The sequence below is a fragment of the Oryctolagus cuniculus genome, chromosome X (assembly GCF_964237555.1).
Source record: "Oryctolagus cuniculus chromosome X, mOryCun1.1, whole genome shotgun sequence".
Lineage (NCBI taxonomy): Eukaryota > Metazoa > Chordata > Mammalia > Lagomorpha > Leporidae > Oryctolagus > Oryctolagus cuniculus.
Window position 1 is genome coordinate 94,440,503 of NC_091453.1, and position 144,179 is coordinate 94,584,681.

General features: G+C 37.6%; 1 pseudogene; it reads left to right on the forward strand.

Annotated features, from left to right (window-relative positions):
* The first annotated feature begins 23,514 nt into the window (after positions 1 to 23,514).
* On the forward strand, positions 23,515 to 55,472 carry LOC103351998 (ubiquitin-associated protein 2 pseudogene; annotated as a pseudogene).
* The last annotated feature ends 88,707 nt before the right edge of the window (positions 55,473 to 144,179 follow it).

Consider the following 144,179-nt stretch of genomic DNA (forward strand, 5'->3'; position numbering starts at 1 on the left):
GCAGGGATCCAAGCACTTGGGCCATCTTCTGCTGCTTTCCCAGGCCATTAGCAGAGAGTTGGATCAGAAATAGAAGAGCCAGGATATAAACCAGTACCCCAGCACCCATATGGGATGACAGCACTGCAGGTTTAGGTGTAATCACTATACCACAGTGCCAGACACAACACTAACTTTTGTAGGAGAGAGACAGAGAAGGAAAGCTGAGTACACAAGGAAAAATAAAACAAGATAAAAAGATGAGCTGCATCTGGAGTTTATGAGGCCAAACTCTGTCCAGTGTTCCTGGAGCTTCAAATTGGTATTAGTTATAATGATGCAAAACCACCATTCGGGTACCTATTTTATTTGTTCTCAGTCAGCAGCATCACAGAAAATTTAACTAAATTAGAAATTAATTCAGACAGAAAAACCTAGTCTTTTTTAAGTGGCTTCCTATCTATAAGCAAATGATTCCAAAACATGAGGATATTGTTGTGTCAAAATAAGCAGCCTGTGGAATAGAAGAAAACATTCTAATTATTTTGAATAACAACAACAACAAAACCCTTTCAACTGATCTTGGCAAGAAGGTGCTACTGCTTTAAGGTTATTTTTCTTTAAGCTTAATTATTTTTTTTTTTATCTAGCAGATGGAAGAATGTTGAAGGTTAAGCTTTAAAGTGCCATCATCTTCAAACCTGAAAATCTGCTTTTAGGAATTGATGTAACTTTACATCTTGATTGTACACAAATCTCCCCTTTCTAGTCTCAAGCAGAACTTGCTTGCAGTTTTTTTCTTTTGAAGTACTTTATGATCACTGACACTGAGCTACCTTGCTATTAGGAGAAAGTCATATTTCCCAAATTACCCTGGAAAACTTTAAGGCAAGAGTTTAAAAAATAGAATATCTGGTACAGAGTCTGAGTTAATGTTTGGCTTTAGTGTTTAAATAAATTTATTGTCCCATTCAGTATTCAGGTAATCAGCTGGATGGTTGAAGCTACTAGCAGTAATTTCCAGGTCAGAGGAAATATATTGAAGGCCTGCTAGAGTGGGGAGGCTCTCCTCCTCCCTGGGGAACAGTCTAACCCCTGGGTATAGGAATTGAATGGAGGGAACAATCTTATGTCATCAGGTCATAACAATTTGTAAATGTAAGGTAAAGTTGGTGACTTAGTGCATTTGAGTTGCTGTAACAAAATACCACAGACTGGTTGACTTGAGATTTATTTCTCATAGTTCTAGAAGTTGGGAAGTCTCAGACTGCATTTTTGGTGATTGCCAGTTTCCTCACTCATGAATGGCAGATTCTAGTTGTCTTCACGTAGCAGAAGAGTTGAGCTTATCTCCCAGAAACTTTTTAAAAGGACATAATAGTTGGTGCATATAATCCATGTTTTTCTTTTTTTTTACATTTCAATGGAGTTTTTGTGAAGGTCTTTAATATATAGTAATTCTCTTATTTATTTAAATTTTGTTTAAGTTACATAGTTTTGTTCATTTCATATATACAAATTTAGGAACTAGTGATACTTCCCACATGTTTCCTATATGTCATTCCAGTAGCATATAATCTTTAAAGTACTGAACATTCATGAAATAACTGACATATTTTATTGCTCTTAGTTCTTTATCAAAAATGAAGAATGTCTATTTCACTCATATACAGCAAATTTTATTTTTTAATAATTTTAATTTATATAATGTGAACAAATTTCATGTACTTCATACATACAGATTTAAGAGCATAATGATATTTCCTACTCTATCCCTGCTGTCCATGCTCCCACCCGCCCTCCTCCTTCCATGGTTTTACTTTGCATAGTTTAACTACTTAGAGTCAACCATGGTCTGAAAATATTAAATGGAAAATTCTAGAATTAAACAGTTTACAAGTTTTAAAGTGCACATCTTTCTAAGTAGTGTGATGAAATCCCATGCCATTTCATCCTCTCCCAGGACATGAACCCTGCTTGTGTTCAGCATATCCAACTGCATGAACTATCTGTGCACTAGACTTATTTACAGTCTCAGCTATCAGAGTGACTACCACAGATTCAAAGTGTTTGCGTTCAAGTCACCCTTATTTTACTTAATAAATACCCCAAAGCACAAGAGTAGTGATGCTGGCATTTCTTTTTATTTTAAACTTTTATTTAGTAAACATAATTTTCCAAAGTACAGTTTTTGGATTACAATGGCTTTTCCCCCCCATAACTTCCCTCCCACCCGTACCCCTCCCATCTCCCGCTCCCTCTCCTATTCCATTCACATCAAGATTCATTTTCAATTATCTTTATATACAGAAAATCGATTTAGTATATATTAAGTAAAGATTTCATCAGTTTGCACCCACACAGAACATAAAGTGTAAAATACTGTTTGAGTACTAGTTATAGCATTAATTCACATTGGACAACACATTAAGGACAGAGATCCCACATGAGGAGTAAGTACACAGTGACTCCTGTTGTTGACTTAACAATTTGACACTCTTGTTTATGGCGTCAGTAATCTCCCTAGGCTCTAGTCATGAGTTTCCAAGGCTATGGAAGCCTCTTGAGTTTGCTGATTTCGATCTTATTTAGACAAGGTCATAGTCAAAGTGGAAGTTCTCTCTTCCCTTCAGAGAAAGGTACCTCCTCCTTTGATGGCCCGTTCTTTCTACTGGGATCTCACTCGCAGAGATCTTTCATTTAGGTGTTTTTTGTTGTTGTTGTTGTTGTTTTTTTTTTTTTTTTTTTTTTTTTTTTTTGCCAGAGTGTCTTTGCTTTCCATGCCTAAAATACTCTCAAGGGCTCTTCAGCCAGATCCGAGTGCCTTAAGGGCTGATTCTGAGGCCAGAGTGCTGTTTGAGACATCTGCCATTCTATGAGTCTGCTGTGTATCCAACTTCCCATGTTGGATCATTCTCTCCCTTTTTTTTTCAAATACACAAAAGAGAAGTTTTAAGATCCTTCCTTTAAAGTGAAAAGATGAAAGTTTTTGACTCAATAAGAAAAATTACATGCCAAATTATCTGAGATCTGCAACCAATAATACATTTTGAGGCAGAGGCTGCCTTCACATAGCTTTTATTACATGATGGCTTTATAATTGCTCTACTGTGATATTGCTGTTGCTAATCACTTACTGTACCTAATTTATAAATTAAATCTTATCATGTGTATGTATGTATAGACAAAATAGCATACATAGGATTTGGCATTGTCCATGGTTTCAGGCATCCACTTTTAGGGGTTGGTCTTGGGACATATCCTCTGTCAGTAAATGAGGATTACTGTAGTCTTATTCATGAGTGCATGATCTAATAAATACCTAAAGGCCTTACCTCCTATCACCTTGGGTGTTATGATTTCTAGAATGAACTTTGGGGGAAAGCAAACATACCATAGAATGTGGAGAATAAGAGTTCAGAATAATACATAAGGGTGAAGCTGCACAGTGCAGCCAGGGTGGTTGATATAGTTAAAAGGCTAGATTGGTGCTTGATATTCAGTTCCTTGAACTGCATTTTAAGTAAAAACAAGGCAGGTAGGCACATGCACAAACACTAAAGGTAACCAAACATTTCACTTTCCCCAATCTGTGTCTTCAATGTGACCTCAGTTTCCATGGCAGTTTACCAAACTCAATAATTTTAGTGTCATTCAAATTCTGGAAATATAGTCACTGTGTCTAGTTACATTACAGGATGAAATTAGTGACACATTTAAAAGGAGACTAGACAACTTTGGGGAATTGGTAATGGGATTTTGCCATTAGCTTAGTCCAATAAACATGGTCTGTTTGCCATTGTTGGATAGCCCTGCAATGATGATTCAGAATGAATCCCTGGTTTCGAGTCTAGAACCTAATGGACAGGTGTTCACTTCAGTATAATAGAAGTAAATTAGAGTTTCAATTCAAATCCTAACAGATGGTATTGTCACAGATACTAAATTATACTATCAATGGTAGATATAATTCTCATATTAAACCAGAGATTAGCATTAGGGCAAAATGTACTAGGGCATGGTAAGAGCATATGCACTCAAAAAAGAGAGAATTTGTAATTCTGAAATAAGTTTGAGAGAATAAAGAATGGGCCATGAGGGTTTTTTCACAATAACTTGAGGAAAATTACCTTGCAAATCAGTATGATGTGAGTGAAAATAATTATCCTAATGTTCTAAAAAACACCTACATATGAGTGTTGTAGAAAGAAAATTAACACCTAGTTTATTACAAAAAAGATTAAAAATTGAAAATAAATTATATAAGTATTTAATAAGCAGAAAATGACTCACACATTTAATTTATATGCTGGAGTTTACCACTTAATAAATTGCCAAGCTTTTTTGTTGTTTATTATCTCAACAGTATTATTTTTTTCAAAAGTGATACATTATCAGAGTAGTTGTGATCTTTATTTTAGGAATGACATTGAGTAATTTTTCTTTTTTAGCAATAGTTCATCACTTTCACCATGAATCTATTTGCTAAACCTTTTAACTTCCTGTTTACTTTGCATTTATTAAACATATCAAGAACTCTGATTTTGGTACTGATGTGGAAAATATAAACCATTTTCATTACAGTGAATTTTAAGTAGGATTCAAACTAAAGATACTTTGAAAGTGATTTAAAACACCATGTTTAATTCCTTCAAATGACCTTCAATTTAATTTGAAGCAAAGGAGCTTTGAATAAGTAACTGCAAGATTTACTCCATACAAGAAGCAATTCAGTGCCAGCCGAATGCAAGAAAATCATATGGCTTCAACATTTCTCTCAGACAACTATGTTCACAACTCAGCGATAGAATGTCCTGTGACAGCTAAGTGTATGGTGGAGATTATCCCTTATCAAGATTCAGTTACGTGCTCTGGTCTCAAAACTACCATAGGCAATTTGCAGACAAGATATTTTGTTGCCACTTCCAAGTTATTTCAATTTGCTCATGTGTGGAAGCCCATTGGATAGCAGATACTATTTAGTCACCAGCCTCTGAAGAATTGTTACTCAAACTTCATTTCCTCTAATATTGAACCACTACAAGGATCTACCAGAAGCATACTTCTGTGTTGGGGTCAACATACTCAGATTCTGCTCTCTCAGTAAAGAAATTTATCTCATCTGCATAGTGTGAGAGTTTAGGGACTAATTCATAGATTTTAATGGTCTTTTCATTTACTGCACTGCATGAGGTGACGATCACAGTTTGTTTTGTTCTGCCTAAATTTGATTTTATATCATCTTCACATATGGCACTTCAACATTATCACCACTGGGATTTCCCCATAGGAGCTGTGTACTCATGTTCTACAGCTCTTGATGTGACAGGGTATACAGAGAGTGGCATTGGATAACTGAGCCTGTCAAGTAAGAATGGATAGACAGTAAAATGGATGTATCATTTCTTCATCATTCAGCTGCACTAGGAAGCTACTCTCAAAAATGCGACTAGTCATTTGATGAAGATGAGATTTTTCAAGATAAACTTCTACAAATGAAATATATGGTCTTATAGAAATATTGGTATGTACTTAGTAATATGTCTTAGCCTCATTTATAGATATACAGCAGAGTCGGACTACTCACAATCATGTGATGTGACAAAAAGCTCAAGGCTGTGCTTGGAGAAATGAAATATGTGGAAATCATCATCATCATCCTAACTAGAGCATATGTATTCATGATTGTTGACAATATTGACTGACAACTTTCCATGCTCTAGGCACTAAACTAAGCCATGTTCGAAATATAATCTCAATCTTTACAACAGCTCTGTGTGTGATATTCTATTCTTAGCCTCACTTTCCTAATGAGGTAAATGAGGATGAAAGAAATTAAGTGACTTTCCCAAGGTACATGATTAAATGATAGCACCAGAATTAGAATAAGACTACAGACTCTAAGCTCTACAGTGCTGCTATTCATGGATATACATTTTATTTCTCATATATCTTTTGATTATATTCCAAAGACAGAAGTAATTGATTTTTTGAAGATTATCTACCTGCCCTTTACCCATTCTTTCCATAGCATAACTATTTCAGGAGTTGACTTTGTCTTGAAGAGAGTATGTCAAATTTTATACTCAGATAAAGGTCACTTTAGTAGTGACCATGTGCCTATGGGATGAATTTGTCTACTGTGAATGGTATATCATCCCAACGCTGTGGCTAGAATGACTATATTTCTATGTGGACTGGATGGCAATGAGGAGTGGATGATTTCACTCCAGCACTAAGAATCCATCACAAAACTTGCATGAGAATTCATGAACAAGTTTCTAAAATATTACATTCACATTCCTAAATATTGCCTGGATTCCTAATTTAATTAAGTATCTTATTTTAAGCCATATAAAATGCATTATGCTCTATTATCTTTTGACATACGGCCAATTGTGCATAACACTCTTAAATATGCCAGCTGTGTTTAAGGAATAAAAATACTTTGTTTTCAGACAGCTTGATGGAATTCCTGAAGTTTGTGAGAAAGCAGAATTTCTTGAATGTGTGATTTTTTGAACCACCAGAAATTCTGAGATGATACTCAATAAGGGAATAGTCCTTGCTCTTATTAGAAGCCTTCTTGTTTTTATTAGTAATAATATGTTGCTAAAATTTATTGAGCTCATTTTCCACCTTGACTTCTAGGTTCAAAGGTCTGATAGAATAAAGAATGTTTCCCCTCCCCCCAAAAAAGAATGCTTCCCCAATCTGGGCCAGACTGTGTTTTGCTTGTGTTAACCACAGGAAGAAAATTTTTGGAAACCCAAAGATTGGTTAAAGGGTTTTACATCCTAAGAAATGGCATGTCTAAAACAGAATTCTCTCATAATTGCATACTCTTTTCAATGTTTTCTTTCCCTGCCTTTGAGGACAGACTCTTTCCTTGCCCAAGCTGTTTACAGCTGGCAACTGTGGGTGCATGGCAGCTGGATAGAGCAAGTGATGCCCTCACACTAGACCTTGTAGCTCCGGCTCTTCAGCTTCCACCTGTAGAGGGAGCTGGTTGTGCTGATCCACCTTATCTATCGGAGAAGAGGCTGAAAACCTATGATGATGTATACTTCCAAACTTTGCCAAGGCTAATATCTTACTAGACTAGAGTTTCACAAACTATCAGTCACAACCTGTTGGTGAGTTAAGAAACCAATGTAATTGGTTTTAACAGCATGAAAACAATTTCAGAATAGAACCTATTGCACATTTATCTAACTTATTTTGCAATTATGAGAGAGAGAGAAAAAAAGGAAGAGAGAAAGAGTTACTGGGTCATGATTTACAATATATTTCTTACTGATTATAAAGTAGTGTGAAAACAATTGCATTGGACTTCTATCCTTGACATATCAATTAGGGCATTCTAATACTATACTTAAGAAGTGCTCTTGGGGCCGGCGCTGTGGCATAGCAGGTAAAGTTGCTGCGTACAGTGTCAGCATCCTGTATGGGCACCAGTTTAAGTCTCAGCTGCTCCACTTCTGATGCAGTTCTCAGCTATGGCCTGGGAAAGCAGTAGAAGAGGGCCCACGTGCTTGGGCCCCTGCACCCATGTGGGAGACCTGGAAGAAGCTCCTGGCTCCTGGCTTGGGAATGGCACAGCTCCAGCTGTTGTGGTCAGCTGGGGAGCGAATCAGTAGATTGAAGACTCTCTCTCTCTCTCTCTCTCTCTCACTCTCTGTAACAATGACTTTTAAGTAAATAAAATCTTTTAAAAAGTGCTCTTTTTCTTTGAGTAAATTAGAGAATATGAGCAAATATGTAGCATTTCTAAACAAAGGACTTTAAGCAATCAGTTTGCACATATTGCTCATTCATAATCAGTGCAGAAGTACAGTTATGTTAGTTGCAATCATCTTTGCATCTTAGTAAAAAGGCATATTTTGCATAAGAACAGAAAACACAATTGATTGTTTTCCTCTTTTCACATACAGAAAAAATTATTACATACTAGAAGTCAAAAGATCCAGACCTATGTGAAAATTTTTCACTAATACTCACAACTGAACACTTACAATGTGCAAAGCATTGTGGTTACAGAAAAACAAGGCCAGGAATACAAAAAAAAAATGATATGTAGGCTTTATTGCTAAAAAAATTATAATTTAGTGAAAGAGATGCGTACATCAATAATTCAAGGGCAGCAACCAATGTAGTGTTGCACAAGTCCTTGGTCTGTTGACTTTCACATCCATTCCTTGTCCTTCTGCTCCTCTCTGTACCATGATGGGGCTGACCCCTACAGGTGTGATTTCCAAGGTTCCACTGTCAGCTCACCCCAAGTGTTTGAGCAATAGTGACAGGAGGGTGGAATCATTGTATTTCTAATCCCCTTTCTTGGTCTCCATACATATGAGTATTAACCCATTTTGCATTACTACACCAAAATATTTGAGGCAAGCTAACTTCAAAAAGAAAACAGGTTTATTTAGCTCGCAGTTCTGGAGATTCAAGGTGATGACACCAGTATCAGCTTGGCTCTGGTGAGGACTTAATGGCAGATGGCAATGGTAAAAGCAGGAGCAGAGTGAGCAATGACATTCCTAATAGGATGCCAGAAAAAGATCTGGGGGTCAGGCTCAAGCTTTTATAATTTCATTCTTGCATGAACTCTCTTCAGGAGACCCATACTCTCTTCCAAAGACAGAAACCCCATTGACCCAAGGGCCTCCAAACAGGTCTTACCTCTTAAAGGTCCCGGCACCTCCCAATAGCATCACCTTGGGGACTGAGCCTCCATCACATGGGCTTTTGGGGAATGTACCCAAACCATATCCACACAATAGTATGGTTCCAGGGCCCTTTGTAGAAGCTTGTCATGGTTTCAGATTGTTCTACCTGGTCCTAACTCCTGGGTTCCCATTCCCACTACATTTGCTCCTGCTTTTGGCCTTATAGTCAGCTATTGCAGTAATTTCCTGGTTTTTCTAATTTTTCAATTGTTCACCATGCCCTGTTGCCCTCTAAGGTCTTTCATAACCTGGAAAACCATTTTCTGTATTAAATTCACTTTATTTTAGGTACTTGGTGTGTTTGTCTTTGCCTTGTTGGACTCTGATTAGTACGTGTGAGTTTAAAATAAGACATTTGTATATCATTGTCATCATTGCTATGTATTTAATGCTTATGTGTGTGAGGTAGTATTAGTGCCTTTCATATATTAATAGCTCTACTTTACAAATTAAGAAATTGAGACACAAAGAGGTTACTTCACTTGCCCAAGGTCATGTAACTCATTTCTATGCCCTGATTTTCAACTTGGATAAAAAAGAAGTCCAGAGATTTACTTGTAGAGTTCTTCTATGAGGTGTATAATTCCTCAAATTTATCACAATTTTTTTAAATCCCAGTGTCTTTTGATACTAACTGATTCCTTCATTGATATAAATGGACATTTACTGAGCATCTGTTATATATGAAGACAACAGATGCAATGGTTGAAGGAAGCTAGATAATTGTCTTCTATAAATAAACAGTCCCACTTTCAATCAATTTCTAAAGGTTTATTTTATTTATTTGAAAGACAGAGTTACAGAGAGAGAGAGAGAAAGAGAGAGAGAAAGTCTTCCATCTACTGGTTCACTCCTCAGATGACTGCAACTGCTAAGGCTGAGCCAGTGCAAAGCCAGGAACTTCTTCCAAGTCTTCTGTCTGCATGGGTTCAGGGGCCCAAGAACTTAAGCCATTTTCTTCTGCTTTCATTATCAGGGACCTGGATCAGAAGTGGAGCAGCTGGGACTCGAAGCATCACTAGCCGGCGGCTTTACCTGCTACGCCATAACAGCTGCCCCTCAAACTATTTTTATGAAGGTGATAGCACTGCTAAAATCAAGGACTTCTCATGTAGGATAGGTTTTCAAACCTTATGGCCAAGTGAAATCTACAAGGCAGCCCAGCAATTGTCAGGTTATCTTTGAAATAAAATTGCATTTGGAAATATTCCTGTGTGAAGCTCAAAGAAAACATTTGCAGCCTTACCCTGAAACTAGTACTCTTTAATTTGTCCATTTGAAGTAAACATACATTTTAGAACCATGGTAAATCAAGTCTGGGAAGTAGTATTTCTTTTGTAGCTAAATAATCATTGGCACACAACATTATGGTTGTTTCTCATTACTGTAGTTTGGGGAGCTACTTTTCACAAACTTTCTCAATCAATATAATATAAATCAATCAGCTACCATCCAAACAACCCTCTGGGTATGGATTATTCAGCATGCATACAAGGCTACTCATATTATGGACTGAAATGTACAATCAAGCAGAATGATGTGCACACAGCTGTTTTATATTTAGTTGGCTTTCTAATGTGAGCTAATTTGTTGTAGGGACTGAGGGCATTACTAAGATTTATTTTAAGTTTAGGATGAGATGAAATTATTGTTTGAAGGTGAGACTTTAGTCCCCACTCAATTTTAACAGACAATGCTTTTGTATTTCCTTAATGTCAGATGGAGGAAAGTGTTTGATATATTAGCACACATGAAGGTGCCAGGCTTCACAATACCTCCTCTTTTTCTGAAACCAACATCTTAAAATCTCTTCTTTCAATTTATAATGATAAATGTGAATAAAAGCAAAGGTGATGTGAATACCAGTTAGAGTTGGAAATACTCTATGTGAAAATTACATGGTGACTGCCTAACAAAATATAGTCTTCACCTTTCTTTGATGTCCATCTCAGCTAAATACTCTGATAGAAGGTAAGACTGTTCAACAGACATCTTGTACATGGTAGAAGTTGCTTTCCTTTATGCATGTTTTCCCCTTGGGCAAAAATGAAGCACAGAAGAGAGGATAAAAAGATCTTGAGGGATATAAAATGCCATCCTGTAGTTTTAGAATAACTTAGTGTTCTTTCCTGAAACTATGCTGTAGTACAAAACCTTATAAAGAGAGAATCGACAGCTAGCCATTCTCCAGAACATGAGGCTACAACTACTAAAATGGGTAAAGTTAGTGACCCTAAGTAGTACAGTATTGCAATGGCTATGGAAACAAAATCAACTTTGTCAGGAGGTTACCAGGATACAGAATGTAAATTCTAACAACAATGAGAATAGATCAACCAGAAAGGTTTAATTGTATCAATTCATATTCCTAGCTTACTGAGAAGTCAAAACTCTAGAAGAATGCCAGTTATTCCTTTTGGCTCATTATAAAGATTTGAATGCTTATGAATTTGGTTGATTCAAAATACCAGCAAGCAGACTGCACAACTAGTTCCAAACAAGCCTGAAGAGGTATATTAACCATGTTATTGGAAATAGATATTTTTAATGTACTCTGCAATATTAGTGACCCAGTAACTATGTAATGATATAAATCTAATAATCGAACAACTTTAAAGCTGATATTGCTTACTAATAAGACACCATCTTCACAGTTCAAATAATAGCATATGGTCTGAAAGAAATCAGAGTACAAACAAGCTAAAATTATAACCAAAAATTCAATATTTTAAGTTGCATCTTTACTACTGGATTTCCTTGCCCATTATTTGTTCAATGCCAACTTCACAAGTGTTTTCTATATTCAAAATATGTTTCTAACTTGTGCATTTTTCTCTATTCTCAAAACCACTATGCTAAGCCAGAATCCATACAGAGGCGTTGACATTGTGGCACAGTGGGTAGCTGCCACCTGCTACGCTAGCATCCTATACTGGTGACAGTTCGTGTCCTGGCTGTTCCACTTCCAACCCAGCTCCCCACCAATGGCCTGAGAAAAACATCAGAAAATGGCCCAAGTGCTTGGGCCCTTGCCACACATGTGGAAGACAAAGATGAAGCTCCTGACTCCTGGCTTTGGCCAGACTCATCTCTGACCATTGCAGCCAGTTGGGGAGTGAACCAGTGGTTGAAAGACTCTCTCTCTCCCCCCTATCTCTCTGCAACACTGACTTTAAAATGAATAAATACATCTTTTTTTAAAGAAAGATCCTTAATAGAACTACTGTTTTTATACTTGCTCTTCTCTACCCATTCTACTTCATTTTCAATTTTTTTTGTCAATATGATTTTCTAGCACATACATTTAATCCTGTCAAATCATTCGAACATTTCCCCTTTCCCTCAGGGTAAAATTTAAATTTCTTGATGTAGCTTATCAGTTCTGGCTTTGGCTTGTTATCTCTGATGTTGAAATACTACAGCAGCAAGTATTTGCAATAGATTGAAATGGCCAAGTAGAGCCTTGTGACTTTCATTGATCAAGAAACGATCACAGAAGTCATGGTGTGTGAGTTCTGAGCCTAAAATTCAAGACACTTGGAAACTTCCACCCTTGCTTTCTGGGAACCCTGCCACTGCTATGTGAAGAAGTCTGGGCTAGCCATCTTGAAGATGAATGGCCACAGGGGTGAGGCTAGAAGTATGAGTAAGCCCCACAATGTCTAGCACAAGTTTCTGACCCATAGAAATGCAAGCCAATAAATAATTATTGTTCTAAACCATCAAGTTTCAGGGTGGCTGGATATATAGAAAAAGCTCATGCTATCTTTTCATTTTTCATTATTTGTCCTTTCAATTTTAATGAATACGTGAATTTATCTCATCAGAAAACAAACAGAATCATGACTCAAGTTTCAAAAATTATATGTCTCAGTAACAGGTTTTGTATGTCTGAGTTCTATCACATTTGTTGCAGCTCACCCACTCCTTCTGCTTCGAGAGGTTGGCGTGGGTGACGGTGAGATGGGAGGATGGTGGAGAGAAATGCCCTAAGACAGTAAATGAAGTGCAGCGTTATGCATGAAAATCCTTGATTGAGATGGCCCATGAAATAGGGAGAGCACAGTACTGGCTCCAACAGTGATAATATAACTATGAGTGGGCCCATTACCACAAGATAACATTAACAATTAACCCAAAAGCAACTGAGTGAGCACACATCAAGTGATCCTATCTCCACAGGGAAGTATTCTGACTAGCTCGTCAGGACTTAAAAAACTTCCCATTCCATTAGAGACATGTTGGGTCTCCCCTGCTCTGAGTAAAGGATAAATTTTGGTATACTACCCTTGATCTGAATTTTACTTGGAATTCTAGAGAATGTCTATGGGAAGGCTCTCAACGTTTAGATTCTCCACAGGACTTTGTAATCACAGAACAGAGAGAAGTAAACCTCGCACTCCAGGATTCCTGGAGCAATGCCACTCCTCTGGACTCCAGCTTTCAAACCAGTGGCCAGTAAGCCTAAATTACTTGGTTACTGCTCTGAAAATCTTAAAGGATCTCTTTGCTTTAACCCTGACACCCGTTCTCCCTTCAGGAAACCTTACCAGATCATGCCATCTTCTCTGGAATTTCTATATGGGAGAACTTTCAGAAGTTCATGAAAAAATTGAATTAAAAGATGAATTTTTTTTGGTTTGATGAGTTTTGATACTATGTATATTTTTGTATAATAAACCATTTTCAATGAACTTGTTGAAGATTCCTCATATTTCAAGGAACTTTATTCTAGCACCATCTGAAATACAACAGTAAGACTTTGACTCATACCAATAGACATGAACATGGAAGTTTTGCTCTGGCATTATTAGCAGTGTGACACTGGATAAGTCATTTGACCTCCCAACTTTCTTTACAAAATAAGTTTACCACCATATTGCAGGTTGGTTGTGCTTTAATGACTATATTTTTCTAGGTCCTTCCCCATAGGCACATCACATCGATTTACTATCTCCATCAGAAGATGTTTTTTTCTCTCAATCAACAAATATTCAATATTAGAAGTAAACCATACAAACATTGTTGTCCTTAACAAACTTACATTCTAATAGAGGGGCTAACTAATAAACAAATAATAATTTTTTAAATCACATAATAGACAAAATATATGACTAAATTATCAACTCTATTATAAAATGACAAACACCATTAAGAAAAAAAATAGATCAGAATAAAGAGGGTTACGAGAAGTAATCAAGTAATCAATTCACTGAGAAAAAGGCACTTCAGGGGCCATCACTGTGGCTCAGTAGGTAAAGCCCCCGCCTGCAGTGCTGACATTCCTATGGGTACTATGTTCGTGTCCTGGCTGTTCCACTTCCAATCCAGCCCTCTGATAATGCCCTGGGAAAGCAGTGAAAGATGGCCCAAGTGCCCCTGCATCCATGTGGGAGACCCAGAGGAGCTCCTGGTTCCTGGTTCCTGGCTTCGGATCAGCCCAGCTCCAGCCATTGTAGCCACTTGGGGAGTGAACCAGCAGATGGAAGACCTTTCTCTGTGTCTCTTCCTCTCTCTGTCTGTAACTCTATCTCTCAAATAAATAAATAAATCTTTTTTTATAAACAAGACATTTGAGTTAATAAAGACTTGAATAAATTAAGTGATTTAGACAAACAAATATCTGGCAAAAGAAAACTCTGAGTAAAAGGAACAGTTCTCATGCTTGACTTGTGTGAGGGATAATAGAGTCCAGTGTAACTGGAACTGAGAGAATGGGTAGGAAAGCAGTATAAGAAGAGGGGCCGGCACTGGGGCATAGTGGGTGAAGCTGCCACCTGCAGTGCCGGCATCCCATATGGGCACTGGTTTGAGTTCCAGCTGCTCCACTTCCTATCCAGCTCTCTGCTATGGCCTGGGAAAGCAATAGAAGATGGCCCAAGTCCTTGGGCCCCTGCACCTGTGTGAGAGACCTGGAAGAAGCTCCTGGCTGCTGGCTTTGGATTGGTGCAGTTCCGGCTGTTGTGGTCATCCGGGGAGTGAACCAATGGATGGAAGACCTCTCTCTTTCTATGCCTCTGCTTCTCTGTAACTCTGCCTTTCAAATACATAAATAAGTCTTGAAAAAATGTTACATTGTAACAACTTTAAAAAAAAGAAGAGGTCAGAGAAATCATGAGCACTGAATCATAGAGAACTCATCGGCTATTTTAAGCATATTGACTTTACCTCTGGTTGAAATGGACATGGTTTGCAGGGTTTTGAGCAGAAAGATTGACATGGTCTCTTTTTATTTTAAAAGATAATTTTGATTTCATAGTTGAAAATAGTATATAAGGAAATAAAGACGGAAGCAGGGCTGCCAGTTGAGAGACTATTATAGATGGTGGTGACAAAGGCCAGGGTGGGAACTGTGGATGTGGTGAGGAAGTAACTGGATTTCAGTTATACTTTGAAGACAGAACATTATTTCTTCATTAATTAGACATGGAGTGTGAGAGCGATATATGAACCAAAGACTAAAGTCCCCATGCCTTTTATGAAATGTTCATAAAACACATTCCTCTCAGATTCCATCAAAGCCTCAGCCTTCCCAAGGAAAACGAATCAAGAGTATTTTTGCATAGCTTTGGTCTTCAGTTACTGTTTTAGACAGACCCTAGATTAAGCAGACAACGAGAAACATGCTTGACTTACTGGGCTATGGTTCAACCAAAGATTAGAATCTATGAAGTCACTTCCTGGGAAATCTTTCTTTTTGCTTAAAGCCTTCATGAGGGGCCTGGTTCCACCCTCCACAATAGTAATTTCCTTTTGTTTGGACTCAGAGTTACCTTGGCTTTGACTCCTGTCAGTATATAATTAGGGATTAAATCAAGGTTCTAAAAAATCACAACAGGCAGACCTAACTGTTAAAAGCCACAGGAACAGTTTATCCTCATTCACTTTAACCCATCTTATTGGTCTTTCAATACTAAGCACTTTAAAGCTGGCTTTTAAAACATAGGTTTTCTCACTTCTTTCTCACCCCTCATTCCAAGTGGCTAATGTTTGAAGCTCCAAAAGCTTTGAGGTCTTCCAATGAAGGAATCAAAATTCTGTTTACCTCAAAAGTGATAGCAAATTACACTTTGCTGGATCAATGCTAGAAGCATGGGTCCAATTTAGTTCCCACAGTTACTGCTTGGGAAAATGCAAGTGGGGTCGGTCAAGAACACTCACCGTAATGTATTCATGACTGAGCACAGAGAATTTATTTCAGGGCCTCATATCTTGACTTCAGAAAACAAAGATTTGGGGGCTGGTGCTGTGTTATAGCAGGTTGAGCCACTGCCTGTGACACTAGCATCCCGTAGGAGGGCAGATTAGAGTCCCAGCTTCTTCATTTCAGATCCAGCTTCCTACTAATGAGTGTGGAAAAGCAGCAGAAGATGGCCCAAGTACTTGGGCCCCCGCCACCCATGTGAGAGACCTGGATGGACCTCCAGGATCCTATCTTCAGCCTTGCCCAGCCCCTGACATCATGGCCTTTGGGGAGTTTAGTGGATGGAAGGTCTCTGTGTGTGTGTGTGTGTGTGTGTGTATGTGTGTGTGTGTGTGTGTCTCCTTCTGTCTCTGTAACTCTCTCTTTCAAATAAATAAATGAGACTTAAAAAAAAAACAAAACAAAGCCCATGAGAGTATTTCAGGCATGGAAAGCCAAGACACTCTGGGGAAAAAAAAAAAAAAACTAAATAAAAGATCTACGCGAGTGAGATCCCAGTGGAAAGAATGGGTCATCAAAGAAGGAGGTACCTTTCTCTGAAGGGAGGAGAGAACTTCCACTCTGACTATGACCTAGTCTAAATAAGATAAGAGTCGGTGAACTCAGGGAGCTTCCATAGCCTTGGAAACTCATGACTGGTGCATAGGGAGATTACTGAGGCCATAAACAAGAGTGTCAATTTGTTAAGTCAACAACAGGAGTCACTGTGCACTTACTCCTCATGTAGGATCTCTGTCCTTAATGTGCTGTACATTGAGATTTAATGCTATAACTAGTACTCAAACAGTATTTTTCACTTTATGTTTCTGTGTGGGAGCAAACTGTTGAAATCTTTACTTAATGTATGTTAAACTGATCTTCTGTATATAAAGAGAATCGAAAATGAATCTTGATGTGAATGGAAGGGGAGAGGGAGTGGGAAAGGGGAGGGTTGTGGGTGGGAGGGACATTATGGGGGGGAAGCCATTGTAATCCATAAGCTGTACTTTGGAAATTTATATTCATTAAATAAAAGTTAAAAAAATATAAAAAAAATAAGAAAGAAAAGAATCAACATTTGGTTATCTCCTTGGTCAGGGGCATGCTAATATTAAAAAGGATTCAGCCATTGACTGAAAATTGTTTTGAAAATTGCTTTAGGGGAAGTGTTGAGTAACACAGACTTACCTTTTCACCTTTTTAAGAATCAAGAAAAAACGTATTTGCATATTTCACTGATTGCTCTTTATCTTCAAACCTCTTTGAATCTTAGTCCAGAAACTTCCCCACCAAACTTCATGTTTGGTCAGCATGGGTTCTTTGGAATACTTTCATTCTTTCTATAAAAATAATCTTAAAGCACATGTAAATATAACAAATAGGTACTACTTTATCATGTAATATTATAGGATAATTAAATTAGTATTAATTTGAAGTATGTTTTCTATAATTAACATGATTGAGCTTAGTAACTAAACACTCCAATTTCATCCTCAATTAACAAAAATTAGAGAATAAAGTTTTTTTGGCTTAGACTGTATTTATAAATTCAGAAAAATGTGACTGTTTCTTTTATTACATATTAGCTTTTCTCCCCTAACATTTATTAGTTTCCAGAATATCATTATGACAAAACTTTATACTGAGATCCTTTTGTGTGAATAATTCACCAACAAATACTCTGTGGATCCAAAATAGCTCGCCTAATTCTTTAAAAATTATAATATACTATAATAAGTTTCTGATATATTGGTCATCTACTAGATTAATTATTATAGATACAACTCTATGGGAGTAAACTGCTTAATAGAATTGTCTTGGTTGAGAAGAAGCAAACTGATAATTTCTTGAAGAAATATTAACTTTTTCAGACCTTTGGATCCCTTGTAAAGGAACTGCAGACCTAAAAAAACAAAAAACAAAAAACAATTACTCCAGGAAATGTTTCCTGGTACTTACACTAAATATGTATTCTTTCTGAGTGTTCTCAGCACTCATGAATGTAATTTATACTTCTACTTTGTACTCACACATTGTCTTCTTCTATCTTTCTATTCATCTTTATGGTCATTGAAAATTCAGTTAATGATTCATACCTCAAATTATTTGTGTTTAAAGATTTTGTATGTATTGTTCCCTTGTCATATAACCATACTCCAACTTGTATGTCATATGGTATTATAAACAGAATGGTAAACCTTCCAAATTCATATGTTGAAATGTCAATCCATAGCGTTACTGAATTTGACTATATTTGGAGACAGTGTCTTTGAAGAGGTAATTACATTAGAATGAGGTTATTAGAGGGCCTTAATCTAATAGAACTAGGGTATTCATATGAAGAAGAGATTAGGGCACAAATGCAGAGGAAAGATAATATACAGAGATAGGAAAAAAATAGCCATTTACTTGGCAAGGAGAAAGACTTAAGAAGAAACCAACCCTACTGACATCTTCACCTGGACTTCAAACTTCCAGAACTGTGGGGAAATAATATATTTTTGTTTAAGCCACTCAGTCTGTGGTACTTTATGATGGCAGCCCTAGTATCTAATACATATACTTTACAATGCTCTTATTGGTTTGTGTATAGCATGGGGATCCTATCACTGAGGTGTTGGAAATATAGTTCTTTGTAAACTATGCTTTTCATTGAGTGTTACTTCAGGGTCCTCCAAAGTATTTTCATTCATATTGATCTGCTTCAGAGTTACACAGACAGTTGTCATTATTGTTCATTTATTTGCAGATCTATGCATGCAGAAAAATGAAACAAGACGTCTACCTTATATCTTACACAAATATAAACATACAATGGATCAAGGATCTAAATCTATGACCCAATACCATCAAATCACTAGAAGAAAACATTGGGGAAACTCTGCAAGGCATTGGAATAGGCAAATACTTCTTGGAAAAGACCCCAGAAGCACAGGCAACCAAAACAAAAATAGACAAATGGGATTACATCAAGCAAAGGAGCTTCTGCACTGCAAAGGAAGCAACAAAGTGAGAGGCAACCGACACAAAGGAGAAAATATTTGCAATCTATGCAACTGATAAAGGATTAATATCTAGGATCTGTGAAGAGCACAAGAAACTCAACAATAAGAACAAAAAAAACACAGTTAAGAAATGGACAAAGGACTTGAACAAGCATTTTTCAAAGGATAAAATACAAAGGAGCATCAGATACATGGAAAAAATGCTCAGGATCACTAGCCATTTGGGAAACACAAAACCACAATGAGGTTTCACCTCACCCCAGTTGGAATGGCTTTCATAAAGAAATAAAAACAAAACAAATGCTAATGAGAATGTGGAGAAAAAGGTATCCTAGTTCACTGTTGGTGGGAATGCAAGTTGGTACAACCTTATGGAAGACATTATGGAGATTCCTCAGAAGTCTGAAAATACATCTACAATATGACCCAGCAGTTCCAGTCCTGGGAATTCACCCAAATGAAACCAGCATATGAAAGAGTTATCTGTCCTCCCGTGTTTATTGCAACTCAACTCACAATATGACTTAATAAATTAATAAGTTAAGATATGGAATCAACTCAGATAACCATCAGCTAATGACTGGATAAAGAAAATGTGGTATATATACACTACGGAATAACATACAGCCATAAAAAGGAATGAAATTCTGTCTTTTGCAACAAAATGAATGCAACTAGAAAAAATTATGCTGAATGAAATAAGTCATTACTCAAAAGACAAATATGTTTTCCCTGATATGTGGTAGATAATATAGAATACAAAAAATGTATAGAAATGAAATGAACATCTTCTGATTTGGCTGTTATTTTTAGCTCTTGTTTATACTCCTGCCGAATTGTGGCCTTTCTACTTTTTGCCTGTTGAATGTAATGGTTAGTGGTGTATTAAGCCTGTGATTATAGAGCAGATTAAAATTATGCTTTTGTAAAAATTAAAAAAAATTAACAAAAAAAGAAGGAGTGAGGGAGCTTAAGGGAGGGAGGGAAACAGAGTTATCTTCTTAGAACTATACCTATGAAATCTGTTCTCTTCATATTAATAAAAATTTTAAAAATTGCTAATTCTAAATATGTATCTTCATTTAAAATATATTGGTTATGTACCTGTTATGCACCAGGAATTCATCTAAATGATGGGGATACAGTGAAGAGTGCCACAAAGTCCTCTCACTCATGGAAGTTGCATTTGAGTGGTGGTGCTAGTCAATAGATAGCAGAGGTTCATTTCTTATTTTAACAAGAGTAGATTTTCTACCTTAATGACTTCAGGATAATAGCCAACCAGTTTATAATTGGTTTTTATTGTTACTTTAATGTATTTTTAAAGTTGGGAGTCTTGCTAAGGCCCAAATGTTTTGAACTGCTATATTTTAATGACATTTAATAGTGCATAACATATTGTATATAGCAGTACAGCAAATGCTTGATAAATTGGTGTAATTGCTCCTTAAATTTGCTTTTGTAGAATGTTTAGGTACTACCATATACATACTCAATTTTCCACAATGTTAGCTATAATAATTGCTTCTGTTTTTCTTTACCATGTTGAGTTGCTATTTCATTTGGATATTAATTACAACCCATATAATCTCTGCCTCATGTTTTCATATTTTTATAAGATGGAATAATGTAGAGTTTATTTGAGGAATTTTTTGGAAAATATTTCAGATTGCCTTACTAATCTGCTTTCCATTCATTACAAGCACTATTGACTAAATATAGTGTGGTAGCATATTTTTGATATGGATACTTATTGATGATATAGCAAACATTTGGGATACTTTCTTCTGAATTGCTACTAAATTGTGATAAATTTCCTAGATTAACAAAGTGTCCAGGCCATCATTATCAGAAAAAAGTGACTCCTTAAGTAACTAACATTACTTTTATATCTTGCTTTCAACATTTTTTATCATTTTTTTTGTTATTGTTGGAAAAAAAATCACCATCAGGCCACAGAGAAAAGATAATGCTAATTTCAATCAGTGTTGTATCTTTTTTTTTATTAATTAAGGGTTTACTTTGATTTTAGATTTTTTTAACTTTTATTTAATGGATATAAATTTCCAAAGAACATCTTATAGATTACAATGGCTTCCCCCCCACCATAACTTCCCTCCCACCCGCAACCCTCCCCTTTCCCGCTCCCTCTCCCCTTCCATTCACATCAAGATTCATTTTCAATTCTCTTTATATACAGAAGATCAGTTTAGCATATATTAAGTAAAGATTTCAACAGTTTGCACCCACATAGAAACACAAAGTGAAAAATACTGTTTGAGTACTAGTTATAGCATTAAATCACAATGTACAGCACATTAAGGACAGAGATCCTACATGAGGAGTAAGTGCACAGTGACTCCTGTTGTTGACTTAACAAATTGACACTCTTGTTTATGGCATCAGTAATCACCCTAGGCTCTTGTCATGAGTTGCCAAGGCTATGGAAGCCCCCTGAGTTCACCAACTCTGATCATATTTAGACAAGGTCGTAGTCAAAGTGGAAGTTCTCTCCTCCCTTCAGAGAAAGATACCTCCTTCTTTGATGACCTGTTCTTTCCACTGGGATGTCACTCGTGGAGATCTTTCATTTAGGTCTTTTTTTTTTTTTTTTTTTTGCCAGAGTGTCTTGGCTTTCCATGCCTGAAATACTCTCATGGGCTTTTCAGCCGGATCCGCATGCCTTAAGGGCTGATTCTGAGGCCAGAGTGCTGTTTAGGACATCTGCCATTCTATGAGTCTGCTGTGTATCTCACTTCCCATGTTGGATTGTTCTCTCCCTTTTTGATTCTATCAGCTAGTATTTGCAGACACTAGTCTTATTTGTGTGATCCCTTTGGCTCTTAGTCCTATCTTTATGATCAATTGTGAACAGAAATTGATCACTGGGACTAGTGAGATGGCATTGGTACATGCCACCTCAATGGGATTGAATTCGAATCCCCTGGTATGTTTCTAATTCTACCGTTTGGGGCAAGTCAGCTTGAGCATGTTCCAAATTGCACATCTCTTCCCTCTCTTATTCCCACTCTTATATTTAACAGAAATCACTTTTCAGTTAAGCTTCAACACTTAAGAATAACTATGTATTGATTACAGTATTCAACCAAAAGTATTAAGTAGAACAAAAAAATACTAAGAGGGATAACATATTAAGTTGTTCATCAACAGTCAGGGCAAGGGCTGATCAAGTCACCGTTTCTCATAGTGTTCATTTCACTTTAACAGGTTTCCTTTTTGGTGCTCGGTTAGTTGTCCCTGATCAGGGAGAACATATGATATTTGTCCCTTTGGGACTGGCTTATTTCACTCAGCATAATGTTTCCCAAATTCCTAATGGGGATCGCTTTTCAGTTAAAATTTAAACACCTAAGAATAATTGTGTGTTAATTACAGAGTTCAACCAATAGTACTAGAACAAAAAAAATACTAAAATGGATAAACTATTACATTGTACATCAACTGTCAGGACAGGAGCTGATCAAGTCACTGTTTCTCATAGTGTCCATTTCACTTCAACAGCTTTCCCCTTTGGTGCTCAGTTAGTTGTCACCAGGGTGCAAAATTGCCTTTTAAAAAATTGCCTTTTGCATATTTGTTTGCTTTAGGGGAAAGTAGGGATTTTTATCTGTGCTAAATTGATTTCCATCTGATGAAAAGACATCACTAAATTCCATTTCCTTGTTCCATGTATTAATTTTTGCCACATTGATTGTTTCATGATTTGAATATGATGCACCTTATCTGTGTCTAAAGACTGATAATGAAGAGTAAATGTTTATTGCTTTACCACTGTGTTTTAGTGCCAGGATTTTTGAAGATGATATAGATACACACTAAAAATTCAACAGATGACCTTAAAGTGCACTAACATTTCAACTGACATTTTCCTACATGATTTATACTTTGCCCAGTGGTCAGACAGTGAATCAGTCAAACTGACTTATCCTGATTCATGAAAAGGTGAAAAGGTGTGTTCTCTATGACTCAACGCCTTCCCTGGGGTGATTTTGGAAACAGTTTTCAAAGACTTATTCTAACTTTTTAGGTTGACTCTGAACTTCAAGGCCCTGAAAACAAAGAAATCAAAACAACAAAATGATAAATAATATTTGGTTATTATATTTGTAAAACATGACTCCTTCAAGATTTGATGGTATTTTTAAAATTCATTACTTCTTTCTCCCCAACAAATATGTGCATGTTTTATTTGTTGTGAGAACAAGTCCAGTGACATTTTTCTTTCATATTTTGGATATGGACTGGAGAATTATGCACATATTTGAGAATCAGGAGATATTTAGAATTCCATGAAGATCACTAAAAAAAAAAATGGGTCCAGGAAAGTTTGACATCAGAGAACAAAGCAATTTATCCCCACAAAGATGTAGAGAGCATGGAGAAGATGACAACTCAAATAGATTAAGCTATAAAGAACACCTTTTATTTTTTGCTTTTACTAAAAGAATCTAATCCAGACAGCAACTATAAATATCAAGGTCACTTGCTTAGGTGAGAAAAGCCAATTTGTTTTCTCTGAGTAAGCACATACATGCCGCTGCTTTTTTTTTTTTTAAGTACCCACATTTTGGTAAGTGTATGTAGGGATAAAACAATGACAGCCCTTGCCTGTAAGAACTGCCAGAGTCAGACGTTCTCATGGGTTTCAGAAGTAATACAGAATGTATTCGCTGTCCTGAAGAGTGCGTAGGTTCAGTCATAGGAGTTCATTATTCAAGAGCATGTAAATTCCTCCCAAATCAACACAAAGAGAGACTATCCACACAATGCTTTTCAAAGACTAATAGAAGAGCAAGGAAGGAACTGAGCAGTCTAGTCACTATTAACTTCTTCTATGTCAAAGCAAAATCAGTAGTGAAAGGAAAAGATAAAGTTGAAAACAGAAAAAAGGAAAAACTCTAATTCTATGAACTACAAATGTAGCAGAACTGCTAAAACTACACATATAAAAAAGCCTTTTCTGCACATCACATGTATGAGCCTAGGTCTAGAAAGCAAAGCAACATGTAACATTTGCTGTCTAGAATATATTTTGGAACAGTTCATTGTCATTAAAAAATCAGCAATCTACCTCTTCTTTGAAATAAAATAGAAATCATAAAGCAGACTTTATTATATCAAGGGACTTAAAACAACAGATATGTGGATTGCAGTTCTTACAGAATGTGTTTTTCAGAGTTACACAAATTCTATTCATTCAATCAGGCAGCCTGTTTGGGTTTAAAGCCATGCATATTTAGCCCATTCCCCATGTTTTATAGGAATCTTCAGTTTTATTAGTACATTTAAACTGTGTTATGGAAGAACATTAATGGTGTTTCAAATGACAGTGAACTTTTTAGTCGATTACTTATCAGTATGCAAGCTTAAAACTTGGTGTCCTGGTGAAAAAATTTAATCTTGTGTTTACATCAGAAATGGCGGCCACAGCAATGTTCTTAAAAGAAAATTCAATGGAATTTATGACTCTGCTGCAGGTTCAAAATTTCCAAGTGTAGAGTATATTTCTGGTTGTTGATACATGTCCCTGCTGGACAATTGGTTTGAGCTATAGACAACTCAGATTAGAGAAGGAATTGGGGCAAGTGACAGCAATTGAATTTCAAATAGTGAGACACTGTGTAAGTAGCTGTAAAACTTTCAAGAGATATAGTCATTGATCTTAAAGTTGATGCATATCTAACAACCATTTCTCAGAAATGACAATTCTGGGTTATTACCTGGGAGACTATAATTTGCAGTTGCCATGGAGGAAATACTACCATTAGAAGATGACATGGTTTTTTAAAACTTAAATTATTTTAGGACATTTGGGTACCTACATAACCCATTAATGTTATTATTCATTACTTCATTTTCATCTTCAAGTTTTCTACAGTGCATGTGTCACCCTCCTCTCCAAATTCGTATGTTGAAGCCATGACTCCCATTGTAGTGGTACTCGGATATGGTGCTTTTGAGACGCAATTGGGTTTAGATGAAGCAATGAGGATGGGCCTTCATGGTGGGATTAGTACCTATACAAGAAGAGGGAGCGGTGGAGATACAGGTAGAGAGAGGAAACTGTGCATGTACAAAGAAGAAGTCATCTGAACACACAGCAAGATGGCAGTTGCCTGTAAGCTAAGAAAAGAGGCTTCAGAATGAAACCCACCTTCCTACAATCTTTTAGCTTTTAGATACGTGGGAATAAATTCTGCTGAGTAAGACACCCAGTCTATGGAAGTTTGTTATGGCAGTGTGAGCTGACTAGGACAAGGTTCAAAACAAAGACAAGTTTGTAATAATTTCTTCTGAGTTAAGCAATAGGAAAGCTGAAAAGCAGAAAAGATTAGCTTTAATAATAACTAAAGTAAGCCTCAATCCTGGAAACCATGACAGCTCGGATTTGTGAATTTTCAAAGTTACTGTGTATGGTAATTGACCTGGGTCATATATAAAATGAGAGACGTTATGAAGAACATCGAAAAGATCAGAGGCAGCTGAAGAATAAAACAAAAACCTAGAAAAGAACAATTAAGATCTGAATAACAACAATATAAATTAGTAAATCAAAGGTTAATTTTTATACTAAAGTTTGCTCTATATAAGTCTAGAAGAGAAGAATATATTTTCAAATATCAAGAATTTAGGACTTGAGGATGTAATATAGATAATCCATAAAATATACTTTTTCTCTTCTTAAGGACTTATTATGAGCTCTACAGACAGACTGCTTGTTTGAATACTACCTCTACTACTTATTGATTATGTGCTCCTGGACAATTCATATGAAACCTCTGTGCTGTAGTTTCTGAAAAATGGGGATACATGATTTGTTGTAAGGATTAAATGAGTTACCATATATAAAACACTTTGAATACTGCCTGGCCTATAGCAAGTCATTATGCACATGTGTATACCTTATATTATTGTGCACTACATAAAAATGTTTTGCTCAACATTAAACCATATTTACAATTGTGATCCCAAAGATCATAATAGACCTAAAAAATTCCTATTGCCTAGTGATATGAAAGTTGTCAAAACATTAGCATAATGCATTTCTCACGTATTTGTGGTGATTTCAGTGGAAATAAACCTGTTGTGCTGCCAGGCACATAAAAGTGTGCATATACCATTGTGTGCAATATGCAATACTTGATAATAAAAGAATATATTACCAGTGTATATCCTTATTATATTACATACTTTTTTTTTAATTTGGAAGGCAGAGTTACGGAGAGGCAGCGACAGAGAGAGAGAGAGGTCTTCTATCTGCTGGTTTATTCCCCAGATGGACGCAACTGCTGGAGCTGTGCCGATCCAAAGCCAGGAGCCAGGAGTTTCTTCTGGGTCTCCCATGCGGGTGCAGGGGCCCAAGGACTTGGGCCATCTTCCACTGCTTTCCCAGGACATAGCAGAGAGCTGGATCTGAAGTGGAGCAGCCGGGACTAGAACTAGCGCCCATATGGGATGCCAGCACTGCAGGTGGAGGCTTTACATCTATGCCACAGTGCTGGCCCTAATACTCTTTATTATTATTTTAGAGTGTATTCCTGATTTTGAAAAAAGTTTATTGTAAAATAGTACACTGTGTTAAGTGGGCAGATGCCTCAGCCATCTTGTGTTTACCACGTGCCTTGATTCCAGCAAGATGATACGGCAAGCAAATAACATATACCATATAGAGTTGTGTAAATATACTCTATGATAATCGCTCAATGACAACCTTATCTAATGGCACATTTCTCAGAACATTTCTCTATCAGTAAGTGATGCATGGTTGCATACACATACATGTGTTACATTTGTATTATTATTATTACTAGTCACATATCCATTGATAGAAGAATGAGGAGGTATTGAAATATAAGCGTAATGCTTTCCTTTAACATATAGAGAGGTTCCAGTATGTATTAGACACAGAATTAAATGACAAAGATACATAGATGACCTGATGATTTTAACTATAGGAAATTATGAAACATTGTGATGAGTGCTACATAATAATGTCAACTGATCCAGGCTACTGAACTGGTGGATGGTGTATTAGTATGTAATTCAGTACTGCTGGATTATAGAGTACAAGGGGAAAGTATTGACTAATGAGACTAAAAAAGTAACTAGGGATTTAAATGCCATACTGAGAGAGTAAATTTCATCCTGAGAGCAACTAGGGAGATACTGAAGGGTTTAAAATAAAGGAGTATCATGACTAGGTTTATTATTCTTTTTAAATTAAACTGGGCAAGAGGGTAAAGGGTGGATTCAGGACAGCAAGTACAGGAATAAAGTTGAATATGAAGTCCTTACCATAATATAAGTAAAACAGTAAGAGTCTAAATTAAACAGTGGTCATAGCAATAACAAGGAAAAGACAAACTCAAGAAATGTTTGAGAGACTTATAACTTGGATTTGTGCGAAGGAAAAGGATTAGTGAAAAATGACATCAGGAATCCTACCTCAGGGAAATGAGACTGAAAATGAAGGAGGAAGAGTCAATTCAGGAGAGGGAATTGGGCGTCCATCTCAGTTTATATAAGTTGCTAGTTTGACATCACATGGAAGGGAGTTTTATATATGAATCCTCATATCAGAAAAGAAATCTGAGTTGGAGATAAAGAATTGAAAGCCCAGAGGCACTTGTTGATAGCTAAAGGTAAGAGAATATTCTGATCTAGCTAGAAAGAGACAATGAGGGGCTGGTGCCCTGACGAAGTAGGTTAATCCTCTGCCTGTGGTGCCGACATCCCATATGGGTGCCAGTTCAAGTCCCGGCTGCTCCACTTCCAATCCAGCTCTCCGCTGTGGCCTGGGAAAGCAGTAGAAGATGGCCCACGTCCTTGGGCCCCTGCACCCATGTGGGAGACCAGGAAGAAGCACCTGGATCCTGGCTTTGGATGGACGCAGCTTCAGCTGCTGTGGCCATTTGGGGAGTGAACCAATGGAAGGAAGACCTTTCTCTCCATCTCTCCCTCTCACTGTCTGTAACTCTACCTCTCAAATAAAATAAAAATTAAAAAAAAGAAAGACAATGAATACCTGAGTAACAACAATGCTTAATTTAGAAATTTATTTATTTGAGGGTCAGAGAAGCAAAGGAAGAAAACCAAGGTGGGCAGGGGAGAGGGGAGAGAGGAGAGAGAGAGAAAGAGAGAGAGAGAGAGAGAATTTCCATCCAGTGGCTCACTCCTCAAATGCCCACAATAGTTGAAGTTGGGAGCCAGGAAATCTACCCAGGAAATATGTGATCCATCATTGTTGCCTCCCAGGGTGTGCATTAGCAGGAAGCTGTAACTAGAAGAGGATCTAGATCTCAAACATGACACTCTTATATGGGATGTGGGTGTTGGAAGTGACATTTTAATCATTATGCCAAAAGTCTTTCCTTAGTAGATACATTTCAAAAGAAATCTAGAAGGAGATTGAGGAGGAGTATATTGAAAAATAAAAAGATACCCCTCTCCATTCTCTTAACTTTGATTCAAGAAAATAGAAAATTATAGGAGCATAGGTGGCAAATTATGCTATGATAGCAAATTAGATTAATTCACTTTATATGCATTTATTGAGAACACACTATAGGAATATGTCAAGTCTGCTTTATGTATATAGACAACAGAAACAATCCATTGGATTTAACAACAGTGTGGTTGTAGATGACTCTCACTAGAGGAATGTCACTACTTTTATGAGGGCAGAATCCAGATGGTAGAAATGGTATTGAAAATGGCAACAAAATGCATAACTGTGAAACAGGGGGAATTCTCTTGTGGAAAGTTATTAGATAATTGTATAGTATTAATGATAATTTTTCTGTTATTCGATTATTTTACTGTGATTATGTAAGAAAATGTCCTAGCTTTTAGAAGAATATTTAGCTATAAAGAATCATGTCTGCAACTTATTTTCAAATTTTTCAGCAGAAATTTTATGTTTATATTGTTACAGTTTAAATTATATCCTATAAAATTCTTATGTTGATGTTTTAATCCATAAAACCTCAAAATGTGATCTTATATGGAGATAGATTGTTTACAGAGGAAATTAACTTAAAATAAGTTCATTTGAGTGGACCCTGATCCAATATGACTAATGCTCTTATAAAAAAGAAATCTGGACACAGGTAAACATAAAGGGAGGCCAGAGTGAAGAAACAAGGAGAAAGTGGCCATCGAGGTGGGTTGCAATTATGTCTTTGCAAAAGTTAAAGAAAAAAAAAAGCAGGTAAAGAAGGAGAGGGATTGAGGGAGGGGGAAAAAAAAGAAAAAAAAAAAGGCTCCTGCCAAAAATAGTAGCTATGCTCAATGTTTCCCCTGGTTTCTTGTTGTTTAAAATGTGCTTTTCCTGACAAGGTCCTCTTTGAGTGAATTACCTTCACATGCTAATAGACTAATTAAAATATAATAAAGAAAAAAATTCCTATAAAAAAGCCAAGGAGAGAAGCCTTGTCCAGGTTCTTCCCTCAGAGCCATCTGAAGAAACCAACCCAGTTGACACCTTGAGTTTGGACTTCCAGAACTGTGACCAAATAAATTTCTGTAGTTTAACCCACCCAATTCATGGTACTATCATGACAGCCCAAGGAGACTAATACCATGTTTGATACTGTAAGTATAGTGTTGCTCTAACATATGGCTAAAAATATAGAAGTGGCTTTGAAATTGGGTATGTTATAGAGGTTAGAAGAGTTTTAAGGATCCTGGTAGGAAAAAAAAATAACTAAAAGGCCTTGAAAAGACTTAATAAATAATGGACATTCAAGGAGGTTCTGATGAAGGTTCAGAAAGAAAGTTGCAGGAAAGATTTTTATTCAAAATTTTGGTATTATTGATTTCTATTTGCATTTTGTGCTTTAATTTACAAGCTAATCTGAAATATTTTAAATGGAAATGTTTTGAAAATACATATGAAAAATACATTAATCCATTATATTTTGGTGTTTAATGTACAACTTTATAAAAAGACACACAGATTAATAAATAAGTTTAAATTTTCTTTTTAAAATAATTTCTTATCAATTTATTTTAATTTAATTTCCCTTTTTAATAGATTTATTTACTTGAAAGGCAGGGCTAGAGAGAGAGAGAGAGAAGTTCTTCTATCTGCTGATTTACTCCGCAAATGGCCACAATAGCCAGGGCTGGTCCAAACTGAAGCCAGGAGCCTAGAATTGCATCTGTCTTTCACATCGATGGCAAGGGCCCAAGCACTTAGGCCATCTTCCCCAAGTGGTGCAGCCAGGACTCAAACCAGTGCAAAATGGGATGTTGGCTGCACTGGTGGTGATTTAACCCACCGCAACACAATGCCATCTCCAGATTAAATTTTCTTAATCATTTAGATCAGGAATTTAACAGTCCATGTCTCATGGACCAACTCTAGCCTATTGCCTGTTTGTATATTGTCAGTGAGCAAAGAACAGATTTAAATTTTTTTTAAAGGTTACAAACCCTATATATGGTCTGCAAAGATTTTGACATGACTCTTTACAAAATAAGTTTGCAACTCTGTTTTAGGTCATTAATGTCAATTAAAAAACAAGAATATCTTGATTATAACATCACTAGTGATTTCATTAGATTAGTTAACTTTTGCTATAAAATATAGCTTGGCAATTTAAGGGTTAAAAGCAAGGCACATTTATTATTTCTGATTCTGTGAGTCAGGAACTCAGGCATGGCTTACAACTGGGTCTTCTGCTCAGGGTTTCACAAGGTTGTGATCAAGATATGAAAGGCTTGACTAGTAAAGGATCCACAACCAAGCCCAATTAGACTGTTGGCAGAATTTATCTCTTTGTGGCCATATGACCTAGGGCTCCATCTTTTTGCTAGCTGTCATTTGGAGGCTGACCTCACATCCCAGAGGCCATTGCCAAGTGACCTTCAACATGGCAGTTTGTGCCTTCAAAGCCATAAGGAGAGTCTCTGTCAAGTCTGTTATGATAAGATAATGTGATGATGGGAATGACATCTCCATTACCTTTGTCATATTCTATTTGTTGGGAGCAAGTCAGAGGGTCCTCCTGCCCTCATGGAAAGAGAATGATATAGGAAGTAATACAAGGGGGCAAGGATCATGGGGGACATTTTAGAATTTTGCTTACTACTGCAGAAATCAAAATGAACGTTTGTGGGCTCGTCCTGCGAGGCCCACATTGTTGGGATGGTGGGTCAATAGCGTTCTTCAACAAGAAGCACCAGAGACAGTTTTGGTGAACATGTCCATTTATTAACAATCAGGCACAGGCTTTTAAAGGGCAGGCAAAGAGGAGTAGCTAGTTCAGGATTCTACAGGATAAAGCTGATACTAGCACCTCTATCTTTCTCCAATCAGCTTGAAGGTCACACAGTCTACATAGCCTTTTAGGTGGTCTTCAAGGGTCTGAACCACACCCGGAAGCTGTTTACCTGGTTGACAATTAAAAAGCCCTCAACAGGAAGCAGGGGTGGGGAAAATGTGCCTGGGGCCTCTGCTACTTACCAGCAGTCAGGTCATGGGTTGGTCTCAGTGTGCTGAGCTGGAGACCGGGTCTTTCCCGGGAGGCATAGTGTGCCATGCCCTCTTACCTCCTGTAAGGGCTAGGCAGGCAGTCTCCCAGCCAGGCACAGGATCACCCACAAACGTTAAGGAAGAAATGAATAACAATGTATTCATTATGTAAATATTTACATTTTTACACATTTCAACATTGCTGACCTATCAATAAAACATCCTTTAATACACTAACCAATAGTCTGTCAATGTTTATTTTACTAAGAGAAAAGTAACAACTTTTAGTAAAATGTTTTTCCCACAAAAGACCTTTTTTCATCTAAACATCAAATAACATTTTGCATTTAAAAATGGCCAAACTTTAAAAAGTCTTAGAAAAGTGTTAATGAGTCTGTGGATATAAATTCCTATTATGTTCAAACACATATTTATAATAGAGGAAAGCTAAAACATTTTCTCAATTTTATACTCAACTGTAAACTGTAGTAACTGAGCATGTTGGAGATAAAAATTTGTGCTTAATGCTGTTTTCCCTTTTGGAAAGAAACCTACTCTTTTGCTTCCTTTACCATTTCCAAAATATTTGGAATGGTGCCTTATATTTTCAAAAATGACGCCTACATGTTATAAGTCTAGAAGCTCCAGATCTAAGTGATGCACTGTAGGTCTTCAGGACACATTGGAATGTCCTTGTTAACTTGACAAAAAGATTTCAGTGCTCATTTGTCTCTCAAAAATACAACTTTGGAAATGTCACTTAAGAGAGAGTAAGTAGCTTATCAAACATTTCCTTGGTTGTTCAACAATATATAATTAATGAGCACCTACTTTATAACAGATATTTTCTTAGTCCACCTGGGCCACTATAATGTATCAGCTTGGGTTGGATGATAATTTCTAAACAGCAGAAATTTATTCCTCACATTTCTGGAAGCTGCGAAGTCCAAGATCAGGATGCCAGCAGATTCAGTGTTTGGTAAGGGCTGCTCTCTGCTTCACAGGGGGCACCTTGTTGGTGCGACATCACATGGTAGATGGTCAATCTCTTTTATAAAGGCACTTATCCCTTCTAACCCACCTCCTAATATTACTGCAATGGAGGCTAGGTTACAACATATGAATTTGCAGGGAGACACCACAATTCAGACCACAACAGACATGATGTTAGGTCAGGAACTATAGCACTTAAAAATCAGCCCTTGCTCTCATGGACTTTATAGACTAGCGGTAGTCCATGTTTCCAAACTGCTCAGACATTTTCAGCCATCTAAAGCATATATTTTTCTTTTTTACTTCAATTCCAGAGACATCCTTCTGTCTGCTTCGTTTGACAAATCATACATCAGTCATGTTAACCAAATAAGATTCCAGAATACTTTTATCTTGTCTTGGCAGAAAATATTACTATCACTCTATTTGTCTTAATGGATTCTGACCACTCACAGAAAACACTGCACCTGAGGTAAGAATTACTCACAATTTATCTGAAAATTTTATTAGTTATCCATCTCTAATTTCTTTTCATGTCTGAACTTATTTAAATGGAAGAAGAGAGAGGTTGAGATGCCTCAGGGACACATATTTCTTAAAACTATCAGGAAAGGAATCTAAAAGTATGTCAATAAAGAGTGGATGATTAAAACATTAAAGACATTTAAACTCCAGGGCTCAAGACCAAATAAAGTATAGCACAAGTGTTAAATGAATGAGCACATAAAAAATTGCATTATTACTTTCAGTGGATGGTTTTGAAAGTTTAAGGATTGGGTTCTGAGAATAATCTAGATAAGATTAATTAGAATTTATTGAACTATTGGAAAATAAGCTAGGTTCAAAATGTCGGGGTACTAGAAGTCATCCATACTTCATTTGTTTTATTTATTGGTATCAGCAGTCATCCATACTTCATCATTAAATTTTCCACTTTATTTATTTGTAAAAGGAAACACAAAATCAAGCAAAAAGAAGAATTAATAGCAGTGTTTTAAAACATTATAGCCCTCTTCTAGACAGGTGTACTTCACCTTCCGTTATGACAATAAAGATGAGAACTAATGATATGGGTAGTTATAAAAGTTTGCTAGCTCTTGAAAATTGCCTTCTAGTCCCTTCTGTTCACAGGCTACCCCACCTCCACTATAAGGAAGACGACAGAATCAAAATAACCTGTTTGAATACCTTTCTGCTACCATTTGACACTGACCCTAGTCACATGTTTATCTGTAACATTTATTCCCACTGTACTTATTTGAATTATGTGCCATCAGTTTGTTTGAAATGTTACCCACACAAGGTTTTAAATCCTGTGACAACGGTGGAAATCACCCTAGTGTAAATTATGAATTTTCCCTTTGCTTGAAAGTAATCTGAAATAATGCCCACATATGAAAATGGAATGTAGAAACTACCTATCCTTTTATGAAAAAAAAATTGTGTTGAAAAGCATGGCAACAAATGAGACAATTCTTAAGACTAATTAATGAAGAATACACTGAGATACATCTTGAATGGCTTAATGTAAGAGAATTTGTTGCTAAGATAATAGTACTTGCAAAAACTTGTTAGGTAACACTACAGTGTTTCACCCTTCAGAGTAGCTATATAATAGTGCTTTTCCCTGATACCTTGTGATCAAGTCCCTGCACTTTGATTTTTTGAATCAGCTTTTTCACTTAGTGACTCACCAGATTATGATGGTAGGCTAAAATAGGTGTATACCTCTCATTGTTCCCTAAAACACGCAACTTTTACTATTTCCTATTCAACTGAAAACAGTATATGTGGCATTATGCAGAGTGAGAAATAACTTGTTTCTAAGTTTTTGTTTAAACTTTAATAAAAAATTGTTTTTATAGATGGATACATGTGTAAAATATTCTACTCTATCAAATTGTCTAAAACTTAATACCTTCCTAATTACTTGGATTTCTAATTACCAGATACATGGATACATACCAGCTACTACATACATTTATATAAATACTGAATCCAAGAACACATTGTCTTGAAAAACTGCTATTATTAGACTGAAATTTGGTTATTTTCCACTTTTTCATAAAAATAGAATAAAAGAGTGTTCAGCAGTCTGATCTCCTGTGGGGTATAAAATGACTGCCTTTCTGAAAAATTGATTGTTGAATCAAAATCTAAAGAAGCCTTCTCTTAATCCATTGTTTTACCTTGCAGAAATCTTTACTGTTGCTCTAAGCTTCTTTTTGACTTGTCAGCAACATTGCAAACATCATCTGCTATTTCTTAGACCTATTATAATGCAGCATAGTTTGCTCTTTCATTAAAACTATAACTCTCCAGTCTGGGAAAATAATACCCCATGGCTGATATGCTTATGACGGGAAACAGTGACATATCTAGGGACTATTGAAATGTAGATGGTTCTCTACACTCCCATACATACCAAGAAAACATACATACACATTTCTGTCCCCACCAGAGTGTATTGGTGTACCTTTAGAGTTTATGGGTCTCCTGAGAACTGTTGAAAACACAATGGCTGTTTAACTCAAAAGACTACAGAGCATGCAACAACACACAACATCGCTCATCTTATTGCTACTGACCTTCTTCAGGGTCAGTCTGCTCTTCAGTCCCCACCATTGGTTTCCTTTCTTTCTTCTCTGTCCTTCCCTCATGACTTGTGTTTTTCAGATATTGCACTTGGAAGATGGACTTTTAGCAACCCATAAAATCTATTCTCTGTTGACAAGCCATCCAATTGCAGTATAAGGTATGATCAGCTATGGGTTCTTCACTAATATTCCGTTTCTACTTGTTTCACGAAGGCTCACTGTAAGAGTAATTTTCTTTCAGCACTATTTTGGATATTTGAGATCTCTGGATATCTGTGAAACATTCCTCTACTTTCAAATTTATTCCCTCTTGATATAGCTTATTTATTTAAAAATACTCATCAAAGGTCAGGCATTTGGCACAGCAGGCTAAGGTGCCACGTGGGACACCCACATCCCATTTCAGAGTTCCTGGTTTAAGAGTCCTAACTACTCAATTTCAAATACAAATTTCTGTTAAAGCACACCCTAGAAAGGCAGCAAATAATGGCTTAAGTATTTGGGTCCAGGCCAACCATGTGGGAGACCAGGACAGAGTTATAGGCTCTTGACTTTGGCCTGGTCCAGCCAGAGCTGTTACAGGTATTTACAGAGTGAACCTGTGGATGTAAGATTGACTAATATTTCGCTCTCTCTCTCACTCTTACTCTCTAACCCTCACTCTTCCTTCTCCCAACACCACAGCCTTTCAAGTAAATAAAATAAACAAAAATACTTATGATATATATGCCATATGAGTATCAATTAAAATGATTTTAAAATTTATTTATTTGAAAGCCAGAGTGACAGAGAAAGAGAGTGGTAGACCCAGAGTGAGAGACAGAGGAAGATCTTACATCCATTAGTTCACTCCCCAAATGGCCACAGCAGTCAGGACTGCTCCAGACCAAAGACAAGAGCCAAGAACTCCATCAGGTCTCCCACATAGCTGGCAAGAGCTCAATCACTGGGCCATCATTTGCTGCTTTCCAGGTGTATCAGCAGGAAGTTGTATCACAAGTAAAGCATCAGTGATCCAAATCTGCACTCTGTTATGGGACACTGGCATGGCAAGAGATAGCTTAAAACCTGCTGCTCCACAATGTCAGCCCCAAGCTAAAAATTTTTTAAAAGAAAAATTAGGGGCCAGCATTGTGACATAACAGGTAAAGTCACTGCCTACAATGCCAGCATCCCATATACGTATTGGTTTGAGTCTTAGATGCTCCACTTCCAAACCTGCTCCTTGCTAATGGTCTGCGAGAAGCAGTGGAAGGTGGCCCAAGTGCTTTGGGCCCCTGCACACACATGGAAAACTTGGATGAAGTTCCTGGCTCCTGGCTTTTGCCTGGCTCAGCCCTGGCAGTTGGAGTGAACCATTGAATGGAAGATTCTCTCTCTCTCTCTTTCTCTCTCTCTCTCGCTCCCCCTGCCTCCCTCTGTAACTCTGCCTTCCATATAAATATAATAAATCTGAAAGACATATCAATTGATCTTCCATCTGCTGGTTCATTCCCCTGATGGCAGCAATGGCCAGGGCTGGGCCAGACCAAAGCCAGGAGCCAAGAGCTTCAGCTGGATCTCCCATGTGGGTGGCAGGGACCCAAGCACTTGGTCCATCTTCCACTGATTTTCCCAGGCACATTAGCAAGAAGCGGAATTGGAAGTGGAGCAGTCGGAACTTGCCAGTGTCCATATGGAATGCTGGCATTGCAGGCAGCAGCTTTACCCGCTATACCACAATGCAAGCCCCAAGAAACATTCTCTCTCTCTCTCTTTCAAATAAAAATAATTTTTAAAACTAAATTAAAAACATATATTATAACATGTAGCTTCCTAATAATAAGATGTGATACCTAGAGAAGTGACAAGAGTTGCCAAGTTTTTGAAACAGCAGCTCAGAATTAATTCATGTATTAATTTACAGCAGGTTTATGTTTTGTTTTGCTTCTGTCTTAGGAGAAACGCTAGACTTAGACAAGATTTTGCAATATTTCTCTTCTATGACACTAAAAGCCACAGTTTCCTTGGACTTTCTTTAGTTAACAAACATAACTATTTTGAGATGTTTTGGCTTCTGTTTCATTTAATAGTCATACATTCAATGAGCATAAATCCAAATGTCACATGATATAAAAACTGCACAGTCCCATTTGCAGATTGCTTCCTTTCACATCAATGTTTTTTGTTTCAGATTTAATATTTTGAATCTTGCTAATACTACATTTCATGAAAAATGATTACAATTATAGGTGTCCCTAATTTAAAACAAAAGAGAAAAGTCTTACGGTCCTGAATCTGAGTTTATTAGTTCTTAATGCATTTTTGGAGAAAAATGAATGTACACATATATAAACTCTTGCTCTCAATCTCTACCTTTCTTCTTACCTTTCATATGTCACATATACTTGTCATAGAAATATTTATTTCCAAATGGAATTTTAATAAGTTTTCATTTTATGATCAAAATCAGCTAATAAGTTTTGAAATATATCTGTAGTACTTTGTAATTATATTCGTGAATGCATAAGAAACTTGCTGAATTTAAGAGAAGAAAGCTTATAGCACATCATTGCAAAAGAGCATATCAATAAAATTGATATATTTTATGCACAGTTTTAACATTCTGTATCCTTTAATTCTAGAGTATCTTCATCAATTCAAAAGGTAAATAGAAATATTAGAAACATTAGTTTGAACTTTAATTATAAGTTTTTTGAGTAGTAATTGAATAAATCAGTATTTATTGAACACCTATTATATACCCAGGACAGACTACTGCTAGGAGCTAGAATAAAGAAGAATAAGATGCCTGGTATACAATGAATTCAGAAATGTAGTGACCTTCGAGAGAAAATTAAAATTTATTTGAGTGTTGGGTATCATCTGGATTCTGTTCTAAATCTTCAGCTATGATTTATGGATGACCACACTGAATATGACTTAATAAATTATGATTCCCATAATTTTGGGAGCAGTGTAGTAGATGTAAAAAATATTGGACTTGGAATCAGGTGATATGTGTTTCAGTTACAACTTTCTAAGCTTAGGGTTGGGCAAGTCATATAAACCTTCTGAGCTTCAGTTTCTTTATCTTTAGGAGAGAAAAAGTATAAATAGTCCTGAAAATCCAAGAGGATGTCTATGAGAATCACGTAAAAGAATGTGCTTTGTTAGCTTATGTCATGTCTACAGGTGTAGCATATTGTACTTGCTTTATTTATTTGAATGCAAGAAATATGGACATCTCATGTACTATTACAAGCCTATCCATGGCTTTTGCAAACTTGATCAGGCTCTGCATATTCCAGAGTTCATGATCAGGTGTATACTGCTATGTAAAGTGTAGTTTAAGGAAAATATCTGGAAGAAGATCTTCAAATTTTAATTTACTTTCAAGTTTTCACTCTGTTCTAATGCACAGACTGGTGTTTCGGCATGCCAAACACATGCATGTCATTTAAATGCACATAGTGAACAAACATTCTTATTCCAGCAAAAGCAGCCAAGCCAATATGCTGTATTTTGAAAGGCTATATATTGCTACTTAATTTCTGAAAAATTTTCAACTTATGCTTCGCCTCATTTTTTATCTTAAAAATTATGTGCATCATTTTGTATATTTTGGTGGAAGTTTTAATACTAAGCACTAAGTGTTTTGATTCATGAGTGCAATTTACCCCTTTTCAAGTCAGAGAGATGAATATCCTTTGATGTCTGTAGTCTTCCTTTCATTTCCTCTGTCCCCATTTCCTGGTTCCCTTTTTCATCCTTTTATTGAAGTTTCCCTTCTCTGTAGCAATCCATCCTCTTTTCCTCGTAACTACCATATGAGTTTTGAAGGTTTACATTTGCAAGATATCTCTTGTCCCTTCACTGCTTTCTACAAAGCTTTTCTTTTTGAAATAAGATCCCAATTAAATTCAGATTATTTTGGGGGCAGTGGGAGTTTGCTCAGTGCTACTTGGTTCTGCTTTACAGTTTTTATGATATAGTGAGTCTAGAAATACTTAAGCTTGTAGAATGAAATGAAATTCCTCTATTGCCATTATGTAGAAAGAGGAGATGAAAAAGAAAGGGAAAGTAAGATCAAGAACCTGTAGGGGTTGGCCGGCGCCGCCGGCACACCGGGTTCTAGTCCCGGTTGGGGTGCCGGATTCTGTCCCGGTTGCCCCTCTTCCAGGCCAGCTCTCTGCTGTGGCCAGGGACTGCAGTGGAGGGTGGCCCAAGTGCTTGGGCCCTGCATCCCATGGGAGACCAGGAGAAGTACTTGGCTCCTGCCATCGGATCAGCGCAGTGCGCTGGCCGCAGCACGCTGGCCGCGGCGGCCACTGGAGGGTGAAGCAACGGCAAAAGGAAGACCTTTCTCTCTGTCTCTCTCTCTCACTGTCCACTCTGCCTGTCAAAAAATAAAAAAAGAACCTGTAGGGCCATAAGAATGGAATGGAATGTTGCAATGAAATACTGACCACTCTTCGGCACCATTTTGGCAAGGAAGATCCAAGACACTTATCTAGGGTTTGTCCACTTTGTTTCCAACGTTATTTTCACAGTTCCAAGAAGAATGAAGTGAAATAGTTGCCAGAACCCAAAACAATATTGACCGTGGCGACATTACTGATTACTGCCAGTTGTCCTCACTCACGCAGGGCCGCAGCACAGTATCAGCCTGCTCCACGTGACCACTTTACAGAGCTCTTCCCTTAAAGGCCGCCATGGATCTGACTTGAATATGTGATCCTAGAGTCTCAATCCACAATGACTTGCTGAATAAGTGTTTGCTACAAATTTTGCTCACCAAGTGTGATCCCTCATAAAAGGAAACAATTTTAAATGCTATTTTGAAAACCAAAGCACAATTTGCAGACTTTGTATTGCCAGAAATATCTTCTCAGAATATACACTTGGAAGAGTCTGGATGGACATTTGATAGAGTTCGGGTTCCAAATGTTTGTTGAGGACATTCAGCGACATGAGAGAGGCAGAAATATTTTAAAACCATGTAAGGAATAATTGGATTTAAGAGAATCAAAGCTGAATAGCTATCTTTTTGTTTTCCTTCAGAGACACAAAGAAAAAACATCTCATTAATATTTCTCCTAAGAAATAGGAGAAATGCTACCAAATGGCATTTAATTCCTCAAATCACAGACTATTTATTTATATATTTTTTTCTAAAATGGATTCTGTTTCAACCTATCTTAGTAGCTTTTATCCTTTTCTCTTTCTTTGAAAAATATATATACACACACATGCCTCTTAAAGATATGCTTTATTCCTCTCATGTGCCACAGTAAATCTCTAGTTTGAAGCAATATTTAAGTACTGAATTTAAGTCTCACCATACCCATCAGTCCTGCTGCTCTGACCAGCGCTAGATAACACACAATGACATGAACTGAAAGTTCCAAAATCCATAGAAACTTCTCCTGGCTGTGACTTACTGTCTCTGACATTTTGATGCTGATATACTGTAGATGAAATCCATAAATGCAATCCTAAATTTCAGGCATTTGGATTTGTCACTTTAATTCAGGCATCACCTTAGTTAAAGCTCAACTTACTGTATTTATGCAAAAAGAAAGGGGGAGGCTGAGGCAAAAGACATTTTCCTTCTGCAATAAATATTATCAGAGCTTTGCGGTGTTAAAATCAGCACATGCAGAATAGTGCAACTCCAAACAGTAAGCTGGAGTTGCAGTCTGGCAAAATAAGCCCTTCGAAGCTCATGAGCTTACTGCTATTCACCTGGTGGATTCTCTCCATCACGAAGCTGAGTGAGTCCATTAAGCTTATGTAACACAAGCTTAAAGGTGAAATGGAAAGCTCTTAAAAAATAAACTATTTAAGTTTCTAAATCAAGAGTGTGCAGTATGTGCTGAAACTTAAATATGCCAGTAATGCCACATACATTTGTACAATAATGATAATCACATTCACATTTTAAAGGAAACATTTAAAAGTACATTTCCTTCACAGAACTAAAAAAAAAAATCTAAATCAGTATTCTGGCTTTGCTCTGAAAGAACTGAAGGGAGAGGAACAGTCAGGGAGTGCTCTGGCTTTGCAAGTGCTGTCATCAATTCTTATAAATCCTTAATCCAGTGCTTGATAGGCAGGTGAAGAAGAAATTGATTTTTTCAGATGTTTTGGTATAATAAAATACAGAACATAAGATATGTAAGCATGCACACAAATTTTCTTGTATATAGGAACTTATTTATTTTAGTATCCAATTTAGTGCAAGGAAAACAGTTACAGTACATCCATCAAAAATAGAAAAGGTGTTAAATAACGTGTGTATATTGATGATATCCTCAAACTCACTGAATAGTGGTGGGGTTTCTCACAGGCCCAAACACTTTGAAAAGCAAATCAGAAATAAGTTCAGCCCTAGAAAAGCATGGAGAGGTACAGAGTTTTCTTTTTTTCTTTTCTTTTTTCTTTTTTCTTTTTTTTTTTTTTTTACTGTAAAGAGGGCATTTTTATTGGACACTCTGAGAACCAACTTGAGTTTACCTGGCTTCAGCAAGAACAGCAGAGTAAACCATTCTTCCAAATGCCCTTTGATCTTTACCCTATAACTAAAATGGTAGTAAAACAAACTAGAGGAGGACACTGTTGTTTTCCAGGTTAATCTCAGCTTTCATAAGGGACTTTGTCACTAATACAAATTAATCTTTTGGGGCAGACATTTAGCCTAGTGGTTAAGACACACAAATCCCACATCTGAGGACCTGGATTCAATTGCCAACTCCAGTTCCCGACTTTAGTTTCCTGCTAATGCAGACCCTATGAAGTAGCAGGTGATGTCTGACGTACTTGGGTCCCCTACACGCCAACGTGGAAGACCTGAATGGAGTTCCCTGCTCTTGGATTTGGCCTGACTCACTCCCAGTTTTTCAGGCATTTGGGGAGTGAACCAATGGATGGGAGCTTTCTATCAGTTTTTTTCTCTGTCTTTCAAATAAATAAATGAAAATGAAAAAAATAAAAAGTAACCATACTTAACATGTCATTGGATTATTAGCTTTTTTTTTTTTTTTTGAAGGAGGTGTCTTCTGAGTTTTCATCTGTTAAAGATGATTTGTTGTTTGGGGCTAGACCACCAGTCCTATGATTGTGAGGATAGGGAAATGAATAATTTGTTTCAGGCATTTTTTCTTATCCTGTTATAAAATGAGTTTGAGTTTTGTTCTCCATGACCCAGATTCCCATGACAACAGCAATCGTTACCTCGCTTTAAGACCTAGGAACAGATGAAGCCCTTGAACAGAATGAACTCTGATTTCTAATGCTGATTTTTTTCAGGTATGTTTTAATGTTTCAGTCTCAAATTTCTCTCACAAAATAGATGATTATAATCTTGACAAAGGATATCTATACATAGCATCCATTGTATCAGATCCATGCAAATAAAAAGACAAATATTCCTACTGAGATAGGCAGCCAAAACAGTGACAAAAAATCAGTTTGTGGGGATGTTGGCACCAAACATAGTCCAGGAAATTACTCCAAACCTCACTTTTGTAATGGACTCTAAATTTTCAGCAACTGAAAACCACACTGCACCAGCCAATTGGTGATAAATTTAAAATACCAGAAGATGAGTTCAGAGAAAGAAATTGCAGCCATGGAACAACATATTTCTAAGATCAATGGGACACATCTGTCTTACCAGAATTGGATACACTTCTGGAAAATAAAGTAATGATCTTAGAAGGTGGAACAGAGACACTTTTTAATATCTTCCTACTACTCCATCTTAGAAGAATGTGATGAGAGTTAAATGTTGTAGGTCTCTTGGAGGTTTAAAATGGAACTAAAAAGTAGCATTTATAATTCAAATCTTCCTCTCAGATGTTTTGAATTTATGAAAAATGCATAGCATTTATTTCTGCTTAATGTACTATATTTATAGCTTACATATTTGAGAAATCCCCATTACAATAGTTTATACTTCTTTGTATTGAAGAAACACACACACACACCACACACACACACACACTCACACACACAATATATATATAAGCATTAACACATGAAAAGAATATACTTCCTGGTTACCCCACGTAAGTAAAATTAACATTGATAGACCCCGCAACAGGTCAATAAACCAAAGCTTTAGCAGTCAGGAAAGCAAGGAGTTTCCAAAGTCAAGAATCCTTTGGGAAGATATGATGCCTTTGTCTCAAAATGTCAATTACAGGAAGAGAACAACATTCTCATTTGTCCCACTTTTTCCACAAAAGAACTTTGAAAGAAAGGTGACATTTGGAAAAGCTAAAGGGCTATCTATGTCTTTACAGATTAAAGTCAATGTTTAAGTTTTTCCCAGAAGTTTATAAATGAGTGTCTCTGTAGATTACCCAGTATAATTTTGTACAGTAACAAACAAGAAAGTGAACTCTTACCTGCTAGCCATATTCTTCAGTACTTTATACCATTTATTCAATCATTCATTAATTCTATACATATTTGATATTTACTTATAATAATTGGCACTATGCCAAAATGGAAAAATACAAAAGAAAAATGAGCCTTTTTCTTGTCCCAGAAAAGCCCAAAGACTGGTAGATGAGAGAGACTAGGGACAAAATTTGCATTGTTCATCCGAAACTGATGAAATTAAGGCTTTGGGAGATGGTTCAGATTTGCCCCTGGAGAATGCAAAGTAGAATCATGGATCAAAGACCAGTTTGAGAAATTCATTAATAAGGAAAATGTTCTCAACATTCGATTTTGAAATTTGAAGGAAAACAGAATGAGCCCCATACAACCTGAGCAAATTCTCTGAGCAAAGAGCAACCACTGCCAGTACTGATCCATCTAATCCCAGGATTACAGGAGATCCCAAGAGAAAGGAGAGGTTTGTTTTAAGTGGGATTTTGCTACATGAGAATTGCCTTCAACCCTGTGGGCTCCCTTACTGAGCTCTTTTCTCCGTACATAGGCATTTGCTATGCCTTTGCTCAAATAGGTTTATTACCTATTTGAACCCTCCAGGTGGTGATATCAGCTGCAAAAAAAAATATATAGAAATTCAACCAGAGTGGGTTTTTTTCAATCCGGTTTCAGTTTTTTCAACCTGTTGTGCCCTGCGTGTAGTTACACATCTAGGGAAATACTACCACTGAATTAAATGTTGTAGGGCCTTTGCAGAGTGCTTATCTGATACTATTCAAAAAAATGGAAACTCTGCTCAGCTCTATAAGATAAGGGCAATCTAACCTTGCCTGTGGTGGCACATATCTTATTTAAAAAATGTACAATACATGCACTATAGGGAATTATGAAAACTGTGGATTTCTGCTAAAAGGCTCTTACCATTTAAATTTCCATTTGTCAAAGCGATTTTGGTGCATGGGGAGTTGCATTATGGTGTGTCAACCAGGGACATAACATTTAAAAATGTAAATGAAAGCTTCCTATTCCTTTGAAGATATCATGAGGGTTTAAAAAAAAATTAACAAAGTGAAAGATAGTGAGGTGTGGCCTCCCTGAGGGGGAACTACTTAAAGTTATCAAATTCAGTTTGTCTAGAAAACATTGTATACTTCATCTTCAGGATTTAAGTATAAATTATAATACAGGGATTAATATATCCTGATTTCACTCTGTTACTTAAATGATGGGTGTTTTGCAATGCTGTTCATCTTTTTAGTCCCCTTCTTTGTCTCTCTCCTGTTTAGTCCTGGGGCTAGGGCTTGTATTCAGCTGATGCATACCTATACCATCAGAGAAGTTGTTAAAATATTCAACTACCTCCTACTAGTCAATAAATGGCTGCTGTCCCTCACCCCATCAAGTGCTATGCACTGCCACAAGATTCCTATTCCTTCGTCCCAAAGCTCCTGACTTCCCTAGGATCCTCTAACTAAAGGGAGAGGATATACCAAATTTGGGAAGTGTGTTCATCCAGGAAACTCTCCTAGTAAAATTGCTGACTTCTGTTCTGATGGATTGGTGTCTGTGTTTTCTCAGTTGCTATGTATTTTTAAGCCTCTCTTTTTTCTAGTTGACCAGATTTTAAAGAAGTTGATCAGAGATGGCTATGAGCAATATTTATTTTCAACAGACCTCACCTGACCTTTCGGTACCTAGTCTCCCAGCTACTTTGTCCTAGCTCCAACATTCTACCTTGCAAAATTTACCTGCTCTGGGTTCAACCATATTAACTCATTTACTTGGACTATAGTGATAATGGCTGATAACATCTGAATGTGTCACTTTCAGGACTGCATGAATTTTGACAGAGAACTCATGGAAAAACAATAGTGTAATACAAAGAATTAATAATGACCATCTTCTGTTCTGTGCCTAGGGAAAGCTAAGCAAAATAGAAGCTGCTTCAGATGTTTTAACTCTAAGCCTTAAAATCCACAGTTTATAGATGAGCAAACTGAATCTCATAGCACCTAAGAAAGTTGCCTGAAATCACACAGATGTGAGAACTAACGCTAGGATTCACAATTAGGTCTCTCCGTCTCTAAAGTTCATGCTCATATATTGCCACAAGACCTAATAGCAAATGCTAGGGATGGGGAAGAGTGATTCTCCTTAAATAAGACCATTGAGGAGGCATCTCCTCTGCCTTCATGTGGAAGCACATCTGCAGCTGAAACAGAATATGAAAATTGAAAGAAACTGAGCTTTCTAGTCACTCACAAAATCATTTGGTCTTAGAATTGGAAGACAACAGAGACAAAAATCTAAACTCTGTGATAAGCTGACCATGACAAATGTCTTCCAACAACTTCTTGAATAGTTTTGGTGTTTTCTACAATGGCACACAGTAAATTGAAATTCTTCAATAAAATATGTATATATAATACATATATATGTATCCTGCATAAATGTTGTCAGAGCAATATACAGTATATTTGCTTATATTTTACCTCCTAAGTCTCTTCTTTAAACAGATTAAACTTCATAAATATTATCCATCATTTCCTACATGTGGTGAATTTTAGCTAAAATATGATGGTCAATGTCTTTGCAATTGTTTCTCATAATGTTCAGCTATGAAAATGAAAAATGGCTATGTTGTTTTATTAGTCTGTTTTTCACTACCATAACAAAATACCTGAAGAAGCCTAATTTTGATAAAGGAAGTTTACTTAACTCACAGTTTTGGAAGTTGAAAGTCCGAACATCATAGTAGTCTCTAGCAAGAACCCCCCTGTCTACATTTCCTCATGGAAGATGGCAACAGAAGGAGCTCATGTAAGGGAGTAATGACATTGCCAACCAGGAAGCCAGAGAGAAAACTCAGTCCTATAATTCCTTCTGAGGACACTGCCTCCATTTGGCTTAAGGACTTGCCACTAGACCCCACCTCTTAAGGCTCCACTTCCCAACAATGCCACACCAAGGACCAAGCTCTCAACACATGAGCCTCTGAAGGCAAACATAGCCAGATCACGGCAGTTATCAAACAAGTTTTTGAGATTCAGAACTAAATATATTCCTGGAAGGATTGCCATGCTTTTTTCTTTTTTTTTAAACAGGAGTATTTTTTCTTAAAGATTTATTTATTTATTTGAAAGTCAGAGTTTTGCCATGCTTTTTTCTTTTTTTTAAACAGGAGTATTTTTTCTTAAAGATTTATTTATTTATTTGAAAGTCAGAGTTACACAGAGAGAGGAGAGGCAGAAAGAGAGAGAGAGAGAGGTCTTCCATCCGATGGTTCACTCCCCAAGTGGCTGCAATGGCTGGAGCTGTGCCGATCCGAAGCCAGGAGCCAGGACCTTCTTCCAGATCTCCCACTTGGGTGAAGGGGCCCAAGGACTTAGGCCATTTTCTACTGCTTTCCCAGGCCATAGCAGAGAGCTGGATCAGAAGAGGCACAGCCGGGGCTTGGACCGGCACCCATATGGGATGCCAGCAATTCAGGTCAGGGCATTAATCTGCTGCACCACAGTGCCAGCCCCATGATTTTTTTTCAAAGGTATCTTTTATAGAGGTAAACTCCAATTTCCCCTGATTCTCAATCCATGTTCCTCCTGAACCAATGCATGAGAGAGGGAGGGGGAGGGGGAGGGTGGGGAGAGGGAGGGGAGGAGAAGAGAGGGGAGGGGAGGAGGGGAGGGGAGGAGAAGAGAGGGGAGGGGAGGAGGGGAGGGGAGGAGACAGAGAAATGTCTTTGGAGACTCCGGTTGCTTTTGAAAAGGCAGTTTGGTTGGGGGGGGGGAGAGGTATGTGAGACTAACACCACTTCGTGGAGGTAAACAGGTGTATTGAATCATTCATCATTCATCAACAATGGTATGGGCACTATCATGGACATAAAATGTATCTTCAAAAACACTACCTGGTTCCTCTCATTTCAAATCATACCCACTAATAATATTATACATAGGGTGATTATTAGACTTAGGTATATCAAATATTAGCCTTTAGTAAAAAAGAGGAATAAGAATCAGATTTCCATTAAATTTGATCTTGCTTAGCTAGCATGCCTCTGATGGTATTATTTTAATATTTATTAAAAGCAAGACTCAAGTACAAGCTACTAGATTTTCTTTCTTTCCATTTCCATTTTAATCTTACATCTTACCGAAATTTTTCTTATTCAAGTAGAATTCACGAAAGATTTACATAAGCAAAAACACTACATTATAAACAAATGTACCTAATCCCATATATTGCCTAACCTCAATACTGTTTGGCCAATTTGCTGATTCATCTGACATTATACTAACCTCATTGTCTAACCAACCAAACCTGGAACCTGACACAAAGATTCAGCTGCTTATGATTGAATGTTTAAATGTATCTCTGCAGTCTTGGGCTTGTCCTTTTCGTTCCTCTCTTATGATATTTTTTAAAAGAACTAAGTATATATACCCAAACATTCTGAAAAAGATACTTTTTTTTTTCCTTTCATGATGTCATTCAAATACATGAGGAATCAGTGTTATCCTAGAAAGTATCTACCAACATATTGTAGATCTTCATTTCTGCATACTACTAAATGACTCAGTATTTCAGAAAACTATATAACTTCAAGTCTTGCTATATTTATTTAAGGTGAAATTTTAGTTGTTCAAGTAATAAAACCGAAGATGCGTCAAGAAAGGCTTCTCATACATTCTTTTCCATCTTAACCCAAAGTTCCATGTTTTGAGTTCATTCTGTTAGAAATAAGTCATTGTCACCGTAAAGCTTTTTATGAATTGTAAATATTTCAAACACACGTTTTAATACACTGAACCATCATTATTTAACATGGGTTGACTCATCACTTTTTCAATGGGTAATTGTTATACAACTCTGGTAGGATGGGAAATAATGTCAGATGCTACATAACATATATAGGAGAAGACAAACTCTATCTTTAAAGAATAAAAACAGTAGAAATAACACATGTACATAGATATTAACAATGTAAAGTTGAAATCAGTAAGTCCTATAAGAAAAAAGTATAGGTTAAAATTGCACTGGAGAGTTCAGCTAGTGGAATCATTCAATCTTAAAATCATATTTACTTATTTGATAGAGACAGAGAAAGAGAGAGAGAGAACTCCCATCTGCTGATTCACTCCCTAAATGGCCATAATTTCAGAGGCTGGACTAGGCCCTGATCTGGGTGGAAGGAACCAAACTGTCTGACCATCACCTAATGTCTCCCAGTATGCATTAGCAAGAAGCTGGAGTGGCCAGCACTGTGGCATAGCAGGTTAAGCTGCCTCCTGCAGTGCTGGTATCCCATATGGGTGCAGGTTTGAGACCCGGCTGCTCCACTTCCTAACCAGCTCTCTGCTGTAGCCTGGGAAGGCAGTGGAAGATGGCCCAAGTCCTTGGCCCCTGCACCCATGTGGGAGACCCAGAAGAAGCTCCTGGCTCCTGGCTTCAGATCGGCACAGGTCCGGCTATTGCAGCCAATTGGGGAGTAAACCAGCAGATGGAAGACCTCTCTCTCTCTCTCTCTCTCTCTCTCTCTTCTCTTCTCTTCTCTTCTCTCTCTGTGTTACTCTGACTTTCAAGTAAATAAATAAATCTTTTTTTTTTAAAAAAAAAGGCTGGAATCAGGAGCCAGAGCTGGGAATCGAGCCCTGCTACTTAAACATGACATGTGAGCATCTGAATCACTAGGCTAAGCATCTACTCTTCAACACTTTATCTTGTCTATTTTTAATGTAAACATTTATAGAGAACACTTTCTATATTCTTGGTATTATGCTGGATTCTGAAGATATGCAGATGAGAGTTATGATCTCTGTCCTTGAGAGGCTCAGCTTAAAGGGGGAAGATAGAACAACTGAAACCTTAAAAAGGGAAGCAGGATTGTGGTGAAGAGAATCAGGCTGTAACCTGCACTGCTAACATCTCATATTGGAGTGCTAGTTTGAGTCCTGGCTGCTCTACTTCTGATCCAGCTCCCTGCTAATACGCCTGGGAGGTAGCAGAGGATAGTCTAAGTGCTTGGGTCCCTGCCACCAATGTGGGACCCCTGGATGCAGTTCCAGGCTACTGGCTTTGTGCTGGCCCAGCCTTGGCCATTGAGGCCATTTGGGGAGTAAACCAGTAGATGGGCCATCTCTCTCTCTCTCCCTCCCTGCCTCCCTCCCTCTCTGTCATTCTGCCTGTCAAATAAGTAAAAAAAATTAAAAAAACGCTTAAAAATAAATAAAACATAAATGTAAGAGAAGAGTTGTACAGAAGGAGCTTTGGGAGCCCAAAGGCAGGTCATCTAACCTAGCCCAATATTGAGTGAAGGTGGACATGGTGGTGGGAGAAAGAAGCTTTATGGAGAAAGAAACTCTAGGACTGAAGACTGAAGGGGAGAGAGAGCAACAGAATTCATTGCAGGAAGAGATGACAGTTTGTTCAAAAGTACAGTGATGGGAGAGAGCCTGAAGCAACTAGGAACTGAAAAATGTCTGCATGTTCAGAGTCAAAAATACAATAGGGCGCAACCTGTGACGACAGAGGCAATCAGACGTAAGATCCTGAAAGGCTTTTGATTTTCTTCTGAAAGTAAAAGAATGTTGAAGAGAAGTTTTATGATAAGGAATAAATCCAATCCTGTGTGGACATCAGTGTAGTTGAAGTTTGGGGAAGGGGGTGGGAGGAGGGAGGAGAAAATAGAGGGGGGGGAGAGTGAGAGAGAGAGACAGACAGACAGACAGTGGGGGGGGGGATAAGGATGGAGAGGGAGAATGCCAGAGACTGAGAAAAAGTAAAGGCTCCAAACATGAAGTATTAGGAGAGCAATTCTAGTGACATGTGCTGGTGAGGACCCCATACTGAAAAACAGTAGAGAACAGTGAGAGCTTGAAACTCCATTCATTCATCAAATGAAACAGAATTTTATGAAGTTTCTAGAAAGTGGCTAAATAGCATTTTATGAATTGGGGATATAATTTTGTCTTCCTGGAGCTTACAACTTACCGGCAGTGATATATATAAATCAACTAATCAACAAAAATATATACTCACAAAATAAATTAAGAGTTATTAAGGAGACCATACAATAAGGATGTTTGAGGGTACTTCAAAAGATCATATGAAATGGAATTGAAAGATGTGGTTTTTGTGGCAAAAAAAGTTTGAAATTCATTCATACGTTCTTCATAATATGCATCAACTTTTCAAAAACCCCTTGTATGATTAGGTTCTTCAGTTACAAGCAACCAGAATCTACTTAGGCTAACATAAACAAAGATGAAAAGTGTTGTCAGGATATGGGGCAACTCACTGTAAAGAAGAAATGGCTGATAGATCAGGAATGTGAGAAACAAGAAGCAGAGTGGCTTCAGGGATGCAGGGAGCAGGGATTAATGGACAGGACCTTCAGATGAATTGGCAGGTTTCCATCTCTGCAATGATGCTCTGAGAGAGAGTCAACATGGCCTAGTGCAGGTCATATTCCCATTACTTGGTTCTGGAAGAGGAGATGGCCTTGATTGATAACCTTATCAACACTGCATACATGGGGGAAAATAAGTTCTTTCAAAGAAAACCAAGCTGTATTTCCCAGAAGCAAAGTCTTTGTTGTGCTGGTAAAAACAACAGATTTCCACTAAAGAGGCAAACTGGTGAAAACCTTAGGGAAGGTTTCCTGGAGGAGAGCCATTATAGAACTGAGATATGAAGGATGAGGAGAAGGTTCGGTGCACGTGTCATCAAGGGGTGGTTTGCGAGGCATAGAGAATGCACAGTATGTGCTCAGATGAAAAGCTAATTAAATACAGAGTATAACTCCTTAAAAAGTTTGCCTTGTGGGTGCCAATTCAACACCATGCATGGATTATTCATTAGCAATCATCTCCATTATCAGCAGCATCACCACTACTTCTAAGTGCGGGAATGAAGCACACCACCCATGAAACACACATAATTACCTAGAATAACTTCCTCCTTTTCAGACACTCGCACATGGCCCCTAGAAAAATGTTGGTGAGAACCACTGTTCTGTAGACTAATTGGAGTATTCTATCACCCTTGTCATCATATAGTAGAGGATTTCCTAGGATGGGGATTATAGTAAATCATGGACAGTAGGGAATTTCTCCTCTTTACCTGTTATTACACTGAGGGGGTGGATTTCAATATGCATCTTAGCAGGTAAGAGATACATTCATTTCTTTCCTTAGTCTTTTGAACCATGTCGATAATTACCCCTTGCTAGAAAAGTTGCATCATTCTGGAAACAGAAGCAGTTTCTCTCTACCACTTACTGTGCAATGTTGAACAAAGCAGTTTATTTTTCTCTGCTTATTTAGGAAAATGGTGATGATGCATACTCTGAAGATATCTTGTAAAATTAATCATTTCTCTCTTTATGAATAAGAAAAAGATGGCTCAGAGAAACAATGTAACTTGCACAATATCATGCAGCTTCTTAGTGAGAGAGCTGGACTTAGAAGCCAGGTCTGTCTTCCATTTATCATTCTGCTTCTTAGAAAATTTCAATATGTAATGCAAAGAGAATATTCTATGTGAAATAGCAAACAGAATTTTGAGTCTTAAATGTAATGCATGTTAGCTATGTGACATTGGGCATCCATTTAATCTTTCTGAATTTCAGTTTCTTTGTGTGTTAAATGAGTGTAACAATGCCTGCCTAACACATTGTAAGATAATTATAAGGATCATAAAAAAAGAAAATAAATGATTACCAAGAAGTGAAGTATAAATATGCAACAATGCTCTTATAGACTACCTTTTTAAAATTTTGGAATAGGAAATTCTGGGGCTGGTGATGTGACATAGTGGGTTAAGCTACTGACTGTGATGCTGGCCTTCCATGTGAGTAGTGATTTGAGGCCCAGATACTCCACTTCTGAGCCAGCTACCTGTTAATGCACTTGGGAAAGCTGTGGAAGATGGCCCAAGTACTTGGGACCCTGCCACTCACATGGTAGACCTGGATGGAGATCTAGCCTCCTGGCGTCTGCCTGGCCCAGCCCTGGCTATTATGGCCTTTTGGGGAATGTATCAACTGATGGAGGGCCTCTCTCTGTGTCTCTGTCTCTTCCCCTCTGTAACTTTTTCAAATTAATAAATACTTTAAAAAGAGAAAGAAATTGAAACTCTGAAATGCTGAATAACTTACTCAAGTTCATCAAGTTATTTTCTGTTTAAGGTTTCTGAACTTCAAGCTTGATTCTCTTTCCTCTAAACTCTGCATCTTCCCTTTTGTCTGGAATCACTAAGTATAATATGCTAATTTAAAAAATTGAATCTTTAATTAACCACTACCTAGAGTGTTACAATATGGTAATAAATGTGTGTTTCTTTATAATTAACTCTATTCTCAAATCTCCACCTTATTAAAATTGAACATGAAAAAAATAGTCATAATATGTAAACTAATATATTGGAAAAAATTAAGAATTTTTTAAAAGTTAAATTTTGACCTTCACTTGTAAGTGGGGAAAACATTTCCCAAACTCATCACATAGTTTAGAAGCATAAGAATTTCCTCTTCCTATTATATCTAGTATTGATAATATCGACCATGGATATCTCTCCTAATGGAAATACTATAACTGCTCCACAAGGAAAAGAGACTGAAATGACATTTCAATCGATTCCTTGCTTTCAAGTAGCATGCTCTGGCCTTGTCCTACCTTTTCAATGTTACTCCTGCAATACCATGATCTTCCTTCTCATTCTCATCATTGATAAAATTTATTGAGCATTTACTACATCTCTGGTATGATACATAGTACATCACATGCATTTTCTTGTTCAAATCAATGGCCCCAAGAGTTAGCTAATATACTGTTAGGGTAAGCAGTGTATATCTTACCCACTTTTCCATCACCCACAGTGCTTCCAAATACAGATAATTCTCTCTGCTCTTCTCTAAGAGAGATAACAATAGGTTTGTCTAAGTACTGCTAGAAGGATTAGTATGAAAAATCATAAATCATCTAGCACTACACTTGGCATGTAGTGTGTCCTCAATATAAATCAGTAACACAATGGAATCAAAACACATGGGCCGGCGCCTTGGCTCACTTGGTTGATCCTCCACCTGCGGCACCGGCATCCCATGTGGGTGCCGGGTTCTGGTCCCAGCTGCTCCTCTTCCAGGTCAGCTCTCTGCTGTGGCCTGGGAAGGCAGTGGAAGATGGCCCAAGTCCTTGGGCCCTGTACCCACCTGCATGGGAGACCAGGAAGAAGCACCTGGCTCCTGGCTTCTGATTGGCGCAGCACCAGCCACAGCGGCCATTTGGGGGGGTGAACCACTGGAAGGAAGACTTTTCTGTCTGTCTCTCTGTCTCTGTCTCTGTCTCTCTCTCTCTCTCTTTCTCTCTCACTGTGTATAACTCTACCTGTAAATAAAAAAAATGTTTGTTTCAGAAAGCTTATTGTAGAGAGTAACTGCTAAAACCAGAGGATGAGGAATTCAAAATCATTTTTAAACAGTTTCATCTTCCAGGAATAATTTGGAGATACATCTAACTCTTTTTTTAAGATTTATTTATTTATTTAAGAGGTAAAGTTATAGACAGACAGAGAGAGAGAGACAAAGAGAAAGGTCTTCCATCCACTGGTTCACTTCCCAAATGGCTGCAAAATGCCTGGGGGTGCTGGACCAGGCTGAAGCCAGGATCCAGGAGCTTCTTCCAGGTCTCTCATGCGAGTACAGAGGCCCAAGCACTTGGGCCATCTTCCACTGCTCTCCCAGGCCATAGAAGAGAGTTGGATTTGAAGTGGAGCAGCCAATACTCGAACCAGCGCCCATATGCGATGACGGTGCCGCAGGCAGAGGCTTAACCTACTACTGCACCATGGCACCAGCCCCAGATGCATCTAACTCTTAGAAAACATTGCTTCCTGGGGTTTCTATGCCTTTCCAGAGAGTCACTTTGAACTCAGGATATCTACATCTCTTATTGTCCATGGTGCTAATGGAATTCTCCAAAAAATAACTTCAATAATAAAAGAGTTATATATTATCAATCATATCAACACGAAAAGATATTTAAGTGAAATATTAAAAGTACCAAAATACAATTGAAGAGAAGTAACAAGTCTGAGCATTCTGCAGAACAGTGGGGTAACTGCAGTTCACAATCATGTGTCTTATTGTGTACAAAGAACCAGAACAGAGCTGAGAGGCTCCAAATGCGCAGAAAAGGTAAGGAAATGGAAAGACTACATTGCCCCAGCCACCTACTCAACGGCAGCCACATCTTCCTCAAGTGCCACAGCCCCAGGAGTCAGCCTGCCCAGTGGCATGAACACAGCCAACAGCCTCTGCCTGGGTGGGACCACTGTGACCACGCCCAGCAGCGCCTGGGCATTTGCCCCAGGGGATGCCGCCGCTGTGCACAGCCAGTACCTCCTGGGCCCTGGAGGACTGCTTCCTGACTACCCGATCATCATCCCCAGCAGGGCCAGTCCCAGACCTTCTGCGAATCCTGCGCTACCACCTGGCTACAGCTATACTTGCCTCTCCCTACACAGGCGTGCCCCGTGCCCACCATGGGCCCACCATGTTTGTCCCTCCAGCATCAGCCAAACAGCATGGTGTGAAGCTCAGCATCCCAGCACCCACTTCCAGCAAGCTGGTGGTTGTGGCCAGCATAGCTACAGCACAGGTTACGCCGACTTGGCCTAGGGGACAGCGGCGGGAGACTACACTATAAGGCTGGCTATGGTGGATCACCACAGGATCACAGCAAGTCTGGGGGTTCTGGGTCTGGCAAAGGGAAATCAGTGTCTCCAAGCACCACTGGCCTCCCTGATATGACTGCTTCTGTCTACAACAAGGCGTTTGACAAGCAGGGATTTCATGCAGGGACCCCTCCACCTTTCAGCCTGCCTTAGGCTCTCCCTGGCTCCTAGCCCCTGGGGCAGCCCCTGGCTATCCACCCCACCTTTCCTGCACATCTTGCCGCTCCAGCAGCTGCCCCACACTCAGCTGCTGCACCACCAGCTTCCGCAGGATGCCCAGAGCGGCTCAGCCAGCCCAGCTCCCTGCAGCCCAAGTCTCAAGCCTCCAAACCCACCTATGGCAATTCTCCAAACTGGACAAACTGAACCTGAGGACCGGTGGGCTGGGGTAGGGCTTCCCTGGGCGAGAGAGAACACATGGAGCACTCATCTGGGAGCACAGTGCCCCTTCCTAGAACTCCTGAGACGTGTAACTGGGTCAGCCAGGCCCCCTGTGGGGAGCCTGCCACCCAGACTCACTATTGTATGTAATGTATTTGTGTGTGTATTTGTAAACGTGATAGAACCTGGGAGAGCAATGCAGCTGCATAGCCTGCTTTGCTCTCTCATTCAAGCACCCTCTGTCCTGCTTAATTTAGACCTTCCACATAGCTCCCCTGCCCAGTAGGGTGCCAGGGGTAGCCAGGAAGGTCTGGTTCAATGCAGTTTGGGTTTCCAGGTCAGATACCAATGAGGAATCACGACTGATCTCTCTCCCTTATAAACCGCTGAGTCTTTCCCTCTGTCATTCCTTCATACCCCTGTCTTCGAGAAACTGGTCTTTCTGTTAGGGGTCTTGGTCCCCTTGGTCTCCTTCTGTGGAACCTAACAAAAACCTGGGCAGCCTGTTGGTTTTCATCTCGAGCAGGGGCTTCTGCATCGGGCCAGGTCTAGTCCCCTCTCTTGGGGACTTGCCTCTCTCTGGTTGACCTTTTTAAAAGCAGTCTGAGCTGGGGCTCTGAGACATTGAGCCAGGCAGCTCCCCTGTAAAAATCAGAGCTTTCATCTCAATGAGAGCATGTCACCAAGCAAAGGTTCCTAGTCCAGTTATGCTAAGCCAGGGGTGACTGTTTCAGGGCTTTTACCGTGCCCAAACTCTACCTAATAAACTTCTGAGGGGGGGGGGAGGCTGTAGTGGCCAGCGCTGTGGCACAGAAACTCCCTGCTAATGACCTGGGAAAGCAGCAGCAGATGGCTCAAGTACCTGGACTCCTGGGCCCCTGCACCCATCCGGGAGACCCAGAAGAAGCTCCTGGCTCCTGGCCATTGTGGCCATTTGGGGAGTGAATCATCAGATAGATCTCTCTCTCTTCTTCTCATCTTCTTCTCTCTCTGCCTTTCAGATAAATAAAATAAATCTTTAGAAAAGAAAAAGAAAGGCTGTCTAACTGGTTTGAATGGTTTTTGCTGTGTATATCTCTTCAAATGTTGCACTGAACTCCAAAATAGGTGCAAATGTTATAAATTAACCCAAAATTTTTAAAAATAAAACAATAAAATATGTATAGTGTGTTCCATATTTAGTGTCTGTGTATATGTATAGATCTATATAGAGACACATTTTTATATAGACCAGAATGTGTTTGTGTGTATACACTCGTAGGCAAAAGATGGATGACAATGCATAAAATAATGATTGGATTCTAGACAAATGTTAATGTTTATGATTTTAAGAAATTACAAAAAAAAAAAAACTTTACAGCACACCTACATTACTTTTTGTATGGAAACAAAACCCCTCTAATTTGAAGGAAAAGGGGAAAGGAGAATGAGGAGAGAGGTTAAATAGCAGGCAGCTTGCAGGGCCACTGCAGCACACCCCTCCTGGCATGGCCTCATAAACCCATGATGATTTTATAACTAGCTCCCAAATTTAGCAGATGGGGAAGCCTGCTCATTCATATTCACATTTGAGAATCCAATCATGATAATAATAGTAGCTTAATGTTTACTGAAGATTTTTTTTAAATATTTATTTATTTATTTGAAAGTCAGAGTTACAGAGAGAAAGGGAGAGATGGGGACGGGAGCGGGGAGAAAGAGAGATTTTTCCATCCGCTAGTTCACTCCCCAGATTGCCACACAGCCAAGGCTGGACCAAGCAAAGCCAGGAGCCTAGAATTCCATCTAGATCTCCTACGTGGGTGGCAGGGGCCCATCTTCAGCTCTTTCCCAGGCACATCATCAGGGACCAGGATTGGAAGTGGAGTAGCTGGGACTTGCTGGCAGTCATATGGGATGCTGGCATCATAGAGGACAGCTTAACTCATTGTGCCACAATGCTGAGCACAACTGAGGGTTTATAGTGCGCCAGATACTATCCTCTCTGTGTTCATTATTCAATCCTCATAATAACCCAAGAATTAAATTTTCTTCATTCAACAAATATTATGCATCTACCCTATAACAGGCACTGTGGAAAACATTGGGGAAATAGTAAATAAAACAAAGATTCCTTGAGGAACTTAGATTATAGTGGTCAAAAACAAATAAATATCCAATTTATAAATACAGAGACTAAAGCACAGAGAGGTTAGGCAACTCACACTAAGTCACAGCTAACAAGTGGGGACTGCGATTTGAACCCACAGACCATCTGTAATGTTTGCACTCATAAGCACTAGGCTGCAACCAGTTAAAAAAGAAATCTCATTGGCAGGGTTATCAAAATGAACTTACAGTGCGAAATCCCTGAGATGAACTATGGTTCTGAGTATAAATTCACATTCTGACCTTGTATGTTATGCATAAAAGAGTCACTTCAAATCCATTCTGTTGAAAATATGGGTTAAAGATCAAATCCCATTTGGTTTGAATGACAAGAGACCAGGTAGTCAGCAAATTCCAAATATTCCAAGCATACCTAAATTACTTATTGTCCAGAAATCCTGTTTTAAGAGTAGGCCTAAAAATGCAGCTGACTGATTTTCTATGCGAGTGGATTTGAGAGGAGGCCCTCATAAAACTAGGTCTCATCTAGACTTACAGGAAAGCAAGAAGAGAAGGGCAGGGAAATGTGTCTCCTCTCCCCTACTTTGGAACTGAGCTGATTACTCCTTTCTGCAATGCCTAGTAGCCCCATTGCAGACATGGAAACAACGAGATGGCACCCTGCCCGCATGATGACATGTGTCTCCCAGAAATGTATAGGGAAGTGTGCAGACATGTCACAATGTATAGACCACTGATCACAGCTCGGCTTTACAATAAGAATTGAGTCTGGGCTGGGCTCCAGGGCAGATTCTGGGACTGTACCCAAAGAAAGTTTCTCTACTTCTCTGTATATGAGAGAAATAAGGTTCAATGTCTGAAAAGGTTAAACTGAGCTGGATTGTGACACAGCAGATTTCTTTTATGCACCTGCTAATTAGTCTGTATGCACTGGTTATGTTTAATTGAAAAGTATAACCTGAAATAATGCATGAAAAATTAATATAACAAACCAAGGCATTAAACTTCTAGCTAGGAGGTCTATAGTTTAGATTTACCTTGAGCCTTCAGATGCCTCCAACTCCAATGACTTTTTTTTTAATGATTTGGACTCATATTTGAAGTGAATTTCCAGGACTTCAAAAACCAGTGGTGTGTACTGGTATCCTTACATAAGTGGGCTTTCAACTAGAGCTGAAGAAACTGAACATCCTCGCAGGCTGTGCTGGGCTTGCCTGTATGAAGCATTTGTAACAGCTGTAAAGAAAAGCAATATTAACAGCATAACCCCCATCCCCCAAGATTTTTTTTAAATTTAGTACCACTTCACATCTTTCTTTTTAAGATTTTATTTATTTATTTTAAAGTCACAGTTACACAGAGAGAAGAGAGGCAGAGAGAGAGAGAGAGATCTTCCATCCGCTGGTTCACTCTCCAGTTGGCCATAACAGCTGGAGCTGTGCATATCCGAAACCAAGAGCCAGGAGCTTCTTCCAGGTCTCCCACGTGGGTGCAGGGGCCCAAGGACTTGGGCCATCTTCTACTGCTTTCCCAGGCCATAGCAGAGAGCTGGATTGGAAGTGGAGCTGCTGGGACTCGAACCAGTGCCCATATGGGATGCCAGCACTGCAGGATGCACGGCTTTACCTGCTATGCCACATTGCCTGCCCCATCCCCCTTTATTTTAAACAGCAAATTTCTCAAAAGCTAGGACTTCCATCTAATATTTGGTTATATCCACTATATGTAGCATGGTTTCTGGCATATAGCATGCTCTCACTAAATGTCTGCTATACAAGTGGTTCAGTGCATATTTTTGATTCCTTAAGCATGAATGAAGAGGACTATGATATCTATAAGGAACATTTCAGTTTATTTCAGCCATATTCTTGAACAAAGGAAAAGCATATCCATGAGGAAACCTCAAAAAGTTTATGGAAAAATGGAATGGAATTATAAGATTAGATTAATGTCCAGCATTGTAGTGTGGTGAGTTAAGCCACCACCTGCATCCCATATGGGTGCCACTTTAAGTCCTAGCTGCCCCACTTATGATCTAGTTCCCTGCTAATGCACCTGGGAAAGCAGAGAAAGATGGTCCAAGTATCTGAGTTTCGGCCACCCACGTGGGAGAGTTGGATAGAGTTCCAGGCTGTTGTGGCCATTTGGGGAATGAATCAGCAGATACAAGATCTGTCTCTGTCTCTCTGTTTCTGTCTCTCTGTCTCTCTCTCTAGTGCTCTAGCAACTCTGCCTTGCAAATAAGTAAAAAATCTTTCAGAAAAGGTAAGTTATTGTGGTGTAAAAAATTTTGAAAGCCACGTGTAGCTTTTCATTAGACACATTTCCGTGAACTTAAATCTCTCCCATTGACTCTGTCAGATGTATCAGTAAAGGAACTTTTGCTCCAAAGGGTGTGAGTTCAGTTCCAAGTGACGATGCAGAGTAATACCAAAGCTAAACATCTGCAGGGAACAGAACATGGGCTACCACAAACAGAAGTTACAGAAAAGGGTTCCTTCAGTCCCTTGAAAGAGCTTCGTCCCAACATACAAGCAACATCTACTCTCTTCTCTGGCAAAGAGTTACTAAAGCTTTCAGAGATAGTTGGCGGGGAACAGGGGGATGGGGGCTGCCTGTTCTTTATTCATCCTTCACTCCCAGTCTACTGTCTTTCTGACCCTGATCTTGCTTTTTGTACATTGCTAAGCAGAACATGCAACAGAATAATGGGTTAGTTTTGGATATTTCAGTAGTGCCCTTTCTTCCTGTTTTCATTAAAATAATGAATGTCACTCTTCGATCCAATGTGAGTAAAGGTTAATTGGTAAGCTTTTTTCTGGGAGGGGCTGTCAGTATGGGAGTTGTCAGGCCCTGCTGTGTGCTGCTGATAGCTGCAGCTATGGAGCCAGACCAGCAGACCCAGCCTGATTAGCACTGCGATTATTTTGTATAGGATATCATCAGGCAGAGGGACCGCAACAATGAGGTGTCTGTCTTCTTTCTGAAGCAAGTATAGAGGTCAGGGGATAGGGTGGGTAGCTGAGTGCTTAAACTGTCAGTTAGGACACCCACATCACACATCAGAGTGCTTGGATTTGACTCCTGGCTCCATTTCCTGACTCAGGCTTCCTGCCAATGCATGCCCTGGGAAGCAGCAATGATGGATCAAGTAATTGGGTTCCTGACGCACATATGGGACACCTGGTTTGAGTTCCTGGCCCCCAGCTCTGGCTTCCCTGTTGTTGTATAGGCATTTGCAGAGTGACCAGTGGAAGCTCACTCTCTCTCTTTCTGTGTGTGGGTCTGTCTGTCATGCTCGCTCTCTCCCTTCCTCCCTCTTTCTCAAATAAATTAATAAAAATTCAAAAATATATATTAGCTATTGATTTGAAATACAATTCTTTTCATAAAAACTCTACCTAGACATCTCTTTAGGCTGAATTATGAAAAAATCAATTGTACTTACAGAGCCTTGTTTTGTTGCTTTTCTCTATAGACAAGATTCTTATGAAGACTCTACCAAAAGGTTCAAAGGTACATTAACTCTGTCATGGCACTTGGGGTTTTATTTAGTAAGTGTTCTTTCAGATCTCTAAGCACTGGTATGTCACTTAGAAGATCCTGATGCAACAAAAGAGAACCAATACATCCTCATGGCCTCCAAGGGTCAGTGTAGTTCAGAAATTTTCTTTAGTCCTATGAGGACTCCTTTGCCACCAGGTGAGGGTTGATAGCTACAGAGACAACAGCGATGTTGCCAAAGTGACAGGAGATACTTCAGCTATTGTTCCCATTGAGCCCATTCACCATTTTTCCACTGCACACTGCTTATTCCCCTGTGCTATTGTCAAATGCAGTTGCTCTTTCTCCTCAGCACGGAATGTTATTCGCTTATGACTATAAAGTCTTTAGCCTCTACTTCTCTGCCAAATCAAACTTATTTGTTGCCCCCAAATTCTATCAGAGACTTAACCTCCTGCAGAAGCCTCTTCGGCTAGTACCACCAGGATATGGTCATTTATCTTTTTTTAATTGACTGATTAATTTGAAAGACAGAGATTTTCCACCCACTGTTGCACTACCCAAGTACCTGCAATATCCAGGGATGGGTTAACCCGAAGCTAGTAGCTGGAACTAAATTTGGTCTCTCACATGGGTGGCAGGGACCCTAATACTTAAAGTCATAATGGCCGCCTCTTGGTGCACATTAGCAGGAAGCTGAAATGGGAAGCTGGGAAGCAGAGCTGGAATGCAAACTCAGGCACTCCCATTTGGGATGCGGTAGCCAAGTGATGGCTCAACTGTTGAGCCAAACACTCATTCCAGATATGAACATTTCCACCATTCAAACTTCCATTATCATCTTTATGAATATGTATGGAATGGAATACTCTTTACCTTGAAAACTACACATGTAGAACATAAACACACTCATGTATGCCAATGTGTTCATGTATGTTTACATTCATTGTTTTTGATGAACTACATTGTAGGTATTTCAGAAGTTACACTTTAGCTGGTAGTGGTTACTGATAGGTAAGAACTGGCTAAGTATTCAGAAAATGATAAAGTTCTTAAAACAGAAGCGTGAAAAAAATCAACTAAGAAGCAGGCATTATGACACAACTGCTTAAGCCACCATGTGGGATGCCAGCATCCCATATCAGAGTGCCTGCTTCAAGTCCCAAACTCCTCTGCTTCAGATCCAGCTTCCTGCTAATGTGCACTGTGGGTGGTAGCAGATGATGATGACTCAAGGGCTTGGGTCACTGCCACCCACATAGGGAACCTGGATGAAGTTCCTTGCTCCTGTCAGATATTTGGAGAGTGACCCGGTAGTTAGAAGATCTCTCTTCTTTCTTTCTTTCTTTCTCTCTCTCTCTCTCTCTCTCTCTCTCTCTTAGCCTTTAAAGTAGATGAAAATAAAGAAAATAAATATTTAAGAAATCAAAGAAATTTTGTCCTTCTACTCTTATCAGTTTTACTCTTCTTCTATTTCTCATAAAACAACATCCCCTGAGTCTACATCATTTTCCATTCATTCCCTTAAAAAATCCTATTGTATCTAAAGATCTATTCATTCTTCTTCTTGCTTCATGAGTCATAATAGTAATGCCAGAAATTTTTGTGTTCAGAGAACTGAACAGAGAAAACTGTTTTCCTATGTCCAGATAGAAACAAACTAACCCACACACATATGTATATTTGTGCACATACATGTACTCACTCATCTTTAACTTTGTGACTGGCAAGCAAAAATGTACTTAGAAATAATTTTTATTATTTAGATAATAATATTCTGAGACCTAGAAGCATACTTAGGTTTGAACATTGAAGTTCTATCCTTTTCTGGTAAAACTTTTTATATAGTAATAAATGAAAATTTTGAAAGCAAATAGTCCACTATAGATCCAATACAAGTCGAAGCTAACTTCATGGAGGAATTTTCTTTTCTTTATTCATGCTATTATATTACTAAGGATTTGGTGCTGTACTAGAACTCTGAAGGGCCATAGCTACAGAGACAATGTTAATTCTGCCAAAGTGACAGGAAGGCCCTTCAGTCATTGTTCCTCTTTGAACCCATTCACTTTTTTATTATGGACCCTGTGGCAGAATCCAAATAAAGCAACAATAGCAACATCATTCTCAAAACAAAGGACAACACAAAAAACTTTGAAATCTTGGCAGGTGGAATTGAATCTTCACCTCAATTAAGAAGCATCTGTGTGTAGCCTTAATGTAATTACATGTACCATGAATGCTATTTTCTATGAAACACATTCTTCTATGAAAATTAGTTGTAAGTTTGTTTCTTCATCTCCTCTTCTATTTTAAAAAACAAGAGATTCCTGTTGGATTCCATTATACGGCTCTCTATTAAACTCAAACAACTGTGGATAAAAATATTTGATTTCCTTAGCTGCCACTATTCGCTGCTGAGTGCTTCTCAGGTTATCATTACCCAGAGTAATTTTTTGATTTTTAGAATTTTTAAAACAAAGTTTCAAATTCATATGTTACTATTTACCCAACCACATTATGGAAATTTGGACATAAAAGGTAGCAATATCATATGCTAAATCAATCTTCTTGGATTATTCGATATGTATTCACATTTTTGGTCTGTTAGGCATTGAGTAGGAATTTAATATGGTGCACATACAAATTTGCTCAGCCTAAAGCAATGAATTTTACGTCCACTCATTTCCAATGTCTCACCCCTCCGCCTCTTCTCACCCCGCCCGCCACAGCACACACACACAATAATCATTATAGACTGTAACCTGTCAAACTTCTAAGGGCAGATTCACAGATTTTATGTTATTGGGAACATCATTAGGTTTGGCCATTTAGGGATAAAGAAATGACAGAAACGTTGTGTGGTTGCCCTTAGCAACTACTGCATCACATGCTATTTGTGTTATCTGTGAGCTGCAGGCCATCACCTTCTTTTTAAGAAACACAAACATGCACATACAGTACACTCAGTGATAGTTTTCAGCTAATCACAGATGCTACAATAATAATAAGACGTGGAGTGCACATTTCTTTGGTTTCATTTTCCTGTTTATCATGAGGATATTTTCAAAATGTGCTACTTTATTTTGCCTTGCTTTTAAGAAACAACTCCATTGAATGATCTTTTTTTGGGGAAAATAAGAGGCAGTGGAGCTTTAGATTTGATCGCAAGAGCAACCTGTTTAAAATAACAATATCTACTTCAGTTAATAATTTGAAAGTCTCTCCAATATAGAAATATGGCCTTCAGATGATTTTCTTTCCACTTCCTTGATATGTGTATATTAATTTTTTCTTCTTTAAAAGGTCACAGCTCAGTGTTTGTTATATGGGAACTTGAAACAGAAACATCAATTTTAATCCCAGGTATCCTGAACTCAATCAAATTATGTTTGAAAAATTTTATAGGCCAAAAAAGTCATTTTCTGCAGATTTAGCTAATTAGAACTTGACTTTTAATAGTCTCACCTCTGAAAATTGTTTAAGTATTTCCACTGTGGGTTGGCTGACCTACCTGTCCTTTCCAAAAGGCAATTAAAATAATGAATTGATACTTTTTTCAGATATTCCTCAATATGTTAAACATTTCACACTATAAAATAAATCATATTCTTCTAAGTTGCCTATAAACAAAACAATTCAACTGACATGCTTGTAACTTAGTAACTAAGAATACACTCATGAGCCTTTCACTTGAGGGCGAACTGTATAGTTAGAGTTATTCACACGTGTTATGTTTCTCCCCTTTCTGGCACATGGCAGGACTAGATCACTACATTAGATCCTTGACCCTTTGGGTTCAGTTGAGGCCATGTGACTTAACTCTAAACAATGAAATATGAGCTGAAAGACCATGGGTTACTTTTTGGATGAGGTCTTCGTAGCCACTGTGCATTTTGTTACTTTTCCAGTTTCTTGGCTCCTCAGCAATCGTGGAAGCAGGTGTTGAGTCAGAGCTTCTGTCAGCTCAGATCCCCAAGCACCTCAGCATGACCCTACCTGCAGCAAAGATTTTAAGGGTTTTCAGTTACTGTAACTTAACCTAGCATAATTTAATGAACATAAAAACAAACAAAAACTCTGATGCTATGGAAGCTTAATCACTGTAGAGGTCAGACTGCTTTTGAGTTACAAAGTTGAGGATAGGGTGGAATCTTCTTTCGAGAAACTCAAAGACGGATTATAAAAATAGCTGTGTCTCTCCTTCTGCCTATGCCCTTTTGCCACGTTATTGTTTTGGGTCCATTACTCTGACTGGGCTTCACCGTATGCCTTCTTTTGGAATATTAGCAAAAGCAAAATGAGAGGTCGTGTGAATCATTGCATGACTGGGTATACATTCTCTCTCTCTTCTTTCTCTTCCACTCTTATCAGAGCGTGCTTGAAATAACCTGCAGAATGAAGAGAGATTTGTGGAACAGAACTAAGTGGCCCTAGTCATTCCAACCCAGTTCAATGAGTGGACATATAGCCAAATCCCAGACATGGGAGAGAACCCAAGCATTATTAACCAAAGCCCTAGAAAACCATTATTGGCATGTAGGCAATAAATAAGTGCATGGCAATGAGGTTTTATGGTTCATTGCTGCAGGGGATCATTGCCTAATGGGGTAACTGATATACCTCCTACCCACACCTCTACTCCCATGGGCCCTGCTGAAACAGTATCCATTGGGATAATGCCATACTTGCTGTTTCTTCACAATTTTCATTTCTACCTCTTTTTTTTTTTTCCTGATCAAGGCTTGTTTATAGAACAAATCCTATAGTATTTAAACATGACCAGTTGTTTACAAGAAGGAGCACAAAAGATTTACATATCAAAAAGGCCTTTAAGGTTACAATAAAACACTTAGGTGATAAATGCAGGTTTCAGGTGTGACTGATTATCTATATTATCTCTCCTGAGAGGTTTAGGTTCTTCCTGCCTCTTCCCGGAATCTCCCTAGCCCAATTGTCTGTGCCAGGAAGTCTCCATTCATATGTTTAAGTGTACACAAAGAGAGCGACTACCTGTGGCTGCCCACATTTCCCCCTTTTTTATTTTTTGAGGCATTGTTCCTGTCTTAGGTTGCCTGTGTCTCTTCTTGTCCTACCGGTCATTGGACACCCCAGACATTCTCTGAGGCTCCTGTCTGAGGTTGGTACATGGAGACCGAGTCTTACCCGTCATTGGAATTCAATGCCATCCTTTTTGGCTCGGGGGTGAAGCTGTGAATGCAACTTTAAAATCTCAGACCAAACGGTACCAAATGGCATTGAAATATACAGGGGAGGCACAGACAAAAGGGCAGGAGACAGAGAAGGAGGAATTGACCATAAGAGTCACTTTAACAGTTTAGACGAATACATCAACCAGGCCTCTTTTCCAGAACTGACAAAGGTATACCGGAGTCTGTCAATGTGACCAGTTTTGATTATGCTAAAATCAGTATTCTCCCTTTTTGATTGATCAGTCACATTAAGCCATTGATTTTCAACTATAACCCTCCCAATACAGAACAAGGTTTGATTGTTCCTTACCCATTGTACAAACCCTGCTGTTTTAATTCCATTATCATAAGTACATGAACAATTTAGAACTACTGGTGCGCACCAACAGAGTCCATGGCCTAGGCTTGGCTTGATGTGAGCCAGCAAGCTTCATTCATCTTCAGGGGGATCCCGATCAGCAATGTTATCATAATGAAGATCAAGGGGCTGCTTCGTGACATTGTTTGCCGCACCAGTCGCTCAGGTAACCATTGTACTTCATTTTCTTTTTGCAAGAATATAAAAACATGTCCACGTTCCCATATTAAAACAGGGTCAGGTCCATACCATTTTTGAGCAGTTAGAGGGTCTTTCCACTTCATGTAGACTTGTTGTCTTTTGGTTTCAGGATGCCAGTGACGATCAGCTGCAGTTTTCCCTTGATTATCCAGTATTAGAAAATTTAAAATGAAAAGAGCATGTGATAGCCATTTTTGTGGGGAATATGCCATGGTCCCGTATTCCCCCTTTTTTATTTTTTGTAAATAATTTTTTAATGTGGCATGTGCTCGTTCCACAATACCTTGTCCCTGGGGATTATAAGGAATCCTGGTGATGAGAGATGTGGAAGTTAGTACAGAAGTGCTTAAAAGAGTTGGAAGTATACGCTGGGCCATTATTAGTTTTTATCTGTATAGGGGTTCCTACCTCTTTTTTAAAAATAACTTCTTTGGAAAATACATTATACAAGTTACCTGTTTCAAAACAATTGGTACTTTACATTTCTAGTATTTACCAGGCTTTTCCAACCTAGCTATTTTTCTTGTCTGAACATTGAAAAGAATAAAAAGTCTCCTATTTAAATGATGTGTGGGTGCGTGCGTGTGCACGTGTGTGAAATGTTATATTTTTGGAAATTTCTCACATGCAAAATCTTTATATGAGAATACTTCAAAAAGTTATTGGAAAATAGAATTAAAAGGTATTTTTCTAAGAATTTTTGAAGACCCTGTCATACACTTTTAAATCAAGTTTTCTCCTCTCTTGTAATCAAGACAACAAGTTCAGTGGAGAAATTAACCCTGCTTATTTCAGGCTTCAGCTAACACTGAAGTGGTTTATTTATCTTTTCTTACCCTACAATTTAAGGTAGGCTACAGAAAACAAAACACTGCCAGAAGGCAAAAGGGATCTGGAATTTTAGTAACTTATTTTCTGATTGCTTTACAGTTTGTTTTCTCTCCTTAGCATTGCATTAGAATTATATTTAGTTGGGTTCCTACACAAGAAAGGCAAAATGTATTTCAGAGACAACTATAAGCCAAAATACAGAAAAAGATTTAGAATACCCCAAAATATATTGTTTTATAGATTTTCTTAAAGCTCCTTCAATCACAGTGATTTTTTTGCTTATAAAAAAACGGTCTCTCCCTGGTCCAAAAGATGTCAAAAGCTGCTGCTTTAGGAGATGTTTTCGACAAGTCATGTTATGTTGAATCAATATTACTTCCATCAGTCTGAAGCCACCATCATGTTATTTTAATATTTTAATCCCCAGTTTTGTAATGTCCTTTCAAAAACATGAAAATACTTTTTCTTTTCTCATCCATTTTGTCTTTCCTAATCTGGAAAGTATTGATCCCTCTATCCTTTTGAAAGAATGTATTATAAGCTACTGACTACCGTGACTGCATTCCTACTTGTTTGTTTTATCAATATCAAAGATAGATTATTAGCTATCTAGAAGTATTTTCCGCCATTTTATACCACTTTTTGAATAAGATTACAAAAGCCAAACCTTAAAAACCAAAACATCTAATGAGACAAAAAAAAAAAAAAAAAAAAAAAGACACGGGATCTGTTCAGTTTCTCTTTCAGTTACTGTGTCAGAGAGAAAACAACTACCTTTCGGAGGCCTAATTCTGCATGCCCCTGTGCTCCCATGTATATTTAATAGAGAGATGGATAACTGACTAGTGTATAAAGTATAATAATTTGCCTTGTAATAAATTGGCATTTACTCATTGTGAATCCACTATTTCTATCAAAGTGATACACAATTTTGGAGCACTGCTAAACTCATTGCGTATTTTCATAGTAAATCAGCTCTTGATTATTTAACACTAGTGTTTCTGTAATTGTGCTACTTTATGAAAAGTCAGTGCTCAATGACCCTCAAGCACTTCCACCTGTCGAGAATGTTGGTCCACTATTAGTATACCAAATGAAATTATAAAATATGCAAAATATTAACTGATTAAAGGCTTGGTTTTGCTTATTCTGATGCTGGCTATGTTTTTCTTGAAACCACACATTTTCACACCCCATGCCCCTCCAGAAAACTAAAGTTGCTAGTGCTATATTTAACAAGAGATACAGATGTTATATTCAAATGAAGATCTTGGCTGCAAAGAATGAGTAGTTTTCTATGTTAAAAGTCTCATTTTGAAGAGGAACAGAGCAGAATAGAAAGTCTGTGGACTATTGCAGCAATATATTTCCATGATATAATGTTTTCAACACTTCTGGAAAGAGAGTTCATTGCAAGGCATCAAATGATTTTATAAATCATTCAAAAAGCCTTTGGTTTTTTTTTTATCACAAATAGGCAGAGGTGGCAGGGGCTGTGGGGAGGTGCTTAGCCTCATGCTATGGGAAACGTAGCATGTATAAATGAAATAAAGCCAGGTTTATGGCCACTCAACAACCTTACAAACTAGTTTGAAATACAAATTTATATGAGAAACAATTACCAAAGAAAGAATGCTAAAAATTTACAAACAAGGTGAAACTAGGGGTGAACTTTAGAAAATTCAAATTTAAAAAAAAATTTGAAGGAGGGGAAGTGATTACCACTAGCAAAGATGTAAAAGTTAGAATAAATATGAAGATGGCCTAAAAATTGTAGCTTTAAAGACTGGAAAATTGAAGTAACCCTTTTACTGCTTTCAAGAGTTGTGGTTGTAATATTATTCTTATTTATTTCTAAGTATTTTAAATTTCAGTGATAATTTTTGTTCCATGAGTGATTTGCAATGTTCAAATTTCTGAAAGTATCAATATCATTTCTTCCTCTGTTTTCATAATACAATTTAATTTCATTATCATGAGAAATTAATCTGCATGATATCGCTCTTTAAAATGTTTAACAGTTTCTTTATGGTTTAATATACGTTTGATTTTTATAAATGGTTTTTGTATTCTTAAGAATACAGGGTATAATCGCTTCTAGGTCTTTCTGTCTAAGATCAAGAATACAGGGTATATCCTCTATTGTTGGATGTAGGATTATACATATATTATATATACATCCATTAAATAAAATACATCAGTTATGTTGTTCAAATCTTCCATAATTTTATTAAACTCTGACTCCTTAATATATCAGTTGGGAGAAGTCTGTTGAAATAGTGAACTATAATGATGTTTTTTTGCTTATTCTTCCTGGGATTTCTGTCCATTTCACTTCATAGCTTTATAATTTTATTAGTGATATACATATAATTCCTTATTCATCATGAAGTGACCATCTTTATTCATTAATATTTTATTAACACATTAATTTATTCATTAATATTTTATTTTAAAGTACTTTTTCCTGTTATTAATATATCCATACCAACCTTATTTAATATTTGTTAGTTCAGTTAGTATTTATCTTTTATTTATGGCATTTATCTGTAATTTTATATATTTTATATATTTTCCTCTTAAACTTTCTATCTTTCATGTGTTAGGATTATCATTTATGAATAGCATTTTCACTTTTCAAACCAATCTGACTCTCTAGTCTTCTAATGAGTGAGCTTAAATCACCAACATTTATTGTGACTTACTGAAATAATTGAACTTAGACTTATTTCTATAATCTTTGTTCTTTCCTTTCCTCCTGCTTAACGCTAAAAAAATAAAATAAATCAACATCAAAACCTTAAGCATGTTAAAACATTGTAATCTCAATCACTTCCTCTTGGCTAATACAATATTGTTTTTCAGTATTCCAGTTCTCTTCTTTTTAACTTCACACATGGATATTATTATTTTAAGAAGATATCTCTCTATGTGTCTGTGTGTGTGTGTGTGTGCAAGAGAGAGAGAGATTGCTTTCTGTATCTTGCGTTCACTTTTTCTTATCAGACATTACTTCTGAGATTATTTTCCTTTGCCTGAGAAACTCCTTTAGAAGTTTCTTTCTAAATAGTCTGTCAGTGATAAACTTTCATTTTCATTATTTATTAGGAAATTGCATTCAGGGTACGTAAAACACCATATAAAAATGAGAAAGCATCAAAAGACTATAAAAATTGCTAGTAAATATAACTTTTAACATAGATAAATAATTTTTTAAGATTTATTTATTTATTTGAAAGGCAGAGTTACAGAGAAGCAGAAAGAGAGAGTGAGAGAGAGTCTTCCATCTGCTAGTTCATTCCCCAAATGGCCACAATGGCTGGAGTTGGGCCAATCTGAAGCCAGGGACGAAGAACTTCCTCCGGGTCGCCCAGGCAGGTACAGGGGACCAAGTACTTTAGTCTTCTGCTACTTTCCCAGGCCAAAGCAGAGAGCTATATCAGGAGTGGAGGACTCAAACCAGTGCCCATATGGGATACTGGCACTTCAGGAGGTAGCTTTATCCACTACACCAGTGCCAGCCCTGCTAAATAATTGTTTAAATGTAAAACTCACTGTATAGGTTTTAGAGATTATAAGCAACTGGAGAGAAAAATAATGAATGACAAGATATTTTCTAGAGTGAATCTAGAGAGAAATATAAGATAAAATGAGATGGTCTGATATAAATAACTAACATAGGAAAAGATATAAAAATAGAGAAGAACTATATCTAATGAAATAGTGGATAAAAATATTCAAGAACTGATAAAAGCATGAATCTAGACATACAAGGAATCTAACATGTATCAAGCACAATTTTTATAAAATGTATACTTAAGAGATATTGTAGTCTATCTACAGAACATTAAGAATGAAAAAAATTTTATGAAAATACAGAAGAAAAGCAATAACCTACAAAGGAATGGTAGTTAGAATAACAATGGACTTCCTACAGTGAAATCCACAAGTCCAAGATCAAGACACTGGCAGATTCAGTTTGGTGAGGGCCAATTTACTACATGGTGTCTTTGTGCTGAAATATCACATGGTGGAAAGGGTGAGCATGAAGGAGATCTATAAGTTCACTTTTAAAGGAGCCCTTTAATCATATTAGTGAGGGAATCTAACCCTATGATCCAACCACTCCCAAAAGTCCCACCTCCTTATACTATCAGCTTGGGATTAGGATTTTAATATTTAAAGTTTGAAGAGATATAAACATTCAGATAACAGAAATTTAGAATAATAAAACATAAATCCAAAAAGAACAGATTGCAAATATATAACCAATATTATACATGAAGTAAGTAGAAAAAGAAGAAACTAATTCCAGTTAGCAAAAGAAAAAAAAATAATAAAGGTTAGAAAAAAATAAAGGAAACACAGAGAAGAAAGCAATATTAAAAAACCACAATATGGATTTTTGAAGAGAAATAAAATTGATAAACCTTTAGCTAAGTTAAGACAGAAGACTCACATAAAATGAGAAATGAAAGAGGGACATTATAAATGATTTCAGAGAAATACAAAGGATCATCAGAGACCACCATGAAGAATTACTTATACCGATACACTGGATAACCTAGAAAAAATGGCTAAATTTCTATAAATATGAAATTTATAAAGATTAAATTATGAAAATATAGAAAGTTTGAACATATCTATAACCAGTAAAAAATCTGAATCAGTAATCAAGAACCTCCCAACAAAGAAAAGTACAGTACAGATGGTTTCCCTATTGAATTCTACAAAACATTTAAGGAAGAATTAGTGCCAATTTTTCTCAAGATTTAAAAAAAATGAAGAGGAAGGAACATCTCAAAACACGTTTTTATGAGACACACATTACCCCAATGCCAAAACCAGAAATCACAAGTAAATCAAATTAAAGGCCAAAACCCTGACAAATAAAGGTGTAAAAATCCTCAAGAAAGGCTAGCAACCCAAATTCAGCACTCCCTTTAAAGGATAATATCCCAGGATATTTTCTCCTGAGATATAAAGGTAGTTCAACATACAAAAATCAATTAATGTGATAAACCACATTATCAGAATGAAGGGCTAAAATCATGTCAATACATGCAGCAAAAGAATTTGTCAAAATTCAAAAACTTCTCATAAAAAAAAACAACTCTTAACAAAGTAGATATAGAAGGATATTACCTCGACCTAATAAAGGCCATATTTGAAAACTCCACAGCTCATAGAGTCAACAGGGGAAAATTGAAATCTTTTCTTCTAAGATTAGAAATAAGGCAAAGATGTCCATTCTCACTACTTCAATCCAATATAGTACTAGAAGTCCTAGTCAGAAATATAAGGCAAGAAGAAAACAAACAAAAAAAGAGACATTCAAATTGGAAAAGAAATAATAACTGTCCCTTTTTATGATGACATATTCTGATACATAGAATACCCTAAAAACTTTACAAAAAATATGTTAGAACTAATAAATGAATTAAGTTGGGCTTCAGGGTACAAATAAACACACAAAAGTTAGTTGTATTTCTATACACTTGCAGTAAACTATCAGAAAAGGAAATAGTGAAATTCTCACATTTACAGTAGTAACAAAAAGAATAAAATAGTTAGTAGCAAATATAACTAAGAAGGTAAAAGATTTATATAGTGAAAGGTACTAAGCATTGATGAAAGTATTTAAAGACTACACAAGCAAATGGAAAGACATACTATGTATATGAATTGGAATATTGTTAATATGCCCAAAATTCAGCCAATCAATGAAATCTCTATCAAAATACTAATGATATTATTTTACATGAATAGAAAAAAAAATACAAAAATTAACTATAAAAGCTTCTGAATACTCAAAACAATATTGATAGAGAACAAAGCTGGAGGCATCATACTTCCTGATCTCAAAATATATTATAACACTACAATAATTAAAATAGCATGCCACTGGTATAAATACATGTAAACCAGTAGAACAGAATAGACAGTGCAGAATTAAACCATGTTAAGAATACAACTGACTAAAGCATAGTTTCTTCAACAAATAATAAAGGGGAAAGTGGATATCCACATGTAAAAGAAAAAATCAGACTCTTATCTTACACTGTCCACAAAAAGCAACCAAAAACTGATTAAAGACTTAAACACAATTTACACTGAAACTGTAAATTGTCTGGAAGAAAGCAGAGGGGAAATGATTCATGACATTGAACTTGGCAAGGATTTTGTGGATATGACCTCAAAAGCACAAGGAACAAAGGCAAACAAAGACATGTGGAATCACAAACAACCCAAAAGCTCTAGACAGTAAAGGAAATACATGAACATAGTTAAAAAGGCAGTCTATGGAGTAGGAGAAAATATTTGCAAGCCATATATCAAATAAGGGTTTAATTACCAAAACACATAAGGAACACATACAACTCAAAAACCCAAACCTAATACCTTAATTTAAAAAATGAACTAACGACTTTGTGGGGAGCAACTCGGACTAGACTGTCACTGGAATTAAGACTTATTCTATGCATCTGCTCTCCCACAATATGGCGCTGGGAGAGGAGTAAACAGCTTCTACCCAGCTGCCTCTCACCAACTTGACAAGCTGCAGGAGCTGCTCCTGATTGGAGGAGAGCGGCGTGCTCGGCGTGTGGGCAGCCGAGTTGGGATTGGCGGAGGAGGACTATATAGGAGGAGAGAGACGGCATGGTGGTGTGGGTTGGTTGGAGAGTGCGTTGGAGAGTTCGCGGGGAAGTTCGCTACTTCGTTCTTTCTCATTTCTCTCTACTCATTCTTGCTTTGGGAGTTTGCTGTTTACTTATTCTTACTTTACTATAGAAAGGACTTGTAAAAAAAGGGAACAACAAGCGCCCGGTCCGGTGCGGCTCCTCCGCGTGCGGAGGAGCAGCAGACTTGAAAAGCCATTTCTCCAAAGAAGACTTACAAATGGCCAACCTGTACATGAAAAAATGCTCAACATCAATATTCGTAGGGGAAAGGCAAACAAAACCAAAATGAGATATCACCTCATACCTGCTATAGGACGGCTATTATTAAAAGAAAAAGGAGAAGTGTTGGTGAGGATGTGGAGAAATTTGGGATCCTTGTACACTGTTGGTAGGAATGCAAAATGTTGCATCCTCTTTGGAAAGCAGTATGGCGATTCCTCAAAAGTTATAAATAGAACTACCATATGATCCTGTAATCTCATGTTTGGATATTTATGAAAAAATTGGGTAAGGATAACAAAGAGAGATTAGCACTTCAATGTTCATTATCGCACCGTTCATAATAGTCAAGCTGTGAAACAATCTAAATGTTCTTCAGAGGATGAATGGAAATAGGAAACATGGTATTCACAAGGTGGTATATTATTCATCCCTTCAAAAGAAGGAAATCCTGCAATTTGCAGCAACATGGATGAAACACAAGAATATCATGCTAAGTGCAATAAACAAGTTATAGAAGGACAAAGACTATATGGTTTCACTGATATGTTATTAAAACTATTGAAAATCATATGATCAGAGAGCAGAATGCTAGGGGAAGGAGAAAATGCAAAGTTGCTAATCAACATTCATAAAGTCTCAATTATGCAAAATACATTCTAAGAATAGATATATGCACCAAGGAGGAAAATATAGAAGGCAAGGGAGACAAGAGGATATAGAGGATATTGTAATTTTAGATAGGGTGGTCAGGAAAGGCATCATCAAGAAGGTGACAATAGAGCAAAGACTCAAAGAAAGGTAAAAACATAAAATCAGCCATATAAACATCTGAGGAAAGTGTATTGACACACAGAGGGAAGAGCAAATGCCAAGTCTCTGAGATGGGAGTATGTGTGGCAAGCGTGAACAGCTGTAACAAGGCTGGTGGGTTGGAATTGAGGGTAAGTGCAAAAGAAGATGAAATCAGAGAATTAATGGAGGGGTTGGAAAGCAGATCTGGAGGAACTTCTAGGCTATTGTAAAGACAGTGGCTTTTACTTTGATTGACATAGGCAGCTGTTCACTTTATTGGGAGCTGTGACATAATCTGAAATAATCTCCTGTTTAGAAGTAGGTGGGAGAGGCAGGAGGAAAGACTCAAAAAGGTAAGGAGAAAAGGCATACTTATGTTCCTGTATTATGCACTTAAAGTTGAAATTGATTTTTCTTTACAGTTCATTAAGCTTTGTAATGTCCTTACAATATACGGAATATAATATATAAAAACTCATTCTACGATGAGTTATGTTGACAATCGCTGAAAATTAAATGCAACATTCCAGAATGACTATCATACATTAGTGTGCATCAGAATCACCTGAAGGCTTATTAAAACCAACTGCACGATGCTACCTCAGATTTCTGATTTAGTAATTCTGTGGTGGGACTTAAGAATTTGCATTTTGTTACCACTGCATCTGCAACATCCCAGGTGATGCTATGTTCCAAGGTCTGTCTGTATGTATATATCTATTTATGTATTTGAAAGGGAGAGCAAGAATGAGAGTCAGAGACAGAGAGAGACAGAGAGAGAGAGAGAAATCTTCCATCTGCTGGTTTATTCTCTAAATGGCCACAACAGGTAGGACTGGGTCAGGTTGAAGTCAAGAGCCATGAGCTCCATCCTGGTCTCACATATGGGTGTCAGGGGCCCAAGCACTTGAAACATCATCTGCTGCTTCCCAGGCACATTAGCAGGAAGCAGGATCTGAAATGGAGTAGTTGAGTAAGAACTGGAACTCCAATATAGGATGCAGGTATTGTAAGCAGCACCTTAATACACTGTGCTACAACACCAGCCCCTGAGGCTTGAGTTATGAGATCTACTAGTATAGAAAGCATTATGCATACAAATATTGATTGCAGAAATGATCTGAAAATCATTGGCATTTTTAGTAATCCTGTTGAGGAAATGACCTTGTGTTTGGACTTCTAGTATTTTGTACCTCCAAACTCTTATTCCCCCATGGTGGAAACTGATTCCTTTCTGTGTTTATTCATCTATGACAAATCAGTTTAAAAATAGATACAAAAATATACATGCTTAATTGTTTTAAGTCTAAGAATGATAATGTTGAATTTTTTGAAGAGGTCAAAAATTTTTGCTTTGGAGCTAACTGCATTTATTCTAGAAAATGTTTAAACCAGCTAATTTGCAGTATTATTAAGCCTTTTTGTCATTGTTACTCTGACACCTTAGAAATTAACTATTTACAGGATCCCAGCTTTACTATCTTGTACTACAGTCTGAAAAGAAGATATCCAACAAAGGGTTACATAAAACAGTATCCTGGACAGTGATTTGTTTTACTAGTTACCATCCTTGTTAGCAGAAAAAAAAAAAGTGTAAAAAAACAAAATAAACCTTTCCAAAGGGCTTTTTTGGTGATTCTAGAAACACTATGCCTGGAAATAGCGGACTATTACTGGAATACTAACTTTATACAATGGAATTGATGTGCTAAAGGTCTCATGGTCTAAGAAGTCCTTCATAAATATTCCTTCTTATCAGCAAGGTGAATGGGAAAAGCGTTTGGTATAGTTGAATTTTTCAGGATTTATTGTTTTCCAGGAAGATTTCTTCAGTTTTGTGGCTCTACAAATTTGTAATTGACCAATGATGTTTCACATGTTAATTTGGTATTAGGAAATGTATGAACAAGTGAGAAACAGGGAGAAAGACAACAAAACAAAGGTAAAAAAGGATTTTTTTTCAAATAGTCTTAAAAACTTTGTGAGTTTATCAATTGCTTCCTGCAAAAAAAAAAAAAAAAAAATTGCTGGCAATTGACCTGTTATGCCCTGAAAATGGTAGGTGAGTATGTGTAGTTACATTACATTCACTTTCTAAATCCCAAAGAAAACATAAGAAAAAAAATAGGTCATTTAGACTCAGAATATGTGATCCACTAAATCTGTCAGTTTGGTGAAAGATGATTTCAGGATGTAGGTGTCTTGTCACTCTGTATTTGACATGAAAGAAGGGACAGATCAATTGGGCTTAGATTATTCAAAATTCCTTTATTTCAAAATCATGCTGTGGGGAAGTTTTTGTCCTATGTATTGCTTAAGCCTAAGGAATATGCACAAAGAAGTGCCACTGATGACATGCTTATATTTTTATTCTTGGTCTCTTTATATAAACCATTAGCACTTCTGAGGTCTACTGATTATTTAAAATAGGTAACTTTCTAAGCATAACCAGAAATAAATTTAAACATACTGGGAGACTATTTTTAACTGTTCATATTTGCTCTATTCCATGGCTAGATTAATTATAGCATATAGACATTTTATGTATTACTTATCCCTGAAGAAAATTTTTGTTTTACATATTAATTTTCTTAATTACCAATAAAGTAAAGTATACATGTCACTTTTTTTTAAGATTTATTTATTTATTTGAAAGTCAGAGTTACACAGAGAGAGGAGAGGCAGAGAGAACGAGGTCTTCCATCCAATGGTTCACTCCCCAATTGGCCGCAACGGCTGAAGCTGTGCCGATCCAAAGCCAGGAGCCAGGAGCTTCTTCCAGTTCTCCCACACGGGTGCAGGGGCCCAAGGACTTGGGCCATCTTCCACTGCTTTCCCAGGCCATAGCAGAGAGCTGGATCAGAAGAGGAGCAGCCAGGACTAGAACCAGTGCCCATATGGGATGCCGACGCTTCAGGCCAGGGTGTTAACCCACTGCGCCACAGCGCCGGCCCCTACATGTTACTTTTTGAAAAAAAAAATATCATCATAAATATAAGTCTTATTATTATGTTTGAAATTTTTCCAAGTGTCTGGACAGAAGTTATGAAAGCTAAATAACAACTATCTTTGTTCTTTGTATTTTCCCTGTGTTTTACACATGGTAAACAACCAATACAAAATATTATTATGGGAAAGGCATTTAACCTAGTAGTTAAGACACCAGTTAAGACAACCAAATCCTACATCAAAGTACCTGGGTTCAATTTTTGACTCTGGCTCCTAACCCTGATGCAGGCAGGCATACAGGTTAATTGATTAGGTTTGTGAGCTGGAAAGACCATGCCTTCACCATGCCCCTATGTGACCTCATGCCCCTACCTGGCCACACCTGTGCATCCACCAGCCAATCAGGTTAATTAATCACTCTCCTTTGAAAGCCGATTAAAAGCCTGGGACATCTTGTGTCCAGCCCCTTTCCTTTCTTTGGCCTTTTGTCAGTGTGGACCTGCGCGGCCCTGCGCCTTTAGGCCACCCGCCCCATGCTTCTTGGCCTAGATGCTCTTCCATGTGGCTGGTTCCTGGTAGTTGGTATGGACCCAGATTTACCTCTCTCCTATAGATAGGGCTCTTGCTCTCCTATGCATCTTTCACACTGAATAAAAGCTTAAAGATGTACTATGCTACCTCATTCATTTATGTCAGTATTCAGAATTCTTCTCTGAATATTAGGCAAGAACCCACATAGGCTTATTAATATTGGGAATTTATTAATAAGCATATGGTGATATTATATGGCATCCCAAGTTCCAATTTCAACCCCAGATGCCTAGTAATGCAGACCCTGGGAGACAATGGGGATTGACTCAAGTAATTGGATCTTTGCCACCCCAGTGGGAAACTGTTGCAATCAATTGGGTAGTGAACCAGTGGATGGGAGAGCCCCTGACCCTGCCCCACTGTCACTACCTCCTTCTCTCCTCTAAAATAAATAAAAACAAAACAAAAAATCTGTTGAATGAATGAATGAATATAAGATTTCAAGGAGGGAATGGATAAAATTAGATTTTACCAAATGGAAGCCTAAATATCTTACACCACAGTCATCTGTGGTTCTGTTTTTGTTTGTTCCTAATGAAATTTTTTTCAAAAAAGGAAAGGGTACCACTCACAAAAGAGGCATATTGATTAAGGGGGTAATTTTGCTCTCCCACCATTTTTAAAGATTCAAATGTTTTAAAAGGGCATTATTGTTAGTGACACTTTAAGGATAGATCACCCACAAAGACAAAAATTCTAGTATGTGCCATATAGGTAAACTCATCCTCTAGAACAGAGCAGATATCTATATAGTAAGAGCAGCAGAATTCATCCAATTACATATTTGTTAAAAATGATAAAATTTTATCAAATCACAAGAAATTTCACCTTTTCTCTAATAATTTGTGATGGAAAATTTTGTATCATGCAAATGTCAAGAATGGTCCTGCTGGGACCAATGGTGGCATAGCAGTAAAGCCGCTGCTTACAGCGCAGGCTTCCTATATGGGCACCAGTTGGAGTCCCGGCTGCTCCACTTCTGATCCAGCTCTCTGCTATGGCCTGGGAAAGCAGTAGAAGATGGCCCAAGTCCTTGGGCCCCTGCAACCATGTGGGAGACCTGGAAGAAGCTCCTGACTCCTGGCTCTTGGCTTCATATTGGCTCAGCTCCAGTCATTGTGACCATCTGGGGAGTGAACCAACAGTTGGAAGACCTATCTCTCTGCCTCTCTGTAACTCTGCCTTTCAAAAAGTAAATAAATCTTTAAAAATTAAAAAAAATAATGGTCTTGATGAGTATCCCCCCTCTATCTATTTGATTTCATTTTTATTGTTGTTTCTCTTGAATGGCACAATGGGTTAGGTAAGTGGTGCTATATTCTCATATCATTCATTGTGACAGCCTAAAACACCTTAGCAATGATTTTCAATCTGGTCTTATTCATTAAGTAGGCACTATCACAGACACTAAAAATATCAACTATTTTAGGAATGGCAGGGAAACATTCACAAAGTATCTTGTGTAAATATGAATCGCCTAGGTTCTATTTCACCATATGTGGCTAGATAAAATTAACATTTGAAAAAAAAATAGCCCTCTTCCTTCAGCCATTCATAATGTGTGTTACTGATCAAAAAAAGAGGAGAATTTCTGATGGTTGAGCTCCATAAATCCATTTATAAACATGAGGGGGGAGATCATATGTCTTTTGACAGAGAATTAGCAAAGAGTAGAAGTCTTGTTAGATGTGAGATGGAATAAAAACTGAAACAAACAAACAAACAAAAAAAACTAAGAACACCAGAATGGAAAATTGCTATGTCTGGAGCCATGGAAACAGGGATAAAAACAGTGGTGCTGTTCCCTTTCTTCTCCTTCTCCTTCTTCTTTTTTTTAAAATGAGATATTAGATCAGACAGGAAGAGAAGATTTTATAAACATTCATGTAGCATTTAATATGTATGTTTTATAAGTAATATTAATTTCTTTAACCCTTCTAACAATCCTGTGAAGTGACTGCTATTAATTTCCTCATTATACAGATGAGGAAACTGAGAGATTAAGAAAATTGCTGATGACAGAGCTAAGATAAAAACCTCTGTGCCTCCAGAGAATATACTGTCAACCACTAAGCAACACTGATTCATCTCACATTCTAACTTCCCCGTTCCTCTATTATGCAGGCCAAGTTCAGGACAGGAGAACACAAAAAGGCCATTAGTTAGGGAACCCTTGTGGTGGACTGCAGGGAAGTAAGACGAAGCTAGCAAAGTCACTGACTTTGTTCTAGAGGTCAGATTAAGGATTTTTAGAAGAAAACTAGATGGCCTGAGATTTTTATTCAGAGGAAAAGAAGCTAGGTGGGAGAATTCACACAGAGAACAGCATAAGAAGGAGGATGCTTCCAGCACAGTTAAAGAGCAAAGGAAGGTCCTTCACCTTTCCATCATTCTCATAGTTTGCTTTGGGAAAGAAGGTATGCCAGAAGAAATCTTGCCCTCTTAAAAATATTCCACATAGCTCTTACCCACCAGCTTCTGCCTCCATTTCACTGTTCAGAAGGGGATCATAAGGGGTAGGCGTTTGGCCCAACAGTTAAATTGCTGGATAGAATGCATGCATGCATTCCTTAGTTGGCTGCCTAGGTTTGAGTCCCCATTCGAAATCCTGACTCCAATTTCCTGTTAATGCACTCCCTGGGAGACAGCATTGATGGCTCAAATGCTCGAGTCCCTGTCACCCACGTGGGAGACCTAGAATGAATTTCTGGCTCATGGCTTCAGTGGTTATGGGCATTTGGGAAGTTAGCCAATGGATGGGTGTTTCATTTATCCATTTGCCTCTCAAATAAATAAATAAATATTTTTTTTAAAAAATGTGGGTAGATGTATGACACAGTGATTATGACACTGCTTGGGAAACCCACATCCCATATCGGACTATCTGAGTTCTAATCCCAGCTCTGCTCCCAATTACAACTTCCTGCTAATGTACACCTTTGAGGGTAGCAGATAATGGCTCAAGTAGTTGAGTCCTTGCCACCTACATGGGAAACCTGGATCTGCTTCCCAGCTACCAGCCATTTGAGGAGGGAACCAGCAGAGAAGGGGCAGCGCTCTCCCTCTCCTTCCCTCTCTCTCTTTCTCTCTCACTCTCAAATTTAAAAGTAGATAAATAAAAATTAAATGAAACAGAAGTGGATCACATAGCCACTTCTAGGTGGAAGGCATCTGTACTAAAGGAGTTCTAGTTGTAGCTTTCTCAATGAATTCTACATAAAACATCACAATGAAAACAAAAATCTGCATGCAGAAATTTCATTGTAGCAGTATTTACATTAGCAATGAACTGGAATCAGTGTAAATATCCAAGGAAAATGAAGATGCTAAATAAATTATAGCATATACATACAAGGGGAAACATCTCAAATCCCATTTATGAGGAAAAATGTCTAAGAAATTTCATATGACATGATATTAAGTGAAATAAAGCAGTATATACTGCAGTATAGAGTTTTAGTAGATCACACTAGACAGTGAAAACATGTTTGGTTTTTTCTCTGATATTTAGGTGCATTAGCAAGGAGCTGGATCAGAAGTGAAGCAGCCAGGACTTGAACCAGCTGCTCATGTGGGATGCCAGCATGAAAGGCAGCGGCTTAGCCTGCTGTGTCACAATGGCAACCCCCTCAACATCTCTCCCTCGAGATTCTGACTTGACAGCTGCCTTTCCCCAAAGTAATCGATTCAACAAAGAGCACATTATAGAAGCAACAATGCCTTAAATGAAATAGCCTCAGAATTCATTCATTGTTTTTGTCTACAATAACCTAATGATTACACAGATAAAAAACATTCAATTATCAAAGGGTCTACAAAAAATGTGAATACCAGGAAGTGAGAATAATTAGGGACAATCTAGGAGGCTGTCTATTACCATAGACATCTGAATCTGACTTTAATCTTTATTTTGAAATAGGGTCAAGTGTACAAACTTCTATTTTTTCAGGAAAACTCTAATATGATAATAAATGTGATAGTGAAAATCTCCTTTTTATATTCATATGAAGAGCTTGGAAGTGGTTACATTTTCTTCACAATAAGAAAAAATATGGGGGCTGGCACTGTAGCATAGCAGGTAAAGCCGGCATCCCATATGTACACCAGTTCGAATCTGGCTCTCTGCTGTGGCCTGGGAAAGGAGTGGGGGATGGCCCAAGTGCTTGGGTCACTGCACCCACATGGAAAACCTGGAAGAAGCTCCTGGCTTCTGGCTTCTGGCTTTGGATCGGCGCAGCTCTGGCCACTGCAGCCAATTGGGGAGTGAACCAGCAGACGGAAGATCTCTTTCTCTGCCTCTCCTTCTCTCTCTGTGTAACTCTTTCAAATAAATAAATGTTAAAAAAAAGAAAAAATATAAGATCTGGCATTGTGATGCAGCACATTAAACTGCTGCCTGCAATGTCGTTATCCCATATTGCAGTACCAATATTCAAGCCCCAGCTGCTCCACTTCCGATTCATCTCCCTGCTAATGCACCTAGAAAATCAGCAGAAGATGGCCCAGTACTTGGGCCCTTGCCACACACATGCAGGACCCAGATGGAGTTCCAGGTTCCTGGCTTTGGACTGTCCCAGCCCTGGCTATTGTGGGCATTTCTTGAGTGAACCAATGAGTGGAAGATTGATCTCTCTCTCTCTCTCTCTCTCTCTCTCTGAAGTAAATGAATAAATCTTTAAAAAGAAAAAGAAAGATGAAGAAAATGAAATTCATCAACTTCTCTGAAACCTTCAGAGAATTGAGCTCATAGGGCAAGCCACTGCCGACAAAATGGGAGAGACAGGAAGATAAGGAGAATCACAATTTTACCAGATCATACGTTCAGCAGCAAAGTCCTCTGGGGGAACAAACACTGGTATAGAAAAATCTAAACTGTAATTGACTAATTTCTAGATGCTCAGTGTGGACAGATTTGAGTGCTAAAGATTCTAAGGGGACAGAGTCTTATAGTGCCCCTACCCTTTTTTTGACTTTTAGCTCTAGGAGAATTATCAGGATGTCATGATGAAGATGGAGGAAAATTTTCCTTGATTCTAGTAGGAAAAGGAGAAAAAAGCCAATTTTACATGAAAATTTTTGTTTTATTTATTGGAAACGCAAAGAGACAGAGAAAGAACCTGTCTTCTAGTTCACTCCTCAAATGCCTGCAACAACTGGGGCTGGACCAGGCTGAAGCCAGGAGGAACCAGGAATTCCATCTGGATCTCCTCCATGGGTAGCAGGGATCCAAGTTCTTGAGCCATCGCCTTCTGCCTCCCAGGGTGTGCAATACTAACTGGGACTTAAGGGTATGACATTTATATTTTTCTATATGAAGATTTGGTAATATTGTGTACATTTTGATAGGTCATGCTGTCATTGCTGTTATTTTATAAGTGCTATGGACTTTTTGTTTTGATATTCTCTTTTACTCTGTCCTTATTTTTAATAGTTGCATGATGATAATGATTCCTTTGATTTATATTATTTATTTAATTTGTTTGAAAGATAGTAACAGGAAGATGATCTTCCATCTTCTGGATCATTTTGCAAATGGCTGTAATAGATAGGCAAAGAGATAGGACTGGGCCAGGCTGATGCCAGGAGCCCAGTTCTCAATCCTGGTCTCCCATGACGGGGGCAGGGGCCCAACTACCTGAGCCATCTCCTGCTGCCTCCCAATGTGCACATTAGCACCTTGGAAGCTGGAATGGAGAACACATCTTGGACTCAAATCCAAGAACTACTGTGTGAGTATTTGCTGCACTGAATTCCCACCCTGATGATCCATTTGTAGATATTCCAATGATTATATTATTATCAATGTCTAAATGTGTTGTGTCATCAGAGAGAATGACTTGTATAATTTTAATTTTGACTTTGGGATATTTATTGAGGCTTGTTTTGGTTGCACGCTTCCTTATTTTCTTTTTTACAACCTAGACAGAAATTTATAAGCTATCGTCTTCAGAGAAAGTTTGAACATAAAAAAGAATAATGATGGTAATATCACATATTAAATGAAAAATAATCTATGAGTCCATAGTGATATACAAAAAGAGGACAGAAAGGAAAACTATTCTTTATAGATGATTGATAGCTAATAATAGATCCACCAAATTTAGATTTTGTATTAAATTATTAAAATCTATTTTAAATGGCAGCATAATTATCACGTTTCATATAAAACATATTTTCATTTTGAGTTTATAAAAATCTATTGCTATAAATATGTATAAAATATAGATTTTAAAATTGCAGATTTTTACCAATTTCCATGTATGCATGAAAAAGGTAGTTTCTCTCTGAATTATTCTTTACAATTATTACCTACTTTTATTTTTTATGCATTTGTCTGCTAGATATTTCCTTACCATTCGTTTTTAAATCAAAAATGCATCATGCACACACATATATATATATATAGTTTAAAAATAAAATTATGTGACAGTGTTGTGGTGTAGTGGGTTGAGCTGCCACCTGCAATACCAGCATCTCATATGGGTACCACGTTGTGTCCCAGTTCCTCCACTTCTATTCCAGCTCCCTGCTGTTGTACCTGGTAAAGCAGCAGCAGATAGCCCAAGAGCTAGGGCCATGGCCACCCCCAGGGGAGACCTGGATGAGGCTCTAGGCTCCTGGTTTTGTCCTGGTCCAGCACTAGCTATTGCAGCCATCTTGGGAGTGAACCAGCAGATGAAAGCTATTGCTATCTCTCTCTCTCTAACTCTGCCTTTCAAATAAACAAACAAATAAAAAATCTTTAAAAAGTAAAATAAACATGCATTTACTACCCAGTTTAATGATTATCACTAGTATCTTTGAAACTGCTTACTCTTTATATCACAACAGCCATTTTTCTCCAGAAGAACCAGTATCCTAAATTTTGTCTTGCTTTCATCCATCATTTAAAACCATAAAATGTGATCTCTAAACAATAGTACTTTCTTTTAGAAAGCTGCTATTAAAATGAAAAAATTCTCTATCAATTTACTCAAGTCTCATGACTAAAAATATGTAAAATTACTCACATAGCGTTCTTATCCAAAATATATAATCTGTTCCTAAAATGATAAATCCTAGATTTGCCAAATTTAAAGGTACATTTTCCCTTTGTAAATTAATCATATTCAAAGTGATATTTTGAAACTCTGTGAGTCTCTCATTTCCCAATAACCTTACATTCATTAATGATCCTTGCCTTAATCAATCATTATATTGGTAGTTGTAAAATGGCAATTTTCTGTTTCTGTCATTCCTTGTATATTTATTAGCAGTCAATCATCTGTACAGAAAACTTCTTCTCCCACTCTCTTTTCCAGTTTTATTATGTACTCATAGATTACCTTTTCTTTACTATGATACAATATATTACTACCATTATTCTTTCTACTATTATTTTTTTTTTGACAGGCAGAGTGGACAGTGAGAGAGAGAGACAGAGAGAAAGGTCTTCCTTTTGCCGTTGGTTCACCCTCCAATGGCCGCCGCGCCGGCGCACTGCGCTGATTCAAAGGTAGGAGCCAAGTGCTTCTCCTGGTCTCCTGTGGGGTGCAGGGCCCAAATACTTGGGCCATCCTCCACTGCACTCCCTGGCCACAGCAGAGAGCTGGTCTGGAAGAGGGGCAGCCGGGACAGAATCCGGCACCCCGACCGGGACTAGAACCTGGTGTGCCGGCGCCGCAAGGCAGAGGATTAGCCTAGTGAGGCGCGGCGCCGGCCCTATTATTCTTTCTGATGCTCCAAATGCTCCAAATATGGGCAGTGGGAGCTCCATTTGGACCACTGTCTTGACAAATTCTTGCCACTTGTTGAACACATGTTGTCATTTCTAGTACATGACCACACTCTAATAGAAGGGTACTTCAAAAAGTTTGTGGAAAATTGAATTGGAAGAGAAATTTCTTTTCATTTCAATATTTTTGAGGATTTTGTATATTCATTCACAACTCCTCATTTTACACACAATTGACTGCATCCTTCTTGGATCCTAGTGATATGAGCAATTAATTTAAATACAAATATTTTCTTGATGTAATTATGATCTTTTGGGAGAACAGAGAAGAGAACCCAATAAGCTATTCTGACAGATACTATGTTGAGTTTTAAAAGGAAATTATTTTTAATTTATAATATCGTTCAAAGACTTATAATGGCTATCAGAAAATTAAATCCACTGGAAATAGCATTTAGATGTTTCATATTACATTACAAAAGATGACAAATCGAACTACCCATAAAAATGAGAACCATTATTTAGGCATAAAAACCAAAAGAAGTTAGCATCACATTCAGTTACCAAAAATGAATGAAGTCACAAGTATATAAGTAGATTTGCATAAAATAAAAATACTGGAAACCGTAGTGTCATTTCCATAACTGTAATTGAATGGATGCATGTATGGTGTTCCTTGTTTTGTTTGTATTTATATTGTAAATGACAGGACAGTTTGCTTACAGTGGAGACATGCTTTCACAATACTTTTCTGACAATGCTTTTGGGCAATTTTCATTGTCTTTTATTATACATAACAACTGGCTTGATTATGTTATAAGACAATAAGGAAAAAGAAATTGAGTATAATCCATTTTCTCAGTCACCTTAAGAACTAAATTGAATTATTAGATTGATCACACAATGATTAACAACTCTGCACACTGTTAGTTTCTAATCAGAGACAGGCAGTAAATGTAAGATAGTATAATCATCTTACTGTCAAGGTCTAGTAAAACATTCTGAACACACAATCTCCCATGATGGCTCCTTCACTCTGGATCTTATCCTGGAATTTTTTCCCATGTTAAGTTTTCCAAATTTCAATTCAAAGAGAGGGAGAAACAGAGTAGATAAAAGAAAAGAGAGAAAAAACCTGAGTAGAATGATTTGTAGGCAGTAGAAGTCAGAAAAATAGATCCAAATATCCATAGTGTATTTATATCATATATTCCCATAAGCTGTCTTAGGAGAGTCTACCTTAACTGGTTCTTACATTTTCAATATTAATCTGTTGCTCTTTCGTCTTTTAACTTAAGTTGTGAATGAAGTAACAAGCAGAATACTTGGGAAGTACATTAACATTTTGCTAATAGATACATTAAAGAAAATATTTCTTTCTAACAGCTTAATTACATCTACAGAGAAAATATACACGGTAAGTAAATTTACAGGCAACTTCCTTTAGATTATTATCACCTTGTATACATGTACAAATCCCTTTGCTCATTGAAATGGGAATCTATCCCCTTTTTGTAGCTAACACATAGCAATTCAGAATGAACAATGAGCACAATGGTGTGCATTTGTGTTCATTAGGATAGAGAATTGACTAAATTTTTCACAGGAGTAATTGTGAAAAGGGTCCGAAGCCTATCCTATAACAGAAAAAATATAGCTTTTTTTTTTTAAAGTTTATTTACTTGAGAGGGAGGGAGGGAGGGAGAGAGAGGGGAAGGAAGGGAGAGACAGGGGGAGAGAGAGGGGGAGAGAGAGGAGGGAGAGAGATTGAGATTGAGATTGACTGGGCCAGGCCAAAGCCAGAAACCAGGAAGTCAATTCATGTCTCCCACATGGGTGGGAGGGACCCAAGCACTTGAACCCTCATATGCTGCCCCCAGTGTTGTACAGGTACGCTGCCAAAAGTGCAGGTACCCTTTTTACCTCCATCATTACTGAATTTATCCAATAAATACCATTTATATGGCTAAGACTTCCAAGTTGGTAATGTTAGCTCTTCTGAAGACCAGACTTATATTTCCAACTGCCTACTCAAAATCTCCACTCATGTCTAACAGACATTTCAAATTTGACATCTTCCAAATTAAACTTGATATCCTTCTTCTCCCATTCCACAAAAGCTACAGTTTTCCCCTTCTCCATAAATGGCAAATGTCACCAACCAGAAGCTATTCCATGCCAAAACCTGGAATCCATTCTTTAGACTTCTCTTTCTCTCATACTCCATTCTCAATTCTGTAGGAAATTCTATTGGCTCTTTAAAACAGCCTAAACCCGGTCACTTCTCACTGCCCTCAGTGCTAAAACCGTTTTCTAGCCATAAACATCTTTTATCTAGATCACTACAATAATCCTCCCTACTGGACTCCCAGATTCCACCTTTGCCTTCCTTCCACACTATCTATTTAAATCATAACTCAGATATTATGATGCTCCTCTGCTCAGACCCATGCATGGCTTCTTTCTCAAATCCAAAGAACTTAGAGGCCCTATATGATATGCCTGCCCCATCGTACCCCCCTGCGGCCATTGCCTCTCTGACCTCATGTACTGTTCCTTCTTATTTCATATATTTGGCCTTCAAGATGTTCTAAAAATTTCACCTATTTATTACTATATTTGAAAGGCAGAGGGAGGGAGGGAGGGAGGGAGAGAGAGAAAATATCTTCTATCGGCTGGTTCACTCCCCAGATTCCTAAAAAAAAAAAAAAAAAAAAAAAAAAAGACAACACACAGAACTGAACCAGCCTTAAGCCAGGAGTCTGGAACTCAATCCACCTCTCTCACATGAGTAGCAGTGACCCAAGGACTTGGGTCATCACCTGCTGCCTTCCAGGATGTGCATTAGCAGGGAGTCACAACCTGCAGCAGAGCCAAGATTCAAACCCAGGCTCTTCCATATGGGACAAGGACATCTCAGGCTGTCTTTTAACCACCTCACACAGGTCTTTCTAAACACTCAACATTTCAGCATTTGGTTTGGGGGAACTATATGTGTATATATATATATATATATATATATATATATATAGTGCAGAATGTTCCACTGAGCACTGCTTTCATGGTATATCTCTTGCATACTGATGATGTATCTCTCTTATTATATTTGTTTTATTTGTAGAGAAAAATATAGATCAATTTTGTATTTCGTCTTTGACTCTCAAAAATTATTAGATGAAGATAGAAAAAGATTTACACATTTCTAGACATATTTTGTATTATACCAGTATCGGTGAGTGTTGTAGAGTTTATTGAAATGGTTTTCCCTTCTCTATTTTTAGGTTAAACATCCTATATATAAAAAGTTACCTATGAATTATATTAGTTGCTTCTTCTATATCCTTACGTTTTTGTTCTTTTCATTTGACATAGACTGGAAGAGAATTCTCATACTACTAGTATATTTTTGTTCATTTCGCCTTTTGTTTCCTATGATTTCTGATCTATGAATGTTCTTACTATGTTCCTTGGGGCTAGATATACAACTATATTTTACCTTAAATGTGAATATCATCCCTTATTATTTTAAAGTGTCCATCTGTCTTTTTAAATGTTTTTTTTTGCATTAATTCTACCTTGTTTTATAACAAGAACCTGACCTTTACCTTTTTGTTTGTTTGTTTGCATTTACTGGTAAATTTTACCAGATATCTCTTATATCTACAACAGTTTGGTTTTGCTTTCTGAACCAACTTTAATCTTTTCTTTAAATTGGTCATATACCTCTCTTTATCTTTGCAGATAGTAAAGGAATCTTTGTTCTTATTTTACAATAAAAATTAACTCAATAATAAACTTTTCCAGGATTTTCTTCTGCATAGCCATGCATAAAACTATTTCTTGTCTCAACAATTACTCTATCTTATTGTATTTAAATGACTTCTTTTTCTTCCCCATCTACTACAGATGTGGCAATCAGTGCACTTACTCTACTTCTATATTCTTTCCATAACCCTCCCTATTGGTATGAATTATATATTCTCATATTGAAAGGTACATAATTTTATATTCTGTTTTGTCACTCTGTTCCCATTTTTGTTTTGGTCTTAGTTATACAGTCAAATATATTCCAAGTCTGTTGCCTATCTTTTGGTTTAATTTTCTTTGTCATCACTATTTTGCCTCAAATTGGTCTCCTTGCAGTTTTCCCAACAAGGCTCACAGAAAAAATAGTCTTTGTAATCTTGTCAATTCAAAACCATTTGTCTCTTGTCTTTATACATGAAGGACAGTTTAACTGGATATAAATCACTGGCTCACATTTTTTTCTCTTTGACTACCCTGTAGATGTTGCATCACCATCTTTGGGAGGGGAATTTTTCTGTGGAGAAATCAGAGGCTAGCTTAATTATTTTCTCCTTATACATGACTTGATCTTTCTGTCTGACTGCTCATATGTTTCCTCCTCTATCTTTAACAACCAATAACTTTACTAGGACATTTCCCAGAACTGACCATCTGGTTCAACTTTGTCTTAAACACACAGTGTCCCTTACACAGTTCTTTCTATATGTACCTTTGATCTTTTCTCCAGTAGAATTTCATTGAACAATATATTTGAATATTTGTTCTTTTTCATAGTTTTAGTTTTCTTCCTCAGACACTCTGATTACACATAAGCTCACTCCCCTCTTCAAACTTATAATTATATCAATTTCTCACCCAATCCTTTGAACTCTTTATTCATTTTTATTATTATCATCACTATTTAATGTATGTCTTCTATATTCCTAGCTCTGTCTTAAGAAGAAAACAAATGGTTTTCTCTCTTTACTGGCACACTTACACATAACACTTCTTTACCCAAAACATGGATAATCAATGACCAATTCTCCATCAGATTCCAACTGAATGTCCTATAATTTAATTCAGTTCTGACACTATCTACATGGATGTTACATTATATCTCATAGGTCCAGGCCTCAGTCCATTAAGATTGCCCCCAAATTCAGTGTTAATTGTTAGCAGGTTGTGACCTATAGTTCTGAGTGAGCAACTATAAATCAGAAATTCCTTTGGTCCTCTCCCCTTCAGTTAAATTTCTACAGCACTTCATAGAACTGGGAGAAACACTCTCCCCACCTTTACTCATTTATTATAAAGGATATTATAGGGTACTCAGATGAAGAGCCAGATGGAAGAAATGCATATATTAAGAAATGTGGGAAGGGGAACAGAATTTCCATGCCTTTTCCAGGCATGTCACTGTCGAGTTAGCTCCACATGTTTGGCAATCAAACGCCTCTTTAAACCCTGTCTTTAGGGGTATTTAATGGAAGTTTCCTTATGTAGGAATGGTTGACTGCAAAGCTGGCCATTGGTGATGAGCTCAACTTTTGTACTTCTCCCTTCCGCAGTTTTAATCCTATAATTATATGCTTGGTTCTCCTAGCAAGCAGCCCCCATCCTATGACTATTCAGGAGCCCACCAAAATCATATTATTAGAACAAAAGATGCTCTTATCACACAAAAAATTCCAAGGGACTTAAATGTTCTGCATAAGTTACTTCTATCACTCAAGAAATTACAAAGTCTTAGGAAATCTGTATCAGGAACTGGTGATAAAAACCAACTATTAGGACAAAAGATTCTCATAGTATGCCTATTATAAGGGATATAGAAACTTTAGGTCAGGAAACAGGGGCAAAGACAAATAAACATATTTCTTGTTAGGTCATAGCATCGCGCCCAGTATTCCACAGTGTCCTTTTCCTTTTGTGATCCTACCAGTTCTGTTTGTGTTTCAGATGTTTTCTCTTTATAGTCTAATTTCCTTAGTGGATTCCAAATCACACTTCAGTGCTTCTGTTGACTCATCATTTCTTTGCTGTCTGTACATTTCTGAACTGTGGTCTTCCTTTCTAAATGTGATTGATTCATTTTAATTAAGCCATTTATTTTATTGCAGCATATTCTGGTAAATGTTCTTTTGTTTCTATATTTTTCTCCTCTTCTGCGTATTTTCTCTTATGACATTTTATGTCAATGCCATGTGAGTCCTTTTCTATATTATTTATTCATAAATGAGTAAGATTTTCCTGGACCAGCTATTTTTAGGTTGGTTTATCACTTTATACCCAAAGAATTTTTCCTTTTCTACTGCTACAGAGGCAGATGAGTTTTTGCAAATATAAAAGGTCTTTTTAAAAGTTCATGGAAAAGGCAAATTATGAAAAAAGTTATATGTGAATTACAAAGGTTTTTGCACAAAATCAAACTTACCTTTTAATTAAGTTTTTGCACAAATTTATTGAAATACTCTCATGTCTTGTGCAGGTCTTTTACTTCAATTTCTATTTTTTATTTTCATTCTATTTGAAAATGAGAGAGACACACACATAGATACAGAGGGAGACAGGGAAAGGGAGAGATAGAGAGGGAAAGGGAAACAAGGAGTGGGAGAGAAGGAGGGAGAGGGAGAGGGAGAGGGAGACGGAGACAGACAGGGAGACAGACTCTTCCCTTTGCTTATTTATTCCTCAAATACCTACAAGAGCTAGGGCAGTACCAGGCTGAAGCCAGCAGTCTGAAACTCAGTCTATGTCTCCTAGGGGATGGCAGGGACCCAAGAACTTGAACTATGTGCTACCTCCTCAAATGCATATTAGCAGGAAGTTTGATGGAAGCAGAGGAGCAGGGACCTGAACCAAGCTCCCTAATATGGGATATAGGCATCCATAGCAGTGTCTCATCTGCTGTGCCAACCTGTCGCTCCCCCTCTTCGCGGAGGAAATGACACAGGACCCTGCGCTGTTCTTTTGTCTGCTCGGCCCTCTCCGGGTTTGCTGCTGGTTCTTCCCGGGTTGGCTACCGACCCTTCCACCTCCGTGGAAGGGCAGTGCCCCCTGCCACTTTCCCCACTTCCGCGGGGGAGCGGCACACAGCCGGCCGGCTCTCTCGGGGGCTGCTCAGATGTTCCTCAGGTGTTCCTGGTGCATGTTGTCTCTCTCCTCCTTTATAGTCCTCTTCCACCAATCCCAACTCTGCTACCCACATGCCGAATACGCTGCTCTCCTCCAATCAGGAGCAGGATCAGCTCCTGCAGGTTATTGGTCGAACTGGAGGCACCTGTGTAGAAGTTTACTCCTCTCCCAGCGCCATATTGTGGGAAGGCAGATGCATAGAATAAGTCTTAATTCCAGTAACTTAGTCTAGTCCAAGTTGCTCCCCATACCAACCATCCACCTTCAGTCCTATTTCTTATTTTTCCAAATAAACTGTATCTAAACCTGTTAATCCATTTGCTACACCTAGTTTCCATTAAAAAATATATTGCTCTTTCACTTCATGGTTATCATCTATCTTTCAGGAAGTTGTTTATGCTAGTATTTTCTTAAATCTGCTACCTCTGAAATAAGTTGTCAATCTCCACAATTCTTGCATTCATTTCCTTCCTTGTGATTTTTGACTACTCTGTGGATTTTATCTGCCTTGTGGTCTTGTGGAAGCTATGGGTTGAGAGTTGTTTTTCTGATTTGATGAAGATGCAGCAACTCCCATCTAAAGGGTTCTTTCTCCATCAAGTCTGAGGCATATAACAGTGATATGTAATTTGACTATATCAGCATAATAAACAAGGCATTAAAAAGTGTTTGCAGGGAGTAAGAGAGCAAAATTAAAGAAATATTTGATAAAATTGCTGAGATCTGGTGAGGGCAAATGACTTGCATGATCACACATGTAGGGTGATAAATATCTAACCAACATGGTTGCTTAATGTTTATTTTCTGAGCAAGAGATTGACCATCTAGGTTCTAACTGTCCATGTTAAAACTACTGAAAAACAGGTGAGCTATAATGACATTGTGGTATTGATATGATGAAGGCTTTAGTAAGAGGAATTGATAGTAAAAGTCTATAAGCAAAATTGGAACAAGGAGAGTGCCAATCCCAAACTCAGTTATTAGGTCTATGAAAGAAAAAAAAAAAAAAACCAGAGTCCATGAGTCAGGTTGGATAAGTAAAGGAAGGAATATGCAGAGAAGCTGCAGACATAAAACAATATTCTGATAACAGAACAGAAGTTTCCAAAATCCAAGTGAAAGATCATGAGGAACCACTCTGAGTCACTATGTAGGGTAATCCAGCCATCTTCAAATTTGAGTGTTCAGTGATTTTTCTCAATTGTGGCTAAGGCGTTATACTTGAGTAGATACTTTTGAAATGAGAAGTTCAGTGGTACATACATAACAAGTGGGCAAGGCACATAACCTCTCTAAACCTGTATTTCCTAATTTTCAAAGTGCTATTATGAGATTTAAGCACTTTACACATACATAAAACACAAAGCACAGGGACTGACATATTGTAGCTACATAGATCATGATATCTGTTTTCTTTCATTCTTACTCAGTATGGTTCTTTGCTAGGGCATATGCTGGTATTCTCTGAAGGTTTAACTGATGTGCTGCAATAAAGATCTCTTTGATACATTCAATACAGGTCTGTCTTTAGTTCTTTCCCTCCACGGGTTGATATTTTGGTCACTTCCTTCATTCCCCTCATAAATATGGTCTCTCTTTCCTACCTTTACTTAATTTTGCATTGGAAGCTATAAGAAGGGGCCAGCCTTGTGGCATAATGAGTTAATTCACCTGTAACGCTGGCATCCCATATGGCTGCCAGTTCAAGTACTGGTTGCTCCACTTCTGATCCAGCTCCATGCTGATGCACCTGGGAAAGCAGTGGAAGATGGCCCAAGTCCTTGAACCCCTGTACTCACATGGGAGACCTGGATGAAACTCCTGGCTCCTGGCTTCAGCCTGGTTCAGCCCTGACTGTTGCAGCCATTTGGAGTGTGAACCAGTGGATGGAAGACCTCTCTCTTTCCCTCTCCCTTTCACTCTCTGTAACTCTGCCCTTCAAAGAAATAAATCTTTAAAAAAAAAAAAGAATTTAAGAAAGCTATCAGAAGAGATAGACCTCTCTTCTCCATTCCTATAAACTTATCATTCCATTGTCTATTGTGATACCCTTTGCCATAAGTGAGCATGGGAACATATTAGCTTCTTTCTCCAATATCTTCTGGTACAGAAAATACAGGAATATATGAACTTTCCATGATGAGAAAATTCCCAGAGGGAGAGGTTTAGATCTACATATAAACATCATTCTGTCTTTAAAATCCAAATTCCTCAAAGTTGTACAGTGTAATCATTTGAGTATTACTATTAAGAAGTGAGTTGGGAGGCCTGTGTTATGACATAGGGGGGTAAGCTGTTGCTTGCGTTGCCAGCACCCCATAGCAGAGTGCTGGTTTGAGTCCTGATTCCTCTGCTTCTAGTACAACATCCTGCTTATGCACTTGGGAAGGTAGTGGAAGATGGTCCAAGTGTCTAGGCACCTGCCACCCACATTAGAGACATGGATGGGGTTCCTGGTTCCTGGCTTTGCCTTAGCCCAAACCTAGTTGTTCTGGCCTTTTAGGTAGTGAACCAGCAGACAGCAGGTCTATCTCGGTCTTTCCTTCTCTCTCTCTCTGTTGCTCTTTCAAATAAATAAATCACTCTTTTAAAAAAAGAATTAATTTAGGTGGCAATTCTAAAGATTGTTGAGTGTTGAACAAAAAATATCTCAGTATTTGAAAAGTTATCAGAGAGATATTTCCATTGTTTTATATTTCTTCTCCATTGACTTTTCCTTAGACTATTATCATAATCAGCATGTGGATGACCAGAAATACTCCATATTGCATTGACAGGGTGCAGGCAATTAGGCATTGTTGCCTTGCTGATACATCTACTGTCAAACTGTGACAACAGCTGGCAGGGGTGAAAGATACCCTGGGAATATTTCTAGGAGTTCAAATGAGAAGTATTTTCTTGAATGTGATAGATGTTGCTTATAGATCCCTTGAGGAGAAAATGTCTCTCTCAATATGACTTAAATGCTTAATCTGTACTACACTGAGAACACTGTCCAGGCTAAACAAATCATGTCCTTTTATCTAATTTATATGCAACTGAACAGTTTCCATTCTAACAGCATTTAAATGTTTAAACCTGACATGTCTCCATGCAGCAATGTCTCTTTCTATTAGCTGTAGATAATATAGTATATAATTATGCAATGCAATCATGTACCACATCTGTAGTCTCCTTGGAAAGAAAGGTGTTGAGTTATGCCAAGTGAATCATGTAAAACACATACATATTCTTTTCTAATTAGCCAATTGTCAGGTATAAAAGTTCGTAGGAATTAAAGGGCATAATAATATGATATTTTCAAAATCCATAGTTTTTACTGGTTTATAACCATCTAAAATAAAATTGACTAGATTCAGAGCACAGCAATGTCAACTGTAAGATTTATTCCATTCTTAATTCTCATCTTCCCTCTATTTCCAGAGACTGCTGTGGAATTGTGGGGAGTGACCCACTTGGTTTCAGAGTAGAATGACATTTGTTAACCACAAGTGACTGAGTGCATTGGGGATACTCGTTAGGGGGTCCAGAGGAAGGAGGGAGGAAAGTCAGAATAAGCCACACAATAATGACATGTTTGTTGGGACTGACACTTGTGTTACAGTAACCTAGCTTCTATATTAGAAAAGGAAAGAAGGGGATATTATATCAGGCAAAATAATGATGAGAAATACATTACATGATTTCTGAGGTACACAGACTTTTGACTTTTTCTTTTACAAAAATGTATCCAAATTCAATAAGATGACCTCTGAATAGACTTGCTTTCAGTTATTCTAAGTTATGAATTCTGAGTAGCAGATGCTAAATCAGAGAACTACCCTGCTGATGATTACCAGTTGAACAGAAAAGCTCTTCAGAGTAGGTTAGATCTTCTCTCTGCAAATGGTTCATTGTATTTAATAACATCACTGCATTCCTAAGATGTAGAATATTATTCTTATTGAAATGCTAGTAGCTCTATAGAACTAACTAGTGGATGGTATCTCAAAATATTCCCCAGTTACCATGTGTCAAAGAAAAAACCCTTATCTTGGAAGTCAAAGCTTGAAATGTTAGAAACTATAAGTCAGAACCCTTACTATATGTGTGCCTTATTTTAACATTATTCACATTGCCATAAGCAGAGATTTAAATTGTTCCTCAAAATCTGTGCAAATAAATGTTCCTTGAAAGTGACCAATAAAAGAGAAAATACACAGACCAACTTGACTTATGCAATTGACGGCATTAGGCTGGGTTATTACTTCAGTGATCAGGGTACTGAATTCTCATTTCAGTTATGTGTTTCTCGCTCATAATCTCTGAAATGCAAATAACCAAACTGTCCTAATTCTACATGTGTGGCAGAAACTGCTAGTAGTAATGTTTTCTAGAACTTATACATTAGATGTAAAGAGTTTAATTCTAAGTACTGCCTGCCAAAGGCATCAGCACTCATGTCTTATCAGTCTCAGCAATGAAGTACCAAAACAGTGCCAGAGTACTTACCACAATAAAGAATGAACTCAAGTTACAAAGAAATCTGACCCCTAGCTTGTTCCTGCTATAAGTCTGATAGTTTCTGATCTCCCAGTTCCCTGAAATTGGCTTTCCAGTTGCAATAAGTAGAGTACTGTAAAAAGGAATAAGAAGTCATATTTTTTCAACGTTTATTTAATAAATATAAATTTCCAAAGTACAACTTTTGGATTATAGCAACTTTTCCCCCCATAACTTCCCTCCCAACTGCAACCATTCCATCTCCCACTCCTTCTCCCATCCCATTTTTCATCAAGATTCATTTTCAATTATCTTTATATACAGAAGATCAACTTAGTATATACTAAGTAAAGATTTCAACAGACTGCACCCACACAGACACACGAAGTATAGAGTACTGTTTCAGTAGTAGTTTTACCATTAATTCGCATAGTACAACACATTAAGGACAGAGAACCTACATGGGGAGTAGGTGCACAGTGACTCCTGTTGTTGATTTAACAATTGACACTCTTATTTATGACGTCAGTAATCACCTGAGGCTCTTGTCATGAGCTGCCAAGGCTATGGAAGCCTCTTGAGTTCACAAACTCTGATCTTATTTAGACAAAGCCATAGTCAAAGTGGAAGTTCTCTCCTCCCTTTGGAAAAAGGTACCTCCTTCTTTGATGGCCTGTTCTTTCTGATGGGATCTCACTCACAGAGATCTTTCATTTAGGTCATTTTTTGCCACAGTGTCTTGGCTTTCCATGCCTGAGAAACTCTCATGGGCTTTTTAGCCAGATCTGAATGCCTTAAAAGCTGATAATGAGGCCAGAGTGCTGTTTAGCAAATCCGCCATTCTATGAGTCTGCTGTGTATCTCACTTCCCAAGTTAGATCATTCCCTCCTTTTTAATTCTATCAGTTATTATTAGCAGACATTAGTCTTGTTTATGTGATCCCTTTGACACTTAATCCTATCACTATGATCAATTATGAACTGAAACTGATCATTTTTATTAGTGAGATGGCATTGGTGCATGCCACCTTGATGGGATCGAATTGGAATCCACTGGCACGTTTCTAGCTCTACCATTAGGGGTAAATCCAAGTGAGCATGGGCCGAATTGTACATCTGCTTCCTCTCTTATTCCCACTCTTATATTTAACAGGGATCACTTTTTTGATCAAGGATCTAAAACCAATTCCTGGGAGCTGGCGCAGCGGCTCACTTGGTTAATCCTCCACCTGTAGCACCAGCATCCCATATGGGCACCGGGTTCTGGTCCCGGTTACTCCTCTTCCAGTCCAGGTCTCTACTGTGGCTCGGGAGGGCAGTGAAGGATGGCCCAAGTGCTTGGGCCCCCGTACCTGCATGGGAGAGCAGGAAGAAGCACCTGGCTCCTGGCTTCAGATTGGCGCAGCGCTGGCCATGGCAGCCATTTGGGGGGTGAACCAATGGAAGGAAGAGCGTTCTCTGTCTCTCTCTCTCTCTCACTGTCTAACTCTAGCTGTCAAATAAAAAAAATAATAGAAAATTACAAAATAAAACCTATTCCTGGATGTGGGGGACGCTGAATCCGGAGAGCCCTAGAGGAAACTTCCTGAGCCTGCCTGGAATTTGAAAACCTGACTTTAAGTTTCAAATCCCTGGTAGCAAACACCCCAGCCCCAGGGTGCTTCTGCCTAAGGATCATTAAGGTGGTATAACAGGAGTGGCTAAGACCCTTGTGCATCACAACACCCCACCCCTTGCCTGCATCCACTCATCTGCTCTGTACCGTACGCTCTGTACCTCAGCTATATATACACCTCCCTTTTACAATAAAGTGAGACCCTGCTTCGACTGGGCTGCACACCGCGCCTGATTGTCCCCCGGGTTTGGGGAAGGCTGAGTGGCGGGTGGCTCACTTTCCCCTGCTCGGTCAAGGCAAGCTGCGGGCAGCCTGCCTAATTCTCCTGCAGTGGCAAGGAACAGTCACCGCACCTGGAGAAAGGACAGTCTATTCAACAAATGGTGCTGGGAAAGGCAGGCTCAGGAAGTTTCCTCCAGACCTCTCCGGATTCAGCCTCCTCCACGTGATTCAGCTCCCTGCTAACAATCTGGAAAAGCAGCATAAGATGGCCCAAGTCACTGGGCCCCTGTCACCTACATGGGAGCCCTGGGAGAAGTTCCAAGTTTCTGCCTTCATCATGGCCCAGCCTTGGTCGTTTTGGCCATTTACAGAGTGAACCAGTAGTTGGAAGCTTTCTCTCTCTGTCTCTCTTTCTCTGTAACTCAAATAAATAAATAAATAAATAAATAAATAAATCTTTTAAAAAAGAAGAAATCACATAAGGAATTAGAACTCAGTACAGAAGAGGTAAGAAGAAAGTTAACATTAGGAGAATTGTTAACTGCCCAAGTAGTACTCATGACACTTCACTCTGGCTTGACTAAATAAATTTTTTTAAGAAAAAGATTTATTTATTTATTTGAAAGGCAGAGTTACACAGAGAGGGAAGGAGAGGCAGAGAGAGAGAGAGAGAGCGAGCCAGAGCTGAGCTGATCCAAAGCCAGGTGCAAGGAGCTTCTTCCAGGTCTCTCATGTGGGTGCAGGGGCCCAAAGACTTGGACCGTCTTCTACTGCTTTCCCAGGCCACAGCAGAGAGCTGGATTGGAAGAGGAGCGGCTGGGGTTTGAACCGGTATCCATATAGGAAGCCAGCACTGCAGGCAGCAGTTTTACCTGCTACATCACAGTGCCAGCCCCTAAATAAAATAATTTTTAGCTTTGTGTTCTTTAATTCATTTAGGCTGTGCAGGATTGAAAGATGATAATATGTGCAATTCATACTCAACACATCCTAGATTCATAATTCACAATCTGGGTCCAGGAGTTATCTATATAATAAATAGAATGCTGGCTAAAAAAATATTCACAGCCACACCCAAAAACTACTGAAAGTCTTTGAGAATGGGGCCAGGAACCTTTCTGAAGGTGGTGGAGAAGAAAGGAGCTGACCTGAGCAACTTCGTAAAACAGAGATTTGACTAGAGAATATTAAGCTAAAGACTAAAAAGAAAAAACAAAAAAATTTAAAAACGTTGTACTCTAACTGGTAGATTCACTTCTCATGAAGAAAGGGGTTAGCAATTCTGAAATTATATCTATTTTTCTTAACTTTTATTTAGTAGATATAAATTTCCAAAGTACAGCTTATGGATTACAATGGCTTTTTCCCCCCCATAACTTCCCTCCCACCCGCAACCCTCCCATCTCCTGCTCCCTCTCCCATTGCATTCACATCAAGATTCATTTTCGATTATCTTTATATACAGAAGATCAATTTAGTTTATATTAAGTCAAGATTTCATCAGTTTGCACCCACACAGAACACGAAGTGCCAAATACTGTTTGAGCACTAGTCATATCATTAATTCACATTGAACTACACATTAAGGACAGAGATCCTACATGGGGAGTAAGTGCACAGTGACTCCTGTTGTTGACTTAACAAATTAACACTCTTGTTTAAGGCGTCAGCAATCTCCCTAGGCTCTAGTCATGAGTTGCCAAGGCCATGGAAGCCCCCTGAGCTCGCCAACTTTGATCTTATTTCAACAAGGCCATAGTCAAAGTAGAAGTTCTCTTCTCCCTTCACAGAAAGGTACCTCCTCCTTTGATGGCCCATTCTTTCCACTGGGATCTCACTCACAGAGATCTTTCATTTAGGTGTTTGTTTGTTTGTTTGTTTTTGCCAGAGTGTCTTGGCTTTCCATGCCTAAAATACTCTCATGGGCTCTTCAGCCAGATCTGAATGCCTTAAGGGCTGATTCTGAGGCCAGAGTGCTGTTTAGGACAACTGCTATTCTATGAGTCTGCTGTGTATCCCGCTTCCCATGTTGGATCGTTTTCTCCCTTTTTTATTCTATCAGTGAGTATTAGCAGACAGTAGTCTTGTTTGTGTGATCCCTTTGACTCTTAGACCTATCATTATGGTCTATTGTGACCTGAAATTGATCACTTGGACTAGTGAGGTGGCATTGGTACATGCAACCTTGATGGGATTGTATTGGAATCCCCTGGCACATTTCTAACTCCACCACTTGGGGCAAGTCAGCTTGAGCATGTCCCAAATTGTACATCTCCTCCCTCTCTTATTCATACTCTTATATTTAACAGGAATCACTTTTCAGTTAACTTTAAACACCTAAGAATAATTGTGTGTTAATTCTATAGTATATTTGAACAAATTAGTACATATATTGTAAAAAATGTGAGCCAGGTTTCACACTTAGAAAAAAAAAGAAATTACAAATAATCAAAGGAATAACTCCAGAATCAACCCTGTGGTTGATTTTCAGACATCACTATGAGTTAATATTTGTATCTATCTATCAGCACGTATACACACACAAATAAAGGAATAAATATAAATGTATATGTATACCTCATCAGCATATTTACAAATAGGAGGGTCTTTCAGAAAGTTTATAGAAAAGAAAATCAAAGGGCAATGTAAATTTTCAATGAATCTTATGAAGCCCCCTAGTATTCCCTAGCTGTATTGTGAGACAGCTTAGAAGTAATTATGCCCCAGACACAAGGGGTAGTACCTCATGACCACATCATAGTTTCAAATACTGTTCTCTGATAAAAGGAACCAATGATATTTGGAGAAATGTCTAGTCTTAGGGTTAAGGGAGGGAAAATACAGGATGCACCTATCATATCTTTTCATGCATGAAAGTCAGGCAATGTTCAAAAAAAGAAAAAAAAAGGACTTAAGAGTCAATCTAAAAGAACCCCCATGGGCCGGCACTGTGGCACAGTGGGTTAATGCCCCTGGCCTGAAGCACAGGCATCCCATATGGGCACCAGTTCGAGTCCTGGCTGCTCCACTTCCAACCTAGCTCTCTGCTATGGCCTGGGAAAGCAGTAGAAGATGGGCCAGGTCCTTGGGCCCCTGCACCCACGTGAGAGGTCCAGAAGAAGCTCCTGGCTTTGGATCGTCACAACTCTGGCCGTTGCAGCCAACTGGGGAGTGAACCATCAGATCGAAGACCTCTCTCTCTGTGTGTGTGTGTGTATGTGTGTGTGTGTGTGTGTGTAACTCTGACTTTCAAATAAATAAATAAATCTTTAAAAAAAAAGAACTCCCAATGGCCAAAGGTGTAACAGTTTGGGTAACAAAACAAATAATAGGGGGCCGGAGCTGTGGCATAGCGGGTAAAGCCCCCACTTGTACTGCCAGCATTCTATATGGGTGCCGGTTGGGGTCCCGGTGACTTTAGTTCCTTCCATCCAGCTCTCTCTGAGAAAGCAGTAGAAGATGGCCCAAGTCCTTGGGCCCCTGAATCCATGCGAGAGATCTGAAAGAAACTCCTGGCTCCTGGCTTCCGATTGGCCAAGCTCCAGCCGTTGCGGCCATTTGGGGAATGAATCAGCAGATGGAAGACCTCTCTCTCTCCCTGCCTCTGCCTCTCTGTAACTCTGCCTTTCAAATAAATAAATAAATCTTTTTTTAAAATGAAGAAAAAAAATGGATTGTAACTCAAAGAGTGAGATAAATATCCACATGTCCATACTGATATGAATAATGAGGAAAAAATATAAATCTTCACTACAGAAGAATTCCAATTAATGATTATGAAACAAAAAAATCACTATAATAATTCCTGTACAAAACGCCTGTATAGCAACAGTGATAATTCCTACAGGTGACATCAATGGATGAATGCTAAAATTAGTGGGAAAAGAGGGTATGTGCAGCACCTCAAATTTTTCTTCTACTATATGAATCTCTGTGGTTGTTTCTAAGATATGTTCACAAATTCTTTTTTGTAAAGATTTATTTTATTAACTTGAAATATAGAATTACAGATAGAGGTAGACCCAGAGAAGGAGAATGAGACAGAGAGGTCTTCCATCTGCTGGTTCACTCCCCAAACGGCCAAAACAGCCAGAGCTGAGCTGAAACCAGGAGCCTAGAGATTCTTCTGGGTCTCCCACATGGATTCAGGGGCCCAAGCACTTGGGCCATCTTCTACTGCCTTCCCAGGCCATAGCAGAGAGCTGGATGGGAACTGGAGCAGCCGGGGCTCGAACTGGTGCCCATATGGGATGCCAGTGCTGCAGGCCAGTGCTTTATCCAGCTGCACCACAGCACCAGCCCCTCACAAATTCTTTGATACTTCCCTTTAGCATAGTTGGATGTAATGACTTTCTAAATATAAATAATATGGAAAGGGAAAAATGGTAACTGTGTGGTGTAGAAATACAGCAGACACCACTTTGACCATTCACTAAATGCAGCCAGCAATCAAGGTTACCATCACCAGTAATAAGTTTTATTGACAGTATTGACTCCCTGATATAATGCAATAAGAAGGTGATGTCACCTCTTTTAATATACATCTCCAAATCCATAATCTCAAACCAATCATGTGAGAAATGATTAGAAAAAAGTATCAAGGTCATGAAAGACAAGAGAAAACTGAGAAGCTGTCACATATTGAAAGATAAGTGACACATATAATATAGGACACAACAATGTAGTGTCCTAGACTGGATCCTGAAACATCGAAAGAGCATTAGTGAACAAATCGGGTAAATCTGAATAAATTCTATAGCCTAGTTAATATGATTCTATCAATGTCGATTTCTTAATTTTGATAAATGTACCATTGTTGTCTATTGTGTTATATATTATGTTATATATTAGGGCAATCTAGGTGGAGGGAATATGGGAACTCTGTTAACTTGTGGCTTCATAACAAAATGCCGTAGACTAGGTAGCTTAAACAACAGAAATTTATATTCTCACATGTATGGAGACTGGACATTGCATATTAAGCTACTGTTGGTCTGTTATAGTGAGGGCTCTCCTCCTGGCTTGTGGACAATGAAATGGTTAATTTTAGGTGTCAATTTGATTGGATTAAGGCACATCAAGACACTTGGCAAAGCATTATATTGGGTGTGTCCGTGAGGATGTTTCCAAGTGAAGTTTGCATATGAATCTGAATGGAGCAGGTGGGAAGACTCCACCTCAATATGGTTAGGCACCATCAATTAGCTGGGGGTCTGGAGAAACTACAAATTGCAGAATGAAAATTGGTTTCTCACTCTGACTTGGGACATGCTTGACCTGCTCAACTCCTGGCTTTGGACTCAAGGACTTATACCAGTTGCCCCTTGCCAGTATTCAGGTGTTCAGCTTTGAACTGGGAGTAACACCACAGCTTTCTTGGTTCTGAGACCCTAGGACTCGTACTGGCCAGCAACTGGAATGCCAGGGTCTTCGGCCTACAGACAACCTGTTGTTGGCTGCCATGATCATGTGAGCCAATTCTCCTAATAAATCCCCCCTCATATATCCATGTACATATCCTATTGATCCTGGGTACTCTATAGAACCCTTGCTGATACAGCCACCTCCTCAGTACATCCTCACATGGCCTTTCCTCAGCACATGGTCACAAGGGGATAGAGAGACAGAATGGAAAGGGGAGAGCCCTCTGTCTCAAAATAGCCATGATCCCATCAGGTCACAGCTGGTCCTTGTCAACTTCATTTAACTTTAATAGGGCCCCATCTCCAAACTTCTCCTCAGTGGGGTTAGGGTCTCAATATTTGGGTTTTGGTAGACCACAAACATTCAGTAGATGACAACTCTGTGCTATCTTTGCAATTTCTCCATAAATCTGAAATTATTCCAAAACAAAAAGTTAAAATGTAAAACAGAATGAAAAGGAACAATGATAAATGCAATGGAGTCATTATGGTTTTTCCTCATCAATATATGATAATCTGTTCTGATGCTGTTTATAATAGCTAAATATGATCCTCACAACTTAGTTGTCACCACTTGTGTTTCCATAAACGCTAATCTGCCCACAAGTGTGTGCATGCATGGCAGTATAGCAGGAAGATGACTTTACTTGTGAAACACATAAGTTGCTCATGAAGAACTTACAACTGATGTTTTTATTAATGTATTATAAAATGTTATATGTATGCCAATAAATAGACATTACTAAAGCCATGAATTACAAAATCTCTTTTTGACAGCAGTCCAGTTCTACAAGGTCAGTAAGTAATGTAGAAAAAAAAAGTCAGTCGTTTAAGATAGAAAATTATTTCTGAAGATGTTTATTCCTGTTGCCTTTTCATCTACTATTAAAAAACCCACACAAGTAAAAATGCAAACTAACTAATTTCAGTGGTTTGTTAATAATCAGTCTGCAGTGAATTAAACCTGAATTCATTCTGTTATATGTTTTTGGCAGCTTGGAACTCTATATATTTTAGTTTTTCTCTATTCCCTAAATGCAGATTGCTTGATGGTGTGTAAGAGAGCTAATTAGATATAAATACCAACCAGCACCCAAATAACAAGGATCATAATGATCATACAGTGAACAGCTGTGCCATTCGATAAATTGGTTTCTTTTCTAATACTGCAGCAATTCAAACATTTTCTAGCTCCAAAAATGTTTTCCCCTTCATAGGCCAGATTCAATTTAAAAAAAAAATCCTCGTGCTAATGCAGGACTTCAGAAGTCCAGAAAACTCTAAAGCTTTGTAAACTTTTGTTACAAAAGCTAGACAAAATTCTTATTGATTCTGGCCTTCTCTGATTTCTTAGATTTCTTAACTGTTAGCAGAACAGCACATAGGAGTAATACTTATGGGATCTGCGTAAGAAGGGAATACTAGAGTATAATTGACAATTCAGAAATAAATAGCTGTATTCTATGAAATTGAGCCTTATTCATTTTGTTTGTTTTGCTTTATCATGTTCTGTTTGATCTATCATTCAAAAGATTTGGGGCAGTGCTTCAACGTCCCTTTAGAGGGACAGCTCTATGTCTGATATAATTCAATACACATTTATTTTGTGTCTAGTTGGTGCCTAGTGTTATTTTAATACTGGTAAACCAGAGACGCATTGCTCCTCATTCCTTCAAGGAGCTAACATTCTAAGCTTGAACAAAGACCAAAACCCCTTAATATTATTTAACAAAATAAATGCAAATTGTTTTTTCTGTTAGTGATAAAAAAGTGTGGCACTGTCTTAGTAAATATTGGAGGACTCAGGCATTACCTGAAATAAATATATCAGGGAGGCTTCTATGAGGTGAAGACATAGAATCCAAGACTGAATCTGAGCTGAGGAGGAACCACTCCATGCCTACACAGGGAAGACAACAGCAGAAATGCATGCTACTTGCTTTGTGATCATGTGTCTCAGTAATGTTCAGAAGTTATGGAAAACAACTGACAACTTGTAGAGAAAAATGGTTCTTGAATGCCTTGATACCCTCCTGAAATTCCACTAAAATCATAGCAACAAAACTTAAAGCAGGAAGGGCGTCCAATATTAATAGGACCAGAAGATTAGGGAGAGAAATAACAAGAAACAAAATGTTGCAATCTGGAAAGCAGATGGATGAATGGAAATTGACATGACACACTCAGAACAGCTGAATCCCAAAACTGCACTGGAAGAAGCAAAGGAACAGCAAGATGTACATGATGGTAGCTCTAAAATAACAGGAAAATGTAGTGCCTGTAACCTCTAGAAGGTGAAGGAGGCTAAAGGCAGGAAAATTGGTTTTAAATGTTTATGCCAATTTATCAGAAGAGTTAGAATCCAAGTCACTTATCTGTTTCTTTTTTTTTTTGTTGTTCCACAATTTTTTTTTAACTTTTATTTAATTTCCAAAGTACGACTTATGGATTACAATGGCTTCCCCCCCATACCGTCCCTCCCACCCACAACCCTCCCCTTTCCCACTCCCTCTCCCCTTCCATTCACATCAAGATTCATTTTTGATTATCTTAATATACAGAAGATCAGCTTAGTATACATTAAGTAAGGATTTCAACAGTTTGCTCCCACATAGAAACATAAAGTGAAAAATAATAGATGATTTTTTTAAATGATGATGAAATCAGATCAGACCTATTGTCATGTTTAATCCCAGTGAGAGTCAAGTTGGGAATTGATAATTTCTTTTTTTTTTTTTTTTTACAGAAGATCAGTTTAGTATGCATTAAGTAAAGATTTCAACAGTTTGCACCCCCATAGAAACACAAAGTGAAATATATTGTTTGAGTACTCGTTATAGCATTAAATCTCAATGCACAGCACATTAAGGACAGAGATCCTACATGAGGAGTAAGTGCACAGTGACTCCTGTTGTTGACTTTACCAATTGACACTCCTGTCTATGGCATCAGTAATCTCCCTATGCTCCAGTCACTTATCTGTTTCATGTAACTGGTATTCTGCCCTTTCTTTACCCATTGAAAAACGAGGGAAGTCAATGCTTCAGAGAAGGTAAAATAAGGGGTCTCTGAAATGGGAAGATACTAGGGATAACCAAAGATTGCAATACTGTATTTAACACAAGGATTGTTTAAAAGCTCACATGTTGAATATTAAGAATACTATAATTCTTCTCCCACTATAATTCCGATGACAGCCAGGTCTATACCCTAGAGGAAGGAAATTTAAAAATTTGTATTTCCCCATGGAACAATTTAACAAGATCACATGGTTAAATGTGACCAGAAGCCTCAATCAAAAAAAAACATCTTGCACACAGAGCTTCCAAACTGATCTTTAGAAGGTTCACTACGAAGTGGCTGTCAAGTATAACTAGGCATTTGAGAATAGTCTACAAAATAACAGCTGAATATAAATAAAACTAGACCCAATCAAGCAACTTGGAGGAAAAAGAATATAAATGAAAACATGATTTTTAAAATCTAGTATCTTCAAAGGGATAAATCATTGACCCATGAAATGAGAACTGTTTTCTGTAAAAGATAAATGAGGGGCAGGTGTTGTGGCATGGAAAATGACACTGCCACTTGGATGCCGGCATCCCATATCAAAGTGCCTATTCAAGTCCCAGCTACTTCACTTCCGATCCTGGTTCCTGCTAATACACCCTCGGAGGCAACAGATGAAGACTCATGTGGCTGGCCAGGTCTCTGTTACCCAAATGAAAGACCCAGATGGAGTCCTTGGCTTCTAGCTGTAGTCAGGCACAGCCCTGGCTCCTGTGGGCATTTGAAGAGTGAACCAGCAGATGGAAGATGATTCTCTCTCCCTGTGTGTGTGTGTGTGTGTGTGTGTGTATGAAAAAAAAAGAAACATTTAAAAAACAAAAAGAAACATTAAAATAATAAAGAGTTTTTGAAAATTCAACACAGTGTGTCACATATGAAGCTCAACAAGAAGGGTTAAGAGATAAAGTTCCAGACATATCCCAGAAAGCAAAGCAGAAAAGGCACAGAGAGGGCCTGTCATTGTGGCACAGCGGGTAAGGCCCCTGACAGCGATACTGGCATCTCAAATGGGTTCGGGTTCATGTCTTGGCTGCTCCACTTTCAATCCAGCTCCCTGCTAATGCACCTGGGAAGGCAGCAGCAGATGATCCAAGACCTTGGGCACCTGCACCCACATGGAAGAGCTGGAAGAAGCTCCTGGTTCCTGGCTTCAGCCTGGCCCAATCCTGGTTGTTGTGGCCATTTGGAGAGTGAACCAGAGGATGGAAGATCTCTGTCTCTGTCTCTCCCTCTCTCTGTGTAACTCCGCCTTCCAAATAAATAAATAAATAAATAAACGGAAAGCTGCTTTTTTTTTTTTAAAAAAAGGCATAGATGTAGAAATGGGAGAGGAAATATAGTAAAACAAAAAAAAAAATCAGAAGAGTTATCCAAGATATACAAGATTCAAATAATAAGAGTTGCATAAAGAATATAGAAATAAGAGGGAAAAAAATAAAAAGGAAATAAACTGAGGAAATTTCCCCAGCCTGAAGGACATGAATTTCCAGATTGAAATGACTCATAAAATGCTGAATACAGGCCAGCACCGTGGCTCACTAGGCTAATCCTCCACCTGCGGCACCAGCACCCCGGGTTCTAATCCCGGTCGGGGCGCCGGATTCTGTCCCGGTTGCCCCTCTTCCAGGCCAGCTCTCTGCTGTGGCCAGGGAGTGCAGTGGAGGATGGCCCAGGTGCTTGGGCCCTGCACCCCATGGGAGACCAGGAGAAGCACCTGGCTCCTGGCTTCAGATCGGCGCAGCGTGCAGTGGCGGCCATTTGGGGGGTGAACCAACGGAAGCAAGACCTTTCTCTCTCTCTCTCTCTCACTGTCCACTCTGCTTGTCAAAAAAAAAAAAAATGCTGAACACAGTGCACAAAAGACACGTCATCATGAAATTTTAGAACACTGGAGGAGATAAAGAGGTCCTAAAAGTTCCAGGGAGATGGAACATGTTTCACACTCAGGATCATATCTCAGAATGGTATCAGGCTTCTCCCCAATGCTGGAAACTAGCTAGAAGACAGTGAAATCATGGGAAGTATGGTTACTTTCTGAGAACTGTTTCTGTGAAATACATGAAATCTATTCTATTCATATTAACAAGAAATTTAAAAATTATGAGACAATTATTTTGAACCTAGATTTCTATGTTTATGAGCTATCTATCAAACCATCAGTAGAATAAAAATATGCACTGTCAAAAACTGTGCCACCCAGGTGTACCTCCCTGGACAGCCACTAAAGCATATGCACCACTAAAACTGGGTAAATACCAAGAAGAGGAAGAAAACACAGTCGTCATCACACACACACACGCGCGCGTTCTCAGAAGCACAACAAAAAGAGGAAATTGTGCTTGCGTTATCAAAGGCTTACCTAATTGGGGAATGTATGGGATTTAGTGACACTGCTGTTCATTTTATTAACAAGATAAATATTGAGATCTGTATTAAAACACACTGTAATGATTTGAAGTCCTGCCATTTATATCTAGGTCCTCTGTATAACAAATGCAAACTTTTTACTCAGGAATATTCACAGAGGGATGGTGACCAGCTTCATGTGCAATGGAGTTGGTGGCAAATGAGTCATATAATCATTCCCTCATCAGCACCAAATGAATATCTCCAAAAAGATTTTAAATAATGTACAAAACTTTGTACAAAAGTGCAAAGGTTACATTTGAAAAATTCAAGTTGATAAACTTCGTGCTGATAGATTTAGTGGCATGACACATGCATTTATCCATTTAAACCTGAGTCATATTAAATCTCAGTGGAAAAAGGTACGTTATAATTTTATGTATTTTTGTTTCATGGAACAAACAAATTATTATAATATAAGTAAAAGAGAAAATATAATGCATAATAACATAAACGTATATAGGAAAACATAAGCACAAAATAAATTAAAAATCACATGTAATACCACCACTCACAGATAAATTCGTTAACATTTCATCGGGTTGATATATATCTTTACAGACTTTTTTCTAAGCAAATAGAGTATGTGTTTTTGTATAAATTTTCCCAAAATTTAACTATATACTACATATTCTATTTTAACTCGATTTCTGAAAAAAAAAATCTAAAACTATGATCTTTTTACTATGTCAATAAATATACATCAGTATTATGATTTTTAATGTGTATAGAATTCAGTCATAAAAATTCAGTCATAATTTACATAATCAGCCTTCTGCTATAGTGTATTAGAATGGTTTAAAGGTGGTTCATTCCCCAAAGGTTTGCATGTTGGAAGCTTGGTTCCCAGTGTGGCAATGTAAGAGATGATGGAATCTTTAACAGCTGGGCCAAGTGTGAATTAATCAAGTCATTGGGCTGTTGCCCTTAGAAGAAATTAGCACTGTTCCTACACAGTGAGTTAATGTCTATAAGCACTACTGATTATATATAAATTTAAAAACAAAAAAAGAAAGGAGGGAGTAAGGGAAGCATTATTATGTTTTAAGAAATGTACCTATGAACTACTTGAAATCTGCTTTCTTTATATTAATAAAGAATTAATGAGAAAAAGCAATACTGTGCCACCCTAGACTTCATTTCCTGCCTCACCTTGTGATGTCTTGTACACATGCTCCCACCTTTATGATGTCATCTGCCACGAGGTACTCACCAGAGCTGAGCGGAAGTGAGTACCCTGCCCCTGGGCCTCCAGGACTGGGAGCAAAATAAACTGCTTTTGTTTATCAAGTGCTCAACTTAAAGTGTTTTGCTATAGCAATAAAAATGGGCCAAGGCATTCTTTCTAATATGTCTTGATTATGAATTAAGGTATTATGAACATCATTCGGTACCCATCTTTGTCTATACCTGTGATTATTGCTATAAATAAATTCTTAAAATTATAGTTTCTGATTAAAACAATCCTTCTTACACTCTGATATAACAATTCTATCTCTAGAAATTTAATATAGAAAAATAATTATGGCTCCTTTTGTGTATTTTAAAATCCATTTTAAATCCTAAAATGTTGAAATTATTTTATTTTAGTAAACTCACAAAAATTTACACTTCAACTCAATCCCCATCTCCATCATAGCTCATCAATATAAGGGAGGGTTGAAGAAGTTGTGTAAATTACCTGTGGAAGTAGTTTCTACACACCTGTGATAGGATAAAACTTCATGCTGAGATATGGAGTTGAATCTAATTGGCAGATTCTGTTCATACAGGAGAACAGGATAAGATATATCTCAAAGACTAAATTGAGAGGGACAAGTTTTGTCACTGAAAAGAAAATGGCTTGATCTTTCCAATAAAAGATAATGCTTTGATCATTCCATTATAAAGGCTCTCTACCCAACCAAGAACATTATAGATTATCTGTCTATAAGCTGAATAAGTACACCTTACTTGTTCCATCTCTGCTTCATTGCCTCCATAAATCATTTAACTAACATAATTATATCTATACAGTTTTGCTCTAAAGCAACTAAGCAGACAGGTTATATTATAAGTAATGAAAACCATATCCAAAACAGTCTGCAGAAAGGAAGAGGGTAAGTGTCTCAGTCGCTAAATCCATTTTGTTAATGAACATGTTGGTTGTCACATCTCCCTTCTCAGTGAGTTTTTCAAAACTGTCCTTCTGAGGTCCTTGTTAAAAACGCAGGCTTCTGGAGTCTCCATAGACCTTATGAATAAGACGCTTTTTGGGTAGAGACTTGAATTTACATTTTTAAATATATTTTTCTAGGTGATTCTTCTTTATACATGCATCTGAAAACTAATACTCAATGATTTTATACCACATCAATAAACCTTTACATTTCTATGGAAAGAATCATAAACGGAAGTATAATACAAAAAAGGAAGAGGGTAGTAAATAGGTCACAAATGTTCACTTACATAATCATTAAATATGAAACACCCACATACTATTTACATGCATGAATACACATGTCCATACATAGTCATGCACTACTTAATGACGCAGATATTTTCAGAATGTTTCACTATATAATTTCTTCACTGAATTAACATTATAGAGTGTACTTACACAAACCTAGATGACATAGGTCAATCAAGTTAAGATATACTCTTGATGAAATAGTCATGGTAAACATGACATGTATGAGATTGCTGATAGTAGAACACAACATACTGTTTTACTGTAAACTTTTTTTCTGATAAATAGGAGTACACTCTAAAACAATGATATAATGTACTATAGTAAATAAAAAAAACAAGAATAGTCATTTATTATCATTATCAAGTGTTATGTACTGTACATGATTGTATGTGTTGCACTATTACACAACTGGCAACACAGTAGGTTTATTTACACCAGGTATCACCACAAACTTGTGAGTAACACATTGTGCTATAACATTGCAATATCTACACAGTATCATTAGATTGGAATTTCTCATCTCCATTATAATCTTATGAGAGCACAACTGTATATGCAGACTGACATAGACAAAACTGTCAATATGCAGTGTGTGATTATATGGAGTAGTACTTTATTGGCTTTTAACAGTTTTCATAATTGATATTAAATATGAAAAAGTAGAATATTTAAATTCCATAGTAAAATACCACTATATATTATATATTAAATATCAGTAGATATTTTTACAAGGATGTATCTTTTGATAAGTATTCCTATTTCCTCAATAATGGGAGAACAGAATTTTATATGGACAAGGGAAACAATATAAACAGATGGCAATTCCAAGTTCTTAGTTGCTTAGTGCGCTCATATAACAAGATCAGGACAAAGGATTATAAGTGGAAGTGGTACATGAAAATTGGAAGGAGTCTTCCTATAAGGAGTAGAACTGGTAGTCCATTTCTTCCTCACCTGCCAAGATGAGACCCAGCACCAGATAGCGTCCAAAGGCTCTTATACCCTGGCCAGTGCTTACAGACATAACTTCTAGACCTGCCTCAGAATCAGAAAGAAAGCTGAACCCTAGTGGAACAAACTCTTGTTTCAGCCTGCATCTCTACCAGTGGGGTGTAGGTCTGGCATAAAATCAGAGACTGTGCAGTCTCCTGCAGATATGAGACCCAGGTGTGACTTTCATTATAGTCAGCCTGGTTAGCCAAGACACTGTCTATATGCACCACAACCTTGGGCAGACAGTGAGGAGTAAGACTTCAACCACAGAGGAGTAGAGCAAGAACGTGAGCTCAGGGCTTGACCTTGGAGCTCAGTGCTCATCCCACAGTGGTGAGACCCAACACCAGATAGAGCTGAAAGCCCAGATATCTAGGTTAGTACTTATAGACAGAGCCTCTAGACCTGCCCCATAATCACGTGGAGACCTGTGCCCTAGTACAGCAGACTTATGTTTCAGTCTACATTACCACCACACTTTTGTGACCCTAAAACATATGCATGAGACTGCACATGGTCCTGTGCCTGTGACATTCATGTACAGCTCAGCTTAATGTCAGCTGGGTGGTCAAGGGACTTCTTGATCACTCTTTTACCATCCTCAGGCAGAAAGCAAGGAGCAAGATTCCAACTACTGGGGAGTAAAACACAAAAGTGAGCACAGGACTATGTCTCAGAACTCATGCTGGTAAAATCTAACACCAGGCAGAGCCTGACAGTTCTGGTTCCCAGGTCAACGCCTGTGGTTAGAGTTTCCGGGGTATAGCAGTGCCAGTTGGTGATTTGTGGCCTCTAATAATGAGACTTATATCCCAGTCCACATCATCTGTGACTAGTTGTAGTGGCCTCATGTTACTAGTCTACCTCAGCAGCATACAGCACATAGCAGCATGGGCCTTTATTCTCTCTCTCCAAGTGTCATCTGGCATTATGGTATTAATGGTCAGGCCACTTCCCTCCTATTTCTCCCCTAATCCCAGGCAGCACAACATGGAGTGAGTAATTGTCCAGTTGGGGGTAGAAAAGGGAGGTAGGTGTCAACTCATTGCATAGGAAACCAGGGATAGTTCTTCTACAATGAAGATCTTGGACAAAGTCTCCGTGGTAGGCCCCAGCTAGAGAATTGCATAACTGGATTATACTTTTTTAAACACTTCCCATTTCATTCTGAACAACACAGCAACTGTGAGTTTGAGACAAACCTGGGATAGAGACATCCTCTAATGATGAAATAGCAACAGTACCCCAAAAACAGATTTGCAGCAAATCTCAACTTAGGACAGCAATTAGTGTTGAAATAGCAGACGTATCAACAGGCTCAAAGAACATGAGCAGACTGCTTAGAACTTCTATAAGGAAAAGTACAAAGCTACATTATGAACACTGGAAAAAATACCTAATCTTTCAACACACAAATAACAGCACAGGTCAGCAAACATTCATGGGGAATGGTGACCTTACCTAGTGAATAAAATAAGATGTTTTAAGAACTAGAGAGCAACTGATATCTGGAAACCCTAAGATGCAGAATTCAAATGATGAAAATTTCAGAAGGTAGAAAACTCACTGTAGGAGTAACTATACAAAAAAAGTCAGAATGCTCTAATATTGCAAACATATGTAAAACTATCGATATGTTTAGTAGAAAGACTTAAAAAGCAATTACAATAATTACATTAATATGTTAAAGGAGAAGCACTATATAAAGTGGTAAAATGGAAGGATTAATACCCAAAATGTATAAAGAACTCAAGAAACTCAACAACAACAAAACAGTCTAGTGAATAAATGGGCAAAAGAGGGCTGATGCTGTGGAGTAGTGTGTTAAACCACTGCCTGCTGCACCAGCATCCCATATGAGGGCTGGTTAGAGTCCCCGCTGCTCCACTTCCAAATCAGCTCCCTGCTAATGCACCTGGGAAGGCTACAGAAGATGTACCAATTCCATGGGCCCCTGTACCCACATGGGAGACCAAAGATGAAGCTCCTAGCTTCTGGTTTCAGCCTCACCACCCCTGGCTGATATGGCCATTTAGGGAGTGAACAAATGTATGGACTGACTCTCTCTCTCTCTCTCTCTCTCTCATTCTCTGTAACTCTGTATTTCAAATAAATAAATAAACATTAAAAAATAGAAATGGGAAGCGAGATACACAGCAGACCCATAGAATGGCAGATGTCCTAAACAGCACTCTGGCCTCAGAATCAGCCCTTAAGGCATGCAGATCCGGCTGAAAAGCCCATGAGAGTATTTCAGGCATGGAAAGCCAAGACACCATGGGAAAAAAAAAAACCTAAATGAAAGATCTCTGTGAGTGAGATCCCAGTGGAAAGAACAGGTCATCAAAGAAGGAGGTACCTTTCTCTGAAGGGAGGAGAGAACTTCCACTTTGACTACGACCTTGTCTAAATATGATCAGAGTCAGTGAACTCAAAAGGCTTCCATAGCCTTGGCACCTCATGACAAGAGCCTAGGGTGATTACTGAGGCCATAAACAAGAGTATCAATTTGTTAAGTCAACAACAGGAGTCACTGTGCACTTACTCCTCATGTAGGATCTCTGTCCTTAATGTACTGTACATTGAGATTTAATGCTATAACTAGTACTCAAACAGTATTTTTCACTTTGTGTTTCTATGTGGGTGCAAACTGTTGAAATCTTAATATATGCTAGACTGATCTTCTGTATATAGAGAGAATTGAAAATGAATCTTGATGTGAATGGAAGGGGAGAGGGAGCGGGAAAGGGGATGGTTGAGGGTGGGAGGGAAGTTATGGGGGGGGGAGACATTGTAATCCATAAGCTATACTTTGGAAATTTATATTCATTAAATAAAAGTTAAAAAAATAGAAATGGGCAAGGGGAATGAACAGGCATTTTTCAAAAGACAAAATACAAATGGCCAACAGACACATGGAAAAATGCTCAAGATGACTACCCATCAGGGAAATGCAAATAAAAACCACAATGAGGTTTCACCTCACAATAGTTTGAATAGCTATCATCCAAAAATCAAAACTAACAAATGCTGGCAAGGATATGGAGAAAAAGGTACCATAATGCACTGCTTGTGGCAATGTAAAATAGTACAACCATTATGGAAGACTGTATGGAGATTCCTCAATAATCCAAAAATTGATCTTCCATATGATCCAGCTATCCCATTTCTGGGGATTTGTCCAAAGGAAATGAAATCAGCATATGAAAGAGTAACCTGTACCCCCATATTTGTAGCACTTCAATTCACAATAGCTAAAATATAGAATTAACTCACATTCCATCAACCAATGACTGGATAATGAAAATCTGGCATATAAACAAGATGGAATACTACTCATCCTTAAGAAAGAATGAAATCCTGTCTTTTGCAACAAATTAGATACAACTGTAGACCAAAATGCTTAGTGAAATAAGCCAGACTCAAAAAGACAAATATCACACATTTTTCTTATTTGTGGTAGCTAAGATATAGAGTACAAAAAATGTAATGTATATGAGTGAAATTGACATCTTGAGATTTCATTATTGTTTATAACCTTGACCACATTCCTGAGGAATAGTGGTCTTTCTACTTTTTACTTCTTGAATTCTTTATTTCATAGAGGATTAAGCCTGTGATTATAAAGTAAAATGAATGTATGTTGTCACAAAAATTAAAAAGAAAAAGAAATAAAGGGGTAGGTAGGTATTATTATGTGCTCAAAATTGTATTTATGAAATATGTGAAATCTGTTCTCTTTATATTAATAAATAAATCAAGTGTGGGGAATCATAGAGTTCAAGTGTAGAGTTTATTAGCATTTTAATCTATTTTTTCTTTTCCGATATTTATAACCAATGATAAGTTGCTATCATTTCAAAATATGTTGTTATAAACAGGATTTTTGTAAGTCTCATGATAATTACAACGCAAAAAAATATATTTGACACGACAAAAATAATAAGCAAGGAGTCTAAAACACACTAGGGAAAATCACTTAACCACAAAGGTAGATTGTCAGAGGGACAAAAAGAAATAAAGGAACTATAATAAAACTAGAAAAAAAGTATAAAAATGGGAGTAGTCAAAAGGCTTCCATAGCCTTGGCAGCTCATGACAAGAGCCTAGGGTGATTACTGATGCCATAAAGAAGAGTGTCAATTTGTTAAGTCAACAACAGGAGTCACTGTGCACTTAACTCCTCATGTAGGATCTCTGTCTTCAATGTGCTGTACATTGTGATTTAATGCTATAACTAGTATTCAAACAGTATTTTTCACTTTATGTTTCTATGTGGGTGCAAACTGTTGAAATCTTTACTTAATATATGCTAGACTGATCTTCTGTATATAGAGAGAATTGAAAATGAATCTTGATGTGAATGGAAGGGGAGAGGGAGCGGGAAAGGGGAGGGTTGAGGGTGGGAGGGAAATTATAGGGGGGGGGAGCCATTGTAATCCATAAGCTGTACTTTGGAAATTTATCTTCATTAAATAAAAATTAAAAAAAAGAAAAAAAATGGGAGTAGTAAGACCTTACCTATCAATAATTACCTTTAATGTAAAGGAATAACATTTTTCCAGTCAAAAGTTACAGAGTGAATGTATTACAAACAAGATCAAATTATATGCCGCTTAGGAGAAATTCACTTCATCTCTAAGGATATTCACAGACTGATAATGAAGTGATGATTGAATAGATAGGCCATACAAATGAACCCCCAGAGAAAACAGGAGTAACCATACTCATACTAGATAAAATAAACTTTAAATTAAAAGCAAAAATAGAGAGACAAATGAAGTCAGTACATAATGCAAAATAAGTTAATTAATCAATAGAAAATTATAATTATAGATATATGTGCACCAAATATCAGAGCGCCCAAATATATCAAGTAAATAATAATAGACACAAAGCAAAAGATAGATTTCAACTAAATAATAAGGAACTTTAAAACCTCACTTTCAGCAATGAACACGTCATCCAAACAGAAAATCAGTAAAGAAACATAAGAGTTAAATCACATCCTGGAACAACTGGACCTATTAAATGTAACAATAACAGAATATTTTATTCATCATCAGGATATCCATTCTTCCGTTAGCACATGGAATATTTTCTAGAACTGATAACATGATAGATCATAAAACAAATCTCAGCAAATTTTTAAAAATTGAAATATTGAGTATCTTCTATAACCACAGTGCTAGAAATCAATAATAAATCCATAATCACAAAAGAACTTAATGACAACAGAAAAAATAAGAAAAATGGAAACCATATAAATATTTGGAAATTAAGTTACTCCTTAATAACCAATAGATCAAAGAATAAATTAAAAAGTAAATTTAAAAATTTCTTGAAACAGATTAAAATGGAAACACAACATAGCAAAACCTATGAGATACAGAAAAAGCAGTACAAAGAGGGAAGTTTTTAACAAATCAACACCCACATCAGAAAAGCAGGGAAATATCAAATGAATAAGCTATCTCTGTACCTAAAGGAGCTAGAAAAACAGGAACAACCTTAATGCAAAATTAAAAGGAGCAAATAAATAATAAATATAAAACAGAAATAACAGAAGTACAGATGAGCAAAAATACAAAATATCAACAAAAAATAGCTGGTTCTTCAACAGATAAGCAAAATTGGTAAAGCCTTAGCTAGACTAAGGGAAAAAAAAAGAAAACTCAAATAAATAAAATCAGAGGTGAAAAGGAAGATGATTGACATAACAGAGATACAAAAGATCATTAGAGATTATTATGAATAATTATACATCAATAAATTTGATATCCTAAAGGAATGAACAAATTCATGCACACATAGATTTAGCAAGATTGAATCATGAATTAATAAAATACCTAAACAGACCAGTGATGAGTAATTATACTGAATCAGTGACTAAAAAGTCTCCCACTTAAAAAAAGTACAGAATAGATGGCTTCACTGCTAAGTTCTATAAAATATTAAAAAAAATAGCTAATACTAATTCTTTTTAAATTATTTCAAGAACTAGAAGAAGGAATTCCTTCAAACTCATTGTGCAAAGCCAGCATTATTCTGATATCAAAATCAGATAAGAGCACAACAAAAAAGAAAGTCATAGTCCAGTATCTTTGACGAATACAGATGCAAAAATCCTCAACAAACCAGATACAACAGCATTGTGGAAAGATTATTCACCATGATCAAATGGAATTCATACTGGGGATGCAAAGATTATTCCACATATACAAATCAATAAATATAATATGCCTCAGAAATAAAATGGACAGGAACAATATGAGTATGTCAATAGATGCAGAAAAAGCAATGATAATGTTCAATATCTCTTCACGATAAAAACTCTGAGCAAGTCAGAGATACAAGGAATGATTCTCAACAAAGACCACATGTATCATGCCAATGGAGGAAAAAGCCAAAGGCTTTCTCTTTAACACAGTACTGGATGTCCTAGCCAGAGACAAGAGAATGAAATAAAGAGCATCCAAATCTGAAAAGAGAAAATCTGATTGCCACTATTACCAGATGATACGATCTTATGTATGGAGAATCCCAAACACTCAACCAAAGAAAACCAATATAACTAATATATTAATGCCATATTTTGCAGGATACATTAACATACACAAACCAATACCCTTATTATACAAATGGAAAAGTATCTGAGAAAATCAAGAAGACAATCCCATTCTCACTAGCTAGACAAATACAAAATACCTAGTGATAAATTTAACTACAAAGGTGAAAGATCTCTACCATGAAAACCATAAAACACTGATGAAATTAAATAGGATATAATGAAATTAAAATATATTTCATGTTCATGGATAGGAAGAATCAATATTGTTAAAAACAGATTCAATACAATCCCACTTAAAATAATACTGACATTGCTTCACAGAAGTAGAAAAACAATCCTGAATGTTGTATGGAGTCACACACATACACACACAAACATAAACATACACAAATAGGCAAAGCAATCTTGAGCAAATGGAACAAACCAAGAAACATTACATTACTTACTTTTTAAGATATACTACAAAGCTAAATTAATTAAATTAATTAAAACAGCATAGTATTAGCACAACAACAGGCATACAAACAGTGGGATAAAATAGAGACTCTAGTAGTAAACCCACACATCTACAGCCAACTGATCTTTGGCAAAGGTGTCATGATCATGCATTGGAGAACTGGCAGTCTTTTCAACAATGACACTGAGCAAATTGGATATTCACAAGGAGAAAAATAAAACTAGGTCTGTATTTTTCATCATATATATATATAAACTCAAAGTGAATAAAGACCTAAATGTAAGACCCAAAACTATCAAACTAGGGGAACAAAGCACAGTGGATATACTTCTGGACATTGCAATGGGTAGGAATTTTTGAATCAGCCCTCCAAAGCACAGGTAACAAAAGCAAAAATAAATAGGATTTCATTAAACTACAAAGCTTCTGCACAGTAAAGGAAACATTAACAGAGACTATTTACAGCATTGGAGAATATATTTGCAAACCATACATCTGATAAGGGATTGATAACCAGAATATAAAAGAAACTCTAATGACTCAGTATCAAGTAAGTAAATTGTCCAATTAAAAACAGACAATAGATCTGAATAGACATTCTTCAAAGGAATACATAAAATAATCATCATATGTGTGCAAAATCAAAGTCACTAATCATCAAGGAAATGCATATCAAAACTACAATGAGATATAAACTCATTACAGTTAGATAGGTTATTATCAAAAAAAAAAAAACAAACGATAACAAGTCTGCTGAGGATGTACAGAAAAATTGCACATTCATAATAAAAATATAAATTGTTATAACTATCATGGAAAACAGTATAATAGTTCCTCAAAATCTAAAAGTAAAACAACCACGTAGATTCAGAAATCCCACTACTAGGTACACATGCAGAGGAATGGAATCAGTCTGTTGGTCCATCTTTCCCTCAGCCTCAGCCGACAGAAGAAGCCACAGTGGCATCTCCCTGAGCAGGTGCTGAGGAGAATGAAGCTCCCGTTCTGGTTGTGGGCTCTGCCCCCACGTGTCTCCAGGCCAAGGCATCTGGTTAGTCCTCCTGGCAATGGAGGAGGAGAGCATAAGCGCAGGGAACTCCGGCGCTTCACGTGGGTCGTAAGGATGGATTGGACACCCCCTGGCCGCTTGGAGGTGGAGTGCAGGAGTTCCACGTGCTCTCTGCACCGTGGATGGGCACCCCCTGGTGGCAGTCCCAGTGATCCCAAAATTAACTCCTCTCATTGTTCCAAGCCCTGACTGGAGGAGATTCAGACAAAACAGAGCCAATAACTTGTGCCTGGATTAGGATGGATGGAATTAAGATGAATCAAAGTACAAGGCCAATACACAAAAGACACTTGACTTACTATATGTCAGTAATAATGTGTAAGAAAAATTGAAAATTGAAATCAGTCTGTTGAAGGGACTCCTGAACTCCAATTTAAGCAGTATTATTCACAATAGCCAAGAAATGGAAATAACCTGAGAGTATTTCCACTGAAGAATGGATATAGAAAATGCGGTATGTATACATAATGGAGTACTAGAGAGGTGTAAAAGGATGAAATTCCATCATTTGCCACAACATGGAGGAAACTGGAGATAATTATCTGAAGTGAAATAAGCCAGACACAGATGACAAGCACCATATGATCTCACTCCAGTGGAATCCAGAAAAGTTAATCTCATAGAAGTTGGGAGTACGATGTTGGTTACTGGAGGCTGGGGAGAGGAAGAGGGAAGAAGGTGTGGGGAAAGATTGATTAATGGATTCTATATTACAAATAGGAGACACAAGCCTTGGTTTTCTATTGTGGAATACAGTGACTACAGATAATAATGTTCTCTCTATATTTATATGTACATAAAATATAGACAAAAGGAATATTTTCACCATAAAGCAATGATACTTGTTTGAAGAAAGATATATTTATCCTGATTTGAACATTATACAATATATTCATCTATTAAAACATCATAGTACCCCATAAATATGCACAATTTTTACATACCAGTTAAAAAGAAAAAAGTGAAAGAAAAACAATTCATAATTAAAAAAAAATCTTCCCATATAGAAAAACCCATAAACAGGCTCTACTGGTGAATTCTACCAAAATGAACAGAATTCCTTCACAAATACTTTTTTTTTAAATGGGGAATATTTCTCAATTAATTCTTTGAGAAGAGTATTACCTTTTATACCAAACCCAGAGTAAGACATCACTTATAAAGAAAGCCAAAGACAATATGCTTTATGAAGATACAAAAATCTTAAAGAATTTACTAGCAAACCAAAGCCAGCAACACATAAAATGATTTACTCACCATGACCAGGTGTGATTTATCCCAGGAATGCAAAGTTGGTTTCATATCTAAAAATCAATATAAAGGGCAAAAGTTCATGGCCATCTCAAATGACATAGAAAAGTAGTTTGACAAATCCAGTGTCTTTTGATGATTAAAAAACAGTGAACAAACTAGAGGGAAAAAAGAAATTTCCTTACCCTAATAAATGCCATCAGGGAAAAAAAAAATCCAAGGCTAATATCAGACTTAAAGATGAAACTCTGAAAGCATTTTCCCTAAGATAGGGAATAATAAAAGAATATATGTTCTCACCTCCTCTATTCAACATTTTATTTGAGTTTCTAGCCAAGACAATTAGGCAACAAAAGTAAATAGAATGCACCTTTATTATAAAGGAAAAGATAAAATTATCTCTTTGCAGATGACATGATCACATATATAGAGAATCCTAAGGAATCCACAAAAATGATCAAATCTAACAAAAGGTGAATAAGGTTAGAGAATAAAAGATTAGTATAGAAACATCAATTATATCTATATATACCAGCAGCGAACAATCTAAAATTAAATTAAGCAAATAATTCCATTTGCAATAGCATCAAAAAGAATCAAACAGGAATAAATTTAAGAAAAGAGATACAGAACTTGTACTCTGACATCTAAAAACTATTGTTGAAGTAAATTAAAGAATACCTAAATAAAATGGAAAGACACCCAGTGTTCAAAAATTACAATATTGTTTAGATGGCATTCCTCTTCAAATTTATCTACAGATACAACACAAATCACATCAAAATTCCAGGTGATTTTTTACAAAAGCAATAAATTTATCCTAAAATTCACATGGAAATCCAAGGATATAGAAAAACCAAAACAATCTTGACAAAATCACAAAACTGGGGGAAATGCAATTCTCATTCTGAAAACTTACTAAAACGCTATAGTAAACAAGACAATGGTGCTGGCACAAAATAGAAAATAGATGAACGGAGCAGAATTCAGAGTTCAGAAGTTTAGATATATATTTATGGTCAATTGATTTTTGCAAAGTTGCCAGCACATTTCATTGAGGGAAAGAACAGGCTTTTCGACACAACATTGCTGGGAAAACTATGTATCAACATGCAAAAATTGAAATTGGGTCCTCGTATTTACACTCGAAAATCATCCCCAAGATATTGTAAACTTACCTTCTCAGATACTACAGCAAAAATAAGTGAGAAAAGGGAAAGAGGCAGTGAGGGCAGTGTTTTGGTACTGTGGGTTAAGCTGCTGCCTTCCACATCTGCATCCCATATGAGTACTGATTCTAATTCCAGTTGTTCCACTTCTGATCCCACTCCCTACTAATGTGCCTGGGAAAACAGCAGAAGATGGCCCAGGTGTGTGATCCTGTACCACTCATGTGGCAGACCTGGATCAAGTTTCAGGGTCTTGGCTTCCACCAGGCCCAGCCTGGACTGTTGAGGCCATCTGGGGAGTAAACCAGTAGATGGAGGATCTCTGTCTCTCCCTCTTTCTCTGTAACTCTGCCTTTCAAGTAAATAAATAAACTTTTTTTTTTTTTAAAAAAAAGGAAAGAGGCAAATATCTTCTCTGGAGAAATGTCTATCCAAATCCTCTGCCAGTTTTATGTTGTATTACTTGTAATGTTTATTATTCAGTTGGAAAACTTATTTATGTATTCTGGATAAAAGACCTTTATCTGATATATGATGTGAAAATATTTTTACTCATTCCACAGATTTCCTTTTGGCTATTTTGATTATATGTACCACAAAAGGTTTTAATTTTGGTAATTTTCAGTCTGTCTAGATAAACTTATCATATGTGATTTTATCTCAATAACAATGCTTTTAAAAATGTAAGGACTAAATATTTATCTGTGAGTGTTATGTATTATTCAGAGGCAGTAACGTGCGTTGGTTCCAACAATAGACTTTAGATTCAACCTACTTGGATTGAAAACCTGGCTCCATCTATTAATAATTGTGTGACTGTGGGCAAGTGACTTACCTTTCTATAGCTTAGGTTTTTCCATCTGTAAAATGGGAATGATGATAATAGTACCTTAATCGCTGGGTTGGTGTGAGTTTTTAAACAGTTCATGCATATACTGCTCTGATAGCAGTGCAAGTCACAGAATGAATGCTATGCATAACTTCCTACCACTATTTCTATGTGGCTTGGGGTGGGGCGAATAGGAGACATGTTAATTTACTTAGTATGCCTGCTACTCAGTTTTGCATTTGACATCCCTCGACCAGCTTTTCCTTCAAACTTACCCATTTCTCTAGATGACATCCAGATCTTCAATTTTCAGCTCAGAAACTGAGTCTTCTTTGAATCTTCTTTTTCCCTTACTCCACACATTAAATAATTCAGCAAGTCTTCTCAGGTCTACCTCTTAAATATACTCCAAATCTTTCCCTATTTCACTATATCTACCAATACCATCTTGGTACAAGCCATCACCGTTTTTCTCTTGATGTGCCACTGAATCCTCCTAATTGATCTTTCCCCACAGCAGCCAGAGGACTACTTTTTAAGTTTACATCAAATCCCATCACTCCATTGATTAAAACTCTTAATGGCTTCCCACTGCACTTTGGATTATAATCCAAATACATTACAATGGCTTACAAGAGCTTTTATGGTAGCTGGTCTCCAAAGATAGCAATCAATCAAGACCTAGAGTTAGTTTCCTTCTGCTTGAAACTGAGTTGGCCGTGCCACTTGCTTTAACTAATCAGATGCGATGGAAGGGACAGTCTGAGTCTTTCCAACTCATACCATAAGAGGGCTCGGAGCCTTTGCTTCTTCCCTGGTGGAAGGCAGTTGTCATGTGTTCAGTATGGCTACTCTGAGACCCCTAGACTCTGAAGAAACCTGGGGTAGTTATGAGAATAGATAGAGGACACAGGGAGCCACTAGACAATCCAGCCCCGCCCAGTCACCCAATGAACACTGTAAAATCTCTTCATCTGACACCACACACAGCAGAAGAATCACTGAGCCAAGGCCTACACAAATTCTGACCAAAGAAATCCCGAAGAATAAGAAATTTTGACACCAAGCTTTGGTATTATGGTTTGGAGTGGCTGGATATGCAGCAATGGATAATGGAAACATTCCTCATGATTCTTTCCCATTGCATTTCTCCCAACTCATCTATCTGATGCTAAGTTCTCTCTTTTTCTTCTTCTAATATGGATACCTTATTCCTGACCCCAAAGCCTTTAAAGTCACTGTTCCCTCTGGCTAAACGTATCTTTCCTTAGTTATGAGCATAGCTGACATCTTATCATTGATGTCTCAGTTAATTTGTCATCTCTCCATCAAATTTCTGGACTAGCTCCACATCCCCCCCTTGTTCATTTTATCATGTTTCTTCATTTTGTTTTTTAGTATGGCTTAACATTACCTGAAGTTATTTTGACTAAATATACTTCTTATTGTCTGTATTCTTTCATGAAGACAGAAACTGTCTATTTAGTTCACTGCTACAAAACTGAAACCATAAACAGTTCCTGGTACATAATAAGTACTAAATAAACATGGATCAAACTAGTGAGTAAAGATGAAAGGACGTTTGTACATGCCAGTCCATAATAGTGTCTATTGGTTACTATAGCAGATAGCCTCAATACTCCTTGCCTAATTCTCCTTACACTTCACCTAGTTCCATGTCCTAAGAAGCTAAGAAGATGAACAGGTTTCCTTGTCCTCTAGCCCTTGGCTGGCTTTAGTCAATGAGAGGCACCAACAGGAGAAAGAATTCAGGGTATTTATTCTAATAAACTCTTCCCAGGAAGTTTCCTAACAGCTACATCCTTCTTCCAAAGATCACAGCTGCATGCAGATGGCCTTTTCTTATAGTAGGGTTAATCTCTCCCAGATCTGGTGGTATTTACCTCTTCTTGTTCAGTGAGACCAAGGAACAGTAAAAGGTCACTGTCACTGGCCCCAAGTGCTTCATGATTTGTTGTTGGGTTCCTTAATTCTGCCCAAACATTTTAAACAGTCTTTTATTTTAGATCTCTTCAAACTCCTTCTTTAAGACATCGCTACGTAAGAATGTTTGGACTGCTATGACAAAAAAAAAATAAGAAAAAAAAAACCCATAAGCTTGGTATCTTATAAACAACAAAGATTTACTCCTGACACTTCTAGAGGCTGGCAAGTCTAAGATCAAGGCACCAGGTTTGATGTCAGGTAAATGCCTGCTCTTTCATGCTGATGCTATCCCACTCTGCCCTCACATGGTATTAGGGGCTAGCTGGCTCTCTGAGGCCATTTTATAAGAGCATTAATCTCAATCAAGAGGGGTCTGCCCTCATTATCTAATCACCTCCCAGAGGTCCCACCTACTAATACTATCACCTTGGGGATTAGGATTTCCATATATGAATTTTCAGGAATCACAAACATTCAAGCATAGCACTTGCTAGTATGTTAACAATTACTTTCTAAATCCTTACATGTAGCTATTTTAATTATAGTAATTCTAGTGCTTTTCATAACATGCTGATATATTTTTAGTGCAGTTATCTACATACCTATTAATCTATCCTTATATAATTGAAAGATGGCTAAACATATTACCACTCTTCTTTCGAAACTACTTCCTTTAGGAAGTTTTGGGCCTATCATTCCATACATATACCTATACATCCACAAATAACATCTGTTTCCACTTTCAGAATCACTTCTACTAAGGTAGCCTCACCTCACATTGTGGATTCTGCTCTCATCACCTGCAAACACTCTAGCCACGGAGACTCACTTCAGAACTGTTTGGCTAGTCTTTACTAATATGACTGATTGACTGAAGGGAGAGTAAATCACTAAGGATGATGAGTAGGAGGAGGAGTGTTTAAGGAGGTGTGATGAGTAAAGAAATGTCAGCTAATGGTCCAGACTGTCAAAAGTGCAGAGGCCAAATAAAGATATAAAAAAGTATGATTTCTCCTGTTTAGTTACTTTTTTTTTTTTTTTGACAGGCAGAGTGGATAGTGAGAGACAGAGAGAAAGGTCTTCCTTTTGCCGTTGGTTCACCCTCCAATGGCCTCCACGGCTGGCGCAATGCACTGATCCAAAGGCAGGAGCCAGGTGCTTCTCCTGGTCTCCCATGGGGTGCAGGGCCCAAGCACTTGCGCCATCCTCCACTACACTCCCGGGCCACAGCAGAGAGCTGGCCTGGAAGAGGGGCAACAGGGACTAGAACCCAGTGTGCCAGCGCCGCTAGGTGGAGGATTAGCCTATTGAGCCACGGCGCCGGCCTCCTGTTTAGTTACTTAACGGCAATATTAGTTTGTAAAAATGTTAGTAGCTTTGTATAGGTATTGGCAAGATGGTTGCTTTTGAGAGCATAGTTGCAAAAATGAGGCAATAACAACAATTTGAATGCAAAAAATAATTTTCCTAAAAGTTACATGAAAGCAAATGACGGTGCTAAGTTGAAGTAGAATTGATCTTCAATTTTCAGTCAGATTTTAAGAATTGTTTTAATGAAACATTCAATCATCTTTAATCACAGAAGCATAAAGTTTTATGGCTGTGAGAATTCTAATGACTCTTTGTTCAAACCACTCAGTTTACAATAAAGAAAGCAAGGTCTAGATTGGTCAAAACTGGGGATACAGTTACTGTGTCTTTGTTTTCAAGCCTCTGTTTTTTCCTTTTTATCAACCACTTCATAAATATGCCTTTTACTATCTAGAATGTGGAGAGATTTCAGAGAATGGTTTGCTTGGCAGCTCACAGGGCTGAGGGAGGCCAGGGAATAACACCAATTCCCAACCCACTTCAATAACATTATTGTTACTTTTATCGGTTGCATGCTTGTTTCTGTGTGAGATTTTATTTGGAAAAGCTTGTTTGTCTTAAAAAGAGAGAAAGAGCTTTGAAAAACACCATTCCATACCATGCTATTAGCCACTGTATCAACTAGCTGAAGAAATCAGTAAAGAAAATTGCATTGATTTGATTGAACTTCATAGCACAAAGGTAAATGTTTCACACCTATCTCTCTGAGATTAAAAAAAAAAAGTCCTGGTTTATAGCATTTTCAAATTTCTACTGCATCATGACTGATTCCAAGATACCAATAGGAGGTCAAATAGCTTGCAAAATTCTTAAAAATTTAACAATCGACTTTTACAAGCCATTGTGACCTAGCTCTAGCACTTCACTGATTGAATTCCATGAATGTGTAATATATCCCTATGATTCTCCTGATTTTGGTGCTTGTGTTTATATACCCAACTGATAATTTCTCTCATTATGTTAGTAAAGACAAGGCAAGGAATCAGTCTACAGCCCTTGGAAAATATTCTTATCTGTTGAGTTTTTATGGGTTATTCATTGGTTGGTTGTTTGGGGTTGGCATTGGGCATGGGATTTGGTTAGATAAGCACATATGATCTTTTAGCTAGAAAGTAGCCTGTTTAAAATGAAACGCTAATGAAACACCTGCAGATGAAATCAATGACCATCCTGGATGTGGGTCAGAATGCCGGCACAACAGCATTTGCTTTTATATGTGCAGGGGTCCAATATTATCAAACACGAGGCAAATATCTTTGATTGGATTGCTCTTCTTTCTTAATCTCCCTAGGAAGCCATTCAATTATATCCAGTTATTCTCTTTAATTCCAATCAGTGTTCCATGCTCAGAGTGGCTCTTTTGTTTCACCCCAAAGTGACCTCCTTCCAAATGTCTCTTACACTGCTCTACCTCCTACTACCCCCTGAAACACAAAGACAGATAGAAATTTCCACATTAAAGAAGAAGGGTTTTGAGGGATGAAAAAATGAAAATCAAAGATGGAATAATTCTCCAAATATTTATACTAAGGTCATTTCTATGTGTACAGTTTTTTCTTCCTCCTTTCTCCAGTTCAAAGTGCAGAAGGGGGTTGCTATGTCTCACATCATAACATCTACATCCCCACCGTATACTGTGTACATTTTAACCCAATTGCATATCAAAGTTGTTCTAGCTGATGTTGCAATTATTAATGTTCTATGTCATATTCTTAAGTTTTGTAATTAAAATATCAGTAATAATAGCAAAATTTCCATTTTCATTCATTCACCACAATTGCTTCCAAAACATGTAGAATACTTAATAAAACGGTAAGGAGCTATAGTATCTTCAGAAGTGTATATGTCTTCTCCCAATCTCTCTGTGTAGATTGGTAAAGTAAATGAAACAAAGGTGGGAATCCCCAAGCCAGCAGATAGCTTTATTCCATCTTTTGAAGAATTTTTAGGGGCTGGCACTGTGGCATAGCAGGTAGAGTCCCTGCCTGCAGTGCCAGCATCCCATTTGGGCATCAGTTCATGTCCTGGCTGCTCCACTTTCAACCCAGCTGCCTGATAATGGCCTGAGAAAGCAACAGAGGATGGCCCAAGAGTTTGGGCTCTTGCACCTAGATGGGAGACCTGCAAGAAGACCCTGGCTCCTGGCTTCGGGCTGGACCAGTCCTGGCCATTGCAGCTATCTGGGGAATGAACTAGCAGATGGAAGATTCATTCTCTTTCTCTCTCTCTCTAACTCTGATTTTCAAATAAACAAATAAATCTTTTTTTAAAAAAAGAATTTTCATGCTCAAATGAGCTGAAAATGGATCTTTCAGAAAGAAGATATTGCCTTGATACATTTTAACAGATTAAAATCACTTTATATTTCAAATACAGTCAGACCATAAGTAGAAAATTTTCATAGCTAGATTTATAAATTATCTATATCTTACGCTGGAGAAGTGGCAATCAATCTAATATTTAGCTTATTAGTCCACACCAAACCTGCCAACTCACAACTTCATGGCATATTCCAATCAATCCATAGTTTATTATCTTAATTGCCAATAAACGCCTTCAGTGGGTGATGGTTGTTTGATTCCTATCCTTATTGCTACATCATTTATTCTCTATTTTTGTTAAGCATCACAGACTTTACCAATGCTAAGAAAGACAGTGAATTTTCTAGTTTAAACCATACTATCAAATTTGACTCTGTTGTTTCTTTTGCTAAGAAAGTTATAACTATAATGAGAGGAGAGGTAACTGGGATCATTAGTCACAATTGAATCTCAGACTAAAAAATGAATGAATAAATAAATAAAATTGTAGGATTTTCCATTTTTCTATTAATCAGGGACATAAATATATTTGCTTCATTTATTAAGTGAATCTGAAACTTCTTCCAGAGATCTAAGGTTCAAGCTGTGCTTTTTCTGCCTCTTTCATCACTGCCAGTAATAAAGATTCTGTGACCAGAACTTAGCTGACAATTTGGTTGATGATGCATGAGCCACAACAGAAAGCACTTTGGCTCTTCCTGAGTGGTCTTGTTGCTGAATTCTTAATAGGATCAAAACCTGAGCCCATCAGAAAATTCAGGTACGATTCAATGATGCTTATTGGTGTAATATACAGCATTGCTAGGACAGTTGAGATTAAGTGCACTACTTTCTGTTTTAATTTAGAGTGTGTACATAAAATAGCAGAGATGCAAGAAGATATTCAAACAGCAATTCACCTTAATTTACATCAACTTTAAAGAACACGGAGACATCAAAGATACCAATTTATTTATTAATATACTAATTTTAGTATGACTATGAGAAACTTAAAGGATTTCATCAAAAGCACATCCATGTAAGGCTGGTCAATTGATATGATTTTGAAATCATATTTTGAAAGAGTTTATCTTTTTGCTAATGACTGTTCTATATGACATCCCTTTTTTAAAAAAATTTATTTATTTTACTTAAAAGTGACAGACATAGTAGAGGCAGAGAGAAAGAGAGAATGAGAAAGGTCTTCCATCCACTGGTTCACTCCCCCAGATGACTGCAATGGCCGAAGCTGCACCGGTTGGAAGCCAGGAGCCAGAAGCTTCTTCTGGCTCTTCCATGGGGATGCAAGGGCCCAAGGCATGGGGCCATCTTCTATTGTTTTTCCAGGTCATAGCAGAGAGCTGGATGGGAAGTGGAGCAGCCGAGTGTCAAACCGGTGCCCATATGGGATGCCAGCAGTGCAGGTGGCAGCTTTACCCACTACAGCACAGCACTGGCTCCTATGACATCCCTTTGTCCATTTGATTATACCCTGACCATTAATAAGGAGTAATAAAAGATAATATTTGGCACCTTTAATTTTCATCACAAAGCCCCTGAACTGCCTATTTGTTCCCACCACAGAGATTTATGCTTGTTCCCACTGTTCTTTAGCAAGTTACTCATTCTCAACCCCATCAAATTCCAATCCAAGCATTGCCTGACTGTCTTTTCTCTCCCACTATCCCCAACAAAAGTGTTTTTCATACATCAGCCTTTATAAAGTACAAGGCCTCTTCCCATTTCTGTTTCAGGTTGTGAAATACCATTCCTAACACAATTTGGGACTCCACATTACATAAAAGAAGCCTACAGGACCTTGCCCTTATTTGAGATTAACAAGGGAAAAGAATACATGAACATTATTGTTTAGAGTAGTCTTCCACGTGGCAGACATGATACTAACAAATAGCTATTATCCAAGTCAATCTTGAGGCAATATCTATAGCATTGTCAGCCCCATTTCAAGTCAACAAACTGAAATTTCAACTCAATTTCTCACAACTTCAAATCCCATACAATACAATCTGCTGCATAGAAAACACTCACTTGACTCATAGAATTGAAAATATACTCAGTAGGTTGTAAAGAGAAGCAAGTCAGTCAGGGTTGCCAACATCTTTCCAAACAGGAACAAAGCACAAAATGAGAAATAGTCATTTAATACAGGAAATTGACTTTCAATAGAATTGTTTTCATAAAACAGCCACCATGTATCTATAGACAGCTGTTGGCTTGATCATTTTGAGGACCTTGACCAGTCAATATAATCAGCTTGCTAGTTTTCCAATTTACTGAAAACTCCAACTCGTGGTTTTGCTATCATATACATTTACCTTGAGGGTCCAACTGAAAAGTATATGATAATGAAGGGCAATTGACCAAGTTCCAGGCAGCAGAGCTAAAACAAGTTGTTCTAGTGGTTTGCAAGTTGGATATAAGTGAGCAAGTTAGAGTTGTAGAAAAGAGATGAATTGACAATGACAATTCTGTAACAAGAAATAGTATGAAATGACCAAAAAAAGGTCATGTTATATGCCTATGTTTGAGGTTCTTAAGTAACTATTACATTTACTATTAATTTCCACATGTTTAAAAGTAGAGGGTGGTGGTATAGAGAAGAGTAACAAAAGGACTAGAAATGTGGATTACAGGCTAAAGACATTGAGTTTGTAATTGATTCCTATTAAATATCATGACATATCTTTTTGTATGACTCAAAGTCCTTATGAATATCAAATACTATAAGACTGGCTACAAGGGAAATATAAACATTTTTTAAAATACAGTTGTAAGAAAAAGTCAGAAAACACTATATACTGTACTAGTTCATTTATAAATGTTCTTTTATTGAACACATTTAATCTGTGAGATTTCCTTTTTCTAAAAAGTCAGGAAATTAATTCCCAGAGTAGTTAAATGATTTGGCCCAAGTCCACACAAAACTGAATACAGACTCAAACTCTAAAATTTTCAAGTATATCAATAATGCTGGAACAAACCAACGGCATAGATACAGAGGCAAGATGGGATGTGATTGGCAGGGAATGAGGCTACAGAAATACGTAGGGACAAGACTGCAAGAGTTTTATGTGTTGAAGTGTGCAACCAAATGACAGGTCACTAGACAGTTTTTTTTAATATTTATTTGTTTGAGAGGCACAGAGAGAGAGAGAGAGAGTCTTCCATCCACTGTTTCACTCCCCAAATGACCACAATAGCTGGAGCTGGGCCAATCTGTAGCCAGGAACCAGGAGCTTCTTCTGGGTCTCCCACATGGTGCATGGGTGCAAGTGCTTGGGCCGTTTTCCACTGTTTTCTCAGGCCATTAGCAGGAAGCTGAATTGGAAGTGGAGCAAACAGAACTGGAATTGGCATCCATATGGGATGCTAGTACTGCAGGCGGAGGCTTAACTTATTATGCCACAGCACTGGCCCCACTGGAGAGTTTTAAAGTGAGAGACAAATGTTTATATTCATGTCAGAAAAGTCACTTTGGTTGTAGTATGAACATTGTAAGGGTAAAAAGAATCACAACTGGAGAAGTGTTCTAGTACAGCAACAAATTATGAGGACCTGGACTAAGGTAGTGTCAGTAGGAATGGAAAATAGATCAGAGACTACACTGCAAATGTATTTAAAACTAAAAACTCAATATGAACACAGGCAAAAAGGGGAAGTGGGTTAGAAGAGGGAAGTTGAATAACGAGAACCAAATTCTAGTTCAATCGAAGGAATAAGCTCCTAGTGTTACACAGCACAGTGGAATGATTATTGTTCACAATAACATGCTGTGTATTTTATTAGCAAACAGAAGAAAAGAGCTTCAAGGCTCCAATCATAAAGGAATGTCAAAGAAGGGGAAAGGTTCATTACGCTAAATTGATCAGTACACATGGAATACACATATTGAAATGTTGCACTGCACCACACAGATAAGTATAATTATCATTAATTTTATAAAAAAAGGAGACTAGATCTAGAACTGCTTAGATGTGGGCTGTGACAGAAGAGGTCACAAAGACTTCAAGCTTCTAACTTGGATTGCCATTAGACAACTATGATATGCAGGGATTAATAAAATAAGAGAAGACAAGCAGGCAATTGCATGTTGAGATTCATAGCTCAATAGATATAAATTCATTATATGGATTGGAAGTCAAGGATTTTCAGACAGTAGTTAAAATTCTAGAAGAGGGGGCCAGCATTGTGGCCTAGTGTGCTAAAGCCTCCACCTGCATCACTAGCATCCTGTGTGGGCAATGGTTCTAGTCTCAGCTGCTCCTCTTCTAATCCATCTCTCTGCTATGGCCGGGGAAAGCAGTAGAGGATGTATGGCCCAACTTCTTGGGTCCCTGTACCTGCTTAGGAGGCATGGAAGAAGCTCCTGGCTCCTGGATTCTTAATGGCTCAGCTCCGACCGTTGCGACCATTTGGGGAGCAAACTGGCAGATGAAAGGTCTTTCCCTGTCTCTCCCTCCCCCTGTCTATAGCTCTACCTCTCAAATAAATAGATAAAATATTTTTTAAAAATTGTAGGAGAAAATAACATTGCTCAAAGAAAACAGATAAAATGTAAAGAAGATTGACAACAAAATCTTGCACATTTAAACACTGAAGTTTAAATGGCAGGTGGAGTAAGGGGAGAAGATGCTGACCAAGCATTTTCTATTGGCCTAGCCCTTGGCCAAGTGTTTTACACATAGGCCTCAGTGGAATAAAGTGTGAAGAAAGATTGAATAGAAACCCTAAAAGACATAACTTCAAGAAGGGGGCGATTGTCAGCTGAGTCAAATACTGAAGGTTGATCAAAAATAATGTCCAGGAGATTTGGTAGTTAAGAGATTAAGGATAATAATTTTAGGGTAATAGAGTATGAGAAAGCCAGAATGATATGGATTCATAGTTAAAAGTATAGGCACTTGTTGTAGGCACTTTTGCTTTTATTTTAAATAAGCCTGGCAATAATAAGGGAATGCCTAAAGCAGGAGACAGTAAGGTGCATTTCCACAGCCTTAAAATTATAAGAAATATACAAATATTGGCATATAAATTCCTGTCTTTTTTTGTTGTACCTCCAGCAATGTAGAGACATTTTTATTATCCTCTTGTACTCCCTTTGCACCATCTATTGACTTTAACAATTTGATCAGCTTCAGGCCAATGGCCGTTAGTCAACATGCTGTCTTTGACTCAGCCCTTCTTAATAGTCCCTATTTGTTCATATTTACTTTCTTGCTTGAGTTAATTGGCCTCTGGTTACTATGATTTGTTTGTATTGGGTCTGTTCTGTATCATTATACACAAGACTGGAAATCCAAGTATTGGTTTCACTTCAAGTACTCCTAACAATTCAGCATTCACCTGCCCTGCTCTGTGAGGAATTTCACAGTGATCTGCCACTCCTAAATAGCACCGTTTGACCCAGTTTGTACTAAACCTATAATCACAAAACAAGGACAAATTATTGGCTAAATGAATTATTTTAGTTGGGTTTAGAAATATGATTTACACTAAAATATCATTTAAATTTAAAACATCCCGTTTTCTCCCATCTTTATTTCTGTCTTCCCTCCCTCTTATTCTACCATTCTTCACAACTAATGGCAAATAGATGACAAATTTTGTGCATTTCACAAGCTGTCTTTTTGCTGTCTGCTTTTTATTTCCCTTTCCTACTGTGTTTAGAATCACCAAAGAAGATTGAAAGCAAATGTTTTCGTACTCATTATTTTTCTTTTGTCATTATCAGAAATACTAACCATTGTATGAAAATGTAGCTTTTTTCCCTTCAAAATTCCAATATTCAACTGACTCTAGATGTACTGTTCTCTCTAAAGCTTAGATTACTATCCCCATCACCATCTCGTAATGCTATTATTTGTGTATCTGAAAGTCTATATGAGTCTAAGAATAGTATTTTACAAAATAGTCAATGTATGTTTTTCACATTTAACAATAATGGTATTCATACATACTAAAGTTTTGCTTTCAGATTTTAATTAGTCTTTATAATAATAATTAATATTTTTTGCTACATACTCTACAATCATTAGCTTTAGAAAATACAGAAATTTGGTAATTAACATTCAGACTGCTAATGAAAATGTGAAAGTACTGAAGGTACAAATAGATGCAATGGTAATCACTGACTTTCTAATATCTAATTTATATTTGCTGGCTTCCCAAAAGTAAACAAATAGAATAAATCATAATTGCAATGCTGAAATTTGGGTAGTAGAAAAGGAAAATTACCTTGTCAACTGACTGACATATTATATTGTCCATCATGAAGAATAGTTATTTTCAGCCATTGTCTACAACACTTGAATTCTGCATTTCTAATTATTTCAAATAGCTGTTACCAACACACTAGAATTTTCTTCAAAACAAATATGTGACTAATTTACTTTGTTTTCAACTGTATGCTGTATAGAATAAAGTACAAGTTCCACAAAATCAAAAATTACTGGCAAAATTATTACAAAATTGTGTTGCTATTACAAAAATGTCAGAAAACAGTGAGCTAGAGCTTGGTGTACACAGATTTGTGTTTTGAAACCTTACATATTTTTCTCAGGGGTGGTAGAAATCCAAATCAGATCACATCATAGAAGAGTGATTTTGTATTCTCTGCGCTAGCTTCCAAATACTCACATTATTACATTATTTCATCAGCCAACAAGTGAATCAAAGTAACATATATCTGTATCCATAGATATATGTGTATGTTTATAACATGAAAAATATTAGCAGGGTGATGTGATTGGTGAATGATATTTCATATCCATATATATCAATCTCCTAGACCACATGATGAGAAATTGTTTAAGCCACGTTACCATTTCTCATTTCAATCTAGCTATAAACATCTTTAGCAGCTTTCTCCTCACTATTTGCTTTAACCTCTACTACTAGCAAATAGTTGGAGAAGTTTTGCTTAGAGAAAAACAGGAAAGCTATATTTTCAGGACATGCGAAAGAAAACATTTTCTTCTGTTGAGAGCAATATTATAAATCTGCACTTGGCTCAAATTAAGAAGAAAATACACATATACACACTCATAATCAAGCACTTAACTGAAAGGTTAGCTTTTCTGCAAAGTCTGAATTCTACCTGAATCACAGAAACTTCAAACACTCTACAGTCAGTCTTCAGAGATCTGGGTAAATTTGCAAGGCTATTAAAAAATGCTATGAGCTTTAGATTTTGACAAGGTTCAAAGGCTGATATTTTTATTTCAAAGTGTAATTTTCAAAGGAGAAAAAGAAATGGCTATAAGAAAGTAAACAATTTTATTTCTTTTGACTGATTTTATTCAAAACTATTGGCCATACAGATACTTCAAAAAGTTCGTGAAGAAAAACAAAATGAAAATATGTTTACTTTGGTGCAAAAAAAAATGAAATCCATACATTTCATAATATGCATTTCTGTGAACTTTTTGATGATGTCTTGTATTAATAATACAGAGTATCTTTGACATGGTAAAAACACATTATTTTAAATAGTGTATAATTAGCTGGCCACAGAAAAATTAAGGGTAATTAGAACCATGTATACTTCAGCCAGTATCATATCAGTATATTTGAACATGAGTTCTGAGGCAATGGCCAACTAGTTTCCTTCTATATGAGCTGCCTCTTCAACATAGGCATTTAGGTCTGATTAAATCTTAGAAAATGTTGCACAGTTATTTTGCCTTTATTTTCTTTAAAGTTTTTTTTAATTTAATTGAAAGGCAAAATGAGAGAGAGAGAGAGATTTTCCATCTACTACTTTATGCCCCAAATGTGTACAATAGCCAGGTCTTTGCCAGGCCAAACACAGGAGCCAGGAGTTCCATCCTGGTGCCCCACATGAGTAGAAGGGATCCCAGTACTTGGGCTATTCTCTGTTGCCTTGCCAGGTGCTATCAGGAGGCTGGATCAGAAGTGGAGCAGCCAGGACTTGAAACTGTGTTCTTACATTTGATGCTGGCATCACAAGCAGCAGCTTAACCTGCTGCACCACAACGCCAGCTCCTCTGCTTTGGTTCCTTCATCTGAAGGGTCCGAGTGCACAAGGTTTTGATATAGCTGTGCACCTAACAAAAGAGTTCCTATAACTTTCAGTTCTTCCTAGTTATGCATTACGGTTCAGTTTGGTGCTTCATTATTCTCCCATTTCCTGTGGATGAGGGACATGACTTTAAATGTTTCTGTGTAACTCTAATAAATGACAGGGCCTTACATGGCCCGATCTATGAGTGGAGATGCATTTGACAAAGGATAGAAATAGACATTTTTTCTTTTTTAAGATTTATTTATTTTATTTGAAAGAGTTACACAGAGAGAGAGAGAGAGGAGAGGCAGAGAGAGAGAGGGAGAGAGGTCTTCCATCTGCTGGTTCACTCCCCAAGATGACAATGACCGGAGCTGCACCGATCCGAATCCAGGAGCCAGGAGCTTCCTCCAGGTCTCTCATGTAGGTGCAGGGGCCCAAGGACTTGGGCCATCTTCTACTGCTTTCCCAGGCCATAGTAGAGAACTGGGTGGGAAGTGGAGCAGCCAGGACTCAAACCGGCGCCCATATAGGATGCCAGCATGGCAGGCGGTGGCCTTACCCACTACGCCACAGTGCTGGCCTCAGCATAGACATTTTTCAAAGGCAAAAATAGTAATGGCCATCAGACACATGAAAAAATGCTCAGGATCACTAACCAAAAGGAAAATGAAAATAAAAAACACAATGAAGTATCACCTCATTCCAGTTAGAATGGCTGTTGTCAAAAAATCTGAAAATAACAAATGCTGGTGAGGATATTTGATAGGAATGAAAACATTATGGAAAACAGTATGCTATCCCTCAGAATATAAAGATGAATCTATTGTAAGACACAGCTGTCCCATTTCTAGGAATATACCCAAAGGAAATGAAATCAGCATTTGAAAGAGGTACCTGCATGCCCATGTTTACTGCAGCCCAATTTACAATAACAAAGATATGGAATCAACTTAGGTTTCCATCAACTAATGACAGCATAAATAAAATATGGTATATGTGTACACAACAGAATATTACTCAGTCATAAAAAAGAATGAAATCCTGACATTTGCAACAACATGGATGGAACTGGTGATCATTATTCTAAGTGAAATAAGCATAATAAGATAAGCATAGAAAGACAAATATCACATTTTTTCTACATGCAGAATTTAATATATAGGGAATAATTTGAGAGACAGTAAAAATTGTACAGTTTTCATTTGATATATTGTTATAAATATTCTCTTCACTGAATTAGGCTATCTACATAACAGTACATCTTTCTTTTCTCACTTTATGATCACTGTCTTGAATCCCACATTATGTGGTATTAATATCCTTATTTTCACAAAAAAATGGTATTTTTATATATACTATCTACATATAAACATGGTAAAATGTTAAAAATTGTTAAATCTTAAAATGAGTTTTAAAAATGCTTCTAGGAGCAAGATGAAAAAGAAAAATGTCATACCTATAAATATGTATAATTATTAATAAAATATTTTAATTAAAAATAAACATTAAATTAGAATGATAAATTCTGAAGGCCCAAGCTGACTCAGAGGTTTTATGCAGTACTCCACAAAACTGAACGGAAATATGACTGTGTATAACCTTCTACCCTCAAAGTTCCTTGATACAAACTGTGCTAAAAGTCTTTCCTGCTCTATCTTGTCTACTCTTAAATTCTTCCATTTCCATGCACTCTCTCGGTCAGTCCCTCCTTCCTTGCCCTGTGACACAATGTCTAGTCCTTTGAGCAGAAGTTTGCTCCAGCAGATCACTTCCCAGCCACAGGCCACTCTGCAATGACTCATGAGCCATGAGCTCCATTTCCTCTCTTTTCCCCCGCTTGGAAAAAGTCTTCAAACTCCAGAGTCCCTTAGAAAATGTGGCTCTTCTCTTATTGAAATTCTTCTCTTGTAAGAAATTGTCACAAAATTTCTATTATTACATTTCAAATCCTCTTTTGGACCCATCACGTTCCCTGGGTCAAGTTCAATGCTTAAAACTTTTGCCAGTGGAAGAAACGTGCCGATTTTAAAGGTTTCTTATTTGAGAAACTTCTTTTTTTCAAGAGCCTCATTTGTCCCATGCTGTACTAGCAATGAAAAAGTAGCAATGCACTTTTTCTCCACAAGCAATGTTAAAATGGTTATATCCTTCAATACCAAAAATATAATCCATAAGATCAACACTGAAGGGGTGATGTATATTCAAACAACACAAAAATACTGATCTGCACATCAAACTGACAACGGTGTCATCCACATTAACCTGTGCATCAGCCTCTGTCTGAAAATCATGTACCTCATTCTGATATTCTCGGCTAAGAGAACACTCACAAATGAATGCAAAATTGTATCATACCACACACACACACACACACACACACACACATTCACCCCTCCCATGAAAAAGTAAACTGAATATCAAGACAAAGAAAATACAATTAAGCCAACTTTTGATCTTGCATATTAATATAGGACCTGAAGTAGCAGAAAGAAACCAAAAATCATTCTAAACAAAATTAAGACAAGATGACATTCTTATTGGTGGTGTGCATGTACTTTTAATCACGTTTGACATTGTTTAATAATGTAAGAGTTTGTGTTACTTGAACACTACAAATGAGCATGATGAAAGTTAAGCTAGACAGAAGCAGTTTGGATGTATGCTTAGGGAACTATGCAGTCATGCTGAGTGGGTCCAGTTCAAATCCATGCTGTCTGACCTCAGGTGTTCTTCCTCTGATAGTGAGTCCTTTTATTTCCTTTTGCTTACTTCCTATTGTTTTCACACAGTGATTTTTTTCCAGGTAGGTCACTACACCAAAGCCCACAGTTCCTGTCCTGTCATCAAAAACACCCCTAAGAGACACCTCACTCTCTACTTCCCTGAGAAGATTGAAGAACATACACTTCTACATTTTTTCTTCTCTCCACACCCGAATATCTATGGCCACATTTTCCCACATTTTCCCAGCTGTTGTGTAGCCTCAAGGAAGATGCCCCAATCTCCATGTGAATCATTCTCCTTTGCTCTTGATCCCATCTTGTCTTAGTTCCCTAAAACTGCCCCATCATTTATATTAGCTTGAAGTTTGAAATTAGCCCACAGATTCATTTGTTCGGTCTGCAAGAAATTCGGGGGTGAATGATGCTTTTAGACCCTACACACAGTCTGGACTTGGTCTCAAGCCCCAAACATTCATTGGCTAGAGATAGTTTGTTGCCTACCTTGACCTGGGAGATGTTTGAGACTCTGGTCCCAATATGCATCTTCAGGCCCCTCCCCGGCTCCTCTGCTACTCTTTCTCAGATCCTTCATATTCTTTTTTTTTTTTTTTTTTTTTTTGACAGGCAGAGTGGATAGTGAGAGAGAGAGAGAGAGACAGAAAGGTCTTCCTTTTGTCGTTGGTTCACCCTCCAATGGCCGCCGCAGCCAGCGCGCTGCGGCCGGCACACCGCGCTGATCCGATGGCAGGAGCCAGGTACTTATCCTGATCTCCCATGGGGTGCAGGGCCCAAGCACTTGGGCCATCCTCCACTGCACTCCCTGGCCACAGCAGAGAGCTGGCCTGGAAGAGGGGCAACCGGGACAGAATCCGGCGCCCCAACCGGGACTAGAACCCGGTGTGCCGGCGCCCCAAGGCGGAGGATTAGCCTAGTGAGCCGCGGCGCCGGCCGAGATCCTTCATATTCTAAACGCACAAATTAGCTCTTCTCTGAACTTTGCCATCCTCTGGAGCTGCTCTGTGATTCTAATATTTCTTTGCACAACTCTAAGTTCTCAATTATTTTATTCATTCCCATTTATCCTAATTCTCTGCAGAAAAAACACACATGCACACATCTATCAAAAATTAAATTCTGAAAGTAAAAATGATATATGGATTCTTCTAAGAGTTTGTGGAATATGCATACTATGAAAAAATATGCAAGGACTTCAGTTTTTTCCACCAAAATAAACTGATCTTTTAATTTCATTTTTCTATAGACCTTCTGAAGTCCCCTCCCGGATGTTCAAGAATGACAGATCTGACTCGTCTATTTACCAGACTTGAACAAATAACTTAAGCTCTGAGACTCAGTTTCTCTATTTGTTACATGAGTACTCTGCTTTTTGTACAGGGTGGCTTCAACAAAACAAAGGGATAACAAGATTCTATTATTTAATATCTGCTGTGTGCCAGGCTTTGTGTTGAGTAATTTACATACATTATGCCATTTCCTTCTCACAAAAACCTAATGAACAAAATGCCATTATCACCACCATTTTATCAGAATGAAACTGAAACGTGGTGAATTTAAGTAGTTGATCCAAGCTTCTACAATGAGAATGCGGTAAAGCCACAAAAAGTATGTAACTCAGATGAAAATATTTAGGTATTTCTTTTCAGCCATTGGGGTGAGTACATTTCATTTTGTGGGTATATAAGTCCAATGTAGAAAAACAAATTATCATAGCAAGTAACATTTTTTTGTCCACTAAAGTCATTTAATTCTATCTAGACGGAAATGCTTTCCCCAGTTTTGTGGAATGATGTAGTACTACTTATCTAGTTATTTTGTCTGTCTTCTTTCTCGATTCAAAGATTTCTGAGAGTAGAGAGCGGAAAGAGGATGACATATGTTTTATCCCTAAATACAGCCTCTTGCAGGTCCAGTGGATGAATTACCAACCAAGAGCAGTGCTCTTGCAATTTAACCCCAGAGGTATAAACTTCAATTTTTTCTTGTTTCTCTTTCACTAAATTCTAAGAATCACAACTGATAAGAAAATTGCAGTTATCTGACAATTCTGAATCTCCTTAATTATGAACTCCAGCAAGACAGGAAACTTACCAGTGAAGCTGCTGTGCTCATATAAAGCTGCAATAACTTTAAAGGTCAACCTTGTTTGGCTATCTTCCAACTTTTAAATACCCACAGTATTATAGA